The sequence below is a fragment of the Dermacentor albipictus genome, chromosome 1 (assembly GCF_038994185.2).
Source record: "Dermacentor albipictus isolate Rhodes 1998 colony chromosome 1, USDA_Dalb.pri_finalv2, whole genome shotgun sequence".
Lineage (NCBI taxonomy): Eukaryota > Metazoa > Arthropoda > Arachnida > Ixodida > Ixodidae > Dermacentor > Dermacentor albipictus.
The window spans coordinates 401,742,614-401,886,792 of record NC_091821.1 but is presented as its reverse complement, the minus strand read 5'-3'; the positions used below and the strand labels follow the sequence as shown (position 1 = coordinate 401,886,792).

The 144,179-nt window shown below is 44.8% G+C and overlaps 4 protein-coding genes and 1 pseudogene across 7 annotated transcripts; 4 read left to right on the top strand and 1 right to left on the bottom strand.

Moving 5' to 3' along the window:
* The first annotated feature begins 36,860 nt into the window (after positions 1 to 36,860).
* Positions 36,861 to 78,156, top strand: Arp8 (Actin-related protein 8). Of its 3 annotated transcripts, none has more exons than XM_065433870.2 (13): positions 36,861 to 36,969; positions 39,377 to 39,547; positions 41,776 to 41,886; positions 42,862 to 42,966; positions 44,947 to 45,120; positions 48,824 to 48,934; positions 52,768 to 52,883; positions 56,435 to 56,588; positions 62,076 to 62,150; positions 64,225 to 64,371; positions 66,532 to 66,751; positions 72,476 to 72,633; positions 76,456 to 78,156. In XM_065433870.2, exons 1-13 carry the CDS (start codon positions 36,910 to 36,912, stop codon positions 76,597 to 76,599), a joined length of 1,746 nt encoding a protein of 581 aa, XP_065289942.2. In that variant the 5' UTR covers positions 36,861 to 36,909; the 3' UTR covers positions 76,600 to 78,156. The 3 variants fall into 3 exon arrangements, with proteins under 3 accessions (XP_065289942.2, XP_070388221.1, XP_065289943.2); XM_065433871.2 differs by having other exon boundaries at positions 36,953 to 37,083; XM_070532120.1 differs by lacking the exon at positions 39,377 to 39,547 and having other exon boundaries at positions 36,895 to 36,969.
* Positions 78,157 to 79,250: 1,094 nt separating this feature from the next.
* On the top strand, positions 79,251 to 114,544 carry LOC135903559 (salivary anticoagulant protein P23-like). Of its 2 annotated transcripts, none has more exons than XM_065433873.2 (5): positions 79,251 to 79,392; positions 107,925 to 107,983; positions 108,491 to 108,618; positions 110,255 to 110,437; positions 114,054 to 114,544. In XM_065433873.2, exons 2-5 carry the CDS (start codon positions 107,941 to 107,943, stop codon positions 114,369 to 114,371), a joined length of 672 nt encoding a protein of 223 aa, XP_065289945.1. In that variant the 5' UTR covers positions 79,251 to 79,392; positions 107,925 to 107,940; the 3' UTR covers positions 114,372 to 114,544. The 2 variants fall into 2 exon arrangements, with proteins under 2 accessions (XP_065289945.1, XP_065289944.1); XM_065433872.1 differs by lacking the exon at positions 79,251 to 79,392 and adding an exon at positions 104,278 to 104,436.
* LOC135903579 (importin-5 pseudogene) lies at positions 80,961 to 97,060 on the bottom strand (annotated as a pseudogene).
* Positions 114,545 to 118,859: 4,315 nt separating the features above from the next.
* On the top strand, positions 118,860 to 124,672 carry LOC135903560 (salivary anticoagulant protein P23-like). Its single transcript, XM_065433874.1, has 5 exons — positions 118,860 to 118,960; positions 120,097 to 120,155; positions 120,889 to 121,016; positions 121,590 to 121,772; positions 123,942 to 124,672. The coding sequence occupies exons 2-5, from the start codon at positions 120,113 to 120,115 to the stop codon at positions 124,248 to 124,250; spliced, it is 663 nt and encodes a 220-aa protein (XP_065289946.1). The 5' UTR covers positions 118,860 to 118,960; positions 120,097 to 120,112; the 3' UTR covers positions 124,251 to 124,672.
* Positions 124,673 to 127,805: 3,133 nt separating this feature from the next.
* On the top strand, positions 127,806 to 133,740 carry LOC135903561 (salivary anticoagulant protein P23-like). The gene is made up of 5 exons (XM_065433875.1): positions 127,806 to 127,901; positions 128,566 to 128,624; positions 129,941 to 130,068; positions 130,914 to 131,096; positions 132,946 to 133,740. Exons 2-5 carry the CDS (start codon positions 128,582 to 128,584, stop codon positions 133,252 to 133,254), a joined length of 663 nt encoding a protein of 220 aa, XP_065289947.1. The 5' UTR covers positions 127,806 to 127,901; positions 128,566 to 128,581; the 3' UTR covers positions 133,255 to 133,740.
* Positions 133,741 to 144,179: the final 10,439 nt, after the last annotated feature.

The window sequence follows — 144,179 nt, the reverse complement described above, 5'->3', positions numbered from 1 at the left end:
AGACAAATAATGATGAGGACGATCTATCCAGATTAATGTTCTAGCACAGTATACGCATGTATATACTGCACGTTATATGGCGTGCACTAATAGAGGAGCCAAGACAACAGCCGGAGAAGCGTCATTGACACTGCACCTGCTGCTGTTAACACGAAACGATATTAATGTTGCATTTCACTTCAAGCTCTGTTGCATCTAGGCTAATAACGGCCGCCAGAAATTTTAGCGATAATATTTCGATGTTATTGGCGATATTAAGGGGCGTTCCAACTCTTCTTCTTTTTTTCTTTATTTATTTATTTATTTATTTTTGGTATGAGTACTCTGTTCCAATACAGGTGATAACTTGGCGAGAATTGGAGCACGGTGTGTGGGGACTCGTGGTCCTTGCCTATTAACACATTTACTTTCCCGTCATTTCTTTCTCACACCGGTGCTCTCATCGACGTGTGATTATCAGCCACTCAAGTAAATGCTGAATAGTGCTTGAGATGCAATACTGCCGCACCCACGCAGCCGATACGCAGTATTAGTAATGAGGTAGCGTAAGGTACTACATCAGCAGAAATCGTTCATCACCAGTTAGTTATTCACCATGAAGGGATACAAACGCAACTAAATTTTAATCTACCCGACTAACGTGTCTCGTGCATACGCTTCTTCCACCTGTTTTTGTCATAACCAGACAGCGAGCAAATAGCCCAGTAGTTAACTATGACGAAACATGCGTTGCTTACCTTCGTGCTAGAGCATTTCGTTGGGAACACTTTAGAAGCAGATAATATGGTCTTTCGTAAAAGAAAGCAAATTCCGAGCGACAGAGATTGTCACACAATATGCCACTGTTTCTCTTTCCTTAGCAGCAGCCAAGTATGCTCCTAACGTGCGACAAAAGCTGCTATATGGGCTGCATATGGCGTATACGCAGTAAACAGAACCTGTTTTCTGGGTCGGTGGTCACCTAAGACACTGCCACGAAACAATACTTCTGCAGCGGCACACAGGGTCCGAGAAACTCTTTGGTGGAGTCCTTGCGATGGCAAGTAATTTTCGCAACAAAGGTTTGTTTAGGCAGGAACCAGCGCAATGACCGCTGTTAACGAATATATTTACCTGTTGAGGCAGATACTAAAGGCACACCAACTCATACACAGCAACTCTCGGCACAGCCGTTGTTCATTATCGTGAGAAGCGCACCAAGGATGAGTTTATGCAAAGACTTCGTTTTCGATGCGGAGCTGACTCTTGCACTAATTGTGTCCTAACCTTGACCTTAGTTCTGTAGGAGCAGCAACTGGCGCAAGCAAAACTGGCAATGGTGTGGGGCTTCAATAAAGCCATAGACTTATCTGATGATTTTTCGGTAACAAGCATACTGACCATGGCCATGACGACCATGCAGAACGGCAAGGCACGGATATACCAGCCGTTTTATTCCTGACAGATGAACTTATTTTTCTATATATTGGTGGATTCTACGCTTATGTGTGGATTGGAGATATCCGAAGCATTAATTTCAATGTCGACTTAAACTGCCTCCCTTCAGTGCTCCTTCTTCTTCACTTCTGTGCAGCTCAATGCTCCTGGTTCAAAGCACGCTCTGACCGCATTTTGTTCACTTTTATTCCTCGCCCTCGTCTGCTACTGTTGCCGAATTGCCGCTCGAGGCCGCGGGTACGATTCCCCGATCGTTATCGCCGCATCCCGATGGAAGCCGAATGCTAACGTGCTCGTGTACCGGTCCTTTCAGTGCACATTAAAGAAACTCCAAATGTCAAAATTATTCCGGTACCCTGCACCACGGCATCCATGATAACCTACTGTGCCGTTTCGGGACATAACATCCCACAATTTAGGCTCCGTGTTCAAAGGCCAAGGGGAAAGCAAGAAACTCGCTTGCAAGATCGCAAGGTTCGCGCGTGCAGGGTAGCAAACCGGAGGCTTTAGCTCTGGTTAACCTCCGTGCCTTACTCTCATTTGCATCTCTCTCTTCACGCGTATACTTGAAACCTCCGCCATCCTCACCCTTTGTTGCTGCGTAGCTCTCATTGTATAGTTATTGTTCTTGTTTTTGTTTGTCATTTTGCATTCAGCGAAGAGGGATGTAAATACAGAGGATAAAGCACACGCAATGACTATCGACCAGCATTCATTTAGTTGAACATGGTTCACTTGGAGCTAAGATGAGTTAGTAGTCGAGTGTTGTTAGCGAACTTTAGTTGATAGTCTGCACCTCTCCTGTGTCCTGCACCCACATGTCCCCGTTGAGATGCAACCCTTCTTGGAATATTAATTTGCTTGCATGTCCAACTTGCCACAATTATTTTTTGCTTGCTTTACTGTGTACCCTCCGCTCCATAGCCACCCCGGTCCCATTATTTTTTTTCCCTCATGCAAACCTTGTTCCGAAGGACGGAATTAGACGAATACGGAGAACATGAGAAGGCTATTTCTGTCCAGAAATTTAGACCAGAAATATTTAAAACCTGAAAAGAGTGGAGCGCGATAGCATTCAAAGAGCCCGGACTACTTCTCACGCATCTTGGCAACTGCATCTTGTGTAACCGTAATGTTTACCGGGAAACGCTGGCGGCGAACGCTATGTATGAAGGCGAGCTTTCTGGTAGAAACAGAGCCTTTTGCGTGGGCCGACCCCGGAGATTGCGCACAGCCACAGCAAATGTGTGTATATATATATATATATATATATATATATATATATATATATATATATATATATATATATATATATATATATATATATATATATATATATATATATATATATATATATAGTTCCCAGGTTTCCATTACTGTTTAGACGTTTTAATCTTCAAGTCTGCGAAGATTTAGCATAAAAGGCATGTGCTGTCGGTGGTTTTGTTTCGTGCCATTTGTTTGTGAGATAGCAGTCTGAAAATTCCGAGGAATAACTTTGTCAAGAATCTAAGACAGGGTATGGGCAACTTTAATGATTGAGTGGCGTGGTAACATAACCTGCATATACTGCATGTCATATAGCAAGGAGTGGCACATACATATACCTACATATATGCAGCAATTTTTGCTCGCAGCCAACTCCGCCGGCGCCGACACCGAATTTCCTGCTACACGGGGTCCTTAACGCTGTCGCGTTAAAAAGCTGCGCGAGTCCGCATTGTCATTTAAAAGCCCGAGGAACAGGCTGCGCTAGGGCCAAGGTGTTCAAGCCCAGCCTTGGAGCGGTTTCTACGTAACAATGAATAAGAGCAGAATAAAAGCGCCACACGATGGCTGCTTCTTTTGTCTTTGTTTTTTAATACAGCTTAGGGTTGTTTACTTTCATTTGCTTTTCTTTTGATTTTGTTGCTGTTTCTTATTTCTTCTCTTTTTTTTCATCGTATGCAGAATAGACTCCAGTTAATAGGTCAAATTTGAGGCTAGAAAGTGAGTGGCCGTGACCAGCCGACTGCAATGGCAAGAAAGAGTGTTTCAGCCCTGCAAATTTCCTCTTCCGTAGGAGGTCCGATGCCCTCTTCCCCACAAGAAGCAAGCTACCGTGTTATCTTCCTTGGCGTGTCAGGGGTGCCCACTTATGCTAATCGAGCATTCTCGCCCAGCACGGTACTTGTCATCCGTCAAGTCCAGCGTCATTGTTCATATCTCTTGCTAATCGATGATGATTTGGGATTTTTATGGCGCAGCAGCCGTGCAGACTATAATGCGCCAATTCTTGCTAATCGACTTAGGAGGCAAACGTTGCGCGAACATTAAATTTCTGCCTAGAGGTACGGGCACTCGTGTACTTTTTTTTTGTCATCTCTGCAAGTGAAAGCGCGAATCTCTGAGAGACCTGCTAAAAGATGCATTTTAACGAAAAGCACATCACGTCCAATAATGTTCTGAGTAGCCTTAGTCAATTACTAGAGTAAATAAAGACGTGCGTAGCTAAAGCAATAAAAAAAGAAAGGAAGTACAAGGCGGTGTAGCTGTCGCAAAGTGGTATATCTACACACTGGTGCTTGGAAAAAAAGACATGAAATACAGAAGAGATGATGAAGACAGCAACTGTCCGCACTCATACGTTAGAGCGTGCTGTAACGACCCACAGCCTGTCATTAAGTAATTTCGCTTTCAGACAATTTCCAAGATTGTTCGAATAACCTGCAAGACAGCTCACTATCGACAGCCTTTAGCCCTGTGTATATATGCATTCAAATACGTTAGAACTATTTGCATCACTTCGTGTGTTAGCTCTTTTCATTCTTCTTTTCTTTTAGTCGTTTGCGTACCGCCATTTTCGTGACCCGGTTACTTTAGCCACTTCCGATTTCTTTCTCCTTCTGGGGAATAAAATTGCCAGCATGACATCCATTGCACCTTGCTGTGTTAGACTGGCCAGAAACATCCAGACCAGTGATTCTCAATAATCGCCTATGCCATTGGTCTTGGCCTTGCCGTGTGAATAATGTGGACGTCATTACCGGAAGTACACCATCGTCGTTACTCGACACCTCGACCCGTGGGCGCTATATTCTTACCCACGACGAACATGCTCGATGAAATTCATTAGCAGTCAGGTTTTATATGTATAAGCCACTAAATGTTATTATCCTAAATTGAATATCGAGGTTTTGTTTATGGGCGCAACTCGTTTTTCCAACGTTTTCACATATTTGTGTTTCCGTGATCATTTTGGTTATGTTTCCGCGACTCCTGTGTGTGCCTGTTCCTGAGCACTGAGCTTTCGACCAGCGAGGGACGTCAGATGTACTTCAATGGGAGCATTAACATTTTTCGAACTGCTCAGAAACATCAGTTTCTATAAGGTAGTACAGGAACTTTACAACTGTTCGCAATATAATGCTATCTACCTTCCTTGCTCAAAACTTCGTTTTTTGAGCATGTCTATAAATAAAAAGATTATGAGTATCCGGCGCCATTTGACAGGAACACATTCTCGAATACAGGTATGTTAAGAAGAGTGCTCTTTTTCCTGTCACTGAAATGTGCTTTAGTTCATCCTTTCCAATGAGTTCCATCCGTAACAGCAGTTTATTGGAAATGACACTACGCAGATGGGCGTGGTATCGCGGGTTTTATTTCCCGTTGAAAGAGGCTGCATTTAGTGGGAATCAAGCGCAAAAACGCTTGAGCACCGAATTTTCCGTGCATGCTAAGTAAGCCGGGGCTGTTGGGAACACACTAGATCCGTCCGTTATCGTTGTCCTTCATAGTGCTGGGCTTCTTGGAAAAGGGCTCTCCAGAGTCAATCAAACAGACAGCCAACGGATAATTCAACCAGCCAGTCAAATTAATTGACCTGCCATAACTTACGGCCACTTCGGGATAAGTCGGCTTTCGCTGCGTAGTAATGAAAACTTTTGCGATTCAGTAATTCAGACACGACTCGCGTAAACAACTTTACGTGCCTCCTCAATGCCTTCACGCATTTAATGAAATAAGAATCGAGCATCTCCTACGGTGCATTAACGGAGGTCCAACTTTATTTCTGCACAAAGAGATGTGATTCTATCACGGAGTCACGTCTTACATGACATGCACCAGCTTTAACGGAAACCCTAGCTGTAAAAATGAACCCTAGAACAGGCACATCACAAGGACAGGGGCACCGCGGGAGTTTCTTCGAACTTGCCTTCATTTTCTATGTTTGTGAGCCGCTAGGGCGGCCTAAAATCACTTGGTAACCTCATTGCTGTGCAGGGAAATCTGCTCTTCACTTTAACAACGTATCGTTCGTGGTGCCCAGGCAAGCACACCGGAATTTCATTGTATATAGGAACAATGTTCGATCCGACGCACTTTCTTTCTGCTTTATTGCCAGTGACAGTAAAGGAACAAACTTCTAGACCTTGCTCACATGTCTGCTTCAGGAGGAGTAGATAATAGAATATACTCATCCTGGGTATATATTTAGGTGTAGATATCGGGATAAGAGTAGCCATCACACTGTAAAATGCATTTCAAGTGATGTTTCTCACTGCTGACAACACTGAAGGTTTTTCTCCCTTCACATGGAAGGAGAAGCGACGTGAGGCATAGCACATATTGCATTTAGTTTGCTGGGCCATTTGTCGCGTGGCTTGCGGCACGAAGTCAGCAGAGAACGACTGTGTACACATTACTGTCGGAGCACATGTCCCGTATACAGACACTGAAGTGAGCTTAAATGAAACTGGCGTATACGTCAGACCTCGAATATATGGCGGTGCTCTAGAAAGAGATAGGGTTTTGGCCAAAGAGATACAATACCAATTTTAGGAAGTGCGCGAATGAAATTGAGAGTGACTAGTCCCAAATACGACAAATCTCGCCGGCATATGACTTCAGTCACCATGAATAAAAAGAATACATGCCAAGCTTTCAGGAATATTCTGCTGATAAATATCCTTAGGCGCATAGAGTGGGGCTGCTGAGTCGGCGCATTTGTGTTCTCGTTTTCTTGCGTCAAACCTTCGCGTGGCAGCGCTCCGTTCGCCTATATAAACCCTCGGCCGACTTCACAAAAGTTTTTGTTTGTAAGTGCTATTCCCTTATTGGCCTGCCTCACCCGCTAATGATGTGCTGAACATCCCGAGTGGCTAGCATGTGCTCTCACGATTAGATTTAGCGTAAGAAATCTTTTGTGTGTGGATGTGGATTCCTGGCTATACAGACAAAGTAGTTTCAGGAAGCAACCCAGCCGTTTGAAAATGGTGAGCTGTTCGTGAATAAATTCAAACGCCAGGTCAACATGCGTGGAAATTAATGTATACTTACTGGACCCCCCAAAAGCGATATAAAAAGAAACATCTCAAATTGCTTCGGAGAGGCCGTAGCGGCTAAACACAAATGCCCTGAATAACTTCGTCGAATGAGACCGCATGTTCAGCGAGAAATCTACTGCTTACATCTTACTGCACATAACGAGTGACTGTCGTAGAAAAACGAATCCGTTGTTCCCTCTAATATTGCTCATGACACTAACTATTGACCTAGTTTTCACATGTGCAACGTTATTAGTGGTAGCCGTCGCCATGTGAACGTGTGCGACATATCTCCTTTTCATACGGAGAGGGGGAAAAGGCACGCGGCAAACCTTTCCTCCTCGCTGGCATGCGCGAGCTGGCGCGACGATGCTTGAATGCACGTGTTGTCGCGTGCTGAGGAATGATTTGCAGACATTTTAGCTATTTAAGAGTGACGCTCCCGGAGGACAATTTCTCGTGAGCGACCTCGTCGCCGGCAAGGCCAGAATAGCCCGTGGCTCAGATTAACTGAATGGGGCGCCAACGGGAGAGGGATGTGCTTGAGAGTATGCGGTTTGCTTGCAGTGAGATGAGGACTGTGGTGAAGTTACGGATAACCGTCTTGGAGTCACTAATGAAGCAAGTAATAGGGCAGGCGAAAGCGGTGGAAGCTTCTTCGCCCTCTTCGGGTTCTGTGCTGCATAAGGATTTAGTGATGGTATAGTGGCATGATACGGCCCCATGACCACAGCCATGGGCGGCACTTGCGGGAACTCCGCTGCGTCTGCGTAAGCTACATGGGGGCTACATGGGGGGTCCCCTCGTAACGCTTGAGTTGTATCGCGCGGTTGACGCGCCGTTCCGCATTGTAGCCAGAGTGCATATTGCGCGAGATGGGAGGGATGAGGAACGCGTCTCGGATGTCCGAGGGTGTGGGGACCTTGGTGCCGGTCTCCTGTATGAGGCCGATGGTGTAAGTCAACACAGCGGTCGCTGCGGTTCGTAAACCAGCGTTATACATATAAGCTTTGTGATTCGGCATTAACTTTTAGCCCTGTAAAGCAGTAATATCGAAAGGCGATCGCATTAAAGAAATCCTACCGCTACTTGTGAGGACACAATTTCAGTAAAACGGGTGAATGCGTCGTACAGAACACAGCCAGAAAAAAAAAGAAGAATCGGTTTTCATTCTCTACATCCGCCAAAAATGAAAGAAAGGAGAAAAAAAAAAACGCTGCCTAACACCACATTAAGACTTCCCATGGTCATGCCGCATGATTGGATGGCGCGCTATATAGAACAAACAGATCTATAATCCAGCATCTATACCACTGCTTAGGTCTAAGCTCGCGAAGTCCGCAGCAGGTTGTTCGACCACTCGAAAGAGAGAGAGAGAGATGCAAATGAGAGGAAGGCAGGGAGGTCAACCAGACTTAAAACGTCCGGTTTGCTACCCTGCACTAGGGGAAGGGGAAGTAAAGACGGAAAGAAGAGCGTCACAAAAATAAAAGCGTGCGAAAAAATTATGAAAAGGGACGAAATGGGGTCATTGTAGTCTTTCTAATAGGCCACTGTCACGTAGAAAAGTCAACGGAGCCTTGACCGACTTTTGCTGCGACGACAGTTCACGTCGGCATTCCAAAACTGACTGTTCTGAAAGTGGCCTGTTGTCAAGGCGTGCCAACGCGGTCGCTAGTGACAGCCGGTGCGCGCTGTATCGAGGACAGTGGCAAAGCACGTGTTCGATGGTCTCCTCGCCGCCGCAGTGTCTGCAAGCCGCGCTGTCGTCCATACCGACTCGGAAGGCGAAGGATCTTGTGTAGGCGACACCGAGCCACAGACGGCAAAGTACTGCTGTTTCAAGTCGAGAGAGTCCAGATGGGGGTCGAAGTCGAAGGGATGGGTCCAGTCGGTGTAGACGTGTATGCTTTAAGCTGGGTGTGTTCCATAAAGTTTTGATGGCTTCATTTGCAAGCACACGAATTTTCGTTGCAGCGTCTGTTCTTGAGAATGGAATGGAGTCTTGCAAGCCCTCCTCGTGTGCAGATCGTGCTGCTGCATCGGCATGTTCATTGCCCATTATGCCACATTGGCTTGGAATCCACTGCAACGTGATGTCGTGTCCTTGCTCGACGAGGTGGTGAAGCAGCAGTCTGATTTCTAGAACTAGTTGTTCGTGGGGTCCTCGGCGTAAGGCAGAAACCAAACAATGAAGTGCAACCTTGGAGTCAGTGAACACGCTCCATTTCTTGGGTAGTTCTTCAGAAAAACACGAAGTGCACAACGAATAGCCACTCGAACCACTCGAAAGGTGTGAATCACACTGTATGGCATGCTGTTATTACTAAACGAACTATTCTATTCATAGGCACAAATCTCCTCAAACAAGCGAGGTCGTCGTGCAATGTATTTACAGATCACAACTGTCAAAGTAAATACCAAATTATTCCGCAGCAGAAGAGCAGGCATGTTGTTGGTATCTTCACATGCTTCCTAATTACTCAAAGTTGCCATACAACAGCTTAGAACTATTGTGACAATGCTGCAGTAAGGTCACATTCGTGACACGAATGTTTAGAAATACCCAACTGATTTCCGAGGCTGATTGTATAGGCTCAAATCGACACTCGCATAGAAATCGAACTGAGTGCTCCGCCCGCGTCACCGCATGCAGAAACTCCCGCCATGACGACTTAAACCACTTTAGCACATCTCACAGAACCACTTACCACGCAGAAGATGCCGCGTCATACTAAATCAACCACTGGAGCGCCCCGAAAATAACCACTAGAAACTTCCGCCGAGCGTACAGCTGGAATACAACACTCTTTAAAAAATTACACCCCTTGCGGCTTATCTTGTTCCACAACGATAATAATCATCAGTCTTGACCACGTTTTTTTTTTTTCTTTAACGCTGCCAGCCCGGTATTTCCCAGCCACGAACAGCTTGCGCGTTATCAGTGTGACACAGCATTCTCGACAGGAAAGTAGCGAGTGCCGAGTTTTCAAGAAAGGAAACGCAAACGAGGCAGATGACGATTATCGTTGTGGGACAGATATACACGCCAAAGGATGCAACTGTTGTAAGAGTGAACGCGGAGCGCTCGCGCAAGCCAGCATATGCAGACTGAATATAGATGGTGCCACTGCCTACGCGATATGACGGCGCCCATCAAAACAAGGCCTGTATGGGGTGATAATTTTTAATGTTTTACGGGATATTTAAAAATCGCCTGTTGTAGACCACTGAACTAGTCATTGAGAGACAGATATATCTCGCACGAGAAATTGAAACAAATAGTTCAATAATTACCGAAATTCACGAGCTAACTTCTTAATTCCCTTACGGAACATATTGCAATTAGCGAATTGTCGTCGGCGAGTTTGTCTGGCGCATACACTTTGGAGGAATTTCCATAATGACACCAGTTCGGAGATATGCACCATCAAACTCGCCTTATATGTGCACTGTTGTTCCACTTGTTTGACAAAGCGCTCTTCTATGCATTGAAGAACAAAAGTAGCTGGAACACCCATGTATTCATCCTACACTTTTAGAAATAATATCAGAACTGGTGTCATCCTGGAGATTCAAGTAGATACATCTTACAAATGCACTGGCTACAAATCGCAAATTGCAATGTGTGCTTTGAAGCAATTAATTAGGCAGGTAATACGAAAATATTGGTAATTATTTGAACGTTTCAATTTTTTGTGTAAGTAATGTCCACCTCTTCGCATAATCCAGCTAAAGGAGAAGGATTATTCTATCTGCCACAGCCGATTTCTAAAAACTAATTCTCCCTTTTTGCGAAAACTTGTTTCGTCTGCCAAGTGACAACGAGTAGCCAGTGCCACCACATAAAGGCGCCAACCTCTCCTAACATTCACTTCAATAAAAAAAAGGGAAAACCCGAAATTACAAAAAACACCGTGTACCGGTAAATGAAGACCCGGGCCCGTATTCATAAAGCTGTTCTTACACAAGAATTGTTCACAAGTGCAAACTTCATAGCCAATCACGATGTTCGGTATATTACTAGCGAGGGCGACTGGCCAATGACGAACACTGTTTACGAAGAAAAAACCCTTCGCTAAATCGTTCGCCGTTTCTCTTACACCGCAAAACGTGAGAGATGGAAGCTCGTGGTTATCTATAGACCTAGCTCTTCAAGCTTAGCGAAGACTATCGGCACATGCACCTAAACCCAAATGAGACCGATAGTGCACGCGGGGATGACGACCCGAACGAAAAATCAGACGACACCGAAGCACTTCGTACGGGTTGTGAATGCGAAAGCGTTAATCTCCAATTGAACGGCGCCGAGTGGTCCTTCGTGTTTCGCGCTACGAGCACTGTACCATAGCTGTACGTGCTGCCCGAGCAAGCAAGCAGCAGTGGCCTGTGGTGCCAACGCCGCACGCCACCAATGCGGCGGTGTCCTCCTCCTTCACGCGGCACCTGGTGCGCTATCGCCGCAGCAGGTGTTCTCTTTCGCCTGCTTCGTCTGGTTCTGCTCCGTCGAGGGGTGCTAGTACCAAGAGCGAAAGTGGGGGTGACATGGGGTCACGGCCATGTCCTCTCTCCCCTCAAGCAACACCTGGGGCGCTATAGCCACCAGGAGGTTCTTGCCTTTCGCCCAATCTGCTCCGTCGAAGCGCACAGCTCGTGACGTGGCGTCGCAGCCAATGGTGACTCCTTCGAGGTGGGCTTGTGACGTGGCGTCGCGGCCAATGCCAAGGCGAGTTTAGGTGCCCTTTCCCTGCTACCGGCGACAGACGCCGGCTTTCTCACCTAATGGGCCATTTGGCGCTTTCGCGTCAATACTTAATTTAATTGTAGTCAAACAATTAGGGGATCTCGCCGGGAGCCAACGTTTGGACAAGGGGACGTCGAGCACCCTTGCGCAAACGTCTACTCCCGCCTGACACGTCGCTTGTTCAACCACAGTTGATTGCCGCAGCAACTTAATAGATGGCATCAAAGAGCCTCCTTCTGCAACGAAGTCGTGTGTTGCCTAGCAGTATCTGTATATGTTCGTAAGACCCGAAAGCTGCTCAACAGCATGGCCATTTTCTGTTTGTAACATGAATAAATGTAAAATGAAAAAAAGTATGAGGGATAAGTTGTGGCTTTAGTTTATTACACCGACTGACATATTACAAATGAGAAAAATCCCCCTTTTTTTATTCACATACCTCGATTAGTCGATCAAACAAACTTTTCCATGTATGCGGACCAACTAACCGTCACCTTATGTTTGTCCCAATAAAATATGCTTCTCTTGTGCGTAAACACAGAGATCAAGACTTAACGTCATGTGGCGGGTTTCCGTGCTCATGCCGCATCTCGCATTTTCATGTGATCTCGCGGTACGGGAAACGAACGTCCTTTCGTCGCCTAGGGCGACACAGCCGTCAAGACCGAATCAATGTCAATTTTGCTAAACGCTTAAGGCACAAAAGTGACCCAACCACTTCCTTACACTTCCGCAGGCCCCACCTGCCTTCCTCTTCACAATAAATATCTTACGCAATCATTCCCAAGTTAACCTTGAAAAGAAATGAAATCAATATGCAATATTTTATATATAGGGTGGGTGCAGAAAATATAAGAAAATCAGGAATATATCTACAGCAGAAAATACATAATACGGTAACGCATGCGCTATATAGATCCGTGTATACAATGCGGACGTGTCCCCCCACCCAAATAAAAGCAGTATTGCATGTTCTAAATGACCTGGCACAAAATATTGACGTTTTTTTTTTTCTCCTGCCAGTAATTGTGTTCTCCGAGTAAAGCGTGTACACTCCTTCACCTGTGCTTAATTTATGTTCGGCAGTAATGAATCGAGAAAGAACAGTCTCGAAGCCACGGTTTAATGATTCGGTGGCGTTATTTTCTGAGGAGTAATTACCTGCCGCGTAAATTATGCCACGCAGTGAAGTCACGAAATTTTGTCCTCGTGTCTCGTGCAACTTTAGTGCTTCCGTATCAGTCGTAACGAAGATTAATTTATTCACTCGGCCATCGCCACTTGAATAGCAGGAGTGTACAAGTGCGGGCGTGCGTCCCATAATGTATTACTCGGTAAAGCGGTTAAATAAAGGATAACTCAAACGCTATTGGGATACGCCAGAGTGCATTTTTTTCTCCTAAACGCCATCCATCATAGTGATTAAGTTTCACAGTACCGTTCAATACTACAAGCACGGAACTCCCCATTACTCACATCCGTGCTTAAATTACAACTCTTCCGTCATGTTTAAGCTTTTCCGGAAGACCGCAGGCGAGAGTGCTAATATTGCTTGGGAACAACTAATGCAGTTTCTCCACCAGCTCACGCACCGCGTACGAGGACACGCGCAGCTCTTTTCGGAATCCTAATAATCCACCGTATATTTTCAACGTGTGGCGTCGAACAGACAAAACTTGCGGGGGTTCTTTCTCGTTTTTTTTTCGTTTTTTTTTCTTCGATTTCATGTTGTAAGCACCCTCGCAGCCGGAAATATCTGGAACATAAAATAAACTATTCATTTCCTCGTCGCAATAAGCATTCTCGCACGCAAGAATGCTACAAGTTTCTGTTTACTAGCCTCAAGAGTTTCTTTTCTTTTTAACCTTGACTACTTTACCTGCAGAACTTCAATAAACTGAAATGTCGCACACTCACTACAATCATCATTTACTTTCTTTTCCATTCCCACCATGCATAAGATTGTTTCAGCCTCTATGACTTTGCGTTTGACGATCTTTGTTGCCATGTTATTTACTGTACTGGTCGCATACTTGCTGGTAAGCATCCTGGTTCTCTTCCTCCTCTATGAATCAATGTTTTTCCTGTACAAACATCCGAACACTCTAGCAACTCATTTACCATCTTCGATATTCTTAAGTCGTTGTTCAAGGTCAATTGTACCCTGAGCCTGTCTCACTTCAAAACTTACCCCCACCCCCCCATATCAACCTGCACAGCTTCATTTGTAGCGTCAGCGTGTGAGCGTCCAATGCCCCATATCGCTCTGTATTTCATTAAAACCGCATTTCTCTTTCCCTTTACTGTTACAGTTTTTTCCTGTGTTTCCATATATCTATTGCCTTCGTTTATCCATACACCTAGGTATTTATATTCTTTTACGCGAGATATTTCCTGACCCTGTATTTACACTGTCTGTTCACTTTTTTCATTGAATACCATAACACCTGATTTTGTAACACTAAATTACGGACCTGAAATCTCGCATTCCTGTCTATAGATATTAATTAGCCAGGCGTTGCACATTATTTTGCTTGTTAGCTAGCAACACAATGTCGTCCGCATAAAACGAACCTGGAAGCTGCTGCTATACAACTGTACCCGTCTGTTTGTATGAGAGATTAAACCCGATATTGCTTCCCTCTAGTGCCCTTTCCATCCTTATCATGTACATCATAAAGTGTGGGGACAAAGGGAACCCCTGCAACAGTCCCTTGAAGACGTCAACTGCTGCTTAGCTTCTCATCTCTTCCTATTAAAAGCAGACGGTATTTTCTAGGTAAATGTCTCTCAAAACCAGCACACAATCGTCGCTAAAGCCTTCCCCTCACAAAATAACCCGCAAGATGTTGCGGTCTACGTTGTCATACGCTCCTGTAATGTCTAAAGAAGCCACACATAATGGTCTGCTTTCTACTCCGCGCATCTCATTACACTGAGTAAGAACAAATAAGTTATCATCCAAACGCCTACCTATTCTGAAGCAATTCTGAAGTTATCCTAAAATGGTATTATTCTCTGTCGATGCTTGCAGCTTTAAATTCATTGCCTGCATTGCTAGCCTGTAGATTACCGATGCAATGGTCAACGGTCTATACGAGTGAATTCTATCTTTCTCCCCTTTACCTTTATAGGTTAACTTCGTTCTATTTTGTCGCCAATTCTCTGGTATTCTTCTATCTTTTAAAGTTTTTCCACTGCTTTCACCAGAGCTTCCTTACTTCTTGGCCCTAGTTCATTATTCAGCCAAACGGGAACCTCGTCTAGCCCTGTGGCTGTGCGCTTAGGAATTTTCTCTTCGGCTTTCTTCCAGTTGAAATTTGTCAGCACCAGCTCCTTTTCTGTCTGGTTCTTGTTCATGCTCTTCTTTTTCTATAAAACCACCTCGTCACTGCCTTGAAATGAGTTGGCTGTTATTTCTCTGGTGTACCTTAACGGCACATCTTCTTACAGTTTGTTTTCATGTTTATCTAGGATATGTTGTTGCAGTGTTCCAGATTGTCTGCCGAATAACTTTATGTGGTTTCAAAATATTCTAGGCGCGGCCTTCTTTTTTTCACGTATTTCTGACATTCACCTTTTATATTTGCTTGAACCACAACTTGAACAATAGATATTATCTTCCGATATACTTCCCATTTTCTCTGCAGCAACTGCGCATTTCTTTTTTGCCTGTCTATGATCTCGTGATGCTTCTGTCGGTCGTCGATCGCTTCGCGTATCTCCCTGTTCCACCAGCATTTCAGTTTACTTTTTCCTTTCCAACAAACTTGTTGGTTCTCTTTCCTTGTTTCTCTCGTCATTACAATGAGAAGCTAACTATATTCCTTCTCCTTGGTTGACCATTTGCCAAGTTCTTCCTCGACTCTAGATAGTATATTTCTTACTTGTTCAGCGTTTCAACATGGACTGGCCATTCTTCGCTCCTTGCTCTCTTTCCCAACTACATATCCCATTTTCAAGATGATACGTTTATAGTCACTCCCTGTGTTTCTATAGCCTTCCTCGTCAATGACTATTTCTCTAGACTTATCATAAATACCTTACGCCATCAGACAGTAATCGATGGTCGAGTGCCTATTTACGACTTCCCCTATGATCTGACCATGATATTTAGGCCCCGTATTTATGGTAACGCGGTTACTTGTTCACAGAGATATAGCATTAACTTCCCGTTGCTATCGGTATGACCATCTAGATCCTGTATGTGTGTATTCATGTCACCTAACACGATAATTCCGGCATCATTCCCGAACCCATTAATATCATCACCTAGGCATTCCACGAACTCTTGGTTCTTCTCTTCTTAATTTTTTTCCCGGGCATAAATACGTTACACCCAGCCAAGTTTACCTTCCACTCATCGTGCCTGCTACCCAAAGATGTTCTTGACGCTTTCAATTTACTCTTTAGCATTTGGCTTCATTATGCATCAGCATCCAGACTTCCCCTCCCTTTTCTTTCTGATTTAGTTTTGTTGCACCCTTCTCAAGCGTAATTCTTTATCATTGGTGGCTATTCTAAATCTCTAAGGTGCGTTTCTGTAACCGCATACACACCTATTTGTTCTATATTTAACTTCAGGAAGAGAGCGCAACGACTGCTGATAGCCTTCCTGCAAGACACGGGGCTCATCGGCAGCTGGTGACACACCCCTGATCTCAGCTCGAAGGAGGATCAGGCGGAACAATTGCCGGCTATGTATGCCAGGCTAACCCCGCCTGCTTCAACATCACCACCACCACCACCACCACCACCACCTATATTTAACTTCTCCTCAATCCCTAACCACTTTTCCTTTCTTCTGCCGTCCTGCATGTTTACGAAGCCGGCGAGTTCTAGTGCTTCTTCTTTTCCACATTTTTCTGTTACTGACGGCGATGCTAGTCTCAGGTACCCTAGCGGACCTTCTTCTTCATTACTACCTACCCTGGCCTCCTGAGCGCCCATGGGGCCCCCAAAAAAGCAGCTGCGCGACCAGCAGGTCGCCAGCCCACTTCTCGCCCACGCCTGTGATTGAACTGGATCACGTCTCGTTGAAAAGCACCATACCTTCGCACTTCCCTGCTTACTTCTACAACCTCAAAACCTTTCTCTCGGCTCCTTCTCCATATATCCCCATATAGCCACAACTGCTTGTTGTACCTTACTGTCGCGTACAGGCCTCTCCGGCACCGTGCACACCACGATCTGCTCCTGAGGGGACAACTCGAGCAAGTCGTCCACCCCATAGTCCTGTCACTTTTCTGTTCAGCACGCCATTTAGCCCAGCTGCTGTTACTACTACAATGTTGCGTCCGTGGGCATTTTTCTGCAAGCTTTTCTTTTGCTCGTTCCATGACAAAACCCTACGTCCGCACTGGAAATGTCCAACCGGCACTCTTTTGTCGCCTTTCACCCTCTCCACAATTTCCCGAGTACCTAGCCAGGTTTGCGTTCCACTCTCGCCTACTGCAGAGCTTCTTATTCCACAGGCTTCGGTCGCCATCTGTCGGCGAATTATGTGACTGCTTAAGTGGGAGTGGGAGACATGGCCACGGAGCTCGCGCACAGTCGATCTCGGAGGTTATGCGGGAGAAGCGATGAATAAACGTATTTACTAAGGAGGCGCAAAGGCTTTCTTTTACTTCGAGAGCCGGTTGGTCCACAACACTTGAGCTTACATAGAAAATTGAGGTCGCCATAAAAACATGCATCGTCATTATCAGCCTATTTTATGTCCACTGCAGGATGAAAGCATATCCCTGCGATCTCCAGTTACTCTTGTCCTGCGCCAACTAGCTTCAACTAGCACCCACAAATTTCCTAATTTCATCGCGCCACCTAGTTTTCTGCCTTCCTCTACTGCGTTTCCCTTGGTACCAATTCTGTAGCCCTAATGGTACAACGGTTATCTAACCGGTGCATTACATGACCTGCCCAGCGCCATTTTTTTTTCTCTTAATGTCAATCAGAATATCTGCTATACCCGTTTGCTCTTTGATCGAAACCGCTCTCTTTCTGTCTTTCAAGCTCATGCCTAACATTCTTCGTTCCATCGCTCTTTGTGCGGGCCTTAGCTCTTTCTCAAGCTTCTTTGTCAGTCTCCAAGTCTGCCCCATATGTCAGCACCGGTAAAATGTACTGATCATACACCTTCCTTTTCAATGATAACGGTAAGCGTCTAGTCAGGAACTGACAATGTCTGTCGTATGCGATCCAACCAATTTTTATTCTATAAATTTCCTTCTCATGATCGGCTTTCCTTGTGACTAATTCACCTAGGTAAACACACTCCTCCGAAGACTCTAGAGGCTCACTGGCGATGGGATATAGTGTTCGTATGGCCCCACACCATGGGCATGTGTCCCTGTACTGACTGGGAAATCACATGGGGGTGCAGAAATACCTTCTCTTTCCACAAAGAAAAAAAAACAGTGCTGAACAGTGGGAGGGCCTGCTCACCAGCGGCGTGCTCACAGTCCGAAAAGGATTGGTTCGACACGCTCTCACAGTGGCCAGGCTCAGCGGTGCTCTGGAATAGGGGCGCCGACCACTCAAGATGACGGGGACTTCAGGAAAACATGAAGACCTCTGACAGCCACCGAAAGCTGTAAATAGAGCTATAAAGTTTTTCCTTTCTTCCTTCCTTCACTGGCCATCTTGAACTCTTGTTACTTTGCCCGGTTATTGATCGTTATCTTTGTCATCTGCATATTAAGCTTGAACCCCACCAACTCTTACACTCTCTCTGTTAAGGTGCTCAATCATTCGTTATAGCTCGTCTGCAGTGTTGCTGCACAGAACAACGTCATCGGCAAACCGAAGGTCGCTGAGGTATTCGCCGTCGATCGTTACTTCTAAGCCTTCCCAGTTTAATAGCTCAAATATTTCTTCCAAGCACGCAGTGAATAGCATTTGAGATATTGTCTCCTTGTCCGACCCCTTTCGTTATAGGTATCCTCTTACTTTTCTTGTGGAAAATTAAGGTAGCTGTGGAATCTCTGTAGATATTTTTCATGGTATTTACGTAAGCAGTCTGTACTCCTTGATTACCTAATGCTTCTATGACTGCTGGTATCTCTACTGAATAAAATGCCTTTTCGTAATCTATGAAAGCCGTATATAGAGGCTGATCATACTCTGCGGATTTTTCGATTACCTCATTGATGACATGGATGTGACCCACTGTAGAGTATACTTTCCTGAAACCTGCCTGTTCCCCTGGTTGACTAATGTCCAGTGTTGCCCTTATTCTATTGGAGATTATCTTCGTGAATATTTTATATAATACTGAGAGTAAGCTAATGGGCCTATAATTTTTCAATTATTTAACGGCTCCCTTTTTGTGGATTAGTATAATGTTTGCATTTTTCCAGTTTTCTGGGACCCTTGCAGTCGATAGACACTTCGTATAGAGAGTCGCCAATTTTCTAAGCATTATGACTCCTACATTTTTTATTAAATCGACTGTTACTCCAACTTCTCCAGCCGCTCTTCCCCGTTTCATGTCTTGCAAGGCCCTTCTCACCTCATCGCTAGTTAGAGGAGGAGTTTCTGTATCGTGTTCATTACTATTTCGAATGGACTTATCTTGAGTCCTCTGGGTACAGTATGGGTCAGTATAGAATTCTTCGGCTGCTTTTACTATAGCTTCGAGATTGCTGATCATATTACCCTGCTTATCTTTCAGTGCATACATCTTGGTTTGTCCTATGCCAAGTATTCTTCTCGCTGATTTACGGCTGCGTCCATCTCTTACAGCTTCTTCTGTCTTTCTCACGTTATAATTTCGAATATCCCTTATTTTCGCCTTGTTGATCAGTTATGACAGTACCGCGAATTCTTTCTTTTGAGTTGGACACTTTCATTCTTTGTCATTTTTTTAGTAGGTCCCTTGTTATTTTGGAGAGCTTGCCTACTGGTTGCCTTGGTGCCTTGCTTCCCACTTCAATTGCAGCCTCTGAAGCCAGCCTAGTTACGGTTTCATTCATTACCTCTATGTCATCATCATCATCATCATCATCATCATCATCATCATTTCTTTATTCTAAAGCTGCATATTTGTTTGCAAGCACCAGCCTGAATTTGCCTGCTTTTACCCTTGCTGCCTCTAGGTTTACCCGTTTTTTTCTTGGCCAATTTTGCTCTTTCTCTCTTCAAATTGAGGTGAATCCTAGCTTTCACTAACCTACGATGACTGCACTTAACCCTACCTATCCCTTCTGCATCCTACACTATGCCGGGATCGACAGAAGGCATAAAATCAATTTCATTTCTTGTCTCCCCATTAGGACTTTTCTAGGTCCACTTTCTCTTGCTGTTCTTCTTGAAGAAGGTGTTCGTTATTCTCAGCTTATTCTTTTCTGCGAATTCTACCAGCATCTCTCCTCTAGCGTTCCTAGAATCGACGCCGTAGTCGCCTATTGCTTGCTCACCAGCCTGCTTTTTGCCCACTTTTGCATTGAAGCCGACCATTAATACAGTATACTGAGTTTTCACTTTTCTCACCGTTAATTCAACATCTTCATAAAACTGATCTACTTCCTCATCATAGTGACTGGATGTAGGGGCGTAGGCTTGTACTACCTTTAATCTATACCTCTTATCAAGTTTGCTTACGACTACAGCTACCCTCTTATTAAAATGTATAATTCGTTAATGTTGCCCGCTAGTTGCCTATGGATTAAGAATCCCACCCTGTATTGCTTCTTATCTGGGAGACCTCTATAGCAGAGGGCATTGCCGTTATTCAGCAATGTATAAGCCTCACCAGTTCTAATCTCACTAAGGCCGATGATATCCCAAATGATGTATGATAGTTCCTCAAAGAGTCCTGCTAAGCTAGCCTCACTCGACAGAGTTCGGCTGTTAAAGGTTTACATGGTCAGTTTCCATTGGCGACCTGTCCGGACCCGTGATTCTTAGCACCCTCTGCTGCGTTACCCGTCTGACCGCCGCCTTCGTCAGATGCTCCGCAGTTGCTGGGGATTGAGGGCCATGGTTTAATTGTAGGAATCATCCGGGAGGTAGTGGCTGAATACTGCACCAGGGAGGCAAATTCCTGTTCTAGTGAGGGAGTGTCTTTCCTCAAGCTTAGTGGGCCTTCCTACTTTGATTGTACCCGGAGTAGTATAGCCCCACTCACCCTTGGCATCTTTTGCCTGTGTCTGGCGTCACTCCAAGCTTGCAGATATAGTGCATTGGAGGAGGTTGAAGTCAGACACACCTCCGCTAGATGCTTAAAAAAAAGGAGGAGCAGGATTGGAACTGTCTGCTATCACATCCGAGCATTCGACCTAGCTCAGTCAGATAACTCCACAGGCGGCGAGGCTACCTTATCGCCGAAAAGTACACCCCAGAGGGCCCTACATGCCTAAGAGGTCCGTCGATTTAGCCGCCCTCTGCGGGTTTTGCCGATCGTCATAGGGTGCACGATATAGTGTCAACTCACAGCGATCCAACTAACATATTGAAATTTATGTGAAACGAAGTCACGTGGTCTGCATTAAATCCCACCCAACTTACGGCAGTGCGTACAACTAGGTACAGTGTGTACGTTTATCCACCACGAAGGTCCCACCTATAGTCATGACACCACCGCCCACAAGCTATGCCGCAATGTGCCCACAATATCAAGCAAATGCACAGCGTTAGCCGTCAACGGAGTGATGTCACCAGGACGAAGACGATGTATGATGATTGTCTCAAAAAAAAAATGGCGACTGCAAGTTTACGCACAGAGAAGTACAACACACATTTATAGATAAGTTTAAGGATTCTGTGCATATTGTGTCCCAGTGGCACGCACCCATTCTGGAGGATCGGGCAAGAATGGGCACACAAACAGTGGCGCATGCCGAATGACTAAATCAACATGAAACCATGTAAATCAAATAACCTGTTCAATATAACGCGCAATGTCGTTAAGACGTCGGTGTGTCTTAGAAATACCTAAGAACCGTCGTTATGTGTCCGAGTTTTATGCAGAAATGTATTATTATTTTTATTACGCAGAGCAGTGGCAAACTTACGGGCACTACTTTGTTTTTTCACCATAGAGAAGTTATATAACATAAGCCGGTTTGTTGCCACTGATGTTCGGCGAACGCGTAAATTTCGTATGCATATATCCACAAAGCTCTCCGCCGAGATGCTGAGCACGTGACAGCGACAGCAACAGCAGCCAAAGCGAGCCCGGGAGGGTAAGCAAAGAAATCTTTGCTTTAAAAGTAAACGAAAATATGGACGATGCTCATTTAGCAGGGCGCTCCTTTCTAAAAATACGTTGTCGGTTTGATAGGCAACACACTGAGATGATATAAATAAAGTTATTTCCTTTTATAATAACTGTCTTGCTTGCCTACACTTAGTTACACACTGACTCACTCATCCGCTTGCTTGCTTGTTTTACTTAATTACGAAAGGCCTGGAAAACATGGCACAGGCATTGTTGTAACTAAGAAAGCAGGCAGCAAGTACACACAGGAAAGCACTGCATTCTGCCTTCTGCCTGACAAGTTGAAGACGGCAGAAGGCAACGTGAAGTGTGGAAACATCGCCAAAGAAGACATAAACACGAAGCGATAAAAGAAAGGTTCAATAAGAAAGAAAGAAAGAAAGAAAGAAAGAAAGAAAGAAAGAAAGAAAGAAAGAAAGAAAGAAAGAAAGAAAGAAAGAAAGAAAGAAAGAAAGAAAGAAAGAAAGAAAGAAAGAAAGAACATTCTATAACGTTCTGCGCCGCTGCAGCAGACGTCTCATACCGTGCTTCAGATAGACGCTCGCTATCGGCGGCCCACAGGCGCGCGTTCATCGTTTACATTCACGTCGAGAGCTAAACTCACACGCAACTTCCGTCTTTATGTTTCTCCTTTTTTCCGAAAAAAAAAGAAAGGGGTACTTCACCTCACAGCTCGCAAAACAATTTTTTCATTCCCCTTTCATTTGCGACGGCTGCGTCTACACTTTACTCCGCAAGTTTCTAGGCTCCTAAACATTCTAGTGAAGAGGCCCACGCAAACTTCACTTCTCTCTCTCTCTCTCGCTCTCCCTGCTTTCCTGCTCGTCGTTTCCCCCAGTTGCTGTACAGCCAGTGCACACTTTTCAGGTGAGATTGAAGGCTCTTCCATGTGTGAACAGTGAAAAGCGTACATAAACAAAAGCTAAATCAGCGCGCGCCAACCGGGAAGCGCATGCTTTTCTCTGACGGCGCACTACAGCTTCGGTCACAATTTCTGTATTCTTTCTACTACCGTGCTTCAGGCTTTCAACAAACTGGAGAGCTCATGCGGAAGGTATAGGCGCTCAAAAGCTAGGACCTAATAAATATATAATGTCTAGCAGAGAGGCTAGTAGCCTTTTTTTTTTCACTTTATGTAACAAACCCGAGCACAAGCACCGAGAAGTTTTGAACCAACCCACGCTAAACAAACTTAAGCAAAGACACGAGGGCTTTGCGGTTGTGTGCGTCATTTTCCAGGTGGTTGGACGTCGCGCTTCGCGAAGCAACTTTTGCGTCAGCTTTCGTCTGTTTGCAGCCGAAGCATTTAGTTAGTTAGTTAGTTAGTTAGTTAGTTAGTTAGTTAGTTAGTTAGTTAGTTAGTTAGTTAGTTAGTTAGTTAGTTAGTTAGTTAGTTAGTTAGTTAGTTAGTTAGTTAGTTAGTTAGTTAGTTAGTTAGTTAGTTAGTTAGTTAGTTAGTTAGTTAGTTAGTTAGTTAGTTAGTTAGTTAGTTAGTTAGTTAGATAGTTTGTTTGTTTGTTTGTTTGTTTGTTTGTTTGTTTGTTTGTTTGTTTGTTTGTTTGTTTGTTTGTTTGTTTGTTTGTTTGTTTGTTTGTTTGTTTGTTTGTTTGTTAGATAGTTAGTTAGTTTGCTGGTTACTTGGCTGGTTAGTTGGTTAGATGGTTAGTTTGTTAGTAAAAGCAGTAGCCCTAGCAGTAGAAAAAGTAGTAGTAGCAGTAGTCGAAGTGGTACTAGTGTTTTAGTGGTGGTAACAGTAGTTGTAGTGGTAGTAGAAGTAGCAGTATTGTACCGGCGGGGGTGGAAGTGGTGCTTGCAGTAATATTGGGCGAAGTAAGAGGAGAGGTGGTGGAGGAGAGTGGAAGTGGTAGGCGTAGATAAATTCAATTAATTTTGTTGTGGAGTGTTCAACTGAAATCCTTCCTTTGAGAACAATATTTTAAATGTTAATATCATCATCGCTTTAAGGTAACCACGACAACGGCTTAGGTAGCGCAGTGAAATTGAGATTATTCTTACTATTACTTAAGTCTATTTTTAATATTACACAAGTTATTATGACTATACTAACAATAATATTACCTGCTATTATTATAATAAAATGTTTATTATAGTGCCCAGGAACAGCTACGGAGCCTTCAAATTGGTGCTCTTAAGAAAAATACCCGAGACAGAATGTACCGAGAACTTTGTAAATGTGGTAGACAAACCAGTGTGAGATAAATAGGGATACAGAAAACGAGCATAACGGAATTAATCCCACAACATGAGTATCTACATTTATACAAAACACAAGAAGTTAACTCTGAAGTATGTCAATAGAGGCAGAATACTTATTACTTTTTTTTCTTTTCTAGTAGAGCGAAAGTACAGCAAGGCCGGACAGAAAATGCAGAATGCTGCCTCGTATACTATTGCATCAGGGAAAATTGCACGTGATTAAGAAGCTTTGGGCAATTTATAAGGCCGTGGGCCAGCTTATAGAGGAACAAAAGGTCTGATTTTTTGTGTCTTGATTTTAGAGGTGTGAGTTGAGGTATACTTCAGAGGGCTGCACTATGGTCGCCAGAACGGCAAAAGCAGTGCTTGAAAATGGGTATCGATTTATTTTGGATGCGTTCAGTGAAGTCAGAATTACATTTGCACGTTCCGCCCCAAACTGCAGACAAATATTCTAGTAGTCGAAGGCACACAGTAGAATATAATTTCAGAAAGGCAACAGGGAAGTGGAAGTCATGCGATATACGACAAACAATCCAAAGAGCTCGAAATTCATATTTCGCACACTTAGAGTGTGAACAGAGCTTAGAATTTTGTCGAAGTACATACCAAGGTCTTTCATTTCATCGACTCTGGATGGTGGAGTATACCGATGGATGTATGGAAATTGCACATGGTATGTTTTCCTCGTTTAATCTAGTTCTGGAAGCATTAAATGTAGCTTATTGTTTCTGCGCCAGTTTGACAGTGAAAAAAAAAGATGTCTTTTTGGAAGTCAATACAGCCATGAACACTCTTGATTGTCAGTATATAGAAGGAATGAAAAGTGTTCAACTGCTGAGGAAATGTGATATATAAATAGTAGGAAGAGAAAAGGGCCAAGGACAGGTACTTGAGGAACTCCGCTAGTGACCTTACAGCTAATATAACTCTGTCCATTAATGCCAATGATGCTCAATCTATTGCTTAGGTAATCTGATACCAGGGCAGTGATGGAAGAAGGGATATGTCCATTCGTGCGAGTTTTGTGATAAAGATCTCCTGACAAGCTACATGAAATGCTTTATTGAGGTTAAAGTAAAGAGCGTCTGATTCGCCCCTATACTATGTATCACACTGGATGCATGTTTCATAAATGCTTAATAATACTTAATAAATAAATAAATAAATTATTTAATCAACCAATCATTTGTTTACCGTGCCCAGAAACAACACTAAAGTCGGAGTGCTGCCGCGCGTATACATCAAAGAACAAACAAAAACTGCAGGGTAAAGTAAATAAAAACTAACCCTAAATAAAAGAAAAACAAGTTTGAAAATAAGACTGAGCAAACAACAAAGTGAAAGATAAGTACAAAAGAAAAAGAAGGAGAAGGGCAGTTGAACAAATGTGAAACTATGACAGAAAAATGCAAAGCTTGGAAAAGAAAAATGACAGCGAGTGATAAGAATATCAAGATCGTGAAAGTAATCGTTATAAAAACTTTGCATTCTGTGTGCGGTTGGGCCTTGGGGCTGACAAGCAGGAATATGGAAAGGCCTATTTTCTCTGGTGACCTTGCACGGAATACGAAGCGTGATACAACTGAGAAGTTCGGGGCAGGTTAAGATACCCTGAAGGAGTTTGAAAAGAATCAGAAGCTCAGTGAAATTAGGTTGGCAGCGAAGTAAGGACAGTTACAATAGTCCAAAGGTGCTAGAACAAGGTCCAGTGTCCGTGTTAGCAAAGCGGTGATGATATATAGTCAGAAACTCGTTTAATGTGTAAGCATCCTCTGGCAAGTACTCCAGTGAGATCTGGCGGTCTCATGACGACTTATATCCGCAAAATAATTGCATAATTTGTCAAGCTAACACATGTAATCGTTATAATAGTGTAATAGCAGATTATTGGCAAGCGTTAGTAAAACAATGTAAGACCGGGATTCGAACCATGGGCTGCAGCAGATGTCTGTGTGAGCCACATTACATTGATAGGAGTGATAGTTGCTTTGGCCGCATCACACCCGACTTCAAGTCAAAAGGACATTAAAATATTTCTTTCCATTTGCCAAGTTTCCTATACTCGGGGACAACTTTCTGTGGCTATGAAGGTAATGCTACGGGTGCGGAGCTTCTGCAGATGTGTCAGTGCCCCAAGTAGTACGCCAGCGTTTGACAGTGCTTTTGCTTGCTCGGAGGAGACGCTGAGTCGACGCCGCTTCCACGTGCGACGGTTTCGCGTTTGCACAGACGCGGAAGGGAAAAGCCACAAAATAAGTAAACTTTTACATTCCGTGGTGTGTTTTCTCTTATTTAACTGTTGCTAATTGGGTGTTGATGTTTTCTCTTCAGCTTAAACTATTGTGGATGAAAACGCGGGAATCTTTTCAGAAGCGCTCTCACTTTTGCCTGCTTTGCCTCCGTGGCTTTCCCTTCACTGCGACAGAAAGTTGTCCGCGATTATACAGCCCTACAGTAACGCGTAAGCATTCTTTGGCGAGTACACCATAAATATCTGTCCATCCCGTGAAGCTTTATATCTGCAAAACATATGCATAGTTGGCAAAGGCAGGCAATCGTAGTAATAGTGTAGTAGTAGATTAGTGGTAGCGTTAGAAAAAAAAAGTTCTGTCCGAGATTCGAACCATGGACAACAGTTTGGCTGTATAAGCCACATTACATTCACGAGAATGAGAGCTGCTTTGGCGCCTGTTTACATCACACGCTGTTAAGAGGTTTCTCTCCATTTCCTCAGTTTCCTACAGTCCTACAGTAATGCGTAATCATTCTTTGGTGATTATCCCAGCAAAATCTATCCGTCCCGCGATGGCTTATATCTGCAAAATAAATACAAAATTGCTCAATCTCAACTTACCACGTGTAATCCTAATTATAGTGTAATAGTAAATTATTCATATCATGAGAAAAGAATAAAAATGGCTATGGCTTAGCTAAGGTTAAGCCCAGGATGCGAAGCATACTAGCCTTTATTTTAGTTGTTGAACCACTGTTTAGCCTGGTGAACAGCTGTTGTTTGGCTATATTTGGTTTGGCTAGACGAAGAAACAACTCATGCGTTACTCTGCTTCGCCTTCAAGAGTGGAACGCGACAGCATTCCCGTCGACCCGCCAAGGGGTGTAAGACAATGGGCTACGGCGCAGCGACTACGCGCCCCGCATCGGACGCGGTGAGCGTCGAGCAACGCAGCGTTCGGCGCGGCAACGAAATGTGCGCCTGAGCAAGCGACGCATGCCTGAGCCTTAGAAATAGCTCGTTTCTAAGGCAACACCGCGTTCACTAGAGGCGCTTTTTTACCGCTTTGAAGCATCAGGGGAGCATAATTGAGGCTGTCAAATGTGTCCGTAAATTTAGCCATGTCACTGGTAGTGGAGTTAACTGGTCGAAGTGCCTCGGGCTCTGGCATGGATCATGGCCAACGAAGCCAGATCATTTTGCCAACGTGCATTGGGTGACGACCCCAGGCAAGTACTTGGGCGTCCCGCTCGATTCCTATCGTGATAGCGAGCAGTACTGGAAAGGGCAGGTCAAAGACACACGGGAGAGAGCTGAGAAGTGGAAAGGCACTAACCTTTCTATTTTTGCCAGAGCCACCGTTTGTAACCTTTTCTTTATCAGCAAGCTTTGGTACGTAATGCAGGTATTGCACTGTTCACGGTCCAACGTTCAGAAGCTACACAGGATTTCGCCGTCTTTGTCTGGGCGTCGGGATGGGAGCGCTGTAGCCGGACCAACTTGTTCCGGAGGGTAAAAGACGGGGGGCTGGGATTGGGCCACCTCTTTGTGCGGCAGCTGGTAAACCGGTTCTTGTTCTTTAGGGACTCAACCGACCCTTTCTTGCGCACGGTATGCCAAATAAGGCTGAGTAGACAAATACCAGAGTATGTGGTTTCAACCGCAGAGGTTTCGGGAGGGATTCGAGGTTTTTACAAAGAAGTTGTATCGAGTGTTCGATTTCTTTCAGTGCGCTTCTCGAATGATTTCCTTTGCGTTGTGAACAAAAAGAAACTGTATTGTGCTTTGTGCGACGTCCTTTTCCCAGTGCCACTGTACAGGTCCTTGTACGGTGGAGGCCCAAGCAGTGATGTTTTAAAAAGAGTAAAGAAAATGCAGGTCCCACCAGGAACAAAGACCTTCTTCTTTAAATTACACATGGGAACATTACCAGTTAAGAAGTTTTTGGAGGCAAAGGGAGTGTATTTACCGTGGGGAACACACTGTTTAATTTGCAAGCAGCCAGAGACAATAGATCATGTTTTTTTAAACTGTTGTGGAGGCGTGTTCTTCTGGGATGTATTGCAGAGGACACTAAAGAAAGAATTTCCACTAGACACGCATGGCATTCGTTACTTAAGCATAGATAACGAGGACGGGGTGCCTTTTGACCTAATTATGCTCTTGGGCCTCCACTGTATTTGGTGCGCGAGAATGGCGGGATACCATGTTGATAAAGATGCGCGGCCTGCACGAATGTATTTCAGGGAACAGATGCACTGGTTTGTCGCTCTCCATAAGGCGACAGAGGAACCACACGAGTGGCTCCCAAGAGTAGAGCCGTTGGTTGACTTGCGCGAATTTTGATTAGACTCAGCCAGTACGATTCTGGTTGAATACGTGCCCAACAGCAAATGTATGTTGTACTTTGTTTTTTGTTACGGTGATTGTTTCCTCTTGTAAATAGTTATGTACTGAAAATCAGGCAATAAAGAAAGGAAAAGAATTCGTGGCTCAGTGGTAACGTCTCCGTTTCACACTCCAGAGACCCGGGTTCGATTCCCACCCAGCCCCTCTTGCAAGTTGTTTTTTATTCATGAAATGCCTGCTGGGATTTATCGCTCACGGCCAACGCCGCAGACGCCGACGACACCGGCTTTTCTGCGACACGAGCTCCTTAACGCTGTCGCGTTAAAATAAAGGCTAGTATGCTTCGCATCCTGGGCTTAACCTGAGCTAAGCCACAGCCATTTTTGCTACTTAACTGTGAACTTCGTAATTGCGAAACGTAAATAAAACTAGGCGCAACGTATTCTTAGCACCTAATTATCATATGATTTGTTTCGGGATAATTTTGATAAAACAAGAGTTATAGCCGTTTTATGTGACCCTACTCCCTCTGTAGATGCCCATGTATTAGCAGCAGGCGGGAACTTCGTAACGTTTACAGCTTCACTGCGAGTTAACTAATTATGGCAAGTAAATGAAACTCGGCGCTGTGACACAGTCGTCTTAGTGGCCAATTTCAGTATAATTTTTTTTCTAGGTACCTAACTTTCCAAGATACCGGAGGTTAGCCACAGACAGCTTCGCTGTAGAATGAGGAACGATGAACGACGAGTTCTTTTAAAAGCAATTGTTAGCGCATATGCGCAATGTATGCAGGGCTTCAGAAGACCCACTGTAAAGGCCAGCTCGTTCTGTTTACTGTATTTATGCAATGTTAATAAAAGTTCGGGTTAAGGTAAGTTAGAAGTAATCGGATACTATTGAATGATTCCTCAATTACTTTCACGGAGGTGTAATTGATAACTGCAATCAACTACATTTTTTTAATGAAGTAGTTGTACTTGTAATCGGTTACTTCATTTTTTTTTTCTGTAACGTGTACAAGCATGACACGAAGGCACCCTATGGACCATTTTTGTCCACGCTGTGGCAGCAGTGCATTCATGACCCCAGAACACTTCCGGTCATGCATTTCTGACAGTCAAATTAGCGAAGAAAACGGAAGTATTTTGCGCATAGTTTACTGTAGGCAAATATTATTGATGTGTTCAGATATAAAGAAAGTGCGGCATGTGTCGACCTCATGTATGGACTTTTTTTGTTGCACTGAGCAATAAAGTTCACTTGTAGAACACTCCAACTTCACAGCAAAACTGATGCCAGCTGGAGGGTTCTGTAAATTTATAGGCTATTGTAACGTGTATTGTTCCAGCGGGCTTAACCGGAAGTCTTCTGGGAAGCCTGTGTGTAAGCATGAAAAGGGTCTATACTACCGGACAACTTTCTGCGGCAGTGAAAGGACAGCTACGGGAGTGGAGCTTCTCCACAAGCGTTACCGCGCCAGGTAGTGGGGCAGCGTTTGGTAGCGCATTTGGTTTCTCGAAAAAAGACGCTCACTTCCACTTGCACCGCTTTCGCGTTTGCCCAGGCGCGGAAAGGAAGAGCCGCAAAGTAAGTCAACTTCAACACTCAGTGCTGTGATGATTTCTCTTATTTAGCTCTTGTAAATAACGTGTTTACGTTTCCTGTTCTCCAGCCTAAGTCAATGCAAACGAAAATGCGGGTCCTTTTTTTTTTTCAGAAGCACTCTCGCTTGTGTGCACTTTGTCCCCGTATCTTTTTCTTCATTGCCACATAAAGTTGTCCGCGAGTAAAGTCAAGTCCAAGATACAGTGTACTGTATCCAAGATGCGTGTTAATGAAGTTGACCGCCAGACTCGGTATTGTGTGAATTGTGTGATAGCGGGCACCGCAAGCAATGGGCGACACAAAAGTTTACCGTGCGTTCTGAAAGTCACCCATTTTCGAGCACAAAACCTGCCTCGTCATATTCAGCTACATTTGGTAACGTTTAGTTAAAAGGGCAATAGAAAATAGCAAAATTCTTTAATTCTAGTTAATCGCCATCAGGCATCTCAATACGTTCAAGAAACGTATTTGACAGAACTGGATGTGGCACCATAGCGGCTATGAGGGCTATTTGCTATGACATCTCACGTGTTTATCATGGTTTCTCGGCTCCGAAACGAATTCGCTATCTCATACAAGGCTTAGACTTCATGGGGCTTCTAGGGTGGCAAGTGATTCCAACTCATGACAGGTTAGCGGTGGGACGCAGTCCCATCTTTGCAGTGTCCTAATTGCCCACTTCAGGAATCCAATAACATGTGCTGCGGCAATGCGTCGTCGGCAATGCGTCCTATTGGAGAGCTTCTGTACATTTTCCAGACCCTTTTTCTTATCGCTATTTTTCAGAACTTTTGTAAATTATTAATGCATGTGGGCAATCTTTAGAGATTTTTGTTAAGATATTCATGTATCATTGCTGTGTTGTTTTACTACTCGCTGCCTTCGTGACTGGGAGCATCTCTAGGAAATCGAACAACGGGATATTTGATAGTATTCCCGATATGACAAGGTTCCGGCGACGTACACGGTCTGGGCAGTCGCACAAGACGTGCCGAAAGTTGACCAACGCGCCTGGGTCGCATCTTTCCGTTCAAGAGTGGCTCTTGGTTGGCGTTGGTTGTATTCTCACTGGTTTGCACGACGGCTGCTGCACTCATTGTAAAGGAGCCAAGAACCGCCGGCGCTGCTATCGGTCCTATTCGAAGGCTGCGTTAAATCACACTAGCGCCTCTACGATATCCTTTCGGGATAGGGTTATCTATAAACATGGAAACATAGGCCAGCCGGCTGCTGATATTCGGATGGCAACAGCGCTAAGGACACGGACGAAGGTACAAGACACATAGAAAAAATATATATAGAAAAGGTGGCAGCGCGACGCGTAGTTTATTCTATGTGCCTTTCATTTTCGTGGGTGTCCTTAGCACTGTTGCTGCCCGAATATGGGCTTTCCATCCTGTGGAAGTAAGCTGGCCAAAATGACTCGCCTGCACAACTTCGCTTGCTGGACCGATTCGCAGCAGTCCAACTCTGTTTCCTGTTTCCAACTCTGTCCAACTCTTTTTTCCGGCGGTAGCAAACAGCCGGAAAAAGCTTTTGAAACCTCCCATTTCCCCTCGGTGGGCCTCTCCATCACCGGCTATCGCTTCGTTCGAGAGATTCAGCTAAGGTAGGCTTGGCCCTACATTCCTGCACGGGACTCCCTATTCGCTACGCGCGTGCCCTACGACGCTGTCTGAGACAGTTTGACAATGTGGAGTCACCGCTTTGTTCGTTATGTTTTTACTCATATATATATATATATATATATATATATATATATATATATATATATATATATATATATATATATATATATATATATATATATATATATATATATATATATATATATATGACATTTGATTGTTTTAATGATACGAGGCGCGTGACTCCAGTGACGTATGGATATGCCGGAGTACGGCACACGATGATTGTACTCATTTTCCCTGCATCTACGATTACACTATCAGACATTCAGTGGCCAGCGTCTCGTGAAGCGTCGCCCGCGCTGTAAAGTGACATTTTTTTTAAAGCTTTCTTTCAGGGCAATGATCGCTTGCGTGCTACTTCGCAACCTGATGCCTTCCAAGGTTAACGTCCTCGCTGTGCGACGAGCGAGAAGAGTACGCGCAACCGAGGCCTTGGATTTTTTTTTTTTATTCTGTCACCTCCATATGAAGCGAACAGACACCGAAATCAGAAAAGGCCTCGGGGAATAGCATAGAATAAGGCATAAGGCATCGCTACAAAATAGCGGCCCTGATCTTCAAACATTCCTCCATTTGCGGGCATTATTTCCTGCACTTTAATAGCACAAATGCACGGACGACTACGCGTTTCCAAAACTACTTGGCCTCAGCCGACGCGATAGTACGCTACATGCACAGAGGTGGCCACAACACAGGCCAGACCATGCTAGGCGCTCGCAGAATGCCTTCTACTTGCACTCAAGAGAAATGCGTGGGTGCAGAGCCCGTTTTCAGTCGTTCAGAAGAGAGAATTTTCGAGTTCTTCGTTTTTTAGCTCTTCGGCGTTATCTTTGGGCCCCGCGTTCTGGCGGAGCAAGCAACACACTCCGGTGTTATCACTCTTAGCAATCGCTCGTAGCGTCTTCGACAAGCGTGAGTACCGAAAGAAGGTATATGTTGTGGGACCATAGAAAGTGATCAAAACGAAAGCAAGATGAAAGCGGGAGCCAACGTTTCGACAAGTGGACTTGTCTTTTTCACGGGACAAGTCCACCTGTCGAAACGTTGGCTCCCGCTTTCACCATGTTCTCGTTTCGATCATCGTCTTGAATTTCCATCTCCCGCCTTCGCTCTGTTTTCCCTAAGGCCGTAGAAAGCGTCACAAACTTGACTCACTAATATTCAGTACACACCAGACTGTCCCCACGGCCGGCCTGCTTTTTTGATAACTGCGTCACAACCCCAGGCGCGGCGAGCGTGCCTCAGAAGTATCCCAAAAAAAGTAACGAAATTAATTACAATAATTTGGTGGTCAGAGAATGCGTGGCGAACTTGTCGCGGTAAGATTCAGTACAGGAGAAACCGCGTCACACGGCCGAGTTGCTTTTCGCTAACTGCGTCACAAAGCCGGGTGCGGCGAGCGTGCCCAAACACTACCAAAATAACTTATAATAATCTTGGGGCTCACAGAAAGCGTCGAAAACATCTCCCAGTACGAGTCATCAAATCAAGTTAACTACGAAAGCACGGCCGAGCTATTTTTCGCTAACTGCGTCGCAAGTCTCGGTTCCGTGCCGTAACGGCCCAAATTGCTTGCAATGCCTCCCAGATGGTCAAACAATATTTCTCACCTTGTCGTAGTCCAAGAAAACGCCGGGAACACAAGAAACAGGCTACATCCAAAAGAGACGGGTCGCCGAACAGGCGAACTTAGCATGCGCAACCATCGCTGGCTTCGGTGGCCTGTCTGGCGCATGACGCATGCATATTTGTCGCGTCTGGCGTGCCGTTAGCTTATTGCTAGGTGACGCAAGAAAAACAAGTCGCAAAGTATAAGTTCACTTATACGCAAAACTTTTTAGTGTTAGCGGGAAAGAATAAAAGAAAATGTCTGTAAGTGCATTTCACGTTCTTTCTTTTTTTCGAGGCTCGCGTCAACGAACGGATGGGATTAACACTAGGCGTGACGTGCTTCCTGTTGTCATTTTTCGCCGGTGTCCCCTCTTGTTGGATTTCCGTTTCTGTGATTGAGGGTCTTTAGTACTGACGGGTTCTAATTTAACGGGTCCAGCACAGCAGCGCGACGCGGCAGTTCCCCGCAAGAACCTAACGCGGAAGCTGGCGCTTTGGACACTCTCCCAGTATTTCTACACTTTTACACTCTTAGGCTTTGGCTTGCCACCCTTTGGCTTGCCCCTTCACCCTTTGGCTTGCCCCTTCTGCCACACAACAATAATCGTTATCTGCCTTGATGCGTTTCCTTTCTTTAACGCTGCGAGCCCAGAACTTTCCAGTAACGAACGGCACGCGCGTTATCAGAAGAGGCACTCCAAAGGGTGTAAACTGTTCTATGCTGATAACGCGCGTGCCGTTCGTTACTGAAAAGTACCGGGCTTGCAGCGTTAAAGAAAGGAAATGCATCAAGGCAGATAACGATTATTGTTGTGTGGCAGAAGGGGCAAGCCAAAAGGTGTAACTTTGCCTAAGAGTGTAGGTCACTCTAGTATCATATACTTAGCAAAAACAAGAATCAAATACTGTCGGTAATCAGACAGTTACGTACGCCCAGAACTATATTCCGCTGCGCAATGATATTGCCCGTTTCCGCCTTGTGCACTTGTGCAAGCACTTGTGCATTTGAGTTCATCTCGGTTGGATATATATATATATATATATATATATATATATATATATATATATGCTTAATACAGTGGCTGCAGTACTCTGGTCATCTCAAGTCGGGAGTCCACGGAGCTGTCGACTCAATAATTGTGGTGAAAAGCCTCAAATCATATCGACAACGCCACAAACAATTACAACCTATTTCATACAACCCGTTCAAAACGCGTGGCAACTGAAGCGTGGCATCAGACTTTTAGAAAGGCTACACAAAACGTCACCGAAAGGGAGGGTAGTAGTCACGTGATAGGACAAACAACAGAAGAGCTCGCCAGTATAATGTCGGCAATACAGTTACCGTGTCGCCGACAGCTGCCAAATCGGCCTTTTTCGCTTCTTTTGGAAACGCAGGACGATGCTTATTATTACTCCCGTGTGTGCGTGTGTGTGTGTGTGTGTGCGTGTGTGTGTGTGTGTGTGTGTGTGTGTGTGTGTGTGTGTGTGTGTGTGTGTGTGTGTGTGTGTGTGTGTGTGTGTGTGTGTGTGTGTGTGTGTGTGTGTGTGTGTGTGTGTGTGTGTGTGTGTGTGTGTGGTTTCGATGACGTACGAAACGCCTTCGGAGGAGTTGAGGCGCCGTAGCGAAATGACTGCGCATACGGCTATCCAATTAACCAATAAAAACAAGGATACACTTTTTCTGTCAAGACTCTTCAATAAGAAGTGAAATATACCTGGTAGTTCCTATGGATGTGGCTAGCTTGTATGCAAACTCATTTCCTCCACCCGGGCCCGGGGTCCTGCAAGTCCGTATGTACAGGCAACTCTAAATTTGGAGTCATTTGCCGGGTTTGGCTTAGCGTACAGTGTTGCTTAGCGGTAGCGCTATGTGTACATGGGTCTTCAATACATTTCAAGGCTTCAAAGAAGCCAATAAAGAAAGAAAAACTAGGATTTTAGGTGCCATAACAACGTTATGATTATTAGGCACGCCATGAGCACGCCGTAGTGGAGGATTCCGGATTAATTTCACCACCTGGGGCACTTTAACGTGCGCCCAATGCACGGTACAGGGGCGTTTTTGCACTTAGCCCATATCGCAATGCGGCTCCCGTGGCCGGGATTTGACTCCACGCCTTTCAGGCTTAGTAGCGCTACGCCAAAGACGCCACCACGGCGTGTGGAGTCGAAGATGGTTACGGACCCCCGTTGCTGTAAAGCGATGTTCAGATTGCGAGGAGTGCGGCCTGAGCGGTCGTCGCATTATTCAACTTACATGCACATCCTAATTAGCCTCTCCGCTCAATGGCCTCCACCAAGCCAGCGCCAGTCGTTCTTTTTCGAGTGCAGCGTGAGTCAAGATTGCATTTGCGGTATTTGGTATGTGCTTGTGGGAGAGGTTCTCCCTTGCCTCATCGTTTCCATCCACTATTGGCTTTGTTGCCTTGAAGGGATATAGCTTAGGAAAGGCAAGATGGTTTTCGTTGTTATCTGGGTCATTAGTTTTACTGACCTGACCCATGTTCCGGTATTTTGGATTATGTCTTCTACTGGTGACCCGAATGCGAGTTCATGCAGCCTGCATGTTGTGAACTTCGAAAGGGAGCCCTGTAGTCATCTTAATTAAATGCTTGGTGTAAAAAATAGAAATAATTACCTTAGGCCTCTTTTTATACATTTATACCATACATTAACAACATTGTCTATGGAAACAAAATGAAAGCAATTTATTCCTTGATCTCACAGAACCGTAAAGTGAAGTGAAAAACTTCGGTTTTGAACGGGAAGCCCGTAAATGGAGCCTATTTTGCGACCTTTCAATTTGCTTTCTGACAATGATTTTCACTCGGGATAATATTCACGTGTGTTCTTTGCTACTTTCTAAATGCGCAGCAGAATATATTGAGTCCGTCTTATGTACCGCCGCTTTCAATTTTAGCGGCAAAATTTTGAAAACCCCGAAACGTCCAATATTTGGGGTACTTTTTTTTGAGTACAGAATAAAGCGATGAATAGTGACGTATAAGCTGCTTGCTCAGCTCGCTGCCCGAGACCTCTGTTTTAAGGCAGCGCGCAATCAAAACTAGAGGTAATCGAATCTTACCGATGGACGTTGATGACAGCCATCGTTTTCCAAAACAATGTCCTCCGAGACTACGCGATTGCTTTCGGCACTTGTAGTCATCAAAAGCGAAGCCTTCGAGAGTTGCTTTTTGCGACTAGGTGGGAGTTGTTGCTGAAGCTCAAACTCCACTGACTTTAATGGAACGTAGTTTGGACCACAGGTATTACAAGTTAGAAAGCTGTTTGCATCTTGTATGGGAGTGGAGCTTCAAATTTTTCAGAGGCCCATAGTACATTTGCTAAACCATTTTATGAACACACTTTGTTAGCAAAAGCTTGTCCGCGAACCTGTAGGTAGTTTTGTTTTAGACATGACCTCTAACCATAGGCGTTCTGCGGTTTTAGGTTAGCAACAATGTAGTCAATCCATTTTTAAGAAGATGGCGCCGACACCGCCGAAAAAGCAACCGGTGTCATTATTTCCGGAGCCTTCAGTGGAGGTAACAGTTATTACAGTGCTGAGCAATTAAAAATGTCTCGAAATACAGTGCCTCAAAGTATATTACTTTGGTAACGATTGCACTACGTGCGCAACAAAAACAGCATGTCCAGCGGTATGTTCATTGTCGGAAGGCATGATCTCTGGCGACTGTTTACACGCAAAACTCTAAATCTGTCGTGTATGTTACGTTAATGCAAAGCGATCTGCCAATTTGGCTGCACTTTCTTCGCCACTTCTTAACAGTGCGCTGTGTCGCAGTAATTCTTGTCACGCGAGTTCATTACGGCACTGGCAATAGTTTCACTGCGCGTGCAAATATTGGACAAGTGAAACATGTGCTGTGTCGTCTGCTTTTGGCGGCTGCCAACGTATAAAGCCACCTCTTCTTTCTTGACGTTATAATATGTCTGGTGGTAATACTCTATGGTGGCAACGAAGCGGCTCACTCTTCACGAAATGCACCACACGAGGAAGCCGCCTTACCAATAGAAATTTAGCACTTTCCAAGTCTCTGCGAACGTCTAGATGACCGCTCCGCTTCCGAGCATTGCCAGTTAAACTGTTATGATCAAAAAGCAGAAAGCTCTTTCTGATCCACACTGTTGTTTTTAGTACACTGCGGGCAATCCCTTCAGTATCGCGGTGGTTTATTGTTGCTGGCACAATTAACTGGGATCTTTAGTGCACTGTACCCGCGTCACTAATGGGGAAGCGCAGCTCGATGCCGTCTGCACTGCCTGTACAGAACTTCAAAGGAACAAGTGCAGGAGTGCCGTAAACTCAGAATCGAAACTCTATTCACAAGAAAGCTGCTAAGTAAGCTGTTGTCCCTTTATTCATGTAACGATGACTTGAAAAGAGCATCGTCGTAGCAATGGCCACTCGCAATTGGCACTTATGGGGAAAAAGAAAGAAACTGATGATATGGGTCATGGTTCCTGTGTGGTGTTAGATTGATTAGAGTGCTGCAGCAGGTCTGTGCTGGCGCACTGAAACAGTATATGAGAGTGCTACACTCCCTGAACAATCGCCTTATGCCCTTTCGATTCATCGTGCAATATGCAATGGCTCACACCAGTTGACTGCTTCTGGAGAATCGACCCCTGCCTCTTGCAAGAACCCTCGACAACTTCTCACAAATGCAGGCGTACACAAAACCTTTGCAACATGAAACAAACAGTTGCATGTAAACACAATAATGAAGATACTTCCTTAACTAGTTTGAATGAACTAGTGCATTAAAGGAACTAATTCCATTCAAGCAATGTGAATGAATGAAATGATGTTCTAAAAGGTCAATGAGCTCATGCATTCGAAGCAATGTCTTGGCTCATGCTTAGGTGCACCTATGTGTGGTAGTGACAACTACTTGTGTGCCTGCAAATAAAGTATATATGCAAGACTCCTGACATGTTGACCAATGGAGACATACACACATACTCACACACACTGAAAAAAGAAAATGGCAATCATTATGCATCATGTGGACCTATTTCTGTGCAATTATGCTGCATGGTGGCAGGTAACTGAACTTGAGAGAGGGAGACTAGACGGAAAGGCAGGGATGTTAACCAAGCTTTGGCCCATTTGGCTACCCTACTGAAATTGAGGTGCTAGTTAAAGTATGCACGTAGAAAGCAACCTGTTGCTGTAAAATTTTAGAATTCATTCTTGGTAGAACTCGCTCCCAGTGGTTTGTCCATGTTCATTTTCTATGGTAGGTCACCAGATTGCATGATTCACATGTATATGCGATTCAAGAAATACCTGCTGCATTGGCTCGGCAGTCATGGTGCTCCACTGCTGCGCACAAGGTCATTAGTTCAATCCCCAATTTTTACAGCTGAATTCCAGTGGGGATGGAATGCAATACTGCACGTATATTTAAATTTAGGTACCCAGAAAAAAAAAAGAAAACTCACCGCTACAATGTTCATCCAGAACCATCCGCTACAGTGTCTCCAGGGTCCCAGTGCTGCTTTGGAATGTTAAACTCCACTAATCACTCAACTGAAATATTTGCCATTGATATGTTCTGGTGATATAAGGGTGACAATATAACTGATTATATAACTGGTGATATGTAAGAACATAATCTTCCCTGCAATATTAATCCTTTCTTTGTCTTTGTTACCTCATCACCACCTATTCCCTAGAATAGCAGCTTGGGCTTGTTGGTTTTCCATCCTGCTGTTAACAGCGCAAAACGTAGACAAGAGACGCTCTTGTAGACAACAGTGCTTGTGGTGTCTTGTCTTCTCTCTTGTCTACATTTTGCGCTGTTAACAGCAGGACCTATTCCCTGTAGCTGAGTGATCATCACTGTACTTATTTGAAAGATCGGGAATAGTTTTCATGAAGTGTGACCACTTTGCACATTCTCTGGTATATTTTGTATTTTACAGCCCATTCAAGCTGCAGCTATCGTAGTGATTCACCCAGGGTCTATGTTCTTGAGGATAGGACGAGCTTCTGACTCCTACCCTCATACGATACCGCACGTGATTGCAAGGCCATGCCTGTCGGAAACCTCGCCACCTCATGTTGACCCAATCCTTGTTCCTGAGGTTGAAATGGTAAATGTTTTGCATACGTTTTGCTCATTAGTCTTGTACAGGTTCTGAAAACTGACCAGAACCCCTCAAGTAATGGATCATTTGCCAAATTCTTGAAGGTGGCTTCACTCTTATGCTCCACTTTTACCAAAAATGCTAGTCCACAAACTAAGTGTCTAACCAAAGTGCAGAATGCTTTGGGTAAAATGTTACAGCAGCTTTTGTGTATATGGAATTGGCTTCATAATTCAAATTTATCTGCTTTGCTGTGGCTTGATTATCTTTATATAAGTTTTGGATCAGATTGGGACTCGTCATAAAATTTTTATTGTTGCGCACAAGAACGAGTACTTTTTTTTTCACTTGCTGATTCTTGCAAGTTTTCATTACTTAATAAATTCAGTATATTGTCATGCTTTCAAATCACTGGCACAGTAGGAAGTTCTAAAAAAAGGTGACAGCACACTAATACATAACTGCCGCCCTATTTGTATTTCACCTTTTTTAGGCAAAGTTCTAGAGAAATTAATCAAATTGCCTATAACCAAATATCTCACTCAATTTAATATTCTCTCTCCATGCCAATTTGGCTTTTGTAATGGATACTCCACAGATTTGGCACTCGTACATCTAACTGACCAATAAAAAAAAAATAAAAATTACGAAGGTCTATTTGCAGGTTCAGTTTCCACCGATCTAACAAAGGCATTCGACTGCTTAAACCTTAGTATCCTTTTTGCTCTCTCACTATTAAAAAGTTACTTATCAAACAGAGTTCAGGTTGTGTCTAATGTCTATTCCACACAACAAACCACTAACATTGGCATCCCACAAGGATCCATCTTAGAACCACTACTGTTTTTGATTTACATTAATGATCTATCTAACGGTTTGTGGTCTACTAAGTGCATTCTGTATGCTGATGATATTACCATATTTGCCTCTGATAAAAACATGTCACTTCTTATTAACAAGCTAAATGCTGATCTAGAAAATGTTTTAAGTTGGTGTAATGCTAACCTATTATCTAATAATGCCACCAAGACTAAGTTTGTTGTATTTTCCTCACATCAACAACATTCGGCATCCTCCCCTTTAACTTTTGGCTCGCACTCTATCTCTCCCAGTCCATGCTCATCTTTCCTTGGGATTTCTCTTGACTGCAACTTCAAATATAAAGATCACATTTCTCACATAAAAAACAAAATAGCATACAGTTTTGCATTCAAATTAAAACTCGTCCCTACTTTACAAATAATACATTAATCTCGCTATACCACTCATTTATTCATTCTCATATTACCTATGGCATAATATGCTGGAGTAACACTTATAACACTCACTTGGCATCCCTCCAGGTAATCCAGGACTAATCCATAAGAATTATTACTAGCAGTTCACGCTTTGCAAATGGAAAATCACTACTATATAAAAACAACATTCTAACCATTTCAGAACTCACCAGATATAATCTAGGGGATCTTATTCTACAAATATATGACTGAGGAACTACCATCGATCTGCTCCTCACCTTGTGACCTGATAGCTCATAGTCACACTAGATTTGCACTCAATAATAATTTCCGTCTACCTAAAGTGCATACTAACTAGGGTAAACAGACTGTGGAATTTTCCTCAGTATCATTTTGGAATACTCTACCACCTATAATCAAAAATGAAAAAAAAAATTATACCAATTTGAAAAAGAACTAAAGGCATATATAATAAATACTTACTGATATTGTCTGTTCCTTTTTTCTAATTTTATTCTGATTTTTATATTGTCATGCTGTTAACAAGTGTTCTTATTACTGATATGCTATAAACATGTTTTGATATTACTCTTAGCTCTCATCTGTACTACAGTTGCTTTAAACGTTGTATACCATGATAAGTGTCCTTAAAGGAGGTCCTGACACAGTCTTCGACTATGGGACCTCATTATGTATACTAAGCACATGTAATTTTTTGTATTTTACCAATAAATAAATGATCGAATTACGAAATTATGGTGTCATTTTCCTGCCTGTGAATAGATTGTTCATCATTGTCTTATAACATAATTATTACCTGCATGCTCATTGACCTCCTCCTTCTCTATACTCTCTTTCTGGTGACTTATTTATTGTTCTCCCTTTTTTCTCTTTCCTTCTTTCTAATAGTCTGCAACTATTGCTAGCTAATGAAGAAACTGCAAGGTGATATTTTAAGCCAGTATTATTAAATACATGTTTTACGTTTTCACTCAGGAGCCAGAAGTGGTGGCCACCATTGAAGAAGGGTGCGAGGTTGTCGGGAACCTTTTGGCATCGTGTTTGACTTCAGAAGGAAGGATACGCTACACCTTCCCCACTGACAAGGCAAGTGCTTTTTTTCTAGATCGTGAACACCGTCACATGCAGACCATGGTAAAACAAGCATTACATGCAGTTTATTAACTTCTGATGGTTTAGCTTAACTTATTCCAACTCATCATTGCTTCCTATTCATTGTTCGCTGTAAATGTTAGATGCTTCGAGCTCTAATTTGCAGCCTGGGGTTTGCTTTAAGGTTGCTTTCATAACATGGCCTCACTTTAAAGGACATCGCCTCACGAATCTCCTGCTGCAAAAATGTTTCGAATCCTTCAAGTGTAAGCAGTGTTATAGGCACTCATTGCACCGATGCACACCTTTCTTTCCCCTTTCGTCTCCACTAGCACACAGGAAGCTACACAGGGGGCATGGCAATGGAATGAGGCCCCAGCCAAAAGCTTTCTTTTCTTCTTCTTCTTTTTTTTTTCTTTAGAGCACAGCTTTTAGGCGCTCATCCCTGCGGCAAGTGTTGGCATCCCTCATAACCAAGCAAATGAGCACAGCGAAGGATGGTAGTGCAAACACAATGAAAGATGGCAATAGCAAAGAGAGCGAGATGAGGAAATGAGGAGAAGGAGGCAGGCAGTGGAACCATGAGACAGAAAGTGGAGGAGTAGGGCATGGTGAAATCATGAAAAGAAAAGCGTAGTGCTACGCAAAACGGACTCTGCGGAGACAATGGTTATGAGATAACACCAGAGTAGCATGTGTCGTCTGTATGGAAACAAAGCCCTGTATGAGCGGAGGTCTGGCTGCAGTAGCAGCTGCTGTGAATAGGGCCACGCATCAGCCACACGCTGCCTCTCGCGATCTCCCGATTAGCGAAGCAGTCACACCGCACTTTGCATCGTTTGCAACATGCCGCGCGAGGCAGATTATCCTCACAGGCCAATACATCGCCAAGTAAAAACACGTACAGAGCTGCACTCAAATTTCGCATTAGGGAGTATGGTAATCGTCGGTGAATTTTTTTCTTCCCAGATTCATCACTTCAATCAGCATGTGAAGCCAACAATCATTGAAGAAAGGTGTGACCTCAATTGGACTAATACTGATCGAGCACAGGAATATTATGTTGGAGAGGAGGTGAGTACTATTTTGTTTGGTGAGATATAAATATCTCATCGCATCCACGTGAAGTTGTGAACTTATTCTTGCGCGTCTTGTGTTCTAATAACAGGGTATAGTAGGCAATGTAGTTTGACATTAAAGTGTTATTGTGGTACTTCAGAACAGGTACTATGCATAGTAGTAGTAGATTTTTCTGTTGCAGCAATCCAACACATTCAATTCATTGTACCTGGGCCAAAAATTGAACCAGTTGCTTATTGCTCGTTTTCTGTGAAAGCCTCATAAACCGACACACTTCACTTAGAAGAAAGATCCAGCATCAGAGTTTAGTTGCAACTGAGGAAATTCCACGAACCACGGAAGTTACGTGCAATAAAATTAAAAGATTATAAAATAATCGGGGTGTAAACTATTCATATTTTATCTAAAGCAAGGACTTTCCTTTGCAAATGAAGCCACTGTCACCTCATTCTCCAGATGTGTTTTCATGATCAAGATTAACTGCCATCACTTCATAAATTGGCTCTGCATTTCAATATTGTCATGGTCTTGTGTGGCAAGGAAGCAAGTCCACGGCTATGGGCTTTGAGAGAGGATGGGAAGTTATGACTACATTTTTCATGCCATCTCTTCGACAAGTCCTTTGTTGATACAGAGGTCAGCCTGCTGAAATGAGTGCTTCCTGTGTACCAGGATCATGTAGCACCATCATCATCATTGCTATTCACATCATCACATGTCACAGTTGCCACCACAAATCTGCGGTAGGTTGGCTCGCGAGTTACGAGCAAACGGAATACGCTTGCGTTCTAAGCCAAACTTGACGCTACAGTCATTGGTCTGCTTGCCGCTTCACCTTCCTATATAATGTAGGGATGATGGCTCGTCACATTGGCTGCTGTCATGTCGTCTTACAATTACGTTATATTTGCTGCCTTTCATTTTTTTTTTTGCATATTTTCAGCTCAAGGACCACTGCACGAGAACCTCGGCACCACCTTTTGTGGCAGTGGCTGTTTACCTGTTTGGCTCTTGCAACTTGTTTTCATGACTTATTGCTATAACTTTCTCCAATAGTAGCACTTTGCCTTAATAAACTTGTTTGTATATGTAACTTATCTGGTTGGGAAACAGCTTCTTGCGCTAACGGCGGCATCTGGGTTGTACTTGAGTGGCCCTACATCATTTACTCTTCATACTAAATTTAAACAATGCCCATATATGATACATATAGTGTGCCATTATAGTTGACTTTCGTAGAGTCGTGTAGTTTCCATGTCACATTGCTTACAAGATCCAAGAAGTTACATAGAAGTCGCCCGTTGTTGCCTCCTCTGGGACCAACTTTGCTAATATTGCTCTCAATGTCAAACGTAGAATCCAGCTTTGCATGAATTGTGGTAATATGCTACAAAAACGAGAAAATTCGCTTGCCACATAGGAAGCACAGTAACTCACAATGACTTGCTTACAATGCTTTAACACATGCTAACCCAACGGTAAGCTAAATGGGCTAGTTGGTACATACTTTGCAAAGGAAAAGGACAAGGGAGATGACAGACACAAACACAGTGTGTGTTGCCTCCCTTGTACTGTTCTTTCTTAAGCGCTGTTCCTTTGCAGAAACATACTGCACTGTGAGTTGTATAAAAGTTCGATGTGAAAAGCCCTGCCCAGCCAGCTGGTCAGCCTCAAGTCCCCAAACATTCAAGGGTAAGCTCGGATTCGACACCAAAAGACTGTTCTGTCTCACGGTCAAGCTTCGCTGAAAATATGACTTCGGTCCGACAGTGACATGGAAACGTTACGTGTACCACTACGAGTATTTGCTGTTTGTGACCCTGCGCAAAGACAGCGAGCCTTAATTTACATAATTATGCACTGCTGATGGTCTTTTTGCTTGACACTTTAAAATCAATCTCAGAATTTTTCTTCATTATTTACAGAACTGCATTGACTCTATGTATTGATTTTTCCATGTGTTCTATATTTTAGGTGCTGTACCTAAACCCTGAGCAGCAGTTCCACATACACTGGCCCATCAGGAGGGGCCGGTTAAATGTGCACTCGGGCGTTGGAGGTTCCCTGGTGTCTGTGTTGGCCCATCTGGAAGCCATCTGGGGCACAGCCATTCAGCAGTATCTTGAGATTCCTCTGAAAGACCTCAAGGTGAGACCAGCATGTAGCTTTGTACTATACACATGCAGTCGAGTCTCGATAATTCAAACTCAAAGGGGTTTAAGGATTTGTTCAAATTAAAGGAAGCTAATTGAATGGAGGACTTACCTGCACTGACGCATGTGCACTGAGCTAACACATGAGCGGTTAGTTCCACAAGATTTGTTCACATCTATTTACAAATTACAGCCAGTTATTAGGTAGATCGGTGCTCGTACTGTGATAGGTGACGGCGGGTGCACGCGCGTATAATTAAAAGAAACACACCAGCTCCCGTGACAATGGCCCCTTCAAACTTTTGGTATGCTTCACCGCATAATACTGCTGTATTGGGACGAAGCTATGGGACTTTTGGAAACCGACATCATGCAACGCGCTGTGCATTTCGCGCTCAGAAGCCATTGGCGAGGATCACAAAGGTGGAGTCGGCACCATTGCTAACAGCAGCGAATTGTTTCAATGAAAAACACGGCACCGTACATCAAGAAGCTTGGTAGCGAACGTCGAAGTAGCTAGTCGTTGCCGCGGTGTGGCTACGGCTGCCAGCGGATCTACTTGCGAGAGCGCCGGCTCGAGGCAGCGTGATAATAAAAATGGCGGGGGTGGTGGCTTTGATTAATGCCGTTTCGGACCTGTGGTCATTGCAAAAAATGTGGAAAATCGGACGGCAAAGGATTTTTGCCTCTGAATTTTCAAACATTCTTATGCATTGACTCCATGGAGTACATGGTGGTGGTGCAACACTAACAGAAATCACTAACCCGTCACTAGCAGAAATAATCGGTGATGCGCGCTTGCACACGCCTGCGTGCAAATTTCCACACATTTTTTTTTTCTTTGCACGCGACGTTGAATCTTTCCTAAGCTCTTCCTCTATGGCGGCGTCATAGGAATGCTCGTCGGAGGTGCCGCCATGTGATTAGGTGCGCTGCTGACAGCGTTGTCGGAGTGCAGTATGTTCCAATTAACCGTCGCAAATACTTGTGTGCTCGAATTACCAGGTGTTTTCACCCGTTGGAATACGCATAACTTTGATGGGACCACGGCGTCAGTTCAAATATACCGAATGTTCGAATTAAGTGTGAATTCACGAGATTCAACTGTACCTGTACAGCCAATCAGAATATGAGATAGAAACTGTTTGAATATTTTAAAAGATTATGCAGATGTAATGCACATGTTGGAATGCATGTAAAGCGAAGCTTTTGTGAAGCAGTTCATTAAATGCTATAATACTGTTTGTCTTCTGCACCATGTTTTGTAGTATAGCCTGTCTGTCCGGCAGAATGTCTAGATGTGGAGACGTGCACCAAGCAACCCATGTGACCACGCATTGCACTTTCCCTCTGAGATCAGCCCACTTTTCATTGTGCTATCTCCGGACAGGATGCACGGATTATAGTATAACCTTGTTGATATAATCCCGTTCTGTACAATTTCTCGGCACCAACGTTCATGATTGAGAACACAAAAACTGACCCAATACAGTTCCACTTATATTTTACCAGTTCATACGTTCCTGTAAAACACGGTCTTGTGGCACCATCGTTCAGTAGATAGCCAAACTGCGATCATATAATACGTGTTCCGGACATTAGATCCCAAGTGAACTAGAAAAGAAGGGAAGCAGGTAGATCGAGAACAATAGCCGCTAAATTGCTTGCAGTTCCCTGCGTTGCATCTTCTAAGGGTTAGATGGTCTACTGCATGAGCAAAACTTTGAATGTCTGAATGCTATGCTAGTGAAGTTTATTTCCACATTTAATGTCTTCATGGACAAAACTCAGCCACTGTTTCTAGTCAGGTAGTTACATGTCTACCAAGAAAGGCTCAGCCATCATATCAAATCATGGCAGTGATTGGCAGTAGAATGCCATACAGACGTGCTGTCTGTATTGAAAGGGAAACTAAAGGCAAATATTAAGTCAACCTAAAGTGATAGATTAGTGTCCAGAATCTCTAAGTTGTCAATATTATCCTGAACATAGCCTTAACAACAGAGAAATTGAGTTAAATGTAGGACATGATTAGAGGCTCCCCCGGGGCATTCAAGGACTTGCCCGATGATGAAAGCACTCCTTAGTTAAATTCTGTCACTAGTAGTGAACCACTCGTTGCAAAATGCATCCTTGTACTGTACTATAAGTCGAAATAAAGTGCTACTTGTCCAGTTCTATATAATTTTTAGAAAAATGAAGAACTCATTTAAGTTACCCTTGACGATGACGTGGGCGGTCAAAACCTTTCATTTTCGCTCGACCTCGTGCTGCCCACGCTTTTGAGTTTGAGTAGCTTCGATGTCGCGTAGTGCTGTGCTGGTTTTGCTGGCTCACGAAAGGCCACGGCGGCCGCATTTCGATGAGGGTAAAATGCGAAAATGCCTGTGTACTTAGATTTAGGCGCACGTTAAAGAACCCCAGGTGGTCGAAATTTCTGGAGTCCTCCACTACGGCATGCCTCATAATCAGAAAGTGGTTTTGGCATGTTAAACCCCATAATTTAATTTTTTTGGCTCACGAAATTCGCACAAACTGCAAGTAGCAGAGGATTCAACTTCCATGTGAGGTCGTGGGATGACCAAATGGTCTATGACACTTGACCAAAAATGTTACTCCTTTACTCACCGATGGCAGCAAAGGACTGTGATGGTGTATGCAGCGTCACCACTCCCCCTGTTGGGTAGCGGGAGATTTTATTTTCGAAAAAAGCATTCGGGACCCTTCAGATGCAATTTTCTCGTAAACTAAGTTTTTTCTTGGCATGAAACAACCCTTGCAAGGTTTCTGGAATGTTATTTAAACAGTCCATGTCGACTTAGCATTTTCCATTAGTGTCCTTTAACCCACACTGTATGTCCTTGTTTGATGCCATTCCTTCCTCGCTATTTTCCAAACCAGCCACTACTGACTGCGTCATCATTGGTTCACCATACCACAGTTCGGTTCCTTTTTTCATGCTGCTTCCGTGTTGCTTCATGCATATTTAAAACAAGGCTTTTTATTTTTTCTTTATTTATTCTTTTTTAATTCATTTTTTCAACCCTCCCAAACTTTGCAGACTACTGCTGTCTTGCTGAATAGCTAACTCACAAGGCAGCACTCTTATAATGTATTAAGTTATTATATAGTCATTTGTTCTACCCATACAGATGTTCTGGTGACAGGCTCTGTTTTCTGTCAAATTATGCAGTTAAGCAACAAACAGTACTTACATATCCTTACTGCAACATATATGCCTTCAAGCACATAATTTTTTTTGATAAAGCAAAGCTATTTCTGACTTCTTACCTGTGGTTTGGTGCTTCTGCTCAGTCAGTCTTTGGTCAAGTAAAGTGGGCCAATCCTGGAGATAGTGTAATCTGCGATTGCATGAGTCGCGTGACTCACATGTTGGGGGTCTCCAGGTCTTGTCGATTTGCCAAGCAGGTGCGCAGTTGGTATGCTGCCATAAATTTTGCAGAAAAATTATTAATGTTATAGCACCTAGTTAACCGCTTCACAAAAGGTTTGCTTCACATGAATTTCAACATGGGCATTGGATATGCATAATTTTTTTAGTTTTCTCTTTCTTTGTGTCTGTACTTAGGTGCATGCATGTGTGGACATGAAGGGTCTTGCACTGCTAGTAGTGTGATTAAAAAAAAACTGACATCTTTGAGTCTTGCCTCTGATTAAGTCTTCCTGTATTGTTTAAGCACTACAGGGCAGTACTGGTCATACCAGACGTGCACGCCAGAGATCACGTTCGAGAACTGATGCAGCTCCTGCTCTGCAAGATGGGCTTTGGTGGCTGCTTTGTTGCCTTGGTGAGCCACAGAACTTTTGTGCCTGCTCTTTTACGTGCAAAGAAAAAAGCTTTCGACTCCACTGCTGTAATGCTTGTAATGCTTCAATGTATTTCGTATTTGGTTCTTCTTTCCAAACCATTTCACTGCTGTTGGGCTCCTGTAACGTTTACTAATTGCTGTTGCCCCTCGCACCTTACTAAAAGACTTTGGTGTCCTTTCTTGTGCGATAGGTAGCAGATGTATATTTGTCAGAGCTCTGCCATCTTTTATTTTGTTTATTTATTTATGTTTAGAGTGAAGCTCTCTTTGCTTCTTTCTCTCATTTTGTGGGTGCTGGCTGCACCTGCCGTTGTTGCATAGTGGCTATGGGGTTGGGCTGCTAAGCACGAGGTCGCGGGATCAGTTTCGATGGGGGCGAAATGCGAAAACACCCGTGTACTTAGATTTAGGTGCACGTTAAAGAACCCCAAGTGGTCAAAATTTCTGGAGTCTCCCACTATGGCGTGCCTCATAATCAGAAAGTGGTTTTGGCACGTAAAACCCCACAATTTTTTTTTTTTTGGGGTGCTGGCTGTTGTTGCCTTTCCGATTAATACAACCTGGGTCACAGCGTATGTGCCCAAATATGCAACTTAGCTCTCTGGGTGTGTGCAGGAAAGCATGTAAAACTGGGTATATGTCCAAATAGACAAGTTGGGTCACTGAGTATGGTCAACTGGTCATGTGGCACTGGGTATGTGGATATTCCTTGCCAGTCCCTCAGAATGGGTGTGTGCCACTGGGTAGGTGCCCAAAGAGAAAAGCATAACGAAAGACAAGAAGTGAAAAAGCCGGCAGCAGGAAATTGAAGTCAGTTACAGATTAGTGAAGAAGTAAAAGTGAAGCCTTTTCAGTGAACATCAAAGAAAGCTTTGCTTATAACCAATTCCCACACGTACATGAGTTCCATCAATTTCTAAATTAAATAAAGCAAATTTTGTTTGCCTGGATTGTTTGTGTCGCATAATTGTAACAAAAAAGACAACCTGTACTAGTATAAAAAGTAATCTGCCATTGAAGGTAGGGATTTTTGTGCTTTAGGCTAGGGAAGTTGTGAGCAGGTGGCTGGTATTGCAAGCCACATTTTTTGACGCACCTGCTTTTTTTTTTTCATGGGTGCCCAATTATTGAACTTACCATATTCCAAGCATTGTGTGACCTGCAGTGCAAGCATAAAGCAGCAACTGAAATTTCATCTGTCATGTGATGTTGTGTATATAATGTCATTTAAATGTGTAAGCATTTCTATGCCTACCCAATGAAAGAAACCTGCCTTCCCGTCCATCACGTAAGACGATCACTTTCAAGATATGGCCCGCAGCAGCAAGCGAATTCAATTCACCTTCGTGCTGCCTCTTGCTTCATCACTGGCAAGAACACAGTGCTCACGAAGCTATCAGCGCTCGGTGCACTCAGTCCCCATCGCAGATCGCTTTCAATATAGGGTCCGCATGACCGCAGCAAAAGCAGCTGCCGCCGGAGTACTGTTGATCACTGAGAGTTCGCATCAAGAGGGCACAGCGTCATGGACCACATTTACGTACGTCTATGTACGATGTCCCAGACATGACACAGTTCAATTACGTGGCATACTACAGCGTGCATCGGCCAGTGCTTATCTACCGAAAAGCAGTGGCATCATCTGAATGCATTATCATATAACGTGAGTGAACGTTACTGCTACTCGCCTCTTCATCGTCTCATGCTGGTCTCGGTTAACATTTCGGTGTTGCAGCCGCACTTATTAATTTAACCATTCTTTCGCACTGTTTCTCGCAATTATACCAAACACAATACAATAGCATACGACGACGAAAGAGCAAGTGATGAGTAGCAAATGCTTACACACCATTGAGATAACTCCCACAGGTGTTTCTGCATGTAATCTTTTTGTATATGATACATGTTTGTCGCATTACGAGTAAGACAACACTCAGCATTTTCATAGTTGTTTTGAGTGTTCAACCAGAAAGTATAAACATTGTGGTTTTGATGTGCTCCACACCATATCCTAACTTCCTGTTGCAGACTCACTGTTTGCATGTTGTAGGGAATGTCCAGAAAGGTTATGACATTAGCTTTACACTTTGTTCTCTTAGGGCACTGGAAGTGTGCTGTTTGTTGCTTTGCTGCATTACTACACTGTCTACCATCGGCCATTGATCCAGTGGTGATTCTATCAGTTATCACACATGCATAGTTGACTGCAGAGTGGCAGTTATCGTGCTTCTCCGAATTATCCAAAACACAATCGACCAGCAGGAATTATAGTGTTTGTGCACACAATGCTCATGCCACCAGCAGAAGACATAATACTTCCCTGTTTTCCCTGCAAAACCAGTCTCGAGGAATATGATGGTGTATCCACTTGACTAGGTTGTCTTCGCGGCCAAACACACTATGCGTCATTCACGTCTCTGGAGACCTTTTAATCTTATATGCGTAGGCCATGCGTAGGCCATGCATGTGCCGTCGATACCATAAAAGCACATCAGCAGCGACGAAAACGCACCTCGAGAGTTTACACAAGTGCTATGACATATTGTGCCTGGCGATCCCTCGGAACAAAGGATGCTTCACTGGCACCCATGCAGCTGTCACAAAGGCTGATCACGCCTCACTGTTCACTCAAGGCAACAGCATTGCCCTTTTACTACTGGGAAGGCTAATCCCCCGATGGTGACCAATTGACCATCACAAAGAGGCCACTATTTGATGACAGGGTCATTGTCAAGGACTCCCGCGGAAAGTGTGTCAATGGCAGGTTCACCGTTTGCCACGTGGTTGCCTTGTATTGTGCAACGTTGGAGACAAGAGCCGGCAAAATGGTGGGATGTTGGAAACAAGTAGGGGTTCAGCAAAAAATGTGGGAGTACTGCAGAAAGGTGGGACATTGGGGCCGGGATAGAATGTGAATGGTTTGGCATTTGTGATTGGCAAATGAATACCCTCGACAAGTGAAAAAGGGGAATAAATTGCATAATAAGCGTACCTGGACTGCTGTGGAATACATGCTCGGACATGCTCGGACTCGAATATGCAAAGACTCTAGCATGTAGTGTGCTCCGATAGTTGGAGCCGTGGTTGTAAAACTTGAATTACGTGCTTTTGAAAATAAACCTTTTTCTGTTCTCTTAACTGTTGCTCGGAACCCTTCTTTCTCTCGGCACCTGGCATGGCACCATTTATGGAACCTTCGTGGCTGCACAGACCCCCGACTTCACAATAGGCAATAAGAACTTTCACATTCCTCATATTCTAACTGCTGGCAGCACAGGAGCCGGGATGCATGAGACCATGAATGTCACTGTATGATCAATTTTGTTTTGTTAACATTCTTACTGTTGCGTGGAAATGATCCTGGGTGCACATCAGATGAAGATGAAGAAAAAAAAAAAAGAAAGAAAGACGTCAGAAAACGTAATTTAGATATTAGTATCATACTGTTATAAAACACTTAGCAAGAATGGCTTACCTAACTTGTTTTGCAGTTGCTAGTGGAATGAACATTAATTTACTAATCTTTCTTGTTTTTTTGGACTGTCTAAACATTTTCAGCCTTGGTTGTTTACTGATTAAGCTGGTTGTTTACTGATTGATTGTTAAGAAAATGCTGCAAACTTCGGAAATATCTGAATGATCGTGACTCGTTTTAGTTTAGCTAAGGGCAAAAGGCATTATGCTCTGTCTGGATAATTGACATTATCTAAGGTCTTACTTGCTCAGTTGCTCTTTCGCTGTGCAAGTAATGATTTCTTCAGCTGATATCTTATCTTATCTAGCAAGCGTGAACCTTTTTCTTGTGACTGCAGGAGTCTGTCTGTGCAACATTTGGTGCGGGCCTATGCTACGCTTGCGTTGTGGATGTGGGTGACCAAAAGACCAGTGTTTCCTGCGTTGAAGACGGTATATCTTCGCGGACAAGCAGGTGAGTTGAACATGTTTTCAAGAATTCGTGCCCCGAGGTTAGTTGGGCATGACGATAACATGAGACGGCATTCATCTGCTTATTGTTTGTACATGTTATGTTTAAAACCCACGTGCCCAATGCAATCGGTACACCTATCCAATGCAAGAAGCCTGCGGATGGTTGGGCATGGACACTGCATCTTGTGCATGAGGTGCAGCTGGGCGGATTTGTGGATCCTGCACCCTGTCTATTCAAAGATGTGCACAGATGGTGCCTGATAATGTCTGCATAGTCATTTTCACTTCCATGTCCATTTTTTGGGGAAAGTCTTCCTTTCTGCTAGAGAATGTGTACAGAGCAGCACTTTAACAAAAATAATTCTGATGGCAAATACTTATTTCTGTTTATGGCCTCTTGTTTTAAGTCTGATCTTCTCTTGCTTACCGTCTCGCTGATGTAAAGCTGAATGTGTATACAGGGCATTTCATCAATCACTGTCTCCCGCCATCAAAAACAAAAGGGGATTCAAGGAACAAAGATAGCATAGTATAGGGCTGAGAATCATTGCAGTGGCAGATGGGAAAATGTCGGATAATTTCCGAAAAGGTCATTAGTCAGTTATTGTTAATTGAATTGTTCAGTGTATGGATCACAGTTGCAGGATTAAAGTGGGTCAGGGGTCAGACGATAGCCACTAAGTAGAAATCATGAGACTATCGTCACTTGCAAGGTAAGGGGCATCATTGGCATCGGTATTCTACTCAACATTTTTTGCAAGACGTTCCTATTAACACTGATGTGAAACTGTGTAGCACACAAACATACCCTTTGCAGATTTTAAGGGTGAATCTCTTTAAAAGGGAACCTTAGGCTCGGGCCCTACTTCAACGCTACCTATCTAAATAAATATAAAACGCTGAAATGTGTTTCTGAGGTAAACCCTTAGTCAATTCCAATGAAATTTGTGGTATTTGAGAGAAAAAGTTACATATTAGTCACTGTTGGAAGCAGAATTCTGATTTATTGTGCAAATTTTTTTTACGAAAATTGCTGAGAATTGGTAGTGCTAAAACAGATAGAAGCGCCCAGCTACAAATCCGCAACTCAGCACCAAGAACAGATATTGTTTTCTGTAAATTGCGTCCATCAGAACATCCAAAGCAGGCAAAGCTGATGTATTAATTCATATCTCACACAAATTTGTTATAATGTATACAAAGGCTTTGCAAAAGTACAACTCACATATTTTTGATGCATTTGAGAGCCCTGTATAATACATAAAATTTGTCTGCTTTAAATGTACTATCAGATGCAATTTACAGAATTGTGATATCGCTTTTCATTGCTGAGTTACAAAGTAGCAAACTTGATAGTTTTGGTTTCTGAAAATTTGTGATTTTCAGCAATTTGTGTCATAATATAATTTGGTGCAGGGGTTGCCGAGAAAAACGATTTCTCCTTTCCCATGTATTGAGATAGGAGCCCCGAGCTAAAGCTTCCTCTTGAGTAGAGTGTGAAGGGTCTAGAAACATTAGTTACATTTATCCAAAGTGTACCTACTTTACTGTGACAATGACATACAAGGTACGTTTTTTCAAGAGGTCAGAGTCTTTCTTAGGGCTAGAGCGTTGGTAGAGATAAAGGAAGCCTATAAAAAAGGTTAAAACTTTTGAATGTTGAGGTCATAACCACTGCTGTATGTTCACAATGTTTGCAGCTGCAAAATGCTATGGTGCTGACTAGGTTGTCAAAAATAAAATTAAGTTTGTTAGGCTGTTTAAGCTGATGCTGTACTCTCTGTTGATCACTTTTAGGGATGCCTTCACTTTTGTATGATGTGGCATCTGGCACAAAGCTCATCAAAACAATGCATGTTCTGTCAGCTGGCCTTGCCACTCAGCATCTACTAAAAAGACAGCATCTTCGAAAGGTGGCCAACCGAGGACATCGTTCCTTTTTGTCAGCAGGTCTTTCTTGTGCAGAATCCTTGCAATGCTGCTCTTTTGAGTAGTGTAACTTATTGGAAGGTCGGCTTTAATACAAGAGCCACTTGGAAAAATCTTTGCAATCCAGAATGTTTCTTATTGTGATCGATTCATTTATTCAAATTTTGCTGTTGAAATAATATAACGTTGCATTAAAATAACATTCGTAAAGTTTGAATTTTATCAAATCTTATATATTTAATATTTGTATTCGATTTGAAGAATAGATATTTGAAGATGTTTGAATATCTGGCTACATACGAATATTTTAATCAAATCGAATATATTGCCGGCTGTGCGGGAGCATACACGGTTCTTAGCATTTGTTTTTATGTGCTCTAGGAATATTGGGGCAATATTGTGCTGAATTTTGCGATAATTTTGTGCTGCTAGTGAAATTTTACTTGTAAAGCACATTCAGCCACTAAATGTACAAACTGTGCGAGAAAGCGAGCCTCTCGGTAGCAAGGGGCACAGGTTTACGGAGAGAGAGTGTGCATTTTTTATTCTATTTTTATTTTAATTTTTTTTAGCAGTGCTACCCCCAATTCTGAGCCTATTGCTTGACAGCAAGTGCGACGAGTGACAACTGGCACAGGGCCAAACGCCTCTGAGATTACGGGCATTTGATGCGGTATAGTAAGGCACAGGCTGGGCGAGGACAGCTAGTGGGAATCGCTGAATTCTCCAAGTTAACATGATCCAAATACACAATATTTTAGTATAACGGCTTACTAATGTAGCTTTTTAACGTTTACAATGTAATTGCAATGTTACAACATAACAAACACACTTTCTAATAAATGCATGTGCATATTATTATTTGATATTTGATTTGATGTTCGTAGCTAAGTATTTGATTCGTATTTGAAAATTTTGATATTCGCACACCCCCACGTTAAACTCTTATCATCTAGACACACCTGACACCAAAAACCACTCCCTTTGACCTCATAATTTGCATATACGGAGATGATTAACAATTCATTATAAAATGTAGCAATAATGACCAGAATTCCTTGTGCATTAATTTGACCGATTCTCCAAATGGCATTTGTTTCTTTGTATGTCTCAATGTTTCCTTCTATCCACCCGGCTGGCCTGCACATGGTTTGCAGTATCTTACAAAAAGTAAAAGTGATATGCACACCGATGTGCCGCCACCACAAATAAATGTTAAAGGTGCTGACAACCACACAGAACATGTCATGAGATCTTGATGAAAATGAAGAGACCATGATTTTGTAGTGATAGAATTGAGCATGTTTTTTGCTTGCCAACAGCAGCAAGCACAACGTGTGAAAGAGAAAAAAAATGGAAGGACAGGTAAGCACGATCTGCATTGCAGTTACGGCATCTTTATCTTCACTTAGCATACATAATTTATTTGATGTTGCCAGGAATCTAGCTCCTATCGTGAAATGAAGCATATTATGCTTGGCAACTCTCTAAAGTGAACGTGATTTGTTGAGCAACAGTTACGTTTATGCAGTTTCCACTTACTACAAACTTACCTACTTTATACCATTCCTGCTTATGCCTGGCTCCTTTTCCTTTTTACTTATTTTCCTTCTAAAATGAAAGGCTGACAATGGAGTATGGGGGAGCTGACATAACGCACCTGTTCCACTACCTGCTGCGCAAGTCAGGGTTTCCCTACAAGGAGTGCGACCCTTCGAAAGTCTTGGATGCCTTGCTGCTACAGGAACTGAAGGAGAACATGTGCCATGTCAATCTGGTGAGTGTACATGCAATCATGTGACATCATGTGTTCATGAGTTTCATGAGTAGGTATTGCCAGCCTCTTACATGTCCACTGCTTGACAGGGGACCATTCTCAAAATCGGTTGCAACCCGTCCTGTGTCATCTGAATCCACAATGCCTGAAAGTTTTTCTGAGCTGCTTCTAGACCTCTGCGGCCTTCCCTCAGAATCCATTCTGTTGAGGTTCAACCACGTGCACGCACTCTTTAAGCAAGGGCGACAAGCGACAGCAGCGAGCGTCAAGTTTGGTCGTTGCGGAGGGCAGTATGCCACCATCCCTTGTGGCATTGGTGCTTTCTTGCCGCCATGGAGAAAGGAAAAACACTGGGGAAGGGCATGATGTCAGGCAGCTAGCTTCAGCAAGCCAACCTCCGCTGATATTGCCCTTCCTTTCCTTGGGGTCTCATTTGCACATTGGCTCTTGTGAAGTAGGCCGTCCTTGGTTGCCAGACCTTCCGAGGCATTGTTTGCTAGTGCCCATACACTCTCACGCATCCGGCACTAGCACAGTGGACACTAGTCATGCAAAACCTCAAGAAAGTGAAAGTATTTTTGAAAACAGTCACCCAAGAATACCGCCACAGGTAAACTTAATATGTCAGTGCCACCTTTTTTAACTGTGCAGAGCTTATTCAATAGGGAAAAAGAAGTCCTCGAGAAGATATAATATCCCCACTCTCAATTGCCCAATTTTAGGAGAACAAGTGCACTAGACACAAAGTTTATTTAGCGCATTGAAGAGTGTGAATTACGTATGCTATTTTCCAAATGGTATGAGCTACGTAATTGCTGTAAGCAAATGTTCACAGTGGAAACCAAAAATGCCGTTGAACCTTGAAAAAAACAATGCAGGTGCTTTTATGATGAAGCCCATGGACAGTCCAAAGCAAAACCCTAAATACTCCTGGGGGTTGAATATCACTGCACCAGACAGCTTTCTAGTAACCTACGCACGAAGCACCATTATACAGTTAACCTCCGTTAATTTGACCCTGACAGGATTGAAGAAATTGGTCAAATTATCCAGCAGGTCAGATGAAACAAGGGGTATAAAGTACGTTAAAAGACACGCCTGATTCAGTTGACCTTCTTTGCGCAATTCTAACACATTCCTGAATAGAATGTGCGTTCATTTTTTTTTATGGATTCAAAGTAGAAGACGAACGTTGAGCTGACATGAGAGCTCCTAAACAAAGCACAAATCAAACACGCGCCTAATCTTTTAGCAAGAAAACGGTAGCAAACTTCTCATCCTGGCAATAAAAATAAAGAAAGAAACCAGCAAAATTTACCTTTACAAAATGAAAATTTGTTTACTTCATGATCATCACTCTCACACTGCACTTTATCATTGTTTATAAAGAACCACAATGTGCTGTCCTCCATACGGTCCATAGTGCATTTGATATTCTGCATTTATCAAACATCTCTCCAACAGCTGCAAATGGGTTGGTGGCCCACTCCTAAACTAACCGCTTCACTAGATTGTTCTGCAATGCATGCAGCTCTTCTGAATGACTAGAACATGTGAAGCAGGTTGCTGCCGCTATCTTAACATATCACGAAAAGATTGCCTTCATCACGCCAGATGGCCTCTACGAGTTCAAGGTCATGCCATTCGGACTGAGCTTGGCACGTGCAACCTTTCAGCGCGTCATGGACACGGTGTTAGCAGGATTGATGTGGCAGATGTGTCTTGTTTACTTGGATGACGTCGTTGTCCTCGCCGGAAATTTCGACGATCATCTTAGGCAGCTTGCGACAGTATTAGAGGCCATCAAGTCATCAGGGCTCACTCTGAAGCCGGAAAAGTGCCTCTTCACTTACGATGAGCTTCTGTTCCTAGGCGACGTAATCAGCAAATCTGGAGTCCGTCCCGACCCGTAGAAGACAACTGCCATAGCAAAGTTCCCGCAGCCCATCGACAAGAAGGCAGTGCGTAGATTCCTTGGCATGTGTGCCTACTATAGGCACTTTGTCAAGGACTTTTCACGCATCGCGGAGCCGCTAACACATCTAACCAAATGTGATGTCTAGTTCAAGTGGGAAACGCCGCAGGCTGACGCATTTAAAGAACTCAAACAACGCATGCAGTCGCCTCCGGTACTAGCACACTTCGACAAGGACGCCAACACCCAAATCCACACTGACGCCAGTAGCCTGGGCCTCGGTGCCGTCCTAGTCCAAAGGAAAGACGGAGTTCAACGGGTCATATCTTATGCTAGCCGGTCGCTGTCAAAAGCGGAAGGCAATTATTCTACGACTGAAAAGGAATGCCTCGCCATCATTTGGGCTACAGCAAAGTTCCGCCCTTACCTATATGGCAAGCCATTCAAAGTAGCCAGCGACCATCACGCGTTGTATTGTCTAGCTAACTTAAGGATCCTTCAGGACGGCTGGCGCGGTGGAGTCTCAGACTGCAAGAATATGATGTCACGGTAATCTACAAGTCCGAACGAAAACCCTCTGACGCCGACTGCCTATCACGCACCCCCATCGACCCCCACCGCAAGACGACAAGGACGACGACGCCTTCCTTGGAATAATAAGCGCGGAAGACTTCACTAAACAGCAACGAGCTGACCTGGAGTTAAAAGGCCTCGTCGAGTATTTGGAAGGGAACACCGGCGTTGTCCCTAGGGAATTTAAGCGCGGATTGTCTTCGTTCACGCTACAAAACAACCTGCTTGTGAAGAAGAACTTCTCACCAGTCCGCCCCAGCTACCTTCTTGTTGTTCCGTCAGCGCTGCATCCAGAAGTACTGCATGCCCTACATGACGATCCAGCCGCTGGGCACCTCGGATTCTCCCAGATGCTGTCGAGGATACAGCAAAGGTAGGTATTTCTGGCCACGTCTGGCCACCGACGTCGCCCGTTACATTAAGACATGCCGAAACTGTCAGCGACGCAAGACACCACCGACAAGGCCAGCAGGATTACTACAGTCAATCGAACCTCCTTGCTGACCATTTCAGCAGATTGGGATGGATTTGTTGGGGCCGTTTCTGACGTCAACATCCGGAAATAAGTGGATTGTCGTGGCGATGGACCATCTCACCCGCTTCGCTGAAACTAAAGCTCTACCGAAAGGCAGCGCAGCCGAAGTGGCAAAATTTTTCGTCGAAAACATCCTGCTGCGACATGGCACCCCAGAAGTCCTCATCACTGACAGAGGAACAGCCTTTACAGCAGAGCTCACCCAAGCCATTCTGCAATACAGCAAGACAAGCCACAGGAGGACAACTGCCTACCACCCGCAGACGAATGGTCTCACGGAGTGCTTGAATAAGAGCCTCGCCGACATATTAGCAATGTACGTCAACATCGAACACAAGACCTGGGATGACGTTCTGCCATACGTAATCTTCGCTTACAACACGGCAGTGTAAGAAACAGCACACATCAGGCCGTTTAAGCTGGTTTACGGAAGAAACCCGACGACAACGTTTGACGCCATGCTGCCTCACGTCACTGACGAAAAGGAGCTTGACGTCGCTACCTATTTCCAGCCTGCCGAAGAAGCCCGACAACTCGCCCACCTACGGATCAAGAACCAGCAGCGTACCGACAGCCGACACTACAACCTCCGACGACGCTACGCCGAGTACCAGCCCGGCGACCGTGTTTGAGTATGGAGCCCGATGCGCCGACGAGGACTGAGTGAGAAACTATTGCGAAACTTTTTCGGACTCTACAAGGTCATCCGACGTATTGGCGCGCTGGACTACAAGGTCGTGCCAGACAGCATTTCGCATTCACAGCGGCACCGCACACTATCGGAAGTGGTCCACGTGGTGCGTATCAAACCCTTTTACGCAAGCTGACGAACTTTTTATTTTGTTGTTTTCTTTGCTACAGGTGTTTTTCTTTATTACTTTCGTTTGTTTGCAGCATTGGGTTGATGCTTTCTAAGAGGGGGGTATTGACACATGTACATGTTTATCTTTATCAGGTGACCACATTTCGCCACCTAACAAATGTTATTGCACAGAGCAGGACGCGCCTACATGTATTGGAAGTTTCTAAAATGTTATCGATGCTTCTATCGGCTATCTGTTGTCGCCGAACCTTGTGTAATCTGAGTGCATTTATGCGCGATGCGAATGGTGTAGAACTGTGTGGAAGGCACGCGGGTCCCAGTGATTACTCTGGAACAGTCGATGACTGATGTATAAAAGCCAATGCACTTGACCCGCAGATCAGATTTTCAATGATCGCAGAGTGTGTTTACCGCTATGGTTCTTTGAGTGTAGCCTGCTTTTGAGGGCACAAGTTCGCCCAATAAAACGTTAGTTTCGTTAATCACAGTTTTGCTGCCTTCTTCACCGTCACTGCTATGTGACAATAACTTATCATTTGTATGTGCTTTTATAATCAGACTGAAGGCGATTTGTTGTCATCGTCGTGCTATGCAAGAACTTGTTCTGGTGCCCTCTATAGTCCCCATTTTGTCATGGCAATGATGATGACGCTGGCTAAGCTTGCTCTGATGGTAGGCTGTTCCGAACGCCGCAATCAGTTTTATTTTTGGTTTCATATTGAATTGCACCAGCGCAGGAAATTTTTGGACAAGTTTTCTTTGATGAGAAGGTGCACGTTAGATCAGGTAAATACTGTAACCATTGTGAAATACTGTTCTTGCTTTAAAATCTTCCTAGGGCAAGCTGAAAATAGGCATCTTTTATGGGATATGATGTGTGTTTGACTCATTCACTGTATCCTGAGTACTGCTCAGACAGACGCTGTTTTTATTGAAGTCACCAGTGGGGTTGCCACTGGGGTCAGGCATATGCGTGCTGACCACTCAAGTTCGAATTGTCCGACAAAGGCCAATTTCAGGATCAATATAACGAAATTTTGGGCTCATGGAAAGTATTGGCACCAGCTCAGACTTTCATTCAGGATTGAATTACCCTAAGTTGAATGAATGGAAATCTGCTGTATGTGCTTATAACAAATGGATATAACTAAGGTACTTTCGTGTTATATATGACTTCATTGTAATGAAGTTTGGCTGTGTAATAGTGTGGGCCCAATGAAGTATGGGCCCTTGCCCAAAGAAGCCTAGGCACATCCTGCAGTTACATTTGGTGTTGAATGGAGAGCACAGGTAAGAGCACAATGCAGATTTAGTGTATATAATGTCCGTAGCTTGGCATTTATGTGGCCTGCTTTGTGCGAATTCTTGCAAGACAGTGATTGACTGTTGGTCCTTGCATTTCTGATAAGCATTCGACACAGTGTCTGATGTCCTCCTGTTGCATAAGTTATTTTTTATTGGCCTGCGTCACGCCATCAGTAACTGGATTTGTGGCTGTTTGAAAACAGGCTGTTCTTTAGCAGTAATGTCTTGGAGAACACCAGTTGAGAACAGAATTTTGTTATGACTGTTGTCTAGGAAACAGACGTGTCAGTGTTTGTTCTGTGATGCAACAATAAATTATGCATTCCTTTCTTGTAGGACATATGTGGAGCACAGGAGCGGTCTTTCCAAGTGAAGCAACCAGGCAAAGCACTCTTAGAGTACAAAATCAAGGTTTGTGCATATATTAATAATATTTGGGGAAGTGAGAAGGGCCACATACCCTCTGATTTCATGCAGGAAATTGAAGGAAAAGAAATGAGCAGATCCAATGCTTATGTAGGTCCACTGAAGTAAACTTTTGGACCACATAAAAAGCCTAGTTTAAGATCATGTAGATAGAGAGGAGCCTCCGCGCAAAATTCGAGCAGAAATACGAGCAGAAACATCAGGAAAGCTAGTAAAGACAGCCATTGTTGATACTGAAACTGAAACAAACATCACCATTATCGCTTGCCAGAAATGTCACGTGGGCCTCTTCGATTATCTGTCCTTGACAGTCTCAGACTGCCCAACGTGGCGCAAGCCAACGAGTGTTGCCTATGTGGCAACAGGTGACAGGCAACAGTTTTGACCCCAGGTGGTCAAAATCCGTGTCTGGCCTTTCTACACGTAGTTTACCCCGACGTATATATTGCGACGACGACGGCCCGTCCTGTGGGCAAACCTCCACTCTAGCACATACATGCTCTGGGAGTGCGGGTCAAGATACCCCAAGTTCAGCAAGGAGTAGTGGGACTCGCTTCAGCGTAGCCTCGCCTTAGACAAGCAAATCCTGGCTGTCTGGCGTGCCCGCGACTGGACTGGTGGGCTAGACCTGCTAGTATCAACATGGGACTAGCCAGGTGCTCGACGAGTTCGCTTCCTCACCGGACCTCCAACAAAGGTCTTTCACTCACTCACTCACTCTCACTCACTCGCCCATTCGCTCGCTCGCTCACTCACTCACTCACTCACTCACACACTCACTCACTCTTTAAAGGCTGTCGCGTCAATTGCCAAGTTGCGTGTTTACACACACCGAAGATTATTTTGTTTTAGAGCGCAGCTCTTTGGCGTCCGTTCCTGGGTTTCGCGTCGTCGTCGGCGTTGTCGTCGGCCTCGTAACCAGCTCCGCCCCCCTTTCATCCCCCCAGCGCTAGCAGGGACCGACTGATACCGCTGGATGCCGCTGACGCCGCTAGAGAGTCAAGATAACGTGACTGCATAGAACACCGTCGCCGCCATGCAGAAAGAGGAGGAAAGGGTCCCCCCCCCCTGTTCTTGTGTGGCGGATAGGGTGCTCTTCAGTTGCCGACGCGCCGGTTATTTCATGTAGGCCCCGGCACGTCGACGAATACGTGACCACCTTCCCACGGCTAGACCTGGTTCTTAGCGCTGCGGAAGCGAGGGTATCATATTGTTTGTGTCGGCATCGGCGGCGCTGTCCCTGAAACCAACTCCGCAGCTGGGGTTGACTCACTATCGGCGTCAGCGGCATCAGTCAGTCGCTGCTATCTCTTCCCTCCTCCCTTTATCGTGTTGTCCGCTTGCTGCGCGCACTTCTGCCCCCATCGTTTGCCGCTGGGTGTACACGCCGCCCCCCTCCCCCCTCTTCCTGCGAGTCTCCGGTTGTCAAAGCGCCGGCTCGAACTTAATTCCTTTCTTCGCTCCTCCTCCAATGCAACCCCTGTGCGGTGGCAATCAGAGAGCCAGATCGGTGGCGGCGGATCTGTATATGTGCACCGCCCGAGCCGAAATTGCCGCTGCCGTTCGCCCTGTGTCGAACATATATCAGTCTATTTCTCCGACCACAAAGCTTCCTTCATGACTGTCAAGAACTGTTAGTGGAGTGTTTGTTAAAGGAATACGTGTGAAAAATAAAAAAAAAATTCTGTGATAGCGCATACATGTGTTGCTCGATTTCTTTGCCTCAATCTATCGAAAAGGTGAAACAGCTTATTTGCTGCGCTCAAATTTCGCATTAGGAAGTAACGTAATCGTCAGTAATTTTTTTTTTATTCAAATTTTATAGTATGCGTAGCCGTGTAGCAGTTCCGCGGGCCGCAAAGCCATCCTCTGATTTCCATGTTTATATCTTTGCACCCCATTGGGCATTATTGCAGTAAGTGGGAATAATAGATATAACAAAGTAATGGATATAGCGAAGCAATGTAGTCTCCCCCTTACAACTTCATTACAACGAGGTACGAGTGTATGTAAGTGTAAATTGGTGAGCACTTGTTTAATTTCGACTTGCACATTGCAGGTTGGCGACGAGTGTCTGGTGGCCCCACTGGCCCTCTTTCGGCCAGACATGCTGGGTGTCACAGGTCCCAAGCAGTCCAGGGGCCACCCCAGAAATCCAGGTGATCCTCATGACCCCCTGGATGAGCACTTCCTCCTCCAGACACAGGTGAGGCCCCCAACATATGTCACAAGTAGGGGTGTGCGTGTAGTAGATTTCGAATTGAATATCGAATAAAATCAAGAAAAGGAAGCCTAAATGTCACAGTATTTTGTACAGAATCTGATGCCTAGAAATTTTGGGCAAGAAAACTTGGTGCTGAACGTGCTTGGGAGTCTCCTTGAATTGCATAACAAGAATGTAGCAAGCCATCAGTAACTTAGCTCTGTACACAGAAATCAAGATATCTCTAGTACATACAACACAGTCCACTCTTATTAAAGGGAACTGCAAATTAGCATGCCAGCACTGATTACTGCTCAGTTCTAGTATAAGGTATAAGGTATGGAAAATATTTTTTTCTTTTATCAGCAGAATGCGTGTTGAATAGAATCAAATGCTTTTTCCCTCTGAAACTAAAGAACTAGTGACATTATGTTGTACTGAATACCAATGAAGCCCTAAGTTTAATCCAGTTCTTTATGGCACCTTTTATTGCATAGAAAGTTTTGCTTTCCAGTTTTTCTCCAAGTTACAGAAGGGCTTTCCCATCTTTATGGCAAGTGAGTTATCGTCAGGTCAATCTGCACGACAGACAAAAGTGTGGATCGCGCACCACGTGACATCACGCTAATGCTTCATCAACGCATCTCTGAAACTTGAGATTGCACCACCTCCAGCACTAAACACATGGAAAGACAGCACACGATGCCATGCGATCTACGCTCGCACAGAATTTGCGCAGGTAGCAGATTACCTTAAAACAGGACGTGCGGGCTGCGTATTAGCTCAGCCACGCGTACAGCCATGCACATCCATGGCCGCGCTAGTAAAGGTGACACTTGTCAAACGGCCCCTACTCCCTCCCCCCTCTCTCGCCTTGCTTGCTCGCATTACCATGAGCTTGCATCCGTTCCCCCATTTCCCCTTGCTCGTGCGGGAAGATGGCATTCATCAAGACACTATCCTTCTTGGCAGCTTAATCTCCCACGCTTCCACTTGCATCTAGAGCACCCAGTGTGCAGGGCATGTAGGACGTTATTGGACTTGGACTTTATATGGAACAGGATGCTGCTCTGTTTCAACAGGCTCTCCATAGCATGGCACGCGACTGGAGAGGTGCGTTTGTAAGCAGCTACACCTAATTCAGCCATTTGATCATCTGCATCTGTGGAAGTATTTATTTATTTATTTATTTACTCTCATACCCACAGCGCCATTTAGGCATTACAGTGGGGGGGTTACGTACATCAATGTAAACAGCTTATGGCATCGAATAAACAGCATTACACTATACAATACAATGAAAGAGAAAAAGAGTATCCATATATTGTGCCAGTATTTTTTTTCGATGGCAGTGAAATTTCGTTATGTTGAAATCGTGTATAACACACTTTGTTATATTGAAGTTCAAAATACAGGGTGTTCTATGGAAAAGAGCTAATAAATAGTTAAATACTTCGTTATGTCAAGGTTTAACTGTACTTATATTTCACTGTATTAAAACCTGTTTGGCATTTTGTTTAGGGGATGACCTATTCGGCCATCTTTCCCAAGTCATTCCTTGCACGATCAGTATGTTGCTGTCATTAAAGGCTGTAAAGCACACTGTGCTGTTATGCAAGCCACCCCAACTCATTGCACTTCCATTGCAGTTTCTGTGCTATTCCGTGATGTTATGCGTTAACACAGTGTTGCTTTACAGTTGCTCACATGCAACTGTGTCTTGCTATTTGTAATCACTGATTACTGGTTGCACTTTTTACTCATACTCTAGCCAGCTAATCATGATAGCTTATGCCCAAGCCAACAGATTGAATGAAATGACTGATAATCTAGACAAAGGCATTCCATTAAAGCATTGAAATTGGCGCAATAATTTTGTATACACTACCTTCACATAAAATCATTGTTGTGGTAGGTTCGCTGTTCACACCTCTGTCAAATTGTGTGGCCATGCCCCAGCACATCTCCTGGACACATTCATCTCTTCCCTACGCTTTAACTATCCCTTTAGTTTGCCTAGATTGCGGTGCCTTGGCCTGCGTAGTATACGCCAATCAGGGTATGACTATGACTGATTGGATTGTTTTCATATGTCAGTGTACTTTGCGTGTCCTGCTTGCTTAATTTTGTTACTTTTCTTTTTCTCCGTCATCACTGTTCCAGAGGCGAGCGGCACGTGACGTCGCAGAAGGATCGCAAGCGTCGGACGCTGCTTCTCAGCTAGACGACAGCCAACTTGGTCAGGGCGCTCTGGATGAAGACGAAGTGGTTCCACCTGAAGCAGTCACCCTTGCAGCCGCGCCCCGAGACAGCGAGAGAGAGCTGCCTTGTGACCAGCTGTTGGGCATAGACCAGGCCATTGTGCAGTGTGTTGATCGCTGTGGTGAGTTGGTGTGTATGTTTAGAATGTTTGCACAGTTTTGTACTATTTTCTAAAGGTAGGGTATCACACACAAAATGTTCTTGTGTAGCTGCTGCCAGTGAAATGTCTAGATGCATGATCAGCCTCGTAGCTAAAACACATAGAGTTCCATTAATTAGACCCTGGCGGGACCAATTAATGTGAATGAATTATTCAGCGGGTCGAATTAACACTTTCGGGACCGGCCCATAGGCCATCGATCCTATATGATCGACGGTTTTGCGCGCACTGCCCCGTTCAAATTTCCGCGTGCTTGGACATGTAGCTCCATCTAGGAGGTCGTCAGGAACTAGACTCTCGGTTTCGGCATAGTTTCTTTCATTTCCAGCAGGTGGCGATACGCGAGAGAGAATTTTCTCGATTGCGGCGGCGGCGGACGCAGTGGAAAATGGCGTCGTGCTCGCGTCCGGTCGCTCGAAAAGAACGCCGTCAATCGCGCGATTCCGCTGCTTCGGCAACGGATTTTTTTGATGAACCGAGCAGCGAAGAGTCTGAAGACGACTTCGGCAGCTCCGATTTTATTTCGGACTCCGATTCGGATGATGATGAGCCACGGACTTCATCTAGTAGCCGAAGGTGAGCATAGTTCCACATTCATTTCTTTCTGGAGTAGGTGAACGGGCTCGCTATATGTTCTCATTATTTTATCTTTACTTGATAGGGTCTCAACAAGCTACGGCAATGATCTGCTGCCGCCAGCGCAGAAGCGGATTGAGTTTTCGCCGCGACGGGAACCTGGCGTGTACTTGGACGCAGAAGTGGGCGTGGCGCTCAGAAGCGGATCAAAGAAATTCTTGACTGCTCTGGACTTCTTTCTTCTGTTTTTCTCGATGAATGTGATCGAAACAATTTGTGACAACACGAACAAGTATGCTTGGACTCACATTTTGGAAAAACCAACGCATGCTTGTTCCGATGGATCTTGGGAAGAAGTCACCCCAAGTGAAATGCTAAAGTTTATCGGACTCGTAATTTACATGGGCGTTGTGAAGGTTCCTCGGCTGAAGCTGTATTGGAACGTAGGAGATCTGTACAGCGGTCTGCTCCCACCACGGATCATGCGGCGACGCCGGTTCATAGCTCTACTCGCAATGTTGCAAGTTGCAGACTTGGACGATGTCACTCAAAGTTCAAGAGGAAAGCTCCGATACATGTGGTGGCTCCTGCAACACATGAACGAAGTGTCAGCGAATCTTTTCCAGCCACATCGCGATCTTTCCGTGGATGAGCGCATGGTGAAATTGAAAGGGCGGTCAGGCATCCGACAGTATATCAAAGATAAAGTAACAAAATGGGGCTACAAGCTGTGGGTCCTAGCTGACCCTGGCACCGGATATACTGTGCAGTTTAGTGTGTATACCGGTAAGCGTGAGCAGCCAGGGCCCCATGGCTTAGCTTTCGACGTAGTTTGCCAGCTGTGTCACAGATATCTTGATCAGGGCTACAGGATCTTTATGGACAATTTTTACACTTCTACTAGCCTGTTCAGTCATCTTCTCAGCCGAAAAACATTGGCTTGCGGAACCACACGCAAGGATCGCCGAGGATTTCCTGCCGAACTGAAGGATGCACGGTGGGAAAAAAAAGCTCGACGTGGCGACATTCGATGGTTGCGCGATCAGAACATCCTGTACCTTCAGTGGAAAGACCGGCGTGTTGTCAACGTGATGAGCACGGTTCATACTGCAAATGACACGGTCACCGCAAAAAGAAGGGAAAGAAGGCAAAACTCCTGGACTCAGATATCTATAACAAAGCCTCTGCTGATCCATGATTATAATGCTGGCATGCTAGGCGTAGATAAATCGGATCAAATGATTGGATATTATAATGTTCTCATGAGAAGCGTACGGTGGTGGAAGACTCTGTTCTTCCACTGCATCGATATTGCATGTGTGAACAGTTTTGTACTCTTCCAAGCTCACTGCACATTGCACCCAGAGATTCCTGAGCTGGCACGCACTGCCGGGTTTGACCACCTAGCTTTTAGAGAAGAGCTCATTCGGCAGCTTCTGAATCTTGACGGTGCCAAGCAAGCACACACGCCTCCACCACCCGTCGCAAAACATGCACTCCACAAGCCGGAAAAAGTGGCAAAACGCAGAAACTGCAAGCTGTGCTATGAGCAGAAGAAAATCGAGCTCAAAACTAATGTCTTTTGCAGCACATGCCAAGTTCACTTGTGTTTTACGACTGCCCGGAACTGCTTCGTCGAGTGGCACAAGAACCGTGGGACCTGAGTGGCTGACCACTGGTGCAAGCTAGATTTCACACAAAAAAAAGACAGTTGTAGATACGCGTGCCAAATTTTCACAAGCAAGAAAGGAGGCATTGTAGCACATTTTGTATATCTTGAATTTTTTTTATTATGTTTTTCCACTTGTATATCCATGACTTTTCCAACTTTTTTATGTTGTTCTTTCAGCAAATCTTGAATTTGAGATTTTTTAAAAAATATTATATATCACTTTTAAGTCTAACCTTTCTTTATGCATGAAAGACCATCTAATTAGCTACATTTTGATAAACATTGCAGCAATATAGCGTAATGACTATTCGTAATAAAAAATAATTTGTGACACCCATCAGAATTGCCTGTTTTTTCCCCGGTCCCGAAAGAGTTAAGCAAAAATGCTTAAAAAAGAAAAGCCACATCACAATGCTGATTCATTTGTCAGTGTTTGGCCCATTTTTACTTGCCCTAGAATCAAATGTGCACCCACTTTCTATGTGTACAAAATAGAAAACTAACAGAAATTACATTAAAGCTCCTAAACAAAGTAGAAATATATGTGCATCTGATTTGTTTGCGTAAATCGGCAAGGGTCTAATATGTGTTGCAATTGGTGGCCAGTTTTCTAAAGTTAGCTTTGCCACATGGTTATGTTTGAAGTCAACTTTGCCCCGATACAGCTCTGTTATGCTGTAAAGCGTATGAACGTCGCTTTTTGTATCAGATTGCACCACCCGGTCAATTTTTGGCCCAATGTTCCTGGTAAAGAAACACATGTTTTAAAATGAGTGTAAATATAATAATTAGAAAGTGTGATCTACCGTGTTGGCTTAAAAATTTTCTTAGGGCCGGCCAAAAATAGGCGTTTACCAATGGGAGATGACGTGTGTTCATGCATTCACCGTGCTCTAAGCTTTCCTGAGACATGTTGCCGTTAAAGGGATCACTAGTGGGGTCCCCAAAGGGGCCAGGCACATGTGTGCTGACTGGTCATGTTTCAATTATCCCGCGTAGGTCAATTTAATATTGAAATAACGAATGTTTGCACCTATAGAAATGCATCGGCACCGGCTAGGACCATCGGTTGGAATCGAACTAACGGAAGTCAACTGTACTTTGAAATATCAGATGTTGAAGGGGACATAGATTCTATAATTCTTTTTCTTTTTTTTTAGGATGGAAATAAAATGAGACCTGATTTTTTTTTTCTTTTTAGATAACTGCAGGATGCATGCTATTGTTCGTGGCCACAGTAAAAAAAGATTGGCTGCGCACAAAAACATTTCAGAGCATTACTAAACAGCCCAAGCAATAATATAGTCAAGCCTGCTTATAACGAACTCTATAGTTCCATAAGAAGTTCTCGTTATATCAGTAGCTCATTGTATGTGGACTTACCCTTAAAAACCATAAAAAATTAACCGCACAGATGCTGGCATCTTCAGTTATAATTCAGGAGCACTTTGGTCTCAAAACCAGATTTTCAGTGTCATTTTTGTTCCCAGTGCATTCCCACACCTAGCCACAAATTTCCATTAGACGCGTCCGTCTAAATAACGAAACAGCTTCATATGTGTTCTTGCAAAGCAGTGCCCGGTTCCAATCACCTGTCATTTCAAAACAGCTAGTGCAGCCGGCATATAGTATTCGAGAGCTTGTACTACCAGCGGAATATGACTGTAGAACTCACCAGAATATACTGAAAGACTGCTTCGCAAGGTGTCACCAGCTGCACTTTGCCACCATGATAGTAACATCATAAGTGGCACGCACAGTGGGGCTAGTAGGAACCATATTTCCGATAGCCATGGTTCGGAAGGGTGCACACTAGTCCTTAAAATTTATTTCCTAAAACCTAGCCAACTTTCTATAGCACTTTCTGATGCATGTGACTTTAGTGGCCGCCTGAATGTGCTGTCACAAATTTCGCCAATATCTGTAAGTTCATATAAACGATCACCGCACTTACTCTTTAAGAGGTTACAAGCCACTAGCAATATATTATAGTCAAAACCCCTGCTAATGAAATTCTGCCACAACAAAATTATTGTGACAATGAAACACTTTTGTATCCCCAGCAAATTGCCATAGGATTCAACACATTTCATATCTCTCAGTAACGAAATGTCGCTGGACTGCAATCCCGCATCAACAAAGTGTGCCTGAAAGTTACCCCGCATATTACCTACATGCACAAGGCTAGCAGACTCTAAAAAGGGCTCAAATGCCTTTGCTTTGCACTTAAATTGTGTAAAATACTACCGCATTATGCTTTCATGGGTGCCAGCACTTTTGTTTACAAAAACAACCAAGCGCCGGAAGCAATTGCATGCGCCAGAAGCACATCATGGCCCCCATTTTATTTGTTTATCACCCGTTTCAAGTGACATGGCTGCATGTATTTAGTACTAACAACATCTGATGATGTTTTCTGCATACCTAGCGCACTGCATAATTTGCGGCTCGGCGTGAGGAAAGTGCAGCAAAAACAAACAGATCCATGTCTCACCGACGTGGACTTGTTTATGATGCTTGAGATGGCTGCTGCAACACGGGCTGCCCTACATCTTGCCACGATTGGCTGATCGTGCGAAATAGGTATACGTCCATTGCTTCAAGAATGCTGCTTTTGATACCACCTAACAGGCATCGTGTGAGGATTTGGTGTCGCCGGACTTAAATTAGTGCAAAGGGGCCATGTTATTGGTTGATTGCTTTTAGGAATACAAAATACGGTCACTTTCGCACTTGGCACAGGACATGTCAGCAACTATGGGTGACAGTATGCATTGGAGAAATGCTGTTGCGTGCATGGAATGATCTTGCTCTGCATCTGATGCCAAGTTATGCGAAATCTCGCGAGAGTGATCGTATCTTTGAAAGCGATCAACCGAGAATACCATTTCGTGGTAGTTTGAAAGAGATATTTCGAAAATGATAATTCATGTTTGCCTGGCAACTTGTGCAGTTTGGATGCACAGCCATTTTAGTGAGCACTCAAGAGGAGGCGAGGCATAGTATTGTTCTTGGTAGTAACATTGTTGGAGCGGCTGAGAGGTGTCTTGGGCCGGCAATCTGCAGGTCCCGAGTCAGGTCATGATGAGGCATTGCGTTTATCAAATTTTCACAAAGCACCTGGGAATTCCTGCAGTTGACACTGGTTGACCCTAATGAACATGAAAACGACTCAGGGAGTGAGGTCATGCCAACTATCACTAATAAATGTTATTGAATTCGCATTATGACGCATGAGAAGACATGGCCTTGTATATGTATCTGTAATGAACGACTTTGTAAGGACCGCAACACAACTGAAATATTGATTTCTGACTTTTCTTAGTGGCAACTTTAGAGCTTCGCCAAATAAGCATGCAGCCACTAAGCATCGCTTCAGACAGGTGAAGTTCAATTGTGAAAAATAAATAACCAAGTAAAACATGTGCCTTTTGCAGACGGGGAGGAGCTGAAACGGAAAATGTTCAGCTGCGTGCTTGTGGTTGGAGGTGGCTGCATGTTCCCCGGCATCCACACGTGGCTCCAGAATCGCCTCTCTGTCCAGATTCCCATCATGTACCGACCAGAGCAGATGGAAATAATCACCAGGCCAAGAGTAAGGAGGCTGTTCTCTCTTATCTGGGCTGCATTTGATATGAAGTTTATGACCACACGTGAGGCCGGCAGTGTCACAATGACATCATGTGAGATATGAAAAGGGAAGTTTGGCCTTAGAGCGTTTGACTATTATGCATGCGTAATGTGGAATATATGGGTTTGACTCCCACCTCTGGCAAGTTTGCGTTTGCGTTTTGGCTTCCATGTAATAGAATTAGATTTTCTTGTATATTCAAATTACAATCTAATGTTATCATGTTTGTAGGTCATACTTTACAATTTTTCTGACGCATTTTACTTTGAGAAAGTCAATTAGTTCAGGAACATCTTTGTGCTTCACAGGGGGCTTGCGTGGTTCGTAATGATTTATGCTCAAGACGGTAGACGCTGGACGCCGGTGCCGGATTTTCTGCACAACGGGGCCTTTAATACTCTCTTGTTAACAATGGCCGCTGCATGAAATCAGTGAGAAGAAAACTTGCCATAGGACAAGGCAAGATGTATGCGCTGGCAAATAAGCAGGGCAATGTTACCTTCACTCAAAGTAGCGATGAATAGGATGCAGAGGTTTTCTTCTGTAACTACCAATGAAATTAGAACAGCCTTGCAAGACATGACCCGTGGAAAAGCAGCAGGAGAAGATGGAATTACAGTCGATTTCATCAAAGATGGAGGTGATATGTTTGAAAAGCTTGCCGCCCTTTATAAGCAATACCTCGCGACTTCAAGTGCACTAGAGACCTGGTAGAATGCCAACATTATACTAATCCATAAGAAGGGAGACATTAAAGGATTGAAAGATTTGATGCCTATTAGTTTGCTTTCAGTATTCTATAAGATATTCACCAAGGTAACTTCCACTAAAATCAGGGCAATACTTTAAGCAACCAAGAGAACAGCGTGGCTTCAGGTAAGGAAATTCTGCTATGGATCACATCTATGTCATCAATAATGTAATTGAGAAATCTGAGAAGTACAATAAACCTCTCTAAATAGCTTTCCTAGATTCTGAAAAGGCATTTCGTTCAGTTGAGATACCAGCAGTCATAGATTCATTACGTAATCAAGGAGTACAGGAGGCATACATGAACATCTTTGTAAATATCTACAAGGATTCCACATCTACATTTGTTCTTTACAAGAAAAATAGAAATTTACCTATCAAGAAAGGGGTTAGGCTAGGGGACACAATCTCGCCAATGCTATTCACTGCATGCTTAAAAGTATTCAAGCTACAGTCTATGCTCCTTACAACGGACCCGTGTACAACAGACTTTCGGACATAATGGACCATATTTCAGCCTTAGTTTGTTATACCTACTTTATTAATGCAACCTAGTTCGCTTTTAATGGACCATGCTACAATGAACTATCGGCTACAGCCGAAAAAATTTGCAGAAATTTTTTTTTTCAAAATCGGGTGTATAAAATGTACTTTTGCTGTGGCGACACGGGCTGACAACTGACTTGTGAAGGTCAGCCAACGATCGCAGCTCACTACTTCGCGCACGAGGGAGGGAGGGAGGGAGGAAGGCGGGGTGGAAACACACCATCTTCTTTCGCCCATGAGGCTTGTGGGGGCGAGGTGAGAGAGAGGGGGTTCTGCTCTGGCGGCTGCTGCTTATGGTGCAGCCGCGCAGCGGCCATATCTTCAAAGCGATCTGCGATGTGGACAAAGTGGGCGCCCGCACGGGCGGTGTATCTTGAAAACGATGTGATGTGAACAAAGTGCGCCCAGTGCTGGTTGCTTCGTATGCACTGTGCTTTCAACGTTTAGTTCGCATTGAAGCGAGAGACAGCACGATGGTCAATTCGTTCTCTGCTGCTTCCGCGCTTATCTTGCTTAATTTTATATTGCTATCAATGTTTTGCCTTTCGGGCGAAACTGCGACTTTTTTATATAGTTTTTTTACTTTGGACGTTCGTCACTCACTTTTTGCAATAAAGTTGTTAGATATTGCGACAAAAGCTTTGGAAGTGAGGCGTTTCAGATATTACGGACTTTGGTTAAAACGGACCCTTTTTGTCGGATTATCAGGGTCCATTGTAGCAAGAGTCAACTGTGTTAGACTGGGAAGGCTTAGGAGTGAGGATCAACAGCAAATATCTTAGCAGCCTTCGGTTTTCAAATGACATTGTACTGTTCAGCAAAGCTGGAGATGAATTACAACAAATTATTGGGGACCTTAACCGAGAAAGTGTAAGAGTGGAGCTAAAGATGAATATGCAGAGGACCTGGAAAGCCTGGCAATAGCCTGGCAAGGGAACATGAATTCAGGATCGCCAGTCAGCCTCTAGAGTCTGTACAGGAGTATGTTTATCTAGGTCAATTACTCACAGGGTACCCTGATTGTGAGAAGGAAATTTACAGAAAAATAAAAATGGGTTGGAGTGCACATGGCAGGCATTACCAAATCCTGACTGGGAGCTGACCATTGTCATTGAAAAGAAAAGTGTACAGTCATTGCATTCTACCTGTGCTACATATGGAGCTGAAACTTGGAGTTTAATGAAAAAGCTCATGAACAACATAAGGATTCCACAAAGAGCAATGGAACGAAAAACGTGGGGCTAAATGTTAAGAGACTAGAAGAGAGCGGTGTGGATCACCGAGCAAATGGGGATAGCTGATATTATAGTTGACATTAAAAGAAAAAAATGGAGTTGGGTAGGCCATGTAATGCGTAGGCTGAATAACTGGTACACCATTAGAGTTATGGAATGGGCGCCAAGAGAAGGGAAGCGCAACCGAGGACGGCAGAAAACTAGGGGGAGGGGATGAAATTAAGAAATTAGCAAGTACAAGCTGAAATCAGCTAGCACAAGACAGGGGTAATTGGAGATCGCAGAGAGAGGCCTTCTTCCTGCGGTGGGCAGAAATATAGGTAGATAATGATGACGGTAACTCACAAAATGTGGAGTGTAGTGTGTTTCTAGCACATGATGAAGTTTTGCCCAGAAATTCCACTTCTACATACCCACTTGAATGTTGCGGGTGTAAGTGTGCAGAAGGAAATTTACGCGTTTGAGAATAAATAGGCACCAGCATGCATGCTGCCCTTTGTAGACCTTCAGCTGTCATTTCCTCATTAGTTAGGAGTCGTAATTAGCAGAAAAAGTTTTTTTTTTCTTGCCTCATCCAAGCCGCAGCAACCTGAAAGCCTCCTCAATGCATGAACAGCCATTGCTTGTGAATGCAGTAGTGTGGAGAAGGAGCTGGTCACCTCTACCACTGAATTTATACTCTCTCCATGTGAATGGGATGGCCGGAGCTAAACCTTCCAACACGTGCAATCTCGGAGCCCATGTTATGCACTTTCTGGTTAAACACTGCATCACACATGTCGCTACAGGTGTGGTTGAAGGAAAGTTATATTAGAAAAAAAGAAAGTGGAGCTGCAGGTGTGGTTGCTGCTGCGCACCTCCCTGGTAACCCGGTATTCTGCAAGTGGTTATACATTTACAGACAAGCTGAAGTTTTCTAATGAGACATGACCTTACTCTTGCAGCCTGCAGGGCCTTACAAGTAAAGCCACTGTGTTAATGGATTGCAACTTGCACGGTGATCTTCCCTGCTGGTCTCTAAGCTCTAATATTTGGTATTATATGTTTTACATGAAGGTGGTTTGAAGATGTGCAAATTTTCACAACAATGCATGAAGTGGCTGCAATTTGTTCTCTTGAAAGGTTACATAACTTGCTTGGTGCTTACTGCATCAGTGGGTCTCTGCACTATCCAGGTGGCCAGCAGGCAAAGAATCTGGAGGAACAATTGGGGCCTCCATGGCGACCTAACTGGTGGCTTGTTTGTGCATTCCAGGACACAGACCCTAGGATCACAACATGGAAAGGTGCATCCATCATGAGTTGCCTAGACTCAGCTCAGGAGCTTTGGATTCGCCAGGCTGAGTGGCAGCGATATGGTGTTCGCCTGCTTCGTGAGCGGGCACCCTTCAACTGGTAGTGCCACTATCCTCGTTGCCCGTTGGTGTCATGACAGGCGTGCCATCTTCACAAATGCTTGTGCCACTCTTTGAAGTCCTCGGCACCAGCATGGTTCAAAGTTGCTCGGCGCACCGGAAAGAAGCTGAAATGCGTTTACCCACCTCGCCATTCAGAACTGAACAGCAGCCTGAAGCATTGCTTCGGTCACCACGGTATGCAGAGACTTGAATGCTAGGAGACACAAATGCATCTGTATGCTCTTGTCTGGCCGCCCTTGTAATTCTTAAAAAATGCTGGACTGCATTCGTCTTGTGCTTCTTGCGCATGAATATGTGTCATGACTGCAGAGTGTGATGCATGTTCGTTGTTTTATTTATTATGTGTTATTCATTAGTCTGGTTCACTGAATCATGTTCTTTCATTTGCCATCAGTACAACTACAGTTAAACCTTGATATAACGAAATGCTCGATATAACGAAGCATAACTTTTCATAACCTCTTGTCCATAGAACACAATGTAATTAAAACTCACTATAACAAAGTACCTTTGTATGCGGTTTCAATATAACGAAATTTCACTGCCTCCGCAAAACAATGCCGAGACAATAAATGGAAACTTGCGCGGACGCAGATGGTCAAATCATTGGACTACGAGCGGCTGCTTGCAAGCGCACCTCTCAAATCGCGCGCTGCACGACAAGAGCGACTGCCGAGGTGGAGTCGCATCATGTTCCGTGTAAAATCCAAGTGCGATAAGATCCTATCGCGCCCGTGCACTGTGTGCTTTAGGTGCGAGTGAAAGTGCGTGAGGGTGAGACAAGAAAGATGGTGCCCTCACGAGTGACGCCTTCCCGCGCGATCAAAGGCAAAGAGGCGGAGGGGAACGAGCTCGCGGTAACGCGATCAAGCACGCTCGAGGGGGTAGAGGGCCGGGGTTGTGCATGCGCGGCTGAGCGCATACGCAGCCGCGCGCCCTGCGTTGGAGGTAATGTGCCGCGTGTGCAAAGAGTAGGCGTGCCATGAGAGCATGGCACCTTGTAAGCCGTCTTCCCGTGCGTTTAGTGTTAGAGGCTGCGTAACCTCGAGTTTCGATGACCCGTTGGAGCGAGAGACAGTCATTCGCTCTCCGCTACCAGCGCTTTTCTTGATAGCGTCGTCCCACCGATGGCGACGCTATAAGCCGCAGGGCCAGAGTGCACGGGAAAGCGTGGCTGGCTTTGCTTGAGTCGTACCGTTGATATGAAGATATCGTCGACGTACGTGGCGTGAAACTATCATTCAGCGCCGATTCCCAAATTTATCAAAATGAATTGTTTTCTCATTTAAGTTATGTTTGTTTCGATTGCCCGATAATTCGGGGATTTCTGCGGCCCCTTTACGTGAAAGAAAACTCGATCGGCGACTGTACTTATTTGCATAAAAGGACGAATTTCAATATAACAAAATTGTGATATAACGAAGCAAATTGCCGATCTTACCGACTGCGTTATACCGAGGTTTAACTGTGTTTCCACTTCTATTTTTGATGGTCATAACTGTACAGAAAAAGTCATTAAAGAAATCTTTCTTTCTCAATGTCTTTGTTGTTTTATGCGCCTAAATGCAGAACTGCGAGTGCAAGCAGTTTTGCTGATTATGCTGTGTATGCATTTGTGTGTAAGCAAAGAGGGTAACCTATGTTACAACTTGCTGTAAATCATTAACAGCGCAGATGAATCTGCTGGCTATTCTGTGAATGTGTAAAGAAAACTTCGAAAGAGGATTCTACAGAGAAGACTAAAAGAGAGTGAGTGAGTGAAAACTTTGTTCCAAATGTACCGCGATTTGGGCGGGGTGGGGCCATAAGCACCCCAGCCTAGGTGACGGCCTCGAGTCCTTGGACTCGGGCGGCTTCCTCGGCGCGCCGGACGGCCCACAGAAGAAATGGAGCAAAAAATGGTCTGAAAAAAAAATGCAAATGCACGGATTAGAGAAAGATAGCAGAATGCAGCTTTGTTCCTAACGTTTTGAGGTTGTGGATTGTGTGAGTTTTACAACAATTACTACAATACTCTATGACGCGCACGAGGTAGAAAATGAAGCTGAAGACCACCGGTCCGAAGGTCTTTCCCTTTCCTGACGACAAAGTCTACTCTTGCTTCTGGGAAAGCTCTGCTCTTTAAGTCAGGTGCCGAAACCCGCGAGCAGGTGCTTCGACAGATCATGGAGCAACGTTCGAAGAATATGAGAGGAGCGCGCATGCCTAGGAGCATGCTCACATGGGACTTGGTGGAGATACATAGTGCTTATTTCCCGAAAGCCTTGTCCGCCTCTACGACGAAGCCTGCTCTTTCTGTTGTAAAGGCTTGGCCTGTACACACATTATTTCATGCTATCCTAAAATAATCAAAGCCGTAAAATTGACAGAACTTGCGTCAACTTTCGCATTTCTTTTTTATGTGCAATTTTCATGGAAGTATGTTCAGGGAAACTCCCTGCTCCCAACTACGTTTACTTTTGGCGTATTTCCAAAAGCACCGTTCACGCCGCGCCTTCTCGACCCGGGGAGTTATCACACAGACGAGATCGACGAAGCAGCACGTGCGCGGTGCTCTTTCTTCGTTTGATGGAGAGCTGGGCTTCGAGCGGCTAGCGTTTCACTGGGAATTCCCTCGCCCGTCCGGTCTGCTCTGATTTCGCGGCGCACGCTTGTCGAAATCCGAGACAGTGCGCTGAGGTTCTCGAAGATAGCGAGTCGACCAGTTCCCGGCTGGGCGCGCAGATTGGATGTGACGTCAGAGCCACGCTTTCGACTATGCTTCGGTAGCTTCGGTATGTACGTTGCACTTGCACTATACTGACGGTAATTCTGTGATAACTGCGCCCACGCGCTAAACTGTACCGATCACCATTCTAAGTACCTTATGTTTCCTTCATTTTAGCACAAAAGTAGTCAAAAGCTTGAAACTCTGCTGTCTGCCTGCCATTTCCAAAACGCCGACGAAGCCGTCGGCAGGCAAGCCTGTAGTTCTTATCTTCACCCTCCTTAAAGGGCAACGAAAAACAAAACGTTGCCCGCTACTGCGGCTAGAAACCTTTATTACCCTTGCGTCAATGAGCAGTTGGGAGATAAAACTTTCAGTTGCTGGTCAGTCATGTGTCGTGCTGCGCCTCCTATCCTGCCAGCAAATTTAAGCTGTATACTACAGTATATAGTTAGTGTCACTGAGTGTAAACACACAGGCGACATATTATTTCATCATGTTTGTGTAACACTTTTGATCGTTGTAGTGCAATGCAGATCTCAGTTTTTTGTTGCTCAGAGGACCAACATCGACACGCGTCACCTGTCGATAGACACAAGATACGACCTTTCACGGATGCAAAACACAGGGAAGATAGTACTCAGATAGTATTCATGTTCCTCCCATAAGCAAGTAAAAAATGCTATGACTCATAGCTCCGTAAGGCAGAGGCTACATCACTCGGCAAAGTGAAGCGAACAGTGCCTAAATTCTTTCTAATCATGCATACAACATACAGAACAGCATGTCGAAAAATTTGGAGGACATTTATAAGCTTCGCCTTTAAAAGTGGAACTCGGTAGCATTCAAAGACCCCTGGCTGCTTTCCATGCTTACCAGCAACTGTAGTTTACGTAACCGTAACGCCACCGGGAAACGCTGGCGGCGAACACAATGCACGAAGGCAAACTTTCTGGTAGAAACGCGGCCTCTTGCGTAGGCCGATATCCTGTTATTGTTTCGTACATTTAGTATATTTCAGTCTGAGAAGGTCCAGCATAAAAAGCCATGACATTTGTTCGTAGGCTTTCAGTCTCAAAATTCCGAGGAATAACTTTGTAAAGAATGAAAGACAAGGTATGAGCTACTTTCGTGGTAGAAGAGTGGTAGGAAATGCGTGGTTCGGAATTAGGTGCGCACCTTTTTGCAAATGTCGCAAATTTCACCCGAAAAGCGAAGCATCGATTGCGATGGCAAATCAGATAGCTATACGAAGTAAGGATAGTAGCTTTATAGGCTGCATAAACTTGTAAACATTCGCTTACTAAATAAATTAACAAGCATGGTGTCACGCGCGCACAAGCAAACATGAACGCATCTCACTCGATGACTGCGCACACTGCGCACACTCGCTGTAAAAACGCTCGAATGAGAAAGCGCTACAGCAGTAGCGAGCGAACTGACCTTCGTTCTGCCTCTCGCTTGTGCGCAAACGAAGCGATGAGCCCTCAATGCACCTAGACTGTGTTCATCGCAGATCGCTTTGACGATAGGTTCCGGGCAGCTGCCACCGGAGTAGAACTCCCTCCCCTACCCTCGGTAACTTGCGCGCGACAGAATACGGCGCGCTTCCTCTCCGCTTTCCTCCCTTGCGCGCTAGAGATTGATACCTGTGCCACACGGGCGAGGTTAATGGCAGTAAATGTTTAAGACCTTAAGTTTCTTAGTGCCATTATATTTCGATCGCTGCTGCACGCGCATACTTAATGACATTAAGCGTTGCAATGGCGATAGCTGCGGTGAAATGGTTAAGTTTGTTTGCCAATCGTAATACAATAAAAAACAATTATCTAATGAGCAGATGTTTAAGAAATGGCATGAGAAACATTAATCGGCATATTGTATGTAGTTTACTTCAGGAATGTCATTATTGCATCCAGCCGTAAACTGTTTGAACCCAAAGCTAGCTCATCGGCCAATCCATAGCGTAGCCAAAGCATTGAAATTGGAAAAATAGCGCTCACAGCTTCAAAGCTCTCAAGCAGCGATCCTGAAGAATTGGACCGTGTGCTCCAGTTTGTTCTGGCGTATTTGCTTCCTCGAGTCAAGCATTGTCGAGAAATTCGAAGTCTTCAGTATGAGGCCAACAAAGCAAGGAGCAGCCGCTGTGCAATCGAACAGCTTCTCCTCGCTAATGCGCTCACGATTAGTGCTCTAGCCATGAGTAGCGGCAAGATCGCCTGCTGATTTCTACGAAAATAAAAAGCTCCTTTTAAAAAAGTGAAGAATATGTTAGTTGTTTTTATCTACAAAGAAGAAGAAGAACAAAACTTTATTCGTTGAAAGAACTTCGTTGCCCCTAAAATGGGGTAACGCCGTGTGGTCGGGCCCCTATTCCAAGGCACCGCTGGCCCTCGCCATCCTTTCTGCCCTGCGGACGAGCCTGAGATGATCCCCAAGGGCGGAGCTGGATAGCAATGCCTCCCACCTCGCTCTCGTGTTATTATCTTCTTGTTCTTCTGTGTGAGCTGTGCACTCCCATGTGATGTGGTAGAGCGTTGGTGTGCTCCCACACCACGGGCATATGTCCTTGTATGCTGTTGGGTAGCATATATGCAGTTTATGTAGGTTTATGTATGTGTCTGTTTGGAGCCTGCGTAACGTCGCTGAGTCCATGGCTGAAAGGTTCCTATGCGGGGCTGGGTAGAGCCTTCTGATTTCCCTGTAGTGTTGCAAGATCGCTTTAGATCTTGGATCGATGGGTGTCGGGTCCTCCACCCTGTTGCCATGGACAGCTCGGCAATTAGTAAAACCTCGAGCCACCTCATCTGCACGGAGGTTCCCAGTAACACCCTCGTGTCCCGGGGCCCATGTTATCGTTTGGGTTTGTTTAATATCGTTAGAATATGGTCACTACAGCCACAGCGGCGACATTGTAAACGAGAGTATGCATTCGATGGCCAATTGAGTTGTAATAATTGTAAGAACGCACTACGCCACGAGAAAGAGCTATTTTTTTTAAAAAAAGTGAAGAATATTTAATTGTTTTTCACCAATAGTTTGTTTAGTCGCGTCAGAATGTGGAGACATTGGGAACGAGAGTACGCATTTGACGGCAAAGTGAGTTACGAGAACGCACTACGTCGCGAATGACATTAAGCTTTATAATGCTATTAAGCATGTCTGTGTGGCGCTCCGCGAATGACATTAAAGTTTAAGGCATTGGCCAGTTAATGTCAATTTTCTGTGCCCGTGTGGTAGGGGTATGTGTCGCCATCATTAAAACCCCTTTAACTTCGTAAAGTAGCGACACGCTTTGAAGAATGCCGCCTCCTCGCGCGCTCTGGCCGAGGCCGCGCCGCTGTTGGCCTAATAGCTTCACGTGTGCCCTCCCGCCGGCTTCATTTGTTTAGAGTCGTGCTTCAGCACCATTTTCGCTTGAGAAGCGTGTACGGAGTGGGGAGGAGCGCATGTTGGCGCCGTTGCTACACTCGAGAGGTGTAGGCAGCGTAGCGTCGAGGAGGGAGCATGAAAGAGAGGAGAAACGAGAAGGAGTAAAGACGGAGCAGGAGAGTGCCGTTACTTTACGAAGTTTGAGGGGCTTTAGCCATCATCGGCTCACCCTCGAACGCTTTCATTCGCACATACAGCATACGGTGAGCGACAACGCTGTTATTACCCTTGGACTTTATAGAGAACATCACGGCGATGGTAGAAATGCGTTTGGAGTGTCCATATAATTGCTATCGCAATAAAAGGGACAGCTGTCATAGTCGTAAGTTGAAAGTTGCGAAAGCAACCATGAATCTCGGATAAAAGAGCGAGTTATTGGTTATAGAAACTTTGGAGGACGCTTAAATTAAGCTTCGCCGTTAAAGGGGCCAACCACTTTTATCGAAGTGGAGAAAGACATCTGAAGTGAAGATAGGCTATTTCAGAACCACTTTGCCGCAAAAAAGTACTTCAATGAGTTCATTAGAAGCAGAGTTATCGGCAATCAAACACGGCCTCAGCTGTGCTCCCCTTCCTCCTCCAATGCCTTGCACTGCGAAGGCTACGGCGGAGACGTCACCGTGTCGCACAGTTCAAGTTTCCGATTTGGTGCCTATGCCGCGCTAAACGTAAGCCAAACGCGGCTGTCCTCAGAGAGCCGCAGTGCGCTTAGCCATAGAGTTTCCTACCATGCTTAGCCACTGGACTCGTGGCGGCACCTAGCGGCGGCCGCGGTGTAGCCGAGCGCAGCGACCAATAGCAGCCGCGTATTGGAGTGTGCTTTATGACGAAATAAAGTACAAAGAAGAGAGCGAGGATCATGGAGTTTTTGAAACGAGAGCGTTTGAGAAAAAGGTGTCTTCGCGCTCCGCTTGCGAGCTCCACGGACCGCGTACGACAGCAGAACTTGGCTGAGATGTTCACAACAGCGTATGCTACCCGCGGACTATGTTATTTTACCAAGCCTGAGGGGTGGTTCAGGGCCCCTTTAAGAATGGAACACGATAGATTTCAAAGATCCCTGACGTACTGCTTGTCACGCTTCCCGGCGGCCGCAGCTTTCTTGCGGTTGCGCGGACGCGAGCGCGATGGTTGTGTTGCAAGGAACTGAGCGGGCCGCGGCGCTTGGTAAAGAGGTTTGTGTTTGAGTTTCTGCGTAACAGAATTGTGTTTTCTTGTATATTCAAATCAAACTTCGACGCTATCATGTCTGTAGGTAGTGTTTAGGTCGTAATTTACTACTTTTCTAACGTATTTTACTTTGAGGAGTTCGATTAATTAGCACCGCATCTGCGCCACGCGGAGGTCTTGCGTAGTCGTGGTTCGGAATGATTTTTCGCCCAGCGACGTCCGATGCCGACATCGGATTTTTTGCGACATGTGCCCTCGCCATAACTTTAGCACGCCTCCATGCACACCCTCGTACACTTTTCTTTTAACTGCCATGAGCTAATAAATGTTGGGATATTTTTCCAGTGTTTTCAAAATTAATGGGAAAACATTTTTTTTCGTGTTTTTTCTTCATGCCTTCGAAATTTCCGAAAATGCGAGCAGTAGCCATCTCCTATTAGATATCCCTATGCTAGTGGGTCTGCAGAGACGTGTAGTGCGTTTGAACGAAGCGGAGTGGACGCACCGTGAACGCTCTGCCCAATCGAATCGCCGGACCAGCGTTGTGTCTTCTGCTGCTGGCATGAGCGTTGTGTGCACACACACTATCGCATACAACCGTTCCTATTGTAATGGTATCTTCGACAGGTCGCCTCCATCCCCCGAAGCCAAGTCGGACAGATCCGTCATTCCTCGAACGCGGAGAGAACGGACAAGCACACAAGCCGGACGTATGACTGGTATGACTCGCTCTCGTAGGAGGAAATGGCAGATGCGAAACCACGTGACTACTGCAGCCAACGTCCGATGTTTCGCCTATTCAAAGCTCCCGGCGCTGCCGGTAGAACGGGCGGACGCGTGGGTGGGACAAGCGTTCGTTGATACACCAGCATACAATGACTTAGGTTGTGTACGTCACGGTGAACCGTCGCCGACAGCGGCGACTCTTTGTTCTTATGACATTGCAGGAAACGGGGAAGCGCTCTCTAAAGCCCCTTGATGTTTGAAAGTAGCGACACTCTCCTCCTCACGGCGCTTTCCTCCTCGATTCTCCTCGCCCGCCGGCTGCGCACGGCAAGCTATTCCTCCTTGGCTACCGCGGACGGGCCGCAGGATTCTATGGAGGCGTGCTATTTTGGGCCAGTTGCGCGCCCCAGTGGGGTTGAAAATTTTGAGAAATGCTAACAGCAGCATCGATAATGCTAGAGGCAACATTTATGACGAGGTTGGTTTTTTCCTAAAGTCGTATGAACGGGGTATACAGATGTAAAAGGAGCTTTTGAGGCGAGTTCTATACTCCAGACAATTTTTCTGCCGCATGATGAGATGCTTTATTTCGTGCGTCTGATATAGTATTGCTTGTGACACATCCGTTTGTGTGTGGCTTATTAAGCGAAAGCCTTAGACCTCTGTATCAAGGTCCCGTTGTGGGCTACAGAAAATATCACGTGACCGAAGGAAGGCGGGAAGCAAACCAAAGCATGTGCAGCCGCGCATAGGAGATGATTAATGATTAGCAAAGTAATGATTGATTAGGATTGGATTAAGATGAATTCGGGTGTATTAAGGAGGGTTAAGGTGGATTAAAGTTGATGAAAGTGGATTACGGTGCATAAAGGAGGACAAGGTTGGATTAAGTTCGATGAAGGTGGGTTAGGGTGGATGAAGATGTGTTGAGGTGCATTAAGGACGATTATAGTGGATTAGGGTGGATTAAAGTGCATGAAGAAGGATGAGGATGGATTAGGAAGGATTAAGGTGCATTAAGGAGGATTATGGTGGGCTAAAGTGAATTAAAGTGAATGAAGGAGGATAAGGGTGGACTAAAGTAGATGAATGTGGATTAAGGTGAATTAAGGACGATTATAGCGGATTAGGGTGGATTAAAGTGGATGAGGAAGTAGTAGCGTTGGTTAAGGAGGATTAAAGTGCATTAAGGAGAGTTAGAGCAGATTAAGGTCGATGACGTTGGATTAGGGTTCATTAAGGCGGACTCTCGTGGATTATGGTGGATTAAAGTGAATGAAGGATAATTAAGGTCGATGAATGTGGATTCGGTGGATTAATGTGCATTAGGGGGATTATGGTAGACTAATCGGGCTTAATACTCAATGATCCCTTATTCACCTTAGTCCACCCTAATCCACCTTAATGCTCCTTCATCCACCTTAATCCAGCTTAATACTCCCAATCCACCTTAATACAACCGAATCAATCTACATCGCCCCTAATGCACCTTACCTACCATATACGTTCTTAATCCTCCTTTATCAACCGCGATCCATTAAAATCCGTCTTAATCCTCCATCATCCACCTTAATCCTGCTTAATAGTCCCAATCAACCTTAATACACCCTAATCCACCTCTATCAAACCTAATCCAGCTCTATGGTCCCTAATCCACCTTAATCGGTCTTAATTCTCCTTTAGCAACCATAATTCACCTTAATCCACATTAATCGGCCTTAATCCGCCTCCACCCACCTTAATCCTTATTCATGCATCTTAATCCTTCTTAAGTCACTCTAATACACCTTAATCTTCTTTAATACACGCTAATCATTAATCCTCCCTAATCCATTTTATGTCAATCACTAATGATTCATTAATTAACTTGGGCAATCATTCTCTTATGCAGGCGCGGACATGATTTGGGTCACCTCTGGGCTTTCTTGGGTCACGTGATACCTACAGTTTACAAGGCGACCTTGAAACAGAGATCTCAAGGCTTTCGCCTTAAAACTTCAAAAACCTCAATGTTGACTAGCTAACGCTCATCACCTGCAATAACACGGGTATACTTGCCACTAATTTTTTCAGGGTGCAAAGCACAATCTATAAGGCTGCACTTCCGAGTGAATAACAACAGTTCGCGACGTGTGAAGGGAATATTAAGCATACTGAGAACAACCGCAACATAAACGCTGGTGAGCGTTTATGAGCGTGGTGAGCATGGTGGGCGGAAGAATTAAAAAAAAAATGCAGCATTACGGGATGCTTTGCTACGAGCTATAAGAAAGACGCCTCAGCTCGCAAACAACGCTGTTCTTTGTCGGAACAAAGTTCTTTCGGCCATAGTCATGCAGCCACTGCTTCCTGCGCAAGCCGTCACGCTTTCCTTGTGGTATCATAAAAACGGCATAACCATCTTCAGGCTTCTTGCTGCAGTTATATGCGCAACAGCCCGGCATAGCGCTAGCACATATAGCAGGAAACACGGCGTACAACGTTCGCTACGCCGAGCTAAAGCGCCGAGCCAGCCGTGCTGAGGAGGAAAATGGCACGAACGAAAAAGAAAAACACAAGCAAAACTCAAGATCCGCGCGTTTCCAAGGGCAACGGCAGGGAGACCAATCGTCGTGCAGAAAAACGGGGGCAAAATTGGTTACCGCGGGGGGAACGCACAAGGGGCGAGGAGGAGGCGAGGAGGTCGCGCGGCGGCGGCAGAGTTCAAAGAGTGTCGCTACATTCAAATCATCAAGGGACTTTAGCGCTCTCAACCTCGACAATGTTACAAGAAGGCTCAAGAGATGGCGCCACCATCCCGCACGTGCTGGCCACGCGCCCCTTCTGAAACCTCCGCTCCCACCATTGCGGCAGCCCTCCTTTTCAACAAGCTCGTCATAGTCTTCGTTCCTACGCTTAAGCTGGCGCTCATCGGCCCGTTGAAAGTGCTCCCGCAGGTACTTGTACAATATCCCAATCAAGCTGTTGATCTGTTCCTCTGACAGGCACTTTGTGCCCAGCACTGTCAGGCACTGTGAGAAGCTGGACATGTGGTCAGACAGGACTTCCTTCTCTGGCTCTCCATCAATGGCACTGAGCAGCCCAGGGCGGATGTACTGCCACATCTCATCCCGTAGGCATCGCCCCGGATGCGTGCACACTCTAGCAGGCAGGGCAGGGACTCGGCCGCTGCCGACCGCACGGCGTCGTGGAAGTAAAACTTGAGCATGGGCACCATCAGCTTGACCACTTCCTCGGCATACGAGGCGAAGCCCTCCTTCAGCTCCCGTGCATGGCACACCAGCATCTGGCAGGCTGTTGCCTTCTCCTCCAGGCCCATCGTGCGAATGCCGAAGTTTTGCTGGTCGCCAAAGCTGACAAACTGCCAGTCCTCGTCGCCTCAACAACCTTCATGTCATCACTGTCCATGAAGGCAATCTCCGGCTTGAGAGCAGCTGCTTTGAGCACTGGTCCCATCACATATGGGGGTAAGGTTCGAACTGCTTGCCCAATATTTTGCAGATCCGGGCCCATGCAGATATCATGTACGAGAGCTGTGGATTGTCCTCACTGATTTTTATGTCTGCTGTTTGTGTCTTTAACAGCATGTCCATCACGTCACTCGCATCTGCGATGAACTTTTCTCGGCCCACGGCAAGTCTAATGAGGCTGACACACTCGATGGCCTTTCCTCGCAGCAGCTGCAGTTCAGGGGTTGAGGCATTCTGGATGATGTACTTCAGGCAGGGCATGAAGCGGTCATAGTAGTCCACAAACTTCTCCTCAGCACGGTCAGCTAGTGCAGCCAGAGTGACCACAATCTGCTCCAGCATGAGCTTGGTGCCTTTTTCGACCAGCTCACGCATCTTGCTGTTGAGCACTGCCTCAATCTTCTGCACCACTGCTTAATAAACCCAATTAACCTCCGTTAACAAAAGTCCAGTGTTCTATCGTCCACTATACGAGACATAACGAAACATGGTGTCAGAAGTGAACTAGTTCTAAGATCAGCGCATCAGCAATGGAGAAGATTCCTGCACCTGCGAAATTCGACTCCAGAGGAAACGCTGCGGAACAATGGCGAGCCTTCAAGCAGAGTTTCACGCTGTACCTCAAAGCAACTAACACAGCGAGAGCACCATCTGACCGGCAAGTAGCACTTCTTTTGACCGTCAGTGGTTCTTCACTGCTTGATATCTACAACACTTTGGACTTCGGGGGATCGACTGAGGAAAGACCAAACCCAGAATTTAACTACGCATATGTCATCAGCCTCCTCGACGCGCATTTCTTACCGAAGCACAACGAGCTGTACTCGCGATACGTCTTCTGAACTCGCATGCAACGGGAGGAAGAGCAGTTCGACAGCTTCGTAACAGATTTGAAGCTCAAGGCGCGCGATTGTGGATTCGGAAACGAAAGAGAAAAAATGATCCGCGACCAGATCGTCTGTGGTATCTATGACGAAAAGGCCCACGCAGACATTCTCAAGTTAGACGATCCGACCCTAGAGAAGGTTGAAAAGGTGTGTCGAGCACACGAAGCCACGAAAATTCAAATGAAGGCATATAAAGAGGGTACTCCATCAAGCAGCGAGACAGTGCACGCAGTGAAGAAATTCGTCCATCGCACCAATGTAAACACGAAAAGCGTGAAAGGAAAACCACAAAAAGCTAACGTACCAAAATGCAGGTATTGCGGTGGTAGCCACGAGCGCAAAAGAGAAACATGCCCAGCTTGGAAACAGACATGCAGCAAGTGCAAAAAACGAAATCACTTCGCGGCAGTTTGTAAAAGCAGCAAGGTAATTGCTGGCCTGGCAGTAGATAGCGAGGATGAAAACATACTGGCAGTTCAAAGCCACAAACCAAGCTCAGTTCACACGTCTGTGAGAGTGAACGGAACTCAAGTAAAATTTCAAGTGGACAGCGGTGCAGCTCTTGACGTCATCCCGGCTAGACACGTCAAGCGACAGCAAATACAACCGTGCACAACAACACTGCGAACGTGGAATGGAAGCAAAGTTCACTGTTCAGGCAAGGCGCAACTAGATGTTACAACCGCAAACGGACACAGACATTCTGTGGAATTCATAGGGGTTAAAGATGACTTCACTCCTCTCATCGGAAGATTGACAGATGAGAAAATGGGTCTGATAACCATAGACTATAACCTTGTGGCTGGAATCGACGAAATTCCAGAACAAAATTTCACTCATCACATGGTGGAAAAATACCCAGATGTTTTTGGTGACACTCTAGGAACACTCCCGGGAAAAGTACACTTGGTGACCAAGCCAGATATGCTTCCGAAAGCGATAGCAAGTTGCAGGGTGCCTGTCAGCATTAAACCGCAATTAGAACAAACATTGGCAAGTCTGAAAAAAAAAAAGGTGTCATTAAAAGTGTAGCAGAACCAACGCAGTGGGTGAGCAGATTGGTTGTCGCAACCAAGAAAAATGGTGAAATGCGAATATGCATTGACCCACAAGCACTGAACGAGGCTCTCGAACGAGGACGTCACACATTGCCCATCCTCGATGATGTCCTACCCGATCTTGCCAAAGCAAAAATCTTCTCAAAACTAGACTTGCGGGAAGGCTACTGGCAATGTTCTCTCGATAATGAGTCAAGCTTTATGACCACATTTCAAACACCAAAAGGTCGTTATCGATGGCTCCGCCTGCCCTTTGGACTTGCGGTAAGCAGCGAAATTTTTCAGAAAAGACTTCAAGTGGCACTTGAAGGACTTAGCGGAGTTCTCTGCGTTGCAGACGACATTCTTGTCTATGGAGTGGGCGAAACTGAAAAAGATGCTGTCAAAGATCATGACAAGAAATTAGAGAGTCTACTCCAGAGATGCCGACAAATCGGAATTCGTCTCAACAAAGAAAAAAACTCCGCTCAGAGCCTCATAAACTGTCTTCCTGGGACACCTGCTGACAAAAGAAGGACTAAAGGTTGATCCAAATAAAGTCAAGGCAATTGACCAAATGCCAAAGCCAGTCGATGTCCAGGGAATACAACGCTTCTGCGGAATGATCAACTATCTCTCCAGATTCTTGCCGAAAATCTCGCGTGTATTAGAGCCATTGAGAAAGCTCACTGTCCAGGATACACCATGGCACTGGGGAAAACCGCAAGAAGAAGCATTTCAAAAGGCAAAAGACGCTGTGACAAGAGTTCCAATTCTGGCCTACTTCGGCTCACGAAAGCAGTTAGAAATTCAGTGTGATGCAAGCGATCTTGGACTCGGAGCAGCTCTTCTTCAAGACGGACAGCCAATTTCGTTCGCCAGCAGAGCACTTACACCGATAGAAAGCCGCTATGCAGAAATTGAAAAGGAAATGTTGGCTATCGTCTTCGCACTAAACAAGTTCCACCAGTACACATTCGGAAGAGAAACAAAGATCATCAGTGATCACAAGCCACTACAAGCGATCCTGAAGAAACGATTGGACCAAGTTCCAAGACGACTACAAGGCATGATTCTTCAGACGCAAAGATACAACATTGTCATCGAGCACAGACCAGGCAAAGAATTACTTTTACACAAGACTTCCCAAGAGGTTCGAGGATTTTGTCGTCGGTTGAAAGGTTATCACCAAAAAAGGAAGGATGTTACAAGAAGGCTCAAGAGATCCCGCACGTGCTGGCCACGCGCCCTTCTGAAACCTCCGCTCCCACCGTCGCGGCAACCCTCCTCCTCTATGAACTCTGAGCAGACGACATATCAATTTGAGTCTGGCTCTCCCGCTCCTCTCCTGCTGGTCGGCCGCCGCCCCGTCTCGAAGACACTGTACTCTCTGTGCCTCCATGTAACCACACCCATTCCTGTGTACTCCACGCTTAATAAACCCAGTTAACCTCCGTTAACAAAAGTCCAGTGTTCTATTGTCCACTGTACGAGACATAACGAAACAGACAACTGCTCCGACGATAGCATGGAAGAAGGAAAAAGATAGGGAGCATTACGTCACGCAACTAGGCATGGCAAGCGAACGCTCTGTGAAGCCAGAGTGGTGGCCCGACATGTCACCTTTTGCGTCGACAACACGGAGCAAATTGAAGATTTGCCGAGACGTTTAGTTACCGGTAGTTTTTATTCGGTGAACGCACGGCCGGCAGCTGCTAGCTGCTCAGACGGAGGCCTCCATGGCTGCTCAGCTGCTCCGCTTCTATCTCTGGTCACATTTATCTCTGAATGCTTGTTCCGATTCAATCGCAAGACACGTGTTACGCACTTTGGGCGAGTTGTGAGAAGTTCACAATCCAATGTCAGCGCATTTAGGCTACAGGTATACTTCGGCCGAAGTAAACAGAATTTTGTTTAATATACTCTGCTGAAGGAGTTACTGAAGTCAGCAGGTTTTTTTTTCAGATTTAATGAAAGCAAGCAGAGCAATTTGAGCGAGGTGAACATACAGCAACATATTTATTCTCTAGACGTAGGCTATCCATACCACTAGAAATAATTGTTAGCTGGCTACCTTTTCTCTTGAAAAAATATGATACAGTTCGTCCTGCGTACGTATATATTTAAATATATTGTGTTTGTGCAAGGTGTTCAGAGAGGAATGTTTAAAAAAATGTTGAAGTTAAAAAATACGAATCATGTAGTCGCCGCTGATGCTTATAATGCGCTTGTCCTCTTATTTGTGAGGATTTACGGAAATAAAGTGAAAGTATGAAGTGAACTCTGTGCAGTGCGCAACGACAATGATGCAGCAAGCTTTTATCCACGATAAAATTCTAGGTGAAAAGATTGTGGGGGGGGGGTGACAGAGCCCCCCCCTCCCCTCAACAATTTTGGAAAACTTCGGAGCGGGCTCGGGTCCTCGGGTTCTAGTCGGCTCTTATATTCCTCTCTCTCCAGGGTTTGGTGCATCTGCTCGGTAGGTTTTTCAGTGAGTGAAGTGTGTCAACCCCGGATTCAGTCCCATAACAAAGTGGGTCGATCCCGTCGCCTGTGTAATACGCGGTCACGTGTAGGGGTTATCTCCGTCTTGCCGCCCTGCAGGGCGGGTACGTATTCGCCTATGTGCTACAAGAAGCGGCGCAAAACACGAACAGCTACGTGCGCGTTACCGCACTAAACGGTGACAGAGGCAGGCACACGGTGCATGCAGTGCTCCCTGCGGAGAAACAGAGTCACTGAGTCACTCAATTAATCCTGGACTGTTCCTCCTATTGCACTCAGCGGTCTCCCCAATGTTCAGACTCTAACATTCACTTGCCTCACCATGTGCTACGATCGGCGACATTATGTTTCCCGTTGGCCGTGCGTCCAAACGTGATCGAGCACGCAGGGCCTATCAGAAGGCGACACATCCGGACTCCCGATTATAGTCTGTCGCATTGCTTCAATTTTTGTGCTGATTTGTGGGCCATTCACCAGGTGGCAGGTCTTGTTGGGAAACTTAATAAGAGGTACAAATTGAAGGTCGTACAGGTCTACGCGCCTACATCTAGTCATGATGACCAGCAAGTCGAAAGCTTCTATGAAGACGTGGAATCGACGATGGGTAAAGTCAAAACCAAATTCACTATACTGATGAGCGAATTGAATGCCAGGGTAAGCAAGAAGCAGGCTGGAGACATGTCAGTGGGGGAATATGGCATAGATTATAGGAATAGCAGGAGAGAGTTATTAGTAGAGTTTGCAGAACAGAATAATTTGCGGATAATGAGTACCTTCTTCCGCCAGCGGGATAACCGAAAGTGGACGTGGAGGAGCCCGAATGGCGAGACTAGAAATGACATAGACTTCATACTATGCGCTAGCCCTGGCAGCATACAAGGTGTGGACGTGCTCGGCAAGGTGCGCTGCAGTAACCATAGGATGGTAATATATCGAATTAGCCTACACTTGAGGAGGGAATGGAGGAAACTGGTACACAAGAAGCCGATTAGTCAGCGGTAAGAGGGAAAATAGAGGAATTCCGGATCAAGCTACAGAACAGGTATTTGGCTTTAACTCAGGAAGAAGACCTCATTCTTGAAGCAATGAATGCCAATCTTAAGGGCATCCTTAAGAAGTGTGCAACAGAAGTCGGTGTTAACTCCGTTAGACAGGATACCGGTAAGCTATCGCAGGAGAGGAAGGATCTAATTAAGAAACGCCAATGTATGAAAGCCTCTAACCCTACAGCGAGCATATTACTGGCAGAACTTTCCAAGTTAATCAACAAGCGTAAGATAGCTGACGTACGGAAGCATAAGATGGATAGAATTGAGCATGTTCTCAGGAACGGAGGAAGCCTAAAAGCAGTGAAAAAGAAACTAAGAATAGGCAAGAATCAGATGTATGCGTTAAAAGACAAAGCCGAAAATATCATTACTAACATGGATAAGATAGTTGAAGTGGCTGAAGAGTTCTATATAGATTTATACATAACCAGTGGCGCCCACGACGATAATGGAAGAGGGAATAGTCTAGAGGAATTTGACATCCCACAAGTAACGCTGGAAGAAGAAAGTCTTGGGAGCTTTGCAAAAGGGGAAGGCAGCTGGGGAGGATCAGGTAACAGCAGATTTGTTGAAGGATGGTGGACAGATTGTGCTAGAAAAACTGGCCACCCTGTATACAAAATGCCTCATGACCTCGAGCGTACCATAATCTTGGAAGAACGCCAACATAATCTTAATCCATAAGAAAGGGGATGCCAAGGACTTGAAAAATTATAGACCGATCAGCTTACTGTCCGTTGCCTACAAAGTATTTACTAATGTAATCCCAAATAGAATCAGGAACACTTTACACTTCTGCCAACCAAAGGATCAGGCAGGATTTCGTAAAGGCTACTCAACAATAGACCACATTCACACTATCACTCAGGTGATAGAAAATTGTGCAGAACATAACCAACCCTTATATATAGCTTTCATTGATTACGAGAAAGCGTTTGATTCAGTCGAAACCTTAGCAGTCATGCAGGCATTACGGTATCAGGTGTAGACGAGCCGTATGTAAAGATAATGAAAAATATCTATAGCGGCTCCACAGCTACCGTAGTCCTCCATAAAGAAAGCAACAAAATCCCAATAAAGAAGGGCGTCAGGCAGGGAGATACGATCTCTCCAATGCTATTCACAGCGTGTTGACAGGAAGTATTCAGAGACCTGGATTGGGAAGAATTGGGAATAAGTGTAAATGGAGAATACCTTAGTGATTTGCGATTCGCTGATGATATTGCTTTGCTTAGTAACTCAGGGGACAAATTGCAATGCATGGTCACTGACCTGGACAGGCGAAGTAGAAGCGTGGGTCTAAAAATTAATTTGCCGAATATAACGTAATGTTTAACAATCTTGGAAGAGAACAGCAGTTTACGATAGGTAGCGTGGCACTGGAAGTGGTAAGGGAATCCATCTACTTAGGGCAGATAGTGACCGCGGATTCGGATCATGAAACTGAAATAATCAGAAGAATAAAAATGAGGTGGGGTGCGTTTGGCAGGCATTCTCAGATAATGAACAACAGGTTGCCATTATTCCTCAAGAGAAAAGTGTATAACAGCTGTGTCTTACCAGTACTCACCTACGGCGCAGAAACCTGGAGGCTTACGAAAAGTGTTCTACTTAAATTGAGGACGACGCAACGTACTATGGAAGGAAGAAGGATGGGTGTAACGTTAAGGAATAAGAAGAGAGCAGATTGGGTGAGTGAACAAACGCGAGTTAATCACATCTTAGTTGAAATCAAGAAAAAGAAATGGGGGGCATGGGCAAGGCATGCAATGAGGAGGAATATAACCGATGGTCATTAACCCTTTCAGGAGCCACTTGCAATTATGCATAGAAAAAAATCTTTTTGTATATAAACATTATTTTTGGGACCTAAGAAACACAAAACCATCGAATTCTTGAAAGTTATCATGAAACTTTATTATTTGCAACATCGTACACAATTGTGTACACAGCGCCTCGGTGGTCACAAAATTCACTTGTGGAATGCGAAGAAGCAATTTCTCTCTTTCGTCAGGCGCAGTGGCACGGCGCATTTTATGCAGAATATCCGGGTGCCTCGTGTGCACTTCTCGAGCTTGCACCTAATTCGCACCTTCTGGTCGCGGGATTCGGGCCAATGGTCAAAGGACTCGTAGTGCGCGTCGGTGCAAGGAAGCGATATTCTTGAATTTTTGCCCTATCTTTGGTTGTGGTGCATGGATCTCTGCAAGAGAAAGCCTTCCACGCTTTTTCTCGGGTAGTACCGACTTAATGCTTCGGCAGCTTGCAAGAGAAAACCCATCAAATATAGGAGTTTTGCTCTAGGCAGCGTTTGATTGTCGCGGTGGTAGTCCAGCAAAGAATTGCAGATACCCAGGTTCACAAAAGGAAAAAGCGCTCTCAGTGTCCACTTCTTCAGCTTGCATTTCCCCTGCAGCAGCATCTTCCTCTTCTGTGAGGTTGGTAAACGCAGCTGCAACGCTGGCGTCGGTCGCTTCACACGTGGCTTCTTCTTCGTCACTTTCCCCGACGTCTGAAACATTTATCAGCAATGAGCTCCAAAAGCTTTTCAGCTGTCTTTTGGGTTTTCTTATGCTTGTTTGCACTGTAGAAAGAAGAACGAAGAATGGCCAAAAACCTGGAAAGAAAATCAAAGCAACTCTCAGCGTTCTTCATTTCTGCAACGACCATGGCGTTTTGTACACAATCGTGTACACATGCGCGTGCGAGCGTTAGCGTTTGGTCATCTCCTCAGAATGGATGAAATTATCACTTCTCGGTACTTCATATGATGCACAAGCGCGTCTAATTTCTTTCGCTTGCCACAATAAAAAAATGGCTGTGGCTTAGGTAAGGTTAAGCCCAGGATGCGAAGCATACTAGCCTTTATTTTAGTTGTTGAACCACTGTTTAGCCTGGTGAACTGCTGTTGCTTGGCTATATTTGGTTCGGCTAGACGAAGAAACAACTCATGCATTACTGCTTCGCCTTCAAGAGTGGAACGCGACAGCGTTCCCGTCGACCCGCCAAGGGGTGTAAGACAATGGGCTACAGGGCAGCGACTACGCGCCCCGCATTGGACGCGGTGAGCGTCGAGCAAAGCAGCGTTCGGCGCGGCAACGAAATGTGCGCCTGAGCAAGAGACGCACGCCTTAGAAACAGCTCGTTTCTAAGGCAACACCGCATTCACTAGAGGCGCTTTTGTACCGCTCTGAAGCATCGTACTCGTGGCTCAGTGGTAGCGTCTCCGTCCCACACTCCGGAGACCCTGGTTCGATTCCCACCCAGCCCGTCTTGCAAGAGTTGAGCCAAAGCCACTTCTCCTCTGTCGTGACGTCACGGTGTCACGTGGTTTCAAGGCGACACCGCCGCGCCTGAGGAGCTGGATTGAGCTCTCGTAATATGCTTCGCATAAAAAAAAGCGGCTCTAAAAAAATAAGAACTTGACTCACCGCTCTTTGCTGCTCCGGCGTCCGCCATTTCTTGTTTTGATATGAACATCTTCACCGAAATGCGAAAAATGGCGCCCAAAATGCACATGGTTGTCAGCTTAAAGTTTGGGAATGCGCTAAAGCCCACCTAATAGAAAATTGCACGCCCTAAACGTGAAAAAAAACACCAGAAGTACAATGTACACAATTGTGTACAAGGCGCCTTAAAGGGTTAAGGGTTACGGACTAGATTCCAAGAGAAGGGAAGCGTAGCAGGGGCGGCAGAAAGTTGGGTGGGCGGATGAGATTAAGAAGTTGGCATGGACAACAAGGCCACAATTACCACATGACTGGGGTAGTTAGAGAAGTATTGGAGAGGCCTTTGCCCTGCAGTGGGCGTAGCCAGGCTGATGATGATGATGTGCCGCTTGGCGAGTGTGTGACGCACATGCATGTTTTATTCTTGTGTTGTTCTTGATCCCTCGTCCTCCTCCCCACCTTTTCTTTCTTCTTTTTTTCTTGTTATTCCCTCTCCATCTTAATTTAATCTATTTTCTGTTCACTGACTATTCTTTTTCTATGTACTTTTTCTCTTCTAGGGCAACAATGCCTTTCCCTTAGAGAGGCACTGTGCGACGTTCCTTGTGGCAGTTGCCAGCTAGTTCTCTTTCTTCTCTCTCCGATTGTTTTTGTGTGGGCAAACTTAATAAATGAATAATAAATCACCGTGAAGCCAAACGACACAGAATTTACCCGATGACACAAGAACTTCAACGGTCACTTGACGTACCTGGAAATAAAATAATATTGGGTGCATCACAAATGTCTCGGTATAGCACGTATTTCAAACATTTCAGTCAGCGTTTTATTCAAGCTTCTCTTAAAGTTGAGTCTAACAGGTACGTTAGATCTTATGCAATTTATCTCTTTTTTGTTTTTTTTTAGATGAGGTCAAAAACGAAGCGAGGCATGAACCTAGTACTCATCTACTGCAATTACACCCGCCGTGGTTGCTCAGTGGCTATGGTGTTGGGCTGCTGAGCACGAGGTCGCGGGATCGAATCCCGGCCACGGCGGCCGCATTTCGATGGGGGCGAAATGCGAAAACACCCGTGTGCTTAGATTTAGGTGCACGTTAAAGAACCCGAGGTGGTCAAAATTTCCGGAGTCCTCCACTACGGCGTGCCTCATAATCAGAAAGTGGTTTTGGCACGTAAAACCCCAAATATTATTATTATTATTACTGCAATTAAAGTGTTTGGTATGAGGCAAAGAATGCTTCGCTATAACAGATTATTATTGCTATACTATACGACTACTCTTTCGTGCGCGCTTCTGTGCCAGTTACGTCGGCCTGCGCTGCGCCCAAGGATGTTCATTGGCTGCGCCTGCTTTGCTTCAGCTTTTTTCTTTTTCGTTTGAACGTTGAGGTGTCGCGTGCGACGATAGTGCAGAGCATGCGTCACCCTTTAGCGAGCAAAAGACGCTCCACGCGGGGGCATCACTTGACGTCGGACACCCTGATATCTGAGACCCGCGCCGCCGCTGACGGCAGCTTTCCGCGCGTATTTGCTTGCGCTTCTGCCAAGTGACACGTAGGCCGGGTTCATGCATAATATTTCTGCGTACGTTCTCGCAGGGGAATATACAGGGTGGTATGTTCTGTAAGGAACTGTTATAGGTTACTTGCGGCACGCAGTTGAATAAGCGAGGAATAATGATGCGCTACATGAAAGAATGTTTTGAGCCGTACCCTCAAATTTACCTGCTGTGGCAAATGATCTATCTATCTATCTATCTATCTATCTATCTATCTATCTATCTATCTATCTATCTATCTATCTATCTATCTATCTATCTATCTATCTATCTATCTATCTATCTATCTATCTATCTATCTATCTATCTATCTATCTATCTATCTATCTATCTATCTATCTATCTATCTATCTATCTATCTATCTATCTATCTATCTATCTATCTATCTATCTATCTATCTATCTATCTATCTATCTATCTATCTATCTATCTATCTATCTATCTATCTATCTATCTATCTATCTATCTATCTATCTATCTATCTATCTATCTATCTATCTATCTATCTATCTATCTATCTATCTATCTATCTATCTATCTATCTATCTATCTATCTATCTATCTATCTATCTATCTATCTATCTATCTATGCAGACCCAGTGGTCGAAGTTGTCTGCCAGGTTAGGCCGGTAGGTACGTGCTTGTCATCGTGACGCTATCGTGCCCTTTCCATCGTTGTGATTTCAGACTCACCATCTGACTGTCGTCATGCCGTCGTCGTCACGCCTTCTACACCGACCCAGTGGCCCAAGCTGTCCAATAGCTTGAGCCACAAAACGCTCGTGGTCGGGATGCCATCGTGGTCATTGCACCATCGTCATTCTAGCTTTGTCATCCGACTCTCGCCAGGTCATCGCCGCCACGCCATCGTAGTCACATAGTGGCCATCCACTCGTTGTCGTACCGTCATCGTGATCCCGTCGCGGTTGTTCCACTGTCGTCACTGCAGGTTCGTCATTTGACTCTCGTCATGGCGGCGTCGTCATACACTCATCCTCATCCCGCTGTCCTCACACCGTAGTCACTCCACCGTTCGTCATTGTTCTGTCGTCGCACAGTCGTCGTCATGAATTCGCTGGCTTACCGTCGTCATCATTCTAACATCTTCATTCGACCTTCGTCATGCCGTCATCCTCACGTCATCGTCGTCACACAGTCGTCGTCATGCCATCGTCGCCATACCACCTTCACAGTTTCATCGACGGCATTCCTTCTTCGTCATTTTAACGTAACCATGTTGCAGTCAATCAACCCTAATTATCTTGTCATTGTCACGCCATCCTGGTCATTGCGCCGTCGTCAGACTGTCATGCATCCGTTGTCATACCATCATCTTCATGCCGTCGTTATCGTGCCATCGTCATCATACACGCGCACCGTCAGCGAGCTGGGCGTGTCCTCGTCTTCTTGCAGCGAAGCTGTATGCCTCTACCGTCCAAGAAAATTTTCGTGTCGTTGGCGTGGTAAGCAAGAAACTCCCCATACGTGCGCCGATCCCGGAGATGGTGCAATGCCGGGTCGACCTGCGGTGGAGGTGAAGCAGGCGTTAAGCACTCCCCACACGCGGGCCGATCCCGAAGATAGTGAAATGCCGGGCCGACCCGCGGCGGAGGTGAAGCAGGTGTTCTCCATACGTGGGCCAATCTCGAAGATGGTGCAATGCCGGGCCGACCCGCGGCGGAGGTGAAGCAGGCGTTAGGAACTTCTCAAGCATGGGCCGATCCCGAAGATAGTGCAATGCCGGGTCGATCGGCGGCGGAGCTGCAGTTCGCCATTAAGGGGCCCACATACACAGCTTCGCTGCTCATCCTTCTTCACAGAGTGGAAGGGCACTTAGTTTCGTGACCAGTACATTGTGGCACGTAGTGGTGCGCTACACACTCGTCGTCCTCCCACTGTGCTCAGACCTTCGTCGTCACGCTTTCGTCTCGTTATGCTTTCATCATCATCATCTCATCGTAGTCTTGCGGTCGTCGTCGTAGCGACTTTGTAGTTCTATCGACGTCATTCTTTTGTCATTCCATCGTCGTCTATGCATTGTACTCATACAGTCGTTGCCATGCCGTCGTGCTCATAGGCGACCTTGGAAGTCGAGAGCCATAGCAAAGTGGGCCCATTCTGTAGACAGTGTAGGCCGCATGTAGCCGAAGCAGCTGAAGTCTCAGTATGACCACTACAGGTTTCGCCTAAACGTTACTTCAGCAGTACAGTGTGGCTCTACATTGCTTGAGTGTTAATCGCATTACCGTCAACAGTTATCGTGAGGTGGTTCCTGACATAATATTGTAATACTGCGGTTTTCAAATGTGATTGTGCACATTGTTGACAAGTGGGCCGCTTACCAAAACACACAGGATGCCCGCCCAGCATGCTCAGCCCCAACCCCCTTCCTCGAACCCTTTCCTGCAAAAGTTAGGCATTTCTAGAGAGCGAAAAAAAATGTAAGCGAAAAGCGCAAAAGGCCGGTCTGAGACCCATACACTATTTATTCACTTACTAATTACATAAATCACCACTTAGCCCAGTCAGGTTCTCTGAGCTATGTTTAGTGTATAGTTGTCACTTGCGAAATTGAGAAGAATCATTGCCTGAGTACACGATCAAGGTGACAAGATGAATACGTTGACTTCGTTATTGTGCAGTTTATATACCGTATTCGTCTGTGTAAGGCGCACACATTTTTTTTCTTCAATATATTTACAAGGTGCGGTCCTTACGCAAGTCAAGCTACTCACAAAAATGAGAGTGGTGCTTGTTGAAACTTAATTTTCTAAGGTTTCCGGTTCCAAAATTGGGGTGTGACCCTTATACGAGAGCATGACACACACAAGTAAATACGATACTTCGAGTCGCCATGTTTGTGTTTGCAATCTGTAGACTCGGTGGTCTCATAAAAAAATATCTAAATCTCTTGAGTAGATGTGGTACTTCTATATGCTCTGTTTTTGATTAGCCAAACAAATGTTCCAATGATTAGATTCCTGCTCAGTCGGAGAAACCGGAAACAAAAATTCGTGTGCAGCAACTCAAAGCAAATTTAGGTACTCAGGCGGGCTAATCGAAAACCGCTGTTTCATTGGCGTTGGGATATTGCTCGTATTCATGTCGGATGTATTGCAAAACGCGCTCAATCGCCATCCTCAAACGTATTTGGGATGTTCCTGACACCTGTGTGCAGTCGCCCTGCGGGGCTATCTTAAGTAATCTACAAGCGCTGGATGTGCACTCGGTATTACTTCTCCATTAGCCCGACGATGCACTTCCATCCAAATCAGTAAAATCCTTCCAAACTGATTGCTGAGTGGCTTAATCATGCGGCAACCTACGGGAGATGAAAGTACGTGGCAGTCTGCAAACGAACACTCGTGCGAAGCTTCGCCAGCAAATTCACGTGAGCTTCATGCTACCGCGCGGCACGTTACCTGCGGTGCTTTAGATGCTGTTGCCAATATCTCAACCCACCTGTCACAGTGTGACAGCTACCCCCTTTAAAGCGAATCATCGTTTCATTCACCCAAATCACGTGTGCTGGCTGCTGGCCGCTGTCTTGGGCCATTGGCCGGCACCGGACGTGGGGCAAAGCGGCGCCAGGTATAGTGCAAACCAAAGTGGTCGGCCGCCGGTGGGGGATATGTACGCAAAGCACGGACTTGAGCTACAACACAAACACGCTTTTCTCGTCATGCCATCATCGCCATTATGTCGACGCCATTTCATCGCCTTCATTTCGTTGTAATTATTTCTTCGTTGTCGTGCCGTGATCATCGTTCTGCCATCTTCACGCCGTTGTCACTGCGCTGCCATTTTGTCGTCGTCATGGCATCGTGGTAGTTCCATCGTCGCCATTTCGTCCAGTGTCGTCGTAACGTTGTGGCCATGTCATACAATTGAAGCTGGCTATAACGAAGTCGATCCCGCACGAAAACAGCTTCGTTGTATCCCATATTCGTCAAAAACGGGCACAACAATATCAACGTCTGATATTTACTTCATTGTGCCTGTATTGTCTCGGATCTTGTATTTTCGGTTTCGTTGTAACTGTAGAATATTAATTTAAACAGAACATGAACTACGAAACTTTGGTTTTGCATCGTTGTATAGGAACATTCGTTATATCCACATTTGTTATGCAGTGTTTCAGCTGTGGCAGAAACCAGGGAGAGATGACAGTGACGACTTCGCCACGCAGAAATGATAAGTTCCTTTTTTTTCAGTTAAACTTATACATTTAAAAATTATCGTCGAGAGGTTCTCAGATTGATACCAAAATACATAACCCTGACGACAAGCTAATATACTGTACTGTGAAGAGGACGAGGTTGAAGTGACGACAACGGTGAATTTACGTGTCAGTGAGGATCTGCCGACATTTACATTTGTGACTGGGACTCCGCTATCGCTACAGCAACAACCATAGATGCCTTCACGGGTTACTCGAATTGAAAGTGCACTTCCAAAGGCTGAAGAAACGTTGTTGATTATAGTGCTACTGGCAGCCAAATGCTTGTCGAGTGAATACAAATGATAATTTTAAAAAGGCAATAAATTTTACTGTCGCTGTAAAGCGTCTATTTCGCGGTTTTGAGAAGCTGGCTTCAGTTTACACAGCACGTAGCTTCTGTCCAGCTCTCGCCTTTTCATTTCTTTTTTATGCATCCCATGTGATAAAAACACCAGGCACTCACTCACTGATGCAGATCCTTGGCTCGACTTTCCATTCTCGAGATAACCGCCCATTCTCGTCTTACCGAGTCTGTTCTGGCAGTATCAGGAGCATCCCTTTGCGATAGAGCAGTGAAACATGCAGTAGGCGTGAAAAGGTTACGGGGCCTGGGTTCTCTGAATTTCTGAGCAGCTTTTGCATGAAGCAGAAAAAAAATGGATGAAGCCCTATCTCGTTCGCCTATACTCGTAGTAGTGCATGGCGGAAATCCGAATACTATGTTGAGCGTTCAGGCTGCGTAAATATTTGGCTTTTTGTCAGCCCTCGTGCACCTTAAACATTTGACGCCGATAGTAGCGCAATTGCGTGTACTTGTATGCACCAGTCTGTTTACGCCCCAGTCAGTTTCTCTGGCAAAATGATTGATCGGGACGAAATTAATTTGCCACCCATGCTGTACACATTATCATAAAAGGCATCACAAACTGAAGTGGCGACTCTCGTAAAATGTTTGGCAATAGATGTAGTTGATCACGGATCTTGTTATTCACCCCAGTGCGCTATAGTTTCAAGCATTTTGTGGCTTGGAAGCGTCAGCCGTAGACCCCTATTCAAGGACGCCATAATGAAACACGCCGAAGTGAGCGTGGCCAGCAACGTCTCTTCTAGTTTGGCCAGCGAACACGAAGCCAAAACACGTGGCATCCATTCGGACACTCGAGCTGCAAGATTCTCGGTCGCTGTTCACGAGAAACAGCTCGCCCTTTCGGAAGAAGAGATCCCTACGCGTCGCGGCACGGTCATACATGGTGTGCGTTTGCGCACGGATATGAAACACGCCGAAGTTGCCAAGCCACGTTGCCACGTAGTAACGAATCTTCGTTTCTGAGTCCCCAGGCGTTCTATTTTCTAGGTCACGATCTTGATAGGACGTGCCCGCCCCTTGATGGTGCACCAGGCTGGGCAGCAAGACATTCGGAGAAGTGTTCGGTTGCTTGTGTTTGCAGTCTTGACTTGTGTTTGATGCTGCTCCGTTACCACGACGTCCAGACCAGATAGCGATAGCAGACGCAGATAGTGGCCCTCGCCCTCCTGAGAGCTTGGCAGTGCGAAGCTTTTAAGTCAGTCGTAGAAGAGACTCGGAAGAAGACACGACCCTAAGGTGAGCGCTTCCTGTACAGAGACTAAAATTTGGCAAAATTTTATACGAATTCGCAAAGCGAGGCACGTATGGTTTTCCCGAGACACTTTCAAGACCTATGTGATCTCAATATAGCTATGTAGGCTCGCAGCGTTCGGTTGTGAGTTTGAATCATGTGATAATATGCGAAAACACAAACGGTCGACACTGTTATGTTTTTCCCCACCTATATTATGTAGGTGAAACGACGAGCGAGATGGGGACCTTTGCAGCGCACGTGCACACAATCCGTTGTTTGCATCTTTCGTGCCATTCCGAGCGTGCCATTTCGTGCCATTTGCTTCCTGTCAGTCCACAGCCACAGCGCTTTCGCTGATGAACCAAAATCTTCCATTCATGCAGTTCCTGTGCTTCATTTGCCCTACTCGATTGGCATGAATAATTATCCAAATGTTATGTGCTGGTCGCGCAGTATACGTATAACAGCGACAAGTTATTTCATGGAAATTGAAGAAGTAATTGGATTTCCAGCCGAATATTATTGACTGATTTTCGCTTCCACCCTAAAGACTGCCAATGTGTCGCCGGCGTGGCGCTTAACCAAGAAGCCTCCCCCCCACCTGCCCCCCTTGCCCCCCCCCCCTCGCGCAGGGAATAATGTTAGCCAGAAGAAAGAAATCCCTGTGCAACGTTGTGAATTGCGTTGTAGAAAGTTGTCTTATGGATAGTAAAGGCACGAAATAACGTGAACAGTTTTCTAATGAAGGCTCACTAAAGAGCGCCTAGCAGTTGATGAAGTTGGCGTTCACTTGGGGGGGAGGTCTCACCGCCATAATAATTACCATGAGTATAGTTATAGAAGAATACTACAATGCTAGCTAATTGGTCTCATTATTAACTTCGTATTCGGCGAATAATTATTGCCTGTTCGCGAATCTAACCCACCTGACTCTGGATCAGCGCTTTACCAGGGCATTGTTCCGCCATGTGAGCTAACCAGGAGTCTTGCACACGGCAGTGCGTGGTCGAAATAATCGACTAGCACCACACAAATGCCCTTGAATAATGCCAGACATAATGTATATATAGTAACTGAATTCTTAAAGAAATTTGGGGTTCTACGTGCCAAAACTATAATGTGACTGAAGCACCCGTAGGCAGGACACCGGAAAAATTCTGATAATCTGAGGTTCTTCAACGTGCACCTTGTTTGTTTGGATAATGATATATCTGTTAGCCCCAATAGAGGGGTCATTACATCTAATTCTGAGTACACGCACGTGTCTGCATTTCGCTCCCACCGAAATGCGGCCGCTGTGATGGGGCTCGAGCCTACAACCTCGAGTTCAACAGCGCGACGCCATAGTCATGGGCCTACTTCGTCGGGAGTAGTAAATGCATTTTTGTAGTAGTAATACTTTGGTACAGAAGAAACGTGGAACCATGCAGGCGAGCACTGGAGACAGAATTAAAGGTAATATTTTAACAGATAGAAAGAAGGCACAGTTTTGATTGAAGATAAAGCGCGTATAGACTGCGGATTAGCTTAAATCCCGAAGGAAAACGTGGAGGTGAACACGCCATGTATACTAATGCGTCACAGAATGGCGTGCAGAGTAGCGGAACGTAGTCGAGGGTAGCGGATAATCAGACTGAATGATGTTATTACTAACTTTGATGGCAAAACTATATTTGCCCACTGCACCGAATTCGTGCATGACGCCTCCGCACGCAAGGACAGTGCATGCGGTCTGCTAGCACAGTGTTTCGCAAACTTCTCTTGCACGTGAACCAAACCTGGCGCGACACCCCTCCCTCCCTCCCCCCCGCCCCCATTTTTACAAACCTCCCGAAAATGCACTTTTTTTCAGTGATTCAAACCCACTTGAATTTTAATTTAATGAAGAGACATTCACCACAGCAGAAAGAGCTAGTTAACAAAAATACTTGTTAATTTTGTTTTTAACAAGGATTGGTTTAAGCACGTATTTTAACGAGATGGATATATTTGCTTTGTTGATACAACCATATATCTACTGAACCCCTATTCTAGAGTTTCGGTGAGACAAAACTGGCTACGGTCGGGAGGCCGTGTGAAGCTTTCTTTGAGGCACTGTGAGTCTTGTGGCCAAAGATAATACTAAATTCTGCACAATAAACATCATTTCAAGGATTATATATATATATATATATATATATATATATATATATATATATATATATATATATATATATATATATATATATATATATATATATATATATATATATATATAAAGCCGAAGGCTCTAACGTGAACGTGATTTTTTTCTACAAACCTATATCTACTATATCTATCTATATTTTTTTCTACAAACCTATATGTCGGAGGAAAGGCTTCCGCCGCGATTGAGAGGAAGGCACTTAGGTTAGCTATACTGTTGGTTGCTCTGTAAAGCCAGAATATATTTTGTCTCTTGCGCAGTTGGCATTGGTTACGCGATCTCACTTTCTTGCGGAAAAGCCTACAATGAGCAGACTGTACTCTTGGACAACTTTCTGTGGCTATGACGGGAAAGTTACGGGCACATGGCTGCTTCACATGCGTTACCACGCCAAGTAGTCGGGCAGCGTTGACAGTGCTTTTGGTTGCTCGGAACAGACGCTGAATCGACGCCGCTTCCACGTGCGGCAGTTTCACGTTGGCGTCGACGCGGTAGGGAAAAGTCGCAAAATAAGTAAATTTTTTTTTTACATTCAGTGGTGTGTTCTGTCTTATTTAACTGTTGCTAATTCTAATAAGGTGTTTGTTTTCTCATCCTCAGCCTAAACGAACACGGAATAAAACGCGGGAGTTTTTTCAGAAGCGCTCTCACGTGTGCGTGCTTTGCCTTCGTAGCTTTCCCTTCATTGCCACAGGGAGTTCATAGCCTTTTTCCCTTCATAGCCACAGAGAGTTACAGCAACTGTGTTAACGAGCGCCTTCGTCAGCACAATAATACTTTAAAAGGAACGCCTAGCTCCCATCTTTCTGCACTCTGCAAAACATGCGGTGGCAAGCCTTTCTACGATAGAGCTAAGGTCGTCGTCAGGCACAAAAAAAAAAAAGCTCGTGAACTCGCAGTATAGCCTTTCACATACAAAAGAGGCGCGATGATTGCGTATCGGAGTGGTCTATCTAGAATGTAAGGCGCACATGCTTGGTGGTTTATTCCACGTGACCTGATGACATGTGTACGCAGATGGTGTCTTCCTGTGCGTGGTTTTCTTAATAAACTTCAGTTGTTAGAGAGCGATCGTCCTGTGGTCCCTCGCTTCTGAGTTGCCGTCATTTTCCCTGCTGATTCAAAGACTGTATCCACAATGTGAAGTAAAGTTTTTCATTTCTTTTGATTTAAGGTATATTAGTTGATTAACTTGGTGTTTCTTGCACAAAATAAAAACATGCAACCACAGATAAGCACACATAATTTCAGAGTTCATGGCGCAAGGGAGTGATTCACTTGAGCGAAATTTTATCCTTTTTTTAGGGTAAATAGCGGCAACATGCAGCAGTACTGCCTCGTCATCCTTGCTGTGATCGCCTGTGGTGAGTGGAAGACGTTCATCGTACGATCACTGCTTGTGGCCATAGCACAAAAATTGTTTGTTTAGTTATTTGTTGCAGAATGTGTAACGGGAAAAAGCGTCCTTAATCACGCGCCTTGCTTTAAAGGTGTAGTGTAACAGGCGCTTTGCATATCCAGAGTATGCAAGCGACCTTCATCACGACCACAATGTGCGCCTTTTGAGACGTTGTAAACATGCTCGCATATATTGGTTTCTAGTTGTGGTTACAAGCATCGCGCTGCACGTGATTCATCTAATTAAATCACGAAGATCGCTTCAGTGAACTGTAGAAGACGCAAATGCCTGTCTTTTTTTCTGTTAACTGCATTTGTCTTCGATCATAGAAAAAACTGAGGGTATTTCTGCATTTAAAATGAAGTTCTGGGGCCGGCGTCGCACTTTGAGATTTTTTGCAGAAGGGCTGCCACAAATTGCCTCTGCTCCACTTGTTGGCCACCACATTTTGTTTTTGTTTATTTACTTCTAGCGTCAGCTAGCACGGTGCAAGACGCCAATGCCTATATGGATTTAGTTCTTGAGCAACATATGCCACGCTTGGTCATGGGAAACCACGACCTCTTTCCCGGGGCTCGGATTCCAGACTTCCACTTCAAGGTTGGTGAAACTGCTGCTCGATGCAGCGCTCACAAGGCTTAGCGAAGTGCACTGCGATAATCAAATCGTTGATTGGATGCGCGTCATTCATTTCGCCGCACTCACTGCCGCTGGTTTAGCCAATGCGCGCGTACTGGAGGTGATATCTCCGAAAGTTATCGATCGATCACATGACTCCTGATCGCTGACCGACGCCAAGTACTCCGCGATGCGTGAGCTTCGCACGTTCATGGCTTCCCTGTCAGAACTTACGTTTGATATAATAATGATATGTAGTCATCTTTATTTATTTCAGACAACAAGGTCTCGGGATACAAGGGCAAAAGGCAGATGTGCTGTGCCTGACGGGAATCCAGCACCCGAATACACGCACTCAGAGCATGTAGCAACAGAAACAAGAACATGATGCGCTATCGTTACATACAAAACATAGTTTTATGCAAACAGCCGAACAAGGTACAAGCGTTTACAATCATAAAGGAAAATTGGCAGAAATAAGGAACCCTAGGATCATAAAAAAATTCTGTATACACAACCTATTGATCATTAGGACAGGAAAGAAGGTAAGCTTTAACATTCCTTTTTAAAGAGTTGAGGAACACGCATTTATGAATAATTTCTGAGGCCTGTGTATGTCTGTTGAGAATACTGGGAATTAAGTAATAAAGCATTTGGCTTTCGTAGCTGGTCCTCACAAGTGGAGTTCTGTAATGGTCGTGCCTTAATTTGTAAGGCACATTATTACTAGAGTGCAATTCAAGATATTTAGAAGGATCGAGCTTGATTTCGTTATAGACGTAAGAAAGCAATTTCAACTCATATAAGTGATTCACATTCAGAACAGAGTGTTCGAAAAAGTGCAAACCTGTGTGGTCGCTGTACGAGATTTTCGACATATCGTATCGCTTTTTTCTGTAATGTTATCAACCTCATAAGATTAGGATTGGTTTTAGATTAGTTTTTCTAAGGCAATCCCCATGATTGCTTATGTTTTTTCTAGCATAAAGTAGCCAGCGTCACGTTCTCATGCGAGAGAGAGAGAGAGAGAGAGACAGATCCAAATTTAATTTGCTCCACGTCCGAGCTGCACATATTGGTAGATTCGTCCAGATCAAGCGTCTTTCTTACGTAGCTAATGTGCTCCGGTCGCACACAAGCCTGTGTGACACGAGTTGAGACGTACGGCTAAGAAAAGCAAGGCAATTAGGTTAACCTGAAGCAGGATAGTCTGCACAAATTACTCAGCGAAAGGGCCCAGCGTAGTGTCTGCATGGTGAGCGTTTCCAACGATAGCTATTTGAGTGTCAATCTGAGGTTTTCGTGACATAGCAGCCGATGCTACATTCACCGGAATCGCACATTACCTTGCAATGAGCGCACTTGAACGTGTCAGGTTTGGTCAGGTAGCACGAGCATTCGTGTTTAAGAACCGCCTTATTAAAACATGTTATGTTGTAAAAGTTACGAGCTGAAGTGATACGTCGGCAGGGCGCTGGAGAAAAAAAGGTACATAGTGAATGCTTAAATACATGTACTCCGCTCAGGTCTTGCTACGAGTATGGCGCCGCTTGTGTTGTCTTTGTCGCAGTAAACAGAAAAACTGTGCGCTACCACGATCCGTGCTTACACCCCGCAGATACTGAAGACGGGGATCACCAACCGGGATCTGAAGGCTAACATAAGCGATGGCTGGATCCATGGATTCGACACTGGCATCCACCGTTTGGGCAACTGCGAGCAGCCTATTCTGCTCAGCGGAAACACCACCGTCAACTGCGTACTCAACATGACGGGCATCGGGGCAACTTTGACTGCGACGGTTTGTATAATACTACTGCAAGTATTCACCTATTTAAGATCCAGTAGCACCCGCTTTACAATCTAGTGATATCTTGCTATCTGGATGAATATGAGCAAGTGAGGACAATAATGTGCTTGTGAGGTGGCCAGGAATACGTTTCCACAAAATATGCTTGAAGCATGTGCCCTCACATTGTACATAATGCTGAACAGCGTAGTAGGAGCCAAGGATATCACTATACCAATTGTCTAGCTATAGAACGACCGTTTCCCCTCGTTAGTATACGTGTATCGGCCTGTTAGATGAACCACGACGGAAAACTGGAGCATGCAGTTACGAATCAACACATTCAAGCATTGATTAGTACCACTTGCTTTCCCAAAGTTGATTCAAACGAAATTAAACCCGTTGCTTTGATTTAATGCCGGTGTAAAGGTGCATCAGTGGAAAGGTTTCTGGTGCTGTAGAAGATTAAGTTTGTCGGAGTCCATGAAGAAGGAGCGCATGAAAGCAAGGGCTCAGACTAATGTTAGGGTGCAGGGGAGCGGGTTAGTGTTTTTCTCGTTATAAAATTCATTATATCGCGAATCCGCTTCACAAGCTTCACGAATTATGCTATCCAGAGCTGTTGTGAAAATTTGCGGAGAGTATATATATATATATATATATATATATATATATATATATATATATATATATATATATATATTTGGACAGAAAACGACTCCATAACTTTGAGCACGAGAGCAACATATTCTCTTATGTGTTGTACACTGCGCACACATTAGTCGTCTAATGATCGAAGACTCTACCCCTGCCCATCGTGGCCTACCACGCACCTCAGAAACGGGACTAAATGTACAACATTATTTGAGATAGATAAAGTTATGAGGTTCAACACACCGATCAAGGTCAGCCATGCTGCGGAAACAGTCGTACGCCGATTGCGACTAGGAAATGCCTACACGAAGTGCTTCTTATACGGGATATGTATAGCTAATAGTCTAATTTGTTTCTATGAAGAAACCAGTGAAAATGTAGAACGCATCTACCAGTGTGGAAAATATGCAGCCTGCCGCCAAGAAAACGTCAGATCCATGATAGAAGACTACTGTCGTTCAAGAAGCTCTTGGTGGTGTAGCCAGCAGAAACATCCCAGATGCGCACAGTGCGTATAGTGGTAGAATTTCTTGAAAGAAACAATCATCATTGAAAATTAGAGATTCTAAAATGCATAGATGAGCTCGATCTGTCTCTTACACTCTTTAACACTTACTCACTCGTGTACCTCGATGTTTCCTAAAGAGAAATAAAATTACTTGTTGCATATTACGAGTTTGTAATCGAAAAAATTGAGCTAGTACATGCGCACATTTTGCCAATTTAGACAAATTTAGAGGCACTTTTGCTCCGTATTTACTCAATATTTCTAATCTCAGGAGATGGGCCATCAGTTATTGCGCCGGCGGTGAAATAGCAGTTACCTTCTCGGTTTCGGTTTGCCACGAACTGCGAACAACTCAAACTTTCGCGCTTTTCATTCGGCCGGAGAAGCTGCAAGCATACTGTTTTTCTGAAGTAAGCCCTGCCAGCATGTGTACCTTATGGCCGGGTTTTTCCTATTGAAGAAAAGCTCAAAAGTCTGAAATCAAATAATTTCATATGAACGTATGAAGATACCACTTAAAAACTCGTATGTTACCATGTATGATATGGGGGGATGCCATCACATGCCCCCATATACTCTCATATGATACATTTAAGGCCTTTCATTCTAGTGAAGTCTGTTTCTACTTTAATTTCGGTTGCTAAATATCGGCGGAACTATTTTTAAGCATAAAAACAGGGAATAAATTGTTTATTTGTATTTTCTGGCACCGAAAGTTCGGGATTTTCCTGATAACCGTTAAAAACAATTAACCGAGGCAATAGTTCTTTTTTTGTACACAAATTATTTATTTAAACAAACGAAATAATTCGCAGGAACAAATAATAAGACAGTGCTGCTCGCAAGTCACGTGACGATCTATACAATTCCTCATGGGTAGGTACTATTTCCACATAAGCAAAAACAAACATCAAAATATGCACCAAGCGGTCTCTTGCGTACTTCGTTCTCTACACTTTAGTGCACACGGGCAGGCTTTGCAAGAGGTGCGACGCTTTTTCTTATCGGACGAGCCCTTGTTGACGTATATTATCATTAGAATTTTGAGTTTATCGGTCTCCGCCTTAGCCTTGCCAGGTGTTGGACGTACCTTAGTTGGAAACAGGGCCTCTCAATGTCACAGCTATACAATTCGCAATGCAGAGTAACGTTAGAGTTCCGCTCACTAAGTTGGTGTAGAGTACGGTGACATAGTTTCAATTCATAATAGTGTCATGGCCACAAGAGACATTTGGGCATCCGCATTCTTAAGGCGAAAGCCTTAGATCTGTTTCAAGGTCGCGTTGTGAGGTACAGAAAATCGGAGAGCTCGTACCACTGCTCACGCGTTCGTCGCCGTCTTCTTCCATATCGCTGCCACGTCAATGCCCTAATCATGCCAAAAAAGGCCCAGTTAGTTAATATAGAGTTAATTAGGGCACTAGAATTCATGACTTTTGGTGGGAATCGAACCCACGATCTTTGGTGTAAGTTAGGGTGATGTTGAGTACGACGCAGTTAGTTAATGTAGCTTTTATTAAGACACTCGAACCCACGACCTTCAGTGGGAGAAAACAGCTACTAATAATGAATTTGAATAATGACCTCAAGTAATTTAATGGATGTCTCTTGAGCGCGCAGGCTTTTACCTTCACACTCTTATACGTTTTTTCTTACACTTCAGAAAGGGCAGAATTTCGTGGATAAATTAGGTTTAACACAACTTTCGTAAAACTTTTTTCGGGGTGCAAAAATTAATTATCGAGTTTTGCCCTATGTTGGACCATAGATATATAGAAACATAACAGTCTTTGTATAGGAACCCAATATGATGTGTGATTGTTGGATATGGGGTTTAAGAGCGTTTTCGATAGTGTTATAACAGTAAAGGTTCGTGGCTCATCGGTTGTGAGCTTATTTCCTTGAGCACAAGGTCGCATGCTTTGCTGATGGAATGTTTTCGTTTCAATGAAAGCAGAATAACAGGAACGCCGAGTGTGTGTATATACTAGAAGTGCCATCATCCACAAAAGTTAACGGGACATGGCGATAGCAAAAAAGAAGCTGAGTTTCTGCAAAAACCTGGATGCATATCCTCGAATTCGAAGTTTGCACTTAGTAGCCTTTGCGACGTACACAGTGATTTAATAAATTAGAACCATGGTACCTTAATCGAGCACAAATGGACCTTTGCCGCGGAACCCGTGTTTCGCAAACATTTGGGGTCATAATTAAAATGTAGTTTTCTACTGTAGGGTCCGAAACATGATGAATGAAAGTTTGGTTTTGTCGTTTCAGTTGATTCAACAAGTATAACAGCGCTAACACATGCAACCACAAAAACACTGCAAATGTGTTAGCGCTGTTACATTTGTCAAATCAAGTATGCACCAACTCGTCCAGAAAGAAGTTTTAATTAAGCATCTTTGTCATTTCAGTTGCTTATTTTGTGCGCTTTCTTTTTTATTATTCGCTTCGCTTTTCCAGACCAAGGGAGACAGTTTGGTGGGCACCATAAAGACCATCTGGGTCAATGTGACGCTCAAGAGGGAGACCGTGCTGAGGGTGGCCGTTACCGCGCAGCACCCAAAGCCGGCGTCCCTGATGACTTTCTTCATGGAGCGCCTCAAACTGAAGACCAAGTATGACGACCATCTGAGTCTCAACGACGACCGTGAAGAGCAATTCGAAGAGCTGATCGAGGAGAAGGTCAGAGACGTACTCATCTCTGCCATCTACAACCCATACAAGGCCATGTTCGAAACAGCCGTCCAAATGGCCACGCCAGCATTCCCACGCGCGTGAACGAGTGGAGTTTCGCGGTTTCCTCGTGCTACGCGGAACACGCCACGCTATAGCTATGTACGTTTTGAATGGTCTCGCGGACTCGTTGTGAATAATATGGAGAATTAAAAGAGAACCTACATTCAACACCAGCGTTGCTGATGGATTCCGGTAGGGTTTTCAAATAGTCTGAATTCTACTCATTGGACTGTATCTTGTACATACCCATCTCTGGCTAATGCTCTTGTATGCCTCCGTGGGACCAATGAGGGAGGCACGTTAGACGGGATTCACCAGCGTGTATCATTTCACCGCGCGTGTCATACGTAATTAGGCCTTTCATTCTTGATTGTAGCGTTGTTTGTACATTCGTGAATTTTAGATAAAAATCTTAAGCTTAATTTGATTGAATTTCACACGTATTTTTGTGAGTGTAATGCCTAGTTTCTGCTTTTAAATAAATTTAAATGCGATCAAAAAGCCACTGTGGTTTCTGCAACCGGGTGTCACAAAGACTGCATTGTCTCGATGCATGAGCGCTAGCTTTGGCGGCCCGATAACGAATCTGCAGACATGCTGCGATGCTGTACGATTTCATTCGTTCAAGCAACTAGTTCGTAAAGCTTTGTAAAAGCTTACTTGGTCGTTTCAGTCTACCTCTGCCAGATAGCGCGAATCTTGAGCGATTACGTGAGGAGAGAAAGAACGTGCAACACCCTTTTGATTGTATGCGCTTGGAGTATTCCATCTGACGTCATGGCACGGAGCTCAAAGGCCTTTTGTTATCTTCGTGACCGGGGCTTAGTGCACGGCAGGAACGGAAATAGCAGAGAGGCCAGGGCGCGTGTAAAGGAGGAGAGAAAGAACGTGCAACACCCTTTTGATTGCATGCGCTTGGAGTATTTCATCTGACGTCATGGCACGGAGCTCAAAGGCCTTTTGTGCAACACCCTTTTGATTGTATGCGCTTGGAGTATTCCATCTGACGTCATGGCACGGAGCTCAAAGGCCTTTTGTTATCTTGGTGACCGGGGCTTAGTGCATGGCAGGAACGGAAATAGCAGAGATGCCAGGGCGCGTGTAAACGAGCGGCATCGCGACATCGTGCTGCAGAGAAGTCTGTCGCGCGAACTCTTCTTACACAGTCACAAATAATGTTTCCTGTCTGCGACCCGTCACTGAAAGCGAACATTGGCCCGAAGGAGATTGAATTTTCTTTCATGGTGGCTGTTATGGCATGAGAAGCCGGAAGCCACTTACGCTCGTTAGCACATGGAATACTTTGTGCTGGAATAAGAACCATATTGTGGCAAAGGAAATGAACGCCCCTTGTTTTTTGGCGGCTGCTTATCTCGGCCGCTCCAGCATCCATGAATACGTCTGTGGCAAGCCGCCCGTGCACTTCGATAGGCCTATATGAATGCTGAGCACGGTCGTTGCTTGACAACCTATCATCACCACACGAATGACATTAACTTAATTCTTTGACGGAAAATTTTCGGATTGCACATAGTTCTTAGTAAGTGTAGAAATATGGCTATATAGGTAAGTGAACCCTGCATTGTCTGCGCACGTGCTCTCGCAAATGAAAGAATATATACGAAAGAATCCAGAAAAAACATGTTGTTTCTTTCATCCAAATCCATGATATGACCGGTGACTGTCCTAACAAAATTGCAATAATGAAAATCTGTGACGCTTCAGGAACACACTTCGCACACTTTCGTGTCCGTCTCAAAACAAGTTTTGTATTGGTGGTGAGAGTGGTAGTAAGTGTGCAAAGGGACCTTGCGTGGCAGAAGTTTACTAGCATTTATTCTGCCTGGACGTAACTATCGAACATATCACTAAGCCATACTTACAGTGGTTTATAAAGGCGCACGCTACCCAGAAAACGAGGCACAAAGCTAGCCTGGCCAGTCTCCGACGGTCAATCTGCCCTTGCGTGCTACAGTATGAAGTGAGACAGGTCTGGAAGAGGGTAACCTCTTTACTTTTTACCGTCGAACAACGTGCATCGTTCATCATGACTGGTTGAGCAATCGCTGAAAAAAAAAATGGGGCAAAACCCCGCCACTTTCCTTCTAACATTGTATAGTTCGTAAACAGTTGTGAAGTGACGCAACCTATCATTTAGAACCACGCCGATGGGCTGGCCGATCCAGCAGGCAGGTGGCAAGTGTAACTTGTGTGTAAGTATGTCCTATACTATAGAAAGTCAACTGTCGGGTATGGTTAATGCACAGGAGCTTGATACGCCAGTAACGAGTCTGCAGTACCACTACCACGTATAGGTTGTACGGCGGGGCACAATAATCCATGAGTAACACGTTGATTTATCGAAATTTGATCGGATAGCCATCGGCTAGCAGGTATTAACAAGTAGCAAAGCGTTTCTGGCAAATTTCTCAGCGGGAAAGCTATGCTGCAGGTGCTCCTTCATTGTAAACGATGTGCAGAAGGGCAGGGACACAAAGCCAGTAACCCAAGGATGCCCTGATCCTTTCTTGCTTAGTGCCCCTGTCTCTTTGCGTGCCGTCTATAATAAATTATTTCCGATCTTCCCAACTTGCAGTCGTTCTGCTGGGTGCTCCATTGCAGAGCGGCTGTCAGTGCGAAGATGTTGAGGTCACAAAATAATGCAATATACTTCAGTGTCGCAGATATGCCCATGGTCGCTGCTTTAGTTGTAGGTGTCGTAGAGCTCAAACGTGCACCTGCGGCCCAGATCATTCCGCGTTGGAACAAACACAACGAACAAATGCTTAGTGCAGATGAGGCAGTAGCTCGCTGTCGGGACTATTTTCGTGCCAGAGGTGCCACATAAGTTTGAGGGTTCGCGTGGGGTCCATTACGGCAGAGATTAAAAAAAAAAATTTTGGACGTAAGCCTTTCAATACCTTGGGCACCGTCAGTTCCATCCTCACCACGTCGGTGTGTTCGAATGCATGCCATCACCGAACGGGGTCGACGCGCCGAGGAATATCGCAAGTTAGCCCACTTCTTTAAGACCCAAAAGCAATGCCAGCGCAAACAAGTCCCACTGGTACAAACGACGACCCACTTGAAGCTTTATCCCAGACTCTCTCTCGTTGTCCTCTTGGTATACAGGCGTCCTGTCTGGTGCTTTAAACTCCTCGATAGAAAATTAAAGTGATTAAGTTGTGCTGGTGCAAATATCATCTGTTATCTGTCGACGAGCACCGCACTATACCACCACAAAAAGTATGACAGTTCAGCGAAAGAGAAGAGCTGAGCGCTTCACTGTTAGTAAATTCGTCCATGGCTTATGGACCATGAGCTGTGCTCTAACGACGCGCAATGTTGGTGCATCTGCACCACGGCGGTGTTTTTCGTTGCTTATCTAACGACTGATGTGAGAGGTCTTTTATGTCAAACTCAGCGGAACTGCGAGAAATTGGTGTAACTTCCTTGGACGCTGCATGCAAAAAGAAATAAAAAAATTCATGCGTCATAAATACATGGACAAATTTATAAAATAGTAGCAAAGTTAAACCTACTGAACTGCGCACACGAAAGCAGCTATCGCGCAATGCTTGCAGATTTAGCGAAAATGTGGATAATCGTACTTGACAAATTTCAAAATATGTAGGACGCGGAGTCGACGCCATCACAGGCGAACGCCTGACTCGACGGTTAGACTGACATTGCAGTACAAGCTGCATCTGGCGGGCCAGTCGAAAGCGCGATCGTGTGAATACAGGTTTCTCTATGCCGCGATGAGTACCAGACTGGTCGCTACAATAAACATGTTTCACTGCCTTGCGTATTACTACGTCGTCAACTCAGTCTAGAGTACGGAGTTGAATCACCAGGGCAATGCATCGTAGGTTCGACTTAGGTGAGTGATCGAACCTGATGGCCTAGTTACGCTAATAAAAACTGATTAGAGTCGTCGAGTGTACCATACACTTGTGTAATGATGTATGCAGAGGGCAAAAAAAGAAGAAATTATCAACATTAAAGTTGTGAATTGTAATCAAGAAGTAGTACGCACAAAGTAACCAGAAATGAATGTGCTGACACACACACACACACACACACGCACACACGCACACACACGCACACACGCACACACACACGCACACACGCACACACACACGCACACACACACGCACACACACACACACACACACACACACACACACACACACGCACGCACGCACGCACACACACACACACACACACGCACACACACACACACACACACGCAAGCGCGCGCGCGCGCAACCAATCGACATACGCTCGTTCACTCATTACGGACACTCACGCACACCCATCTTTCATAGCTTGCACAACGGTAAGGTAAAGCTCACGTCATACAGCAGAGAGAAGGAAAAAAAGTGCGCGTTTTCCTCCCGTTAGGTCGGCTGACGGGGGAGGATTGAAACTGGTTTCCGATTGCCCGCGAGGGTACAGGGCTTGCTTCAAGGGTCGCACACCGCTTATTATGCGCGACGTCCTCCAGGATAAGATAAGAGACAAAGAAGAAAAAAGGATCGCGGCCGCTGGGAGACGTAGCGTCAGCGGCACGGGGCGGGTTCCCGTTTCAGTCGGCCGGAACAGCTTGCCAGAGTCAGCTGGAAAAGGTAAGGCGAGCGCCGTCGCGGACGCTGCCGGCGACGTTGCCTCTGCGCTGCTTGCGCGTGTGTCAACCGCTACGCATAGATGTTTTAGCCATGTGAAACAACGACTCGTACTGGTTTTTGCAACGTAAATGTTTTATATTTAATTTCACAATTGTCGACACAGAACGAAGTCTGTTGCTACAAACGGGGTAGATGTGTCAAAAGATTCTCAAACGGTGTAGAGTACACCCGTGAGCAAAAGTAATACGGACTACAGGGTAGCCGAAAAAAAAACAGAATTTCTGCGTAATTAATAGGCGTAAACGGAAACTGACAAGCGCACTAGAAAATTCGCAACGACAAGTTTGGATTGCAGTCTATAATTTCAGGTTACACTCACAGGCAGAGGAGAAAACCAGTTTTACCGCGCAATCCCTGGTCCGTATGCTTCTGCTCGCGCGTGTACGTCACTGTTGTCAGAGGGAAAAGCATGAAGCGTATATGCTGTTTAAATGTTTGGTATGATGCGGCCAGCGCTGTCATAGACTAAAAGCAAGCGCGTGCATATATCTCATTTATTTTGTTGGAGAATAAATGACTCTGTATTTATGGAACCTTTCCGTACCCAGAGCTGCTTGCATGGTAGTGTTGGCATTGTTAATTTTTTTCTCCGGCAATCACTACACGCTGTCACGTGCATTATGTTAAAATCCAATGAACTGACGAGAAACGACACAAAGATAGCTGGAACCACTCGAAGAGACTGCGTATTTCAACCTTCTCTGGTACGTGCTTAGGTGCGGATATCTGTTAACCTAGACAGAAATGAGGCCGTCGTTTGCCCCTACTGGGCGATATCCCTGTAAAGAAAGAAATAAAAAAGAAAGAAAGAAAGAAGGAAAGAAAGGAAGGAAATGATAAGACCGTATAATTAATCCGCACAGTGGACCCGTTAGAGGTATCGAAGAAAAAAATACTTGGCAACGTTCGCAAGGTATGATAGATAGTAATCTTGCGGCCCAGGAATTCAGCCAGCGACCACCACATTAAGATACTTGTGAATCGTTTGTGAAACTCCTTGCTCTGTTGGTTTTCATCACTTGAGACAAAGGGAGTTAAACGTGTTAAGCTAATGATTGTTTCCTGAAATTTCGCAGTTTCAACACCATCAAGATGCACAAGTTTTACCTGATTTTTGCTGCCGTTCTGGCCTACGGTAAGTAAAACTGGCTAATGATGTTTTTATTCCTAGGACAGCGAGTTAAATGAATATATGTATAAACGATGCTACTCAAAGTATGAGGAACTTCTTGAATTAAATTACAAACCACACTGCCGGAAGCACTAGGTACAATTATTAACAAGCATTCTCTTCATGTATTAATGAGATGCGCATTACTTGACATTTTCAGCAGTAACACCGGATTTGTAAGAATTTTATTATATTTCGAAGAATTGATGGAATCTTCTGCTTAGAAAAAAGAAGCAAATTTTCTTACCTAACTTACGTGAAGAAAATTTATTAAGAGGCTTCTTTCGTTTGCAAGTGTTTAATGAAATAACTATATCCATAAATATGAGTGCCCTAGATAAAATTATCATAATACCAGAGAACTCCGGAAGTACTCAATCTTGTCAAGTAATACAAGCACCTTTTATATTTATTTGTAAGACTGCTTTCTATATGTAAATGGTAGCTATGTAATCCACGTGAATTTATTCATGTCTATATATACGTTTGTAACCTTACTTTCCTGCTATGGCTACGCATTGTGTACAGAAAAAGAAAATCCTCCCCAATTGTGTGTTATTTTCAAAAAGTTTTTCTATTCATGCAATAAATGTCTGGATCAATAGAATTCGAGGTTTGGGAGGTTGCGGAGCTGACCGCGTGAGCGACGTAAGCTGTGCGAATACGTTTTTTTCATCTGTCATTTTTCTCTTATCAGCATCGGCGGCGACTATTATGGACTCAAACGTGTTCATGGACACGGTTCTTCAGCAGAAGATGCCTTCGCTGGTTAGGGGAAACACCAGGCTATACCCATTCGCAACCATTCCCGATTTCAAGTTTAAGGTAGGTTTATTGTTTCAGCTTTTGTTTTGCGACAAGAACCAAGATTTTAACTGCTGCTCTTCGCCCCTTTCCTTGACACCCAAGGAAGTAGGTCGTGTCGCAAAAAAATTTGTTTATATTTATACATTGTTTTCTCCCCGAGTAAATCTTCGTTAATTTTTATCGAAATGAACTTTCTTGCACTTATTGATAACACGTAAAATCTACTTCTCGATTCGTATAAGTACAGTGTTTGACAAAGGCTTCGGAGCCACCGCACCTGACAGTACTTGCATTGAGATGGCATACTATACAGCGCGTATGCAGAATTGTCATCGCTACAGTCGTTTCAGATTTCTTGAAAATGGAGAGGGGCTCTGTTCACTCCCCTGAGGTTCAGTAGCCGAGGCGTCCTAAAGAATCTGTCACAAGGCGCTCAGCCAATTGTGTCATTTGTGTCCTTTGCGGACTTCGAAACTATAGGTAAATATTGTAGAAATGTACTAATTTGCCCTCCCCCAAAAATGCCAGTCGCTGCAGCGCTAAAAGAAGTGGCTTACTCAACATGACACGCCCGCAAACATGAACGCGCAGATAGAGTCCACGGGCCTGTTCAACCGCGACCTGAAGGTCAACGCGACCGAAGGCGCCATACGACACCTGGACACTGCGCCACACCGCAAGGGCAGCTGCCAGCCCCCGGTGCTGGTCGCAGGCAAGACCACCGTCAGCTGCGAACTCGACCTGAGCGGTATCAACACCACCTTCACGGCCAAGGTAAACAGACGGCTGCAGATAGCTTTCCCGTCGTCGGAGGTGCCACTAAAGTACAGCGTGCAAGCATTAATGATATTCGTATGCAGCGACGCACGTGTGACCAGCGTAGTAAGCAATGGGCAAACAAATTGCTGGATCTACCTAGCGGACCCACTGCCTAGCTCCTCAGGACCCCAATAAGGTCATTTACTACTACTACTGCTGTTTGAAGCCGCACATTAACCTGCAGCCAAGTGTCATGAACTGTCCAATCGCAGGATACAACTCAATCCTTCCTGAATGCTAAGCATACTGCTTTAATATTTACGCCAAAAATTAATTTTGTTTTCGCTTTCATAGAATGCGCAGAATGCGTTTGTTTTACGGGTGATCAAACCTGCGCACCAACATCAGGAAACTGCAGCAACAGATGTTCTAAAAAAATCCTTGATAAAAATTATGGTGGTGACAACTAGGGCGATGATATCTGGCACAAGCCATACCCGACAACAAACTGTGCGGGCAAATCGGGCTGTAGATATGAGCCAGCTATGCATGGCCGCTAACTAAGGCATCTCTAATTGATGTTAAAACACAGAGAAAGAGAGACAATTGCGTAGTGTAACCGTGTTTCACGGTGGTCGAGCCGTTGTTCTGATGCTGTATCTCTCGCTTATTGTTTGGTGACACTAAAATAGGGTGATAGGTTAGAAAAATCAGGGCTTTACTCTGATAGTCAATCATAATGTTCTGGCTGCATCAAAATTCATCCTAAAATTGCCTCCGCCAGGTCAGACACGGATGCGTCAGTGTTCCTACTCATAAAATCATTCGTACGGTCAATCACGGAACGAGTGACATGACGGTAATAGGTGTCTTGAGCACATATGTTCGTGAATTGGGTCCCTGTTGTAATATTCAGTGGTTAGCGCGTACCAATCCAGTCGTTCCAGTAGCCACCCAGTGCTTTCGTTTTACGATTTTCAATGTACTTGCTAGATTTATCCCACGTGAATTAGTAGGATAGCAAACTCGGCACTCAGATCGGCTATGTGCTGGAACAGTGCAAAGTAGAGGCCAACATTTTCATGTGCTTATTGATAATTTGATGGTCGTTTATTATCTATTAGTGTTCTACGGTATATCACAGTATGGCGCAGCTGTTTGTTACGAACGTGATGCTATCGCACACAACGTTTGTCTCATCGTTTTGTGTATTGTTCGCTTGATCAGCCACATGAGTGCTTGTAACTTGCATTCTTTCAGTACAGTGTCATGGACCTAAGGCCCGTTGAATCAAGCGTATCCATGCAAGAGTTAACTCAACTCTTGTTTCGCAATTTGCCCCCACACCACAGGTTTCTCGGATCAAAATGTATTGTGGAAGAGTGACGTTTGTTATCGTTAGTGTGGCACTCCATGCAACGAGTGTCGTGAAGCACTGCACAAAGCCTGCTTGCCTGTTTCTTTTTTGGAAAAGGGTGTGAGCAGCTTGGCACGTTGTTATATTACCTAATACCATGCGATACTACAGATCTAGCGCAAAACTTGCGTTTGTACACTTATAATGACTTTCCTTTCGAGAATCTGCGACGCCAAGAAATAATAAACAGATGCCAGCAGCTTAGAGGTCAGCCAACGTCTTCACGGAATTTCACAGAAGCTGTAGGCTACGCGGAATATCACTGTCTTGAAGTGTCTATACGGCGCTGACCAAGCAAATAATTCTGCTCGAGCTCCACCCACAAAACCGCGCTGCACCTGTCTTCCGCGATTCCGCTACAAAACACAGTCCCTGAGAAACGCGATACTGTAAGAAGTTCGCATCCGCTGGGACGTCACAGAAATGAGTGAACGTAATTGGCTGGAGCATCTGTAGCAATGCTCGTTGAGGTGCCATATTTACCACTGCCAGTCTCAGGTTGTCCACCACTTTATAGTATCTCTCGATTGAAATAGTCGTGGGCAGCATACTCGCGAAAACCATTTTGCGCCATTGCGTTGTAACGTCCCGAATACAAGATATCACTTTACTCGGCGAAACGTTGTTAATTTCACGCTTAAACTTGAAAAAAATTTGAAAATGGGGCGAAAAAGGAATAACCAAAATCGTCCCGCTTACGTTCCAACGCCTGCCGTGCTTTACCGCGCGGAGCTGCTAACCCCCCTTTCGCGCTTCTCGTCGCACAGACCAAAGGTGACAACCTCGCGGGCACGATCAAGAGCATCTGGGTGCACGTGAACGCCACCAAGGTGCTGACCGACTTCGAGGCGGCCGCGCTGCCTGGCAAGGACGCCAGCGTGCAGACGTTCCGCATCAAGGAGCTCGAGCTGAAGACCAAGTACGACAAATCACTCGGCCTCGGCGACGACCGCAAGAAGGAGTTCAAGAAGGAGCTCGAGAAGAAGGTGCAGACCGCCCTGTACGAGGTCATCTACAACGAGTACAAGCAGGTGCTCGAGAGGGCCGTTGCCGACACCTACTTTCCGCGAGCGTAGAACGTGTCGGAGAGGCACGTCAACGCCCCGGAATGCGTCGCGCACGCACACACACACACCAAAAATTCTACGAAACTGATAAGCACGAGAAGTTGGCTGTACGGTGGTTTAACTATGAAAATGCATTGCTTCGCTACGAGCATCGCGAAAACCATTGCGGGAGTAAATATATCTGTATCCCATCCCTAAAAGCACCTTCTGTTGTCTTTGAAGCAATAAGCTTCAGGTGAGTGAAAAACAAAAGTAAAATGCTCGTTAGCATCATGTCACTTTTGAGATGTAGAGGTTCAGTCGACAGCAAAGGTGGAGGTGCTCTTATTTTTTTAACAATTTAGGGGTTTACCCTATGTGGTTCACGTAAAGTGAACAAACACACCCCGTGACTCTGACAAGAGAAAAATAAAAAAGAATAGAGAGAAGAACGCATGTGTCTCGCTGAGTATTTATTTTAATTGTAGCATTTGTTGTGGCCTGTGTGTCTTTTGCTGCTCATCAGACATCGATTTCACGCGGAAATTGGAACACCGTTCACTACACATTCTTATACTCTAGTGCCAGTGGTGCACCATTCAAGTGCGTCACGCTTGTATTCTTCGAGCTCGATACATTTTCGAGACAGGGGTCGCGCTTCTATCACACACTTGTGTGATTGTTCTCCGTGCATTGTTTCCTTCTTCCTTGCTGTGACTTATAGGTAACAAATTTATATGCGTTGCAGAAGAAGCGCCTTCTATTTTGTCATTGTTCTTTCTTTTTGCTATTGGTGAAATATTCCTAGATTTACGCAATGCGCAAAGCCTAAAGTGAGAGCTAACAGAGTGACCCCAGTATTGACATTACAAGGTGACCAGCAAAGGTCAGAAAAAGACGCATCTGCATTCTTTCAACAACATCAAACATTACATTCAATAAAACATTTGATGCAATCGTTGAAAGCCATGTAAGCGCTGGTTTAAGAATGAACTGATATAACTAATATTATTATAAATAGTTTGCAGGGATTAGTTTTGAGAAAGGATATCACTACTTCCTTTTTTCGATTTTCCAAAGGAGACAAAGTAAATGAATTGGTGTGCAAAGAGTGAGTGGTGAGTAAAAACTTTATTGAATATAAATAAAATAAGGCGCGATGGTTGGAGCCCCTATTCCAGGGCCCCACTGGCCCGAGCGGTTCGCTGGGCTTGGTCCAGAAGAGCCAATTGGCTCTCCCGGGCCTCGTCCGCAAGCCTCCCGCTGCCTATTCCTCATTAGTGGATGTTGGTGTAATATGGGGCTGTCTATGTGCGGAGGCCTCCTGGGGCACTCCCATGGGATGCGTTTTAGTTTGGGTATGTCTGTGCACCACGGGCACTCGTCAAAGAAGCTTTACGAATAACGGCTGGTCGTTCCGAGTTCTCTTGAAGAACTGATGCTACTAATGATACCCACAACTCAAGGAGAAATTAGCTACACTGACACTTATGTGTTCACCCACCGCTATGACCAAGTGGCTGCGGCATTTCGGCGCTCAGCGTGAGCCAGCGATAAGGGATCGAACCCAGGATGATGGAATAGAAAATAAATGGGGATTGTACCGGGCGTTGGGTGCAGTTATAGCAGAAAACGTGTCCAAAGTTATTCATGAGAGCCCCGTTAATGTGGCGCCTCTCGTTGGCAAAATTGTGAATTGAATGCTAGGGTTTCGTGTGGCAAAACCACGATTTTATTATGAGGCACGCCGTAGTGGGGAACTCTCTGGATTGATTTTGACCGCCAGGCAGTCATTAAGATGCCCCCAATGCACGGGACGCAGGCACTTTTTCTTTTATTTGGCCGCCATCGAAATGCGGCCGCCGAGGCCGGGATTTGATCCCGTGACCTCGTGCTTAGGCAGCACAACGCCATAGCCGCAAAGCCACCGCGGCGGGTTGGCAAGTTGTGGCTTTTACATTTAACACTCCAGCTAATATAATTTTGTTTTTAATTTTTGGTCACAGTGGGGAGTTCTTGGTACCAAATCGACATCCATGTCTTTTCGCCTTTGAAAATGTGGAAAACTACTTTTTAAATAAGTAGTCCTCACAGCTTCATTTTTTTCTTTCTGTTGAACGCATCGCTGATGTTCACAATTCCTTGCAATGAACAATGAAAGCCAGAAATCTAGGTAGTTACCTAGGTAAACCACTAACCCCCCAGTATGAACCAATGGGAGGTACAGCTCGCCAGCTCGGACCCGGAGGTGCAAAAGGCGCTTATGAACCGAGTATGGCGGGCAGCCGAGGTCAGTGGAGCTCGGGACCTGAGACCCCACCCATAGGATGTCCAAGACCACCTTACTTTCTCAAGAAACGTTTTCATCATCATCTCTTTCATTATTTTCCTCTTCGCTGTGGGTTCCTATTGAGTTTCAATTGCCAAAGATAATTTGATTGTAATTATTTTTATGAGAACATTTCTCTCTGTCATTATTTTCGCACCATTTATACTTTCTTCTTCCATCGAGTGTATGTTGCTACAGGAGCCCAGTCTGGCGTGCGATATCTCGCCACGTGAGCTCTCCACGATAATTCTGCTTTCACATGCTTAGTCAAAGCTGCGGGGGGCCGTCAAATTTCAATATCGCGCACGGTGTAGCACATACCCGGGTACAGCCAACGCCCACGCAAAGTAGTTGCTAAGGTGGGCTATGCGCCAAAACTCGGCAACGACCAGCGTGAAGATGAAAGCTAGGACGATCGATGGATTCCTTGAGACTGTCACGCCAAAGAGAAGGGGACCACCCATGCAGGACGCGTCATAAATATTCAAAGCTGAAACTTGGGGTGACTCAGCCGGGCAACACGACCTTGTCGCGCCTCGCGCCTGCTTGCAAACACACGTGCAGCCCCTTAGCCTGTGTCGAGCTCGAAGCCGGGCGACGTCGTGGAGATCACCAACCACGCACGAACAAACTGCAAGGTCCGCTCGCCGCCGTCTAGGAGTGTGGTGCCCTGAGGTCACACCGCAAGCAACAGATGCAGTTCCGTACGCCGTCGCACGCCGCGTGTGTAATTACGGCCAGTCCACATGCGGAGGGGATGATTCGCGTAAAGAAAGAAGAAAATGCCGGCCGTGATGTGGGTCAGCAAAAACGAAAAAGTCGCGCCAAGGCAGGCAGGGTTGAACGGTTGTGCCAACTGCGGCCGATCGGGTAGACACGGAGGGCGAAATGGAACAGAATAACGCGATTCCAAAACCCGCACTTGACACAGTTGTATATGGGCTCTTACCTCGGGCATGAGCGAACGAAAGAAAGAAAGAAGGAAAGAAGGAAGAAACAAAGACGTGAATGCGATGCTGAGCACAGTGCTGTGAAGTCAGCGTACGCGACGTCAAAGCTGCAAATGGTGCCACGTAGAACGCATCCGATTTCGCATACGTTTGATCCTTCGCGATACCAAGGCGCAAGAGAGCGCTGTTGGCACGGTCGTGTTTTTCCTTTTTCTTTTCTTTTGTCTGCAAGCTGAGATTGTGAAACTGCGTCGAAGGCTTGCACCTATCACCACGATGGTGGAGAGGGCGAAAGTTGCCAGGGAAAGGAAAAAAGAAACTCTCCGACCGAGACGTCAGCGTGTGATCGTCGCGGCTGCCTGATTTAGTCGAGCGAAACTTCTTGCTGCGAGTGACGGCAAGGTGAGCACCAGCTCTTTCTTTCACGCTGTACTTGTTCTTTTTTTCTTGACCTTAAATGCATTTCGTTAGAGTATGCAAGTTCAAGGACATAGCTGAAATCGTACGGCTTTAGCTACTTTATCCGAGAGAAGACAACAAATGTCACTTTAGGCATCTAGATGCAGTTGAGTGACATTTCATACGAAATGTGACAGCTCTTACTTGGTTAGGAAGGCACAGTGTTTATCCAAAGCACCGACGCTTCGTAAAGGTGATGCTCGTAAATCGAGTTTACTGCTACGTAGTCCGCTCTTGCTGTGTTACGAAAGTATAGCTGCTGAAAGAAGAAAAACTCGTTTTGCTCATCCATTTTAAGAAGATAAATGACACAAGACAACAAAACAAGCTGACCAAGAAAGCGGAACATTGGAAAAGAGAAAACATATTTATTGCGACGATAAAATGCTAAATATTCTTGCGAATTCATCAACGAATGAGCCATATTTTCACGCTCATAGCCACTTATCATATAGGTAATGCCCATGATGAACGTAGCGGATGGCTTTGAAGATAACTTGCAAACGCGATGCGTTTGGTTTTCATGTTGACATGCTAGCAACATTAAGGGCAGGGGGCGTGTCTTTACGGCGTAAGTGAAGTAATATTTATTTTGATTTTTTTTCAGGAAACATAAAAGCATCATGCTGAAGTTCTGTATTTTGGTGCTGGCAACTGTCGGTTATGGTGAGTTTTGGGCTACATCAGCATGCTTTCCATACCGATAATTCCCGTGTGAATTGCAGTCTGCGAACGAACTACACACGTAATGAAAAAAGTAAGCTTTATTGTCCCGAATTTATACAGTGATTTTTTTAAAATCATGGCTTAACACGTACCCACTGGAAAGATAAATGATCTAAAACATTGTGCATGATACGTTTCACGTATGCATGACAAAAAGAAAGTTCAGACACATGGTTCCGAGCACCTCAATAATGTTTTTTTTTGCTTTCTGGTTTTCTTTCGCTGAAGAGAGCCACGGTCACTGACCAAGTCAGATGAATTATCCCGACGTTTCGGAACCGCGTACGGGTTCTTTGTTGACTGACTTGGACAAGAAATTGTCGTCACTTATGTAGACAGCACGTGAAGTAATGAGCGTGCGTAAATGGCAGTTATAGTCCCTGCTGTCCGGTTCATCGTAGCAGGCGTCTACTGAATGATGAACAATTCTCTCGCAGCAGTAAATGTTCATATGTGTCCACTTAGGTGTAAGCATAAAGCCACCGCAAGCGACTAATTATTCCTTTATGTATTGTTGGACGCAAATGAAGATATAACAACAGACCATTTACAGTGTACAACAAGATAGAGAAGTTGGCCGATAGTCTGCCGTCAAGCCTCGCCGTCGACTTCTTCCTCACAATGGCCAAGGTGGTCGTTGTCGCCATGTTCGCAGTACCGTGACAATATGTTCGCGTAGGAAGCTTTCTCAGTTGACACATCATCCACAGCTTGAACTGTGACTGCTGTTATTCAACAGAAAGAACACCCAGCGAAGCACCCGTTCAGTGCACGAAAACACTGATATGAATTCAAGAACACAGCACCAAGCATGTCTGGAACGCCTACCAGAGTTGTTATGTCCCCCCACAGTCACATACGACAACTATAAATTGTAGGGAAAAGTTGGCCGAACTTGCTCAGCAGTCACAAAATTTTATTTCTGTTCTGCTCTGTTATACTTCAGTTTCTTTAGAGAGTTTGATTTAAAAAGTACTTCGGCTACTCCATTTTTCATCTTATCTAGCAAAAATAGAGGAAAAAATCTTATTACTAAAATAAATAAAGGAAGAAGAAATGACAATGAAACCAATAACTGTTACGCCACAGTGGAGAGTGCGTTTGGAGTCTGTTCGCGCCGCTAACAGAGTAATAGACACGTGTTGTATTCGTTATCAATTGGTGCGAGAATCCTCCATGTACAATATTTAAATTCAATCCAAGTCTGTAAATCTACATGTTCTGAATCATTTATTCTGTCGTGTACCCCCAAACAGGGGCGGCGGCGGGCGTCAGCGATGCGAACACCTTTGTGGACACCATTTTCCGGGAGAAGATGCCATTCCTCGTGAAGGGATCGCCGCGGCTTTTCCCTTATGCGACCATTGGGGACTTCAGGTTCAAGGTACCCGCGCCAGGGCTGTTACTCCTGGACGCTGTTTCACATTTGACATCGGTGCAACGTGTATAAAATTATGCCGTATCCCTCGCCCGGTACGTTCTGAATCGGGAAACACATGACATTTTGACGCAGATAAGCCAGCCGCGAAGGAGATAGGACGAAGAGTAACAACAGTGCACGAGCTGCTGCAAGATAATATTCAGATTATTTGCTACGCGCAGTCGGTAAGAAGTTGCAGCCATGTACTTAGAAATGACGACAATGGTCACTGAGATAAAGGAAAACGAAAAAGGAGGAAAGAAAAAGAGAGATCACTTCGAAAGTAGCGTCATTTCGTTGAGCTCCGAACTTCTCGGGGATTAATGTCTGTAAATTCTGTACGCATATGACTTAGAATTATTTTCTTTTTAGTTTCACAGTAGTTTTTGCATAACGGTTAGAATATATATTCATTTTGATAGAAAGAACGCTTAATTGCACAAGAACCCAGGCATTATCTTAAACTTGGGTCTTCCCGTGAAGCATATCTGCCCTTAGTGATGTGAAGAACTATAACGAGAAATCTTGTGCTGAATTCCTATTAGAGAAGATTCGCCCGAAATTACGCGCGAGGTTACTAGAAAGGACGGAATGTTAGTTGCTTCCCTGCGATGGTCGCTTCACTTTAGTTACTTTATTCCTTTGCGTTACACACCTTTCCGTTACACAACCACAATGGATTGCCAATTACTCGAATTTGCCAACTTGCCTGTGTCACTGCATCATGGCGTTTCACGAGAGAACACAGTGGTGGAATCTCTTCTGACACGTCTGAACAATACGCGTTCTTCGCGCGACGTACCCGGCAGGTGTACAAGACCCAGATCACCAACCGTGACCTGAAGGTGAACATGACGCGTGGCGAGATCCGTGGCCTGGACACCGCTCTGCAGCGGCTGGGAGACTGTCAGGCGCCCTTCCTCCGCGACGGACAGACCGTCGTATTCTGCAACCTTGCCATGCAGGGACTCAACATTACCTTCACCTCGCTGGTAAGTCGTTTGCGCCTTCCGCAGTGTAGACCGTGACGCTGAGTGTGAGCTAGCTGCTTTCCCTGACCGCACTGGCTCTGAGAATCGTGTTTACGAGAGGGTCTCGGCCCAAAGATTTCTCCCGATTTTGCCGAGCACTAGATGGCGCCTTCCCTAAAAGGAAGCCGTCATTAAAATCTAATGACCTTACTTGTAGATTATTGCGATTAGGAAGGTGTGCGGTTGGGAGTGCAGTCTACATTGCATTCGCGGGAACGATGCAAGTGCTCGGTTAGAAAAGTTTAGTCATTGAATTGCTGGGGATCGCTATTGTAGAAAAGTTGCTGTTTTAATCAATGCACTTCCCTGCGATATTCACGGAACATGGTAAAGGAGACAGAGAGAGAAAGAGACAGAAGAAAGCCGAGAGGCAGGGAGGTTAACCAGAGAGGAAGATCCGGTTTGCACCCCTACGCTGGGGAGAGAGCGGAAAGGGAAGTAAAGCGATAGGAAAGTTGAGAGAAAGTAAGGAAGGGGGCAGAGATACAAAATCAAAGTCGGTCACTATCACCGCAAATTATCACCGCACAGCACAGTAGCACTCGCAGCACCATAAACGTCAATTACGGCTACAAACGCTTGTCCAAGTATGTTCTATTGAAAAGCTGCAACAATGCCCTCGCAGTCCTCCGCTGCAATGGCCTGTGATGTCAGCATTTTAAAATGGCTATCTGTTAAATGTCTTTTATCGCGATTGCGAGTGATCGTCTCTGTAAATTGCAATGAGGACAGTCACAGAGAACGCATTGAAGAGCGTCCTCGCTACCACTGATGCGTCATTGGCCCATCCCATTCGAAATGCAAGAGACTTCATAAGAGCCATTCCAAATCATATTTGACAAAGCAGGGTAGCCTCGCATCGGCAGTGTCCAGCTAGGGTGCGAATGTGGATAGAAGAGTTTAGGTGGTGCCTTGAAAACTTCGGGTGTTCTACAGGGAGAACGCGATATCCCGTGTGAGCATTCGTAGTTATCTAGCAGCATCTGTCCTTGATAACGGTATCGACTGCTCTTTACCGGCTTCAAGAGCCGACCGAGCAGTGTTATCGGCGTGTTCGTTACCTGTGACACCACAGTGACTTGGAAGCCACTGAAATGTCACGTGGTACTCTTTCGCAGCCGAGGTATCAATTAGTTCTCTAATTTCGAATACCAGTTGTTCGTCTGGTCCGCGCCGCAGGGCTGATAGCAAATATTGCAGTGCTGCCGTGGAATCACTGAATATTGACCATCTTCAAGGTTGTTGGCCGACAAGACGAAGTGCAGCGCGCAGAGCTGCAAGCTCCGTAGGCGTCGGTGTCATTGGGTGACACGTCTGGAAGCTGATGATGATGCCTCTCGATGCGGAACCATGCTAATAGGGGAACACACTGGATAGTTTCTGATCCATCAATGGATTTTTAGGTGGTCGTAAAGGAGGTAGCGTACGCAAGAGCCAAAGAGCAGGCCCACACAGCGTGGGTTTAATTCATACATAATTTTTATGTCAGAGAGAGAGAGAGCAAGGACAGATAAGGCAGGGAGGTCAACCAGACGAGCACCTGGTTTGCTAATCTACAATGGGGGCATTTTATGTGAAAAATTCTTGGTACATAAAGGTGTTCGTGCAGTCAGGTTACCTCAGCGGCTGTACATCCCTATTCTGTGGATTGAAGGCACTCTCGAAAATCTTGTTAGGCGCGATTTTATCATGGCACCGTGGCCTTAGACTTCTATATCTTGAGCCAAGCAGTGTCTAATCACGTGGTTTGCATAGACTGCACAAACATTGCAGGTTGGGCTAGCGACTTACATTGTCATACTAAACGCAGGCAAAAGGAGACACTCTGGTTGCCATTTGGAAGACCATCTGGGTGAACGTAGCCGTTAAGGACACCATGGCTCAGTTCGAAGCCAGCGCTCCTATCGGTCGGGATGGCACTCTCCGCACGTTCCTCATCGAGGACATCCGGCTGGACGTGACGTACGACAGTGACCTGAGCCTTAACTCGGCCCGCAGGCAGAAGTTCAAGGAGGAAATAGCGGCCAGAGTCAAGGACGAGCTAAGACACATTTTCTACAACGACTACAAGGACCTGCTGCGCCGTGCTGTGGAGTCGGTCTCGTTCCCCAGGGTCTAATCGGACTTTGAGTGCAACGCGCGAGATCCTTACAATACCGGAAGTGGCCTTGACTCAGTCATGCCACGAAGCAAGCAGTCTCGTTTTCCAGCGAACTCATGCGAAAACACCTGTGTACTTAGATTTGGGTGCACGTTAAAGAACCCCAGGCGGTCGAAATTTCCGGAGTCCTCCACTACGGCGTGCCTCATAATCAGAAAGTGGTTTTGCCACGTAAAACCCCATAATTTTGAATTTTTCCAGCGAAGTCATGTTGTCTTGGTCCCGTATGCGAAACGTTTGGCTTTCTTTGCGTGAACACTTTCACTCGTCTTTATCACTGTCTAGTTTATTCAAAGAAATAAAGCCCGATTTGCGGCTTTTACAAAAAAAAGTGCCTGCAGCGTTTGGATTGCAAGCCCACCTTTGTGTACTGTGTGCTAGCACAGAAAGAAGGACGCTGCGTTTATATGTTCCTAAAATAAAGAAAACTTACATTTAAATGTTCACGGCGTGTGGTTCTTTTGTGTCCATTTGTTTTAAATTGGTTGGTACGGTCTGCATCAACTGCATAAAGCGATGTGTTGCGTGTCTTGGGCACTTAGTGCTCCCGGGATCGGCGTGGCACTGATTAAAAGGACCGACTTTGACGCATGCTGTTCTGTGAAAACTATTATAACCTGTTTTCAAATAGAAGTGGCGACAGCCATGGCATCATGCTTGTTGTAGGGTTCGAGGGAGGCACGCGAAGGAGACCTAAATGCAATGTTTGAGGGCCAGCTGCCTTATATGCTGGTCAGGGGAAGAGAGAGCGAACACAAATAGAGGCAGGGAGGCTAGTGGGATCGCAATATCAGGTTTGCTACCCTCGCTACCCTGTACTGGGGGAGGGAAATGGGAAGGAAAAGGAAAGATAAAGTAAGAGAGAGAAAGAACAGTACAAGACCACCAGGGAGATCACACATGCGCAAAATTCACTACAGCGGAAATCCGGGCTTGTTGGTTCATAATCCTCTAAAACCTAGACGTGAAACGAGGGGCAAACATCTGTGCCTATTTTCTGTTTGTAGCTCGTTTTATGCGCTGTTATAAATGGACATGCGCTAAATTAAGAACACCTTGAAATGTTTAGTCGTTCGCCCAGGCAGTTGAAGGAAGTGCACGAGCCTCTGTGTTGACAATCGCTGAAGGCACTTTTGGATTCTCTGTGCGGGTAATGATGGCAGCTTGTGGAGCATTCCGCAACTCAGTGGATGCCACCAGTGCAGCCAGTGTATCAAGTACATACATCGCACCTTGTACAGACGTAGTGTACTGGTTGTTCAGGAGTGCCCAGATGACGTCCATTAATTAACGTAGTAGAGCGATGACTTGCCAATCTGCAAATGATACCTCATCAGAAAGTGTAGCTCATTTCAGAGCAAGGAGCAGCAGGCTGCTACTCCTTGACAATCGGTGCATACGATAGTCCCGACCATTCTCCTGAAAAGTTAGCCTTGCCGACTTCTGTCTCCGTTTGGCCGTCAACATCTAATGCGTGCAGTACTGGAGGGTTCGAAATTACTCGTTATGCAAATGCATGTCTGCCTAGAGGAGGGGAGGGGTGGAGGGGGAACGTAGCAGTAGCAAACATTTTTTTAAAGCTTCCCTGAGCCTACCTCTTTTAGGGGACATACACAGTTTAGTAACGAGGATTTAAGTTTAGAATTATTACAACGAAGGCATCAAATAAAACAACGGACGAAGGAAGGGGACACGAGACAACCACGTAGGCGCCTACGTGGTTGTTTCGTGTCTCCTTCCTTCGTCCATTGTTTTATTTGGCGCCTTCGTTGTAATCATGTATAACCAACTCGCGCACCAGCACGTGCTCAGTAAGTTTAGAAGCAGCACACCCAGCAGCAACAAGCTTGGAACAGTAAATAACGACAAGTAACGAGTTGGTTCTACATCACTTTCTACATACTGTCTCAGTGACTTGGCTGTAGCCAACTTCACCTGCTTCAAGAACGAGATGGTATAAACTTGCTCTAAGCAATTATCCCTTTTTCAATCTTTCGCCCTCAGAAGACTCCATATGGAAGGTACTATGACGGACGTGTAAACATTTTCGAAAACAAAATTACTATTTGGTACGACCTGAGGCAACATTCGCAGAATCGTAAAATGGGCTGAAATTCGTAAACTACACGAAAAATTTGGGAGAGTTGGCGGGTATGTAAACTCCTCTTTCACAGAAGCCGTAGTCAGCATGGATGACCGTTGGTGGCGACGTCAGCGATGCCGGACAATTTCAGTTGCTTGTTTTTGGGTTCAGTTTTACCTGACCATTTCTTTTTTTTTTCAAGATAGCTGACTTATTCCTAATTTGGAACTGCGATCATGAGAATCCCGGCACGTCGATCTCTTACATATGATTGCGTGGCAAGTGTCTTTTGCGTTCTCCGCACACTAGGTACACACCACTGAGCCCGTACTCAAGGCCTTCGAAAAGCTCTTCATTGCCACAAGTGCTGGTATGTTAGGCAGGTGATCCTGCCCAACCTACCAGCACTTGTGGCGATGAAGGGCTTTTGGAATGAATTGGGCGAGCTGTGCGCCGGAAGGAGCCGACCTAGACATATGCGCGCATGCATGAACCCCTTAACTATAACCTTGACACCGCGCCTGTCCCTGAGGCGGCCATTTGCACAATGTCAGCATCTTCGCAAGCAGGTTTTATAAGCAATGGCAGGTCCGCGTTTTGTAGAACCATGTCAGTATCATAGACAACACCGGTAGTGGCGATAATGTCCTCAGGTATATGACACCGGACTTCTATGTTGCCTGCTCAAATAAAACTTTCAGTAAGATACCATATCAGACACACCCGTAATTTTACTGCTTGTACAAATGAAAACAGACACGGCGAGTGGACGCATGCTGTGGAGAGCACTGCAAATAATTATTCTGAATTGGAGGTGTGAGCTCTGTGGCATGCCTGGCATGTTACTGTGGTTATAATAAAGAAGCAGTCCAATGAACCCACCTCATATGCTGAGCAACCTGCATACTCGCGCCTATTAACGCTGTCCCTTTTAATCTTGTGGCCAAAAGTAATTTTAGGAAATGCCTTAGGTAGGGTCAAATAAAAGTTGGTTTTGTAAGACCTTTTAATATATATAACGAAATAGTCTATCTGCATATGATGGAAGCAGTACGCACCTGGCTACAACATTTCACTTATACACAAAAACTAAAGTTTCTTTAAAAGGAATAAACTAACAATGAAAATGGAACATTAGAACACGCGAATACTTGCACATGCGAAAAGTTCTATAGGAAAACGAAAAACAACAACGACGATACATTAACAACGAACGCCAATCACTGCACACAATCGTTCCTTGTATTTTGAACACACATCTGTACTAGTGAAAAGTATTGGACTGCAATGAAAGCTGTCTTCTCAAGGTCCCTTACTGGCCGTGGTTCAAACATCGTCCCAAGAGGCACTGAATGATTGTTTTATCCCTAAATTTGTAGCGTAGTTGTTATCTTTGCTGGGGATAAAGGGGGTAGTTCAGCAGAACGGTGTGCAATGTCCTAGTCTGTCAGTTTAATAGCAAACGGCGTGGAGATTGTTCGATAAAGTTTAAAGAATAAGTGTTATGTTAAGGTTGCTCCAAGGTGAAAGTAGTCAAGGTTTACACACTTCGATGTATCTTCCCATATAAACAAAATTCCTGTCCAGAATCTACAGTACACCACATTCATCTTTTGGCCCTTTCATCGATTCATACAGTCCATGATCTCGCTGAAAGTTATCGTAGTGCGATTTTAACCTCGTCGACTTAAACGTGCATATGTACTAGTTGGTTCATGATTAAAGCTCAAGAATGGCACAACGAATACAACGGGGAAAAACGACAGAACCGGCGGCAATTCTGTCCTGTCCTTGTTGTCCACATAAATCATTTTCGCGCCATTTTTAAGCTTGATTCTAACCTCGCGGAGACTTACTTGTGCAGAACATTGCAATGCTGTTTCCCTAGGGTCGAGCATGTCTCACAGCCCAAACTAATGCATTGGGCCCCAACATGACGTGTTCACGGGAGGAAGCCTGCGAGGCAATAAGCGGTCGGAAATGTACATCCCCCTGTTCATGATAGATGGGCATGCTGGACGCAGGTATGCTGGACGCGCATGCCTGTAGAATTGCTGAATTTGAGCAGGCCGTAATTTTTATCAGGGCATGGAAGAGGACCCATTGACGGCACGTTTGCTCATGCGTCATATGAAAGTTAATATTCCTATAAGAGGTGCTACAACGTCTTGTATGCTTGTTCCGAATCACCTAACATGTCACTCGGAGGAATCTTAAATGTCCATAGGCGTCGCAGTACACTAAACACCAAGGATTGAAAGAATTAAACGTTGTACCAAGAACAATATTCTCATTTTGCAACGAAAGTACTCATGCTGCACATGCTGGATTTATTATTCGTATTGGTGTACGCAAGTAAGTGTGCGTATCTTATTCGACGCCACTGCAAGATTTCTCATTGCGTGCGACACCGTCCCCGGGAAAACAGCCTATGCAGCAAAATGCGCATTGGCAATTAGTGCTCACAAAGCACGTGCAGAACCGACGTAAGTGCTGTTAACAGATTAAGTAACTCTTTCAATGTTTAGTCTGCGTTTAAGAGATATATTGTTGGCACATAAGCAGAGTAAGCATAAACTCAGGCAGTCGTATATCCTCCTCGTTTCGCGAGACGTTTGCATCATGACAACGGTCTGCAAGTGCCAGGAATGGTCCTTGCAAAGGCGTCAGCAAAAGGTTATCGGTAAGTTGATGCGGAAGATTCAAGACAAAGCTATGAGTAGAAGTACCCTTGAAATACACGCCAAGACGAATTCGGTGCCTCATTGAAAGCTTCAACATGCGACCTATTGAAGCCTGATACTATTGTTGCCCCAATGTAAAAATAATCCGCAATGAGTATGAGCGAGTTTTGACATTTCTATCCAGCGCATGCATATGCGAAATTGAATTTAGCAGATTTACTGCGACACATGAAGGCTAAAATTGTTTTCTTTATCTGCAGCGAGCAGATGTGCCTCTTTATGAAAAGCAAACATTCAACGCCGTTATCACGATACGAAAAGAATGCAACATAAATAACGGCTCATCAGTACGAACACACCAGAAGTACCACGAAAGATTGCGGGCACGAAGCAAGAAGTAGCGCTCGTAGAAATAAACAGAAATCTGAGCCAGGCAGAATGCTCAGGAGCGACGTATAACAAAAGGAAACCGCGGGACGCCGTATATGCTATAATGACTTCCGTCACGCGCAAGTGCCCACAACATATATACCGGACACACGCTCTCCAGCGACACCCAGCTCTTCTACAAAACAGGCACGCTTTAATGAGCGCGTGGATGACAGAGATTGAGTTTTCGTATCGGGTCATGCCAAGCCTTTTCATTCTTGAAGGTCATGGGATCAGGACCACTGTAGTGATATGAGTTGATTTCTTTGATGGCTGTACTGTCGTTGAAACATGAAACGGCTGGGCGCTGCGCAGCAAAAGCTCTCGGTTTATTTTCTTTATACCCTCGATGTAAATGTGTAACGTTCGATCTAATTATTGTAAGTTTTCTATTATATTATTGCTAATACTGTTACGTATGTATACATTGTCGGATAAAAATAACAATAATAATTTTGTTTCTTAGTGCACGTGCCTTGTATTTCATTGTCTGGTTGACTGGAAATCTGCTAATTAGTGTTAATAACTATTTTTTTTCGTATATTTGTTATTCATTTTTGCTCCTCCTCTACTGACATGAGCTGTTCCTATTGACATGGCTCTTCCTGCTTGCTCTAATTTCCCGACATTACTACTAATATGCACATGATTAACGATAAATACCTTGTTCTTTGTTGTACTCGCTTCGTATTCACTTGATTGAAAGACAGCTGCTTTTCAGTTAATTATTGCATTCGTCGTATGACACATCCTTGTTTTTCCTGTCCCCGCATTTATAATGCTCTGTGAAGGGTCCTTTAGCGTAAAATATATTATGGTGATTACAATGATTATGATTATCAGTACATTATAAAGAACAATAAACAAAAGAATACAAATAGAGCACACAGACCGGAACAGGTGTTTTAGGAGCAGTGGAGCATACAATAAAACGGTAAAAATACATTGAATAAATAAATACGCAACAATATTGTGACAATCTGAAAGGGGCGCGTCATTATGAACAACAAACCCAATAAACTACTCATGGAAGAACAGAAAGGAGCGCTATTCAGTGCATTTACAAATAGAAGGGGTCTCAAATGCTAAATTATGATGCGTATAGATTATTCCATTAATTGAATGTTTGTGGAAAGAATTACTACGAGCGAGTGATGATGTTACACGGGTATATGTAGAGCTTATGGTGGCGGTCTCTAAGGGGTGAAAAAAATGACGCTGACTGTATTCAGATGACTAGAATAGTTGTGTTGTGAAAGTATTTTTACCAAGATCAGAATCAAATTTTATTCTCCCAAAATTTGGCAGGCACCCCAGAGAAAAAGCTGCACAACAAGAACAATGACTGAGTCTGGGGCCTCTGGCTGCATGGCATATGACATGGGAGGCAGGAAATAAAAAAAGGCACCTAACAGCAAGAGAAGATAAGCACACAAGCGCAGTATTGTATTGCATTGTATTTTCACGCAGAGAAGTGATCAAAAAGGAAAATAAACATGAACACACATGTAAAAGAAAGTAGAAACTAATGTAACACAGACAAGGCAGTGGGGGAATATGGCATAGGCACTAGGAATATCAGGGGAGAGTTATTAGTAGAGTTTGCGGAACAGAATAGTATGAGGATAATGAATACCTTCTTCCGCAAGCGGGATAGCCGAAAGTGGACGTGGAGAAGCCCGAACGGCGAGACTAGAAATGAAATAGACTTCCTACTCTGCGCTAACCCTGACATCACACAAGATGTGGACGTGCTCGGCAAGGTGCGATGCAGTGACCACAGGATGGTCAGAACTCGAATTAGCCTAGACCTGAGAAGGGAACGGAAGAAACTGGTACATAAGAAGCCGATCAATGAGTTAGCGGTAAGAGGGAAAATAGAGGAATTCCAGATCAAGCTACAGAACAGGTATTCTGCTTTAACTCAGGAAGAGGACTTTAGTGTTGAAGCAATGAACGACAATCTTGTGGGCATCATTAAGGAGTGTGCAAAGGAAGTCGGTGGAAACTCCGTTAGGCAGGATACCAGTAAACTATCGCAGGAGACGAAAGATCTGATCAAGAAACGCCAATGTATGAAGGCCTACAGCTACCCTACAGCTAGAATAGAACTGGCAGAACTTTCGAAGTTAATCAACAAGCGTAAGACAGCGGACATAAGGAAGTATAATATGGATAGAATTGAACATGCTCTCAGGAACGGAGGAAGCCTAAAAACAGTGAAGAAGAAACTAGGAATTGGCAAGAATCAGATGTATGCGTTAAGAGACAAAGCCGGCAATATCATTACTAATATGGATGAGATAGTTCAAGTGGCTGAGGAGTTCTATAGAAATTTATACAGTACCAGTGGCACCCACGATGACAGTGGAAGAGAAATTGTCTAGAGGAATTCGAAATCCCACAGGTAACACCGGAAGAAGTAAAGAAAGCCTTGGGAGATATGCAAAGGGGGAAGGCAGCTGGGGAGGATCAGGTAACAGCAGATTTGTTGAAGGATGGTGGGCAAATTGTTCTAGAGAAACTGGCCACCCTGTATACGCAATGCCTCATAACGTCGAGCGTACCGGAATCTTGGAAAAACGCTAACATAATCCTAATCCATAAGAAAGGGGACGCCAAAGACTTGAAAAATTATAGACCGATCAGCTTACTGTCCGTTGCTTACAAACTATTTACTAAGGTAATCGCAAATAGAATGAGGAACACCTTAGACTTCTGTCAACCAAAGGACCAGGCTGGATTCCGTAAAGGCTACTCAACAATAGCTCATGTTCACACTATCAATCAGGTGATAGAGAAATCTGCGGAATATAACCAACCCTTATATATAGCTTTCATTGATTACGAGAAAGCATTTGATTCTGTCGAAACCTCAGCAGTCATGGAGGCATTACGGAATCAGGGTGTAGACGAGCCGTATGTAAAAATACTGCAAGATATCTATAGCGGCTCCACAGCCACCGTAGTCCTCCATAAAGAAAGCAACAAAATCCCAATAAAAAAGGCGTCAGGCAGGGAGATACGATCTCTCCAATGCTATTCACAGCGTGTTTACAGGAGGTATTCAGAGACCTGGATTGGGAAGAAATGGGGATAAAAGTTAATGGAGAATACCTTAGTAACCTGCGATTCGCTGATGATATTGCCTTGCTTAGTAACTCAGGGGACCAACTGCAATGCATGCTCACTGACCTGGAGAGGCAAAGCAGAAGAGTGGGTCTCAAAATTATTCTACAGAAAACTAAAGTAATGTTTAACAGTCTTGGAAGAGAACAGAAATTTACATTAGCCAGCGAGGCACTGGAAGTCGTAAGGGAATACATATACTTAGGGCAGGTAGTCACTGCGGATCCGGATCATGAGACGCAAATAATCAGAAGAATAAAAATGGGCTGGGGTGCGTTTGGCCGGCATTCTCAGATCATGAACAGCAGGTTGCCATTATCCCTCAAGAGAAAAGTGTATAATAGCTGTGTCTTACCAGTATTCACCTACGGGGCAGAAACCTGGAGGCTTATGAAAAGGGTTCTACTCAAATTGAGGACGACGCAACGAGCTATGGAAAGAAGAATGATAGGTGTAACGTTAAGGGATAAGAAATGAACAGATTGGGTTAGGGAACAAACGCGAGTTATTGACATCTTAGTTGAAACCAAGAAGAAGAAATGGGCATGGGCAGGACATGTAATGAGGAGGGAAGATAACCGATGGTCATTAAGGGTTACGGACTGGATTCCAAGGGAAGGGAAGCGTAGCAGGGGGCGCCAGAAAGTTAGGTGGGCGGATGAGATTAAGAAGTTTGCAGGGACGGCATGGCACAATTAGTACATGACCGGGGTTGTTGGAGAAATATGGGAGAGGCCTTTGCCCTGCAGTGGGCGTAACCAGGCTGATGATGATGATGATGAATGTAACACCAAGGGAGTCGTTCATTTTGTGGCACTCTAAATTCAATTGTAATTCTACAAGATGAAGCAGACGTTGCGATTCTGCCCTGCTTCTAGAAAGAAGAAGGATTAGGAATTTTATTTTATTGAAAGGGTAGTTAGGTCGGCCTGAGCTCATCCGCTCTAAGTTGCTACTCTGCACGGGGGAAGGTGAAAAAAGGAGCGAACGGGGGATGGAGGATGATCATGACAAGAAGAGGCGTGTGATGAACGCTGGTCATCACAGCAGCATACTTGAGTCAGACTTGAGTCCAGTCCTGTGTTATGCAGAAATAGCATGAAATAACATGTTAGTGCACCACATGTAGCGCGAGACCAAATACCCAGAACAAAGTCATCCGACAATAGTTTTGCAATGATGGCTGCCAGAGAAAAGGCTAACGTCTGCCGCTCGACCATGTATACGCTGGGCAAACGTAGAATGTGTCTTGTTGCGGCTTGAGCGGGTGTTTGGGCAAGGTACACGCCGAGCTCATCGACGAATACGTCCGGTAGCAAGAATGAAGGAGAAAGAGTTTGTTGTATCTAGGAGAGGTTGCTAGTTATGTGGAAGCCAAGGTAACGGAACGTCCCTAAAGATTGCAGTCGAAAACCACTCAGCACTTACCTTGGAAAGGTGCTGTTAGAGCGGGAAATTCGCATAGCTTCGCCTTTAGTAACGTTGAGCTCTATTTGCCACGTGTGACAACAATAATGGTCGTTATTTACGTCACCCTGAAAGCACGTCACATCAGAAGGGCTAGTTATTTTGCGATATATAACGCAGCCATCTGCGAGAAAACAAACCGTGACGATATGTAAATAGGGAAGTTGTTTATCTGCCTAAAATAAAAATTCGCAGCCATTCCACTCTGTGTATGTGGGCTACCAGTGGAGCTGTAAAAAAGACAAGGCGCACCACTGAGTGTAAAAGTTTACTTATTTTGGTACTTCTCTCTTCCCAAGAAACGCATCTTCGAAAGCCGTACACAAGGCCGGGCGGCTGCTTGGACCCGTATTAATGCCAGTAGGGGTCCGGTTGTGTGATATTAACCGCACCCTCTCTACAGCCGAGCCATGCGCCCAATACACTGGGCCGTGACCGCGGTGAAGCATACTATCTGCATATCGGAGAAGAGGCGAACCGTTGCCAGTGAGAGCGAAATTTTACTGACGAGAGCTTAGTATGTTTGTCGGTGGTGCCTCATTTAGTTAAATGAGACACATTGGTACAAGTGGCGGGAAGGTGAGCTCCATACTATTCGATGTTTTACTCTCAGTCACTCTCATGACCTCAGATCCATTTCGATTGTGTAAAAGTTCGTGGACACGAGCGAAACCATATGGCGTTCGCTACTTTTGATAAGAAAGGTGTAGTGAGAAGTGAATTCGCGTGATTCGAAGGAGTTGAAGGACAGTACATGCAACGTAGTACAGTTCACAACTTTTTAGCAGGGCATTATGTTCATGGAAAGCGTCGCACTTTCCGTAATTATGATGCAAGCTCGCCTGCATCATCATCAAACAGTAAAATGACTTTACCGTTCAATCAACACTATTGTAGCGTAATGAAATGAACTGTTAAGTTGCAAGAAATATGGCAGGTCAGTTGTTGCCAGTGATAGTGAATACCAGTAAATGTATTAAGAGATATTGTAAGCTCTAAAGTATTGATTACATGACAAACATGAGAAAGTAGAATTTTTACTAAAACCATATTATTTATTGGGGTTATTGACATAAAACCACAATATTTAT

Excerpts from the sequence above, each read along its gene's own strand:
- Arp8 (XM_065433870.2), top strand. The coding sequence starts at position 36,910 with ATGGCGCCGACACCGCCGAAAAAGCAACCGGTGTCATTATTTCCGGAG. Across the intron at positions 56,589-62,075 it reads ACATGTGCCATGTCAATCTG|GACATATGTGGAGCACAGGA; the intron begins GTGAGTGTACAT and ends CCTTTCTTGTAG. Across the intron at positions 66,752-72,475 it reads GCAGTGTGTTGATCGCTGTG|ACGGGGAGGAGCTGAAACGG; the intron begins GTGAGTTGGTGT and ends TGCCTTTTGCAG.
- LOC135903559 (XM_065433873.2), top strand. The coding sequence starts at position 107,941 with ATGCAGCAGTACTGCCTCGTCATCCTTGCTGTGATCGCCTGTG. Across the intron at positions 107,984-108,490 it reads CCTTGCTGTGATCGCCTGTG|CGTCAGCTAGCACGGTGCAA; the intron begins GTGAGTGGAAGA and ends ATTTACTTCTAG. Across the intron at positions 110,438-114,053 it reads GGGCAACTTTGACTGCGACG|ACCAAGGGAGACAGTTTGGT; the intron begins GTTTGTATAATA and ends TCGCTTTTCCAG.
- LOC135903560 (XM_065433874.1), top strand. The coding sequence starts at position 120,113 with ATGCACAAGTTTTACCTGATTTTTGCTGCCGTTCTGGCCTACG. Across the intron at positions 121,017-121,589 it reads TTCCCGATTTCAAGTTTAAG|ATAGAGTCCACGGGCCTGTT; the intron begins GTAGGTTTATTG and ends ATGAACGCGCAG. Across the intron at positions 121,773-123,941 it reads ACACCACCTTCACGGCCAAG|ACCAAAGGTGACAACCTCGC; the intron begins GTAAACAGACGG and ends CTCGTCGCACAG.
- LOC135903561 (XM_065433875.1), top strand. The coding sequence starts at position 128,582 with ATGCTGAAGTTCTGTATTTTGGTGCTGGCAACTGTCGGTTATG. Across the intron at positions 130,069-130,913 it reads TTGGGGACTTCAGGTTCAAG|GTGTACAAGACCCAGATCAC; the intron begins GTACCCGCGCCA and ends CGTACCCGGCAG. Across the intron at positions 131,097-132,945 it reads ACATTACCTTCACCTCGCTG|GCAAAAGGAGACACTCTGGT; the intron begins GTAAGTCGTTTG and ends TACTAAACGCAG.